This window comes from Sorex araneus, chromosome 1 (assembly GCF_027595985.1).
Source record: "Sorex araneus isolate mSorAra2 chromosome 1, mSorAra2.pri, whole genome shotgun sequence".
NCBI lineage: Eukaryota > Metazoa > Chordata > Mammalia > Eulipotyphla > Soricidae > Sorex > Sorex araneus.
Window position 1 is genome coordinate 136,216,691 of NC_073302.1, and position 144,179 is coordinate 136,360,869.

General features: G+C 43.0%; 5 protein-coding genes across 6 annotated transcripts; 2 read left to right on the forward strand and 3 right to left on the reverse strand.

Annotated features, from left to right (window-relative positions):
- Positions 1-25,971: 25,971 nt before the first annotated feature.
- LOC101548920 (granzyme A) lies at positions 25,972-34,846 on the forward strand. The gene is made up of 5 exons (XM_004608427.2): positions 25,972-26,041; positions 29,276-29,420; positions 32,143-32,284; positions 32,504-32,773; positions 34,685-34,846. The coding sequence occupies exons 1-5, from the start codon at positions 25,972-25,974 to the stop codon at positions 34,844-34,846; spliced, it is 789 nt and encodes a 262-aa protein (XP_004608484.2).
- Positions 34,847-38,037: 3,191 nt separating this feature from the next.
- CDC20B (cell division cycle 20B) lies at positions 38,038-72,777 on the reverse strand. Its single transcript, XM_055126443.1, is given in 15 exon segments — positions 38,038-38,088; positions 39,065-39,190; positions 40,393-40,447; positions 41,076-41,109; positions 41,112-41,174; positions 43,782-43,851; positions 43,853-43,977; positions 46,354-46,470; positions 58,966-59,019; positions 59,022-59,058; positions 60,201-60,244; positions 60,247-60,330; positions 64,903-64,906; positions 65,161-65,367; positions 72,691-72,777. Coding segments are annotated over 15 exon segments (1,158 nt in total).
- Positions 72,778-74,927: 2,150 nt separating this feature from the next.
- On the forward strand, positions 74,928-79,585 carry GPX8 (glutathione peroxidase 8 (putative)). 2 transcript variants are annotated; one of them, XM_004608428.2, is made up of 3 exons: positions 74,928-75,327; positions 75,901-76,162; positions 79,265-79,585. In XM_004608428.2, exons 1-3 carry the CDS (start codon positions 75,121-75,123, stop codon positions 79,426-79,428), a joined length of 633 nt encoding a protein of 210 aa, XP_004608485.2. In that variant the 5' UTR covers positions 74,928-75,120; the 3' UTR covers positions 79,429-79,585. The 2 variants fall into 2 exon arrangements, with proteins under 2 accessions (XP_004608485.2, XP_055002113.1); XM_055146138.1 differs by lacking the exon at positions 75,901-76,162.
- A 47,883-nt stretch (positions 79,586-127,468) lies between these two features.
- MCIDAS (multiciliate differentiation and DNA synthesis associated cell cycle protein) lies at positions 127,469-134,897 on the reverse strand. Its single transcript, XM_004608429.2, has 7 exons — positions 134,781-134,897; positions 134,594-134,693; positions 134,382-134,473; positions 130,363-130,435; positions 129,513-129,736; positions 128,157-128,267; positions 127,469-127,921 (listed from the first exon to the last, which is right to left on the reverse strand). Exons 1-7 carry the CDS (start codon positions 134,895-134,897, stop codon positions 127,469-127,471), a joined length of 1,170 nt encoding a protein of 389 aa, XP_004608486.2.
- Positions 134,898-139,468: 4,571 nt separating this feature from the next.
- CCNO (cyclin O) lies at positions 139,469-141,730 on the reverse strand. Its single transcript, XM_004608529.2, has 3 exons — positions 141,341-141,730; positions 140,548-140,733; positions 139,469-140,039 (listed from the first exon to the last, which is right to left on the reverse strand). Exons 1-3 carry the CDS (start codon positions 141,728-141,730, stop codon positions 139,554-139,556), a joined length of 1,062 nt encoding a protein of 353 aa, XP_004608586.2. The 3' UTR covers positions 139,469-139,553.
- Positions 141,731-144,179: the final 2,449 nt, after the last annotated feature.

Here is a 144,179-nt window from a genome sequence, read left to right on the forward strand (position 1 = left end):
TGGAGAACATCAGTTTACAAGACTGCTGCTCATATCTCTTCTATTTGCTTATCTGTGTGTTTGTTTGGGGGCAACCCTCATCAGTGTTTCGGTACTAAGTTCTAGGTACTCTTAGCCCAGTGATCAGAGGACCATGCAGTACCAGTTATCCCATATGTAAAGTTCTTTGAACTATCCTCATGGCCCCCTTGACATCCCTTTAAATGCTTGTTACCATACTATGCCAACCACCCAATTACCACTCTACACTCCATCACCACCATCCACTGGATGCCCACTGTCTTCTCAAGTCCAGCCATTTCCCTTGGATAACCTGAGACTTCAGTCAGAATACAAGGATTATTTTTATTGTGTTTTATGTGGAGGTGAGGGTAGGATTAGGAGGATCATGCTAAACAAAATAAATCAGAAGTAGAAAGAAAAAATGTCAGATGATTAAGCTTACATGTGAGTGAGATGTAAAGAATCCAAAGAATAGGGTTAGACAAAGCCTATCTAAGTGTTTTAGGTAGTTCATAAAGAGGATTTTTGTTCCAAGTCAACTGGATCTTAATTGACTTCACTTCAAAATAACCCACATGCCAAAGTCTTGTATTTTGGGATGCAACACCCCCCACCATTCTGTGAGTACTCTGATGATCTAGTAACTCCAGGAAGTAAGAAGGCTTTTAGCCATGTTCTATCAGATTCACTCATTAGCATAAACAACTGCTTTTCTTTATTCCCTCATAAAACAGCTTGAGGTTTATTTAGAGTCCTAAGTGTACACAGCTATAAAACAATATTTTAAATTTCTCCTACTGCAAGAAGTGCTGTTCAAGAAGAAGTAAGTGAAATCATTCACTAGAAGCATCCATGAAATTCCTTTTAAAAGAACACATTCCTTAGGAATAAGTTCCCTTTCCTCTTCTTTCTTTCTTCTGAGGGGTTTCCAAATTTGAGGGCTTGATCTCTAACAGCAATGCTGGGACCATGAGGCCAACTTGAATAGAAGTCCAGGGATTAGTGGCTGCGAAGCCAAAAGAAGAAATCTCTATTCTAATCCTTTTATTCACCTATGGATTCCTTTCACACAAAAGAAAATGAACACACATTTGTTTAACTGACTCATTGAGTCTAGTGCTGTGATTTGTGTTAATTAAGCCACAGGCATATGTGAGCCACTGATGGCATGCACTGACATCAGTGTGGTAAGGCACTGTAATTTAGAACTTTCTACTACTTAACATTCCCACTCCATCCTAGTATAAAAATCAGAAACCTAGGGGCTTGAGCGATAGCTAAGTGGGTAGGGTGTTTGCCTTGCATGCGGCCGACCCGGGTGTGGAGAGCCTCCACAGGACCGGGTGCTTCATAAACAACACCTGTTCTTGTTAATTTCACCGTGCTTTGAAAAACAGGATGTCCTGTCACGCCCACAAGGTGTAAGAAAATAGGATGTCCTGTCACGCCCACAAGGTGTAACTAGCCTATCAGCTGCAGACACTTGGGCGTAAACAAGCAGCGAGAGGTATATAAGGAGGGAAGCTGCCTAGCTAGTGGGTTCTCCCCTGGTTCCTCTTTCTTTGTTCGTCCTTCGTTCCTCTTCTTTTATGTTTGCATGAGAAGGTTTCTTAATAAATCGTTGCAAGAAGAATCTCCGGGTTGCGTGTTACTTTACACCCGGGTTTGATTCCCAGCATCCCATATGGTCCCCTGAGCACTGCCAGGGGTAATTCCTGAGTGCAGAGCTAGGAGTGACCCCAGTGCATTACCAGGTGTGACCCAAAAGAAAATAATCAGAAACCTAGAATTTCTGTCCCCAATATATGCTCTGAACAACAAGCATATTGCCTTTATGCCCTCATGCCAAGATCCCCCAAGAGAGCAAATGTTTCTAGTTTACTATCCAACCTATTTAAACAAAATTGATTCAGAAAAAGGAATGTTATAATCAATAAATCATTTCCCCCTCTCTATTCCATCCTGTGGCTTAACATAGAGAAAATTTTGTGGTTGATTTGAGGAGATATTTTTCTCTTAACCACATACTGCTGTGTGGCAAACATTCTTGTTCCTATTATAAAAATAACACACAATGCTCAGAGGTCTCTAACACTATTTTCTCTTTTTGTTTATGTTTGCAAGTGGATCTTATAAAACTGTTTTCTGTTAAGTTCCATGAAAACAATGTTTCCTGTCACTTGAGTTAATTATTTGTTCCATTATTTCACAATTATCTGAAATTATTTAGTCATTTTTCCATCCAAGCCAAAAAAGCATTTTTTTTATTTTTGGGTCACACCCGACGATGCTCAGGGCTGTCTCCTGGCTTTCCACTCAGGAATCACTCCTGGCAGTGCTCAGGGGACCATATGGGATGCTGGGAATTGAACCCGGGTCGGCCGCGTGCAAGGCAAACACCCTACCCGCTGTACTATCGCTCCAGCCCCCAAAAAAGCAATTTTAATGGAAAGCTATTAATGTCAGTTGTGTAGATAAGTCAAGCATACCTCATGTGGTCAAGAGTGAGCACGTAGTGGTCAAAGAGTGATCATATTAATAACCAATTAAAATAAACCCTTAAATGTTCGTCACTAAATGTCCAAGTCCCTTATTCACTCAATGAGCACTTGTCATCACTTCAATATAACAGTTACTGCATTTAGCTGATCACTGCAGATAGAAAAAAAAAGATGTAAAACCTGTCCTGCAGGAACTAATAGCATGATAAGTAAAATAAAAATACAAATAACAAATATTCTTTACTCTGAAAATTGTCATAAAATAACATGTATAAATTATTCATATTGGAGCCATGTACCAATCAACTACTATGAGTCAAAATTACTGTAGTGTAGATATGAAGAGAAAGTTTATTCAAGTGTGAAGCACTCAGAATTTCTGTAGGAAAAACAATTTTATTTCTCTGAGTCAAATGAATCCTGATGCACTAGGAATTTGTCAATAATTTCACAATCAAAATCAAAACAGCACTGAGATATCACCTCACACCAGTGAAAATGGTACACACCAAAACAAGTTGTGGTGAGGACGTGGGGGGGAAAGGTACTCCCATTCTCTGTTGGTGTGATTGTCATCTGGCTCAGTCTCTATGAAAAATAGTATGGAGATGTCTCAAAAAAATTAAAACTTGAGCTTCCATCTGACACAGCAATTCTTGGCATTGGCCCCAAGACCCAAAAACACTACTTCAAAACAGATTTTGCACTCCTTAGTCCACTATAGCACTATTCACAATAGTCAGTTGTGTTATTTGTGAAATAATTCAAATGCCCAAGAGCAAATAAGAAAATTTTTTAAAATCACAGATTTTTTATATGCACATACAAAATATTTATATTTATATTCTTTCTTATCAGCAATAAGAAAAAAATGAAAGGCTGCAATTCACTGCTGCATGGATGGAAATAGAGGGTAGCATTCTGAGAAAAGTGAGTCAGAGGGAGAAGGACAAACAGAATTATTTCTCTCATATGTCAAATATTTTAAAAATAATAAAGAGAATTTTTAAGTGGACTTTGTAACAGCCCCTTGGAAACACACCTATAGAATTGAGTTTGATAAGAGGGTTAGATAGGGAAACAATGAAGACCTGGGATATTGGTAGAGAGATTATGGCATTCTGGTGTTGGGGATGGTGTAACACTGCATGCCTGAAACACTACTCTTAATAGTAAACCTTGGCGCTTAAGGAAAAATTGGAAGAAAAAACAAGAAAAAAAAAAGACTCGCAAGACCCAAGCAGTGTAAGCATCAGATCTGTCTCAAAAAATGGCTCTCAACAAGAGAGGATTCTACAAGTTTCATGAATCAGGAATGATTATTCATCTGCCCTTAAAAAAAAAAGCTCTGGGGTCCAGGAACTGGAGCGATAGTAGAGTGGGCAGGGCGTTTGCTTTGCATGCAGCTGACCCAGGTTCTATTCCCAGCATCCCATAGGTTCCCGAGCACTGCTAGGAGTAATTCCTGAGTGCAGAGCCAGGAGTAACCCCTGTGCATCGCCGGGTGTGACACAAAAAGAAAAGAAAAGAAAAAAAAGCTTTGCGGTCCAAATACCAGAGAAAGAATCTGCGAACTCCCAATTTTACACGTGAGTTCTAAAATATAATCATTTCAAACTTGTTTCACTAAATAAGTTTAGAAAGGGAAGAGGATATAAAATAGAAAACATCCATTCACAGGATTAGCATTGGTTGATTATAGGGTGAGCTAAACATACTTACCTACACAGACCATAGGGTTTCTTGAACTCTTTATTTATACAAGACCTCTATTCACTTTCCAAGTGTTCTGACCTTTATATATGTATAGTAAAAAAGTGTGCGCAGAGAAAAAAATGTTTGCAACAAAAATTGTATTTTTAAGTTAAAAAAATTACTATTTTTCCTTTCCAGGTTCTTTGGATACTCTGATGAATAAACTAACCTAAAACATGCCTTTTGCTACAACATGAATAAAACTATAGGGGTCATACCAAACGAAATCTGTCAGAAAGAGAATAATAAACACTGGATGAACTCATATATATGTGGAATATTAGGAAACAAACAAAAAGATACCAAGGGCAGGGTGAAGAGTTGAATGAGCCTAATGAACTGTGGGGGAGGGATATTGGTACTTTGGTGACGAGCATTGAAATAGAATCATTGTGCACCTAAAAGACATAACACTTATGAAACAATATTGCTTAAGTGAAAAATGCCAAAAATTTAAAAATTATTTTAAAATTACAACTCTATGGGGTCACAGTGATCGTATAGCAGGTACTATCAATAGTACAAAGATGTTTGCCTTGCTTTAACCTGTAACAACATCTTAGTAAGCTCTTATACAAGAGCTTAATGGCTCTATGGTGAGATACAACAATCTTCACTAACTTTCTTCTAAGGAAACATTTTTTTGATCATCTTTTTAGCAAACTTGTAACAAGAAACATAAAACAAATTATTGAGGACCTTCTATGGGGGCAGGTTTAAGGGGTGGTCAGAAAAATTGGAAATAATGGTGGTGGGAAGGTGCAATGGCAATGGGATTGGGATTGGTGTCAGAATATTGAGCGCCTGTAACTAAACTGATGACTTTATAAAGTTATAAAATAAAAAATTGAATTAAATTAAATTAAATTAAAAAGTGGTTGCCTTGCATGTGGCCAACCCAGGTTTCATCCCTGGCATCCCATACGGTCCCCTGAACACCACCAGGGGTAATTCACTCAGTGCAGAGCCAGGAGTATAACCCCTAAACACTGTCAGGTGGTCCACCCCAAAATTCCAACTTTATATAAGACTTTAAAAAATAAAATAAATTGACCTCAGATTAACAGGAAAAAAATCACATTTAATTTCATTTTTAAGAGACTCAAAGGTACGCAATCAAGGCGATTCACTTACTGCAAAGAAGAGTGGGGCACTGAAGGTCTATAACTAGGGTTGTCTCCATCTTGGTGCTGATGTTGACACAGATTTCTCTCAAGCAGCCAACTGTGGCTGGGTTGTGATGGCCTTGGAGAGTTGGCTTGTTGGTTATCACATGAATTTTGATATGAAATTCAGACTATCAGAATAATTTCATCTGGGTCCCAGGGCTATAGACTTCCAGTTGCATACTCATGTGAACAATGGCACTAAATCTGAAGTGTTGATGTAACAGAAGGTCAATGAGAAGACTACAACCTCAAAAAACTGCTAGCAGTAACACACCCATTTTGTCATTGCTTGCCTTGCTTTAACCTGTAACAACATCTTAGTAAGCTCTTATACAGTTCTACCAGCTGGATAGTAGAACTTTTCTATTTGCTTATATAAATTCTTCAACTCTGAGTCAAACTCACCCTCTCCTCTTTCATCAATGGGAAGAACTCCACAGCAGGAGGTTACAAGATTGAGTGAGGATTTGAACTCAAGACATTATGTGATTTTTTTGAGTAACACCCAATTCTCTCCTGAGAATAAAGATAATAAACCCATTATGTTCTGGTATTAAAATGCTATAAAATTTTAAAAGTGAGAACTTTTCATCCTTCCCAAGAATTGTTAATTCCCCCCACACTGAAGTATAGAGATGACAGGGCTGGTGAGGGAGGTGTGTAGAAGTGGGGCTCATACTTGCCATGTGCATGAAACAGTTTAGGCCTGCAGTGTTGCTTCAAATACTTTCCTTGGTAAGAATGTGGTTTCATGTTATTAAGTCAATGACTATCTTCAGTTTATGCATCACGTTCTCATGATGTTGCAATATATTAGTCTCTGTGCTGTAGGGGAATTTTTGGTCTTGAGTCACAGTAAAGTGAAATAAACCCACCATAATGGGAGCATAAATGCTTTCTAAAAAATAAATTAAGATAAAATATTAAATTTCCTCATATAGACAAAGGGTGGGATGGTGTCAAGATTAAGTAGATAACCTAGGTAGCACTGCACTGTCGCACTGTCATCTTGTTGTTCATCTATATGCTTGAGCAGGCACCAGTAACGTCTCCATTGTGACTTGTTACTGTTTTGGCATATCAAATACACCACATAGGTAGCTTGTCAGGCTCTTGGTAGCTTGCCAGGCTCTCCGAGAGTGACAGAGCAATAGAACCTGGGTCAGCCTCGTGCAAGGCAAACGCCCTACCCATTCTGCTATCGCTCCAGTCCAACCTAGGTAGTCATATGATTATTTGATCATTTTTTTAGGTCCCTGGTGGGAAAAAAAAGCCTTCCATATAAACTTGAGTTTTAATATTTATGTGATTGTTTTAATGAACCATATTTTATGTAAGAGTTAATAAGGAAGAGGTAAAAAGTTATGAAAATAATTAGGGATGAAAGAATGGTACAATGGATAAGGCACTTGCCTAGCACACAGTCAAGTGAGTTTATTCTCTGCCAGGAGTGATCCCTAAACACAGAGGCAGGCATAAACTCTGAGACTGCCAGGTGTGGTCCCAAAAAATTAAAAAAGAAAATATCAAGCCTAAAGATTACTTTCAAAGTTACTTATTTTTCTTTGTCATTGCAATTTAACTACTGTGGTAGTTTAGTCAATTTTTTACAATATTGCATTTTAAGCTAAAAATTGTTTTCATAAGATGCTTATTCTTATGAGTTCATGGGATAAAGGATTTTTTTTTTACTTTTTGGGTCACACCTGGCTCTGCACAGGGGTTACTCCTGGCTCTGCACTCAGGAATCACTCCTGGCGATGCTCAAGGGACCATATGGGATGCTGGGAATCGAACCCGGGTTGGCCGCGTGCAAGGCAAACACCCTACCCACTGTGCTATTGCTCCAGCCCTGGGATAAAGGATTTAAAGATGTATTTTTTTCTTTTTGGGTCACACCCGGCAATGCACAAGGGTTACTCCTGGCTCTGCACTCAGGAATTACCCCTGGCGGTGCTCAGGGGACCATATGGGATGCTGGGAATCGAACCTGGGTCGGCCGCGTTCAAGGCAAACGCCCTACCCGCTGTGCTATCGCTCCAGCCCCTAAAAATGTATTTTTTGTTGATATCAGGATTGGTGATGTAACATTGTATTTCAAAAACCCAATTATGCATAAATTTATAATTCATGGTCCTTTAATAAAATAAAATTCTGAGAAAAATGTATTCTTCATACCCTGCCATAGTGGCAGTGTGGGGTGGGGGGAGACAGGACTGGGGAGGGCGGGGAGGGATGTTGGGTTTACTGGTGGTGGAGAATGGGCACTGGTGAAGGGATGGGTTATCAAACTTTGTAAGGGAGAAACATGAGCACAAAAATGTATAAATCTGTAACTGTACCCTCACGTTGACTCACCAATTAAAAATAAACTATTAAATTTTAAAAAAATTTAAAAAAATGTATTCTTCAATTCTGCATAAAACTACACTTTCAAAGAATATTGATGAACTTGGTGTGGTTTAAAAAAAAACATTATAACACTAGTGGGTCTGAGGGCAGATATAATCTGCTCATCCTGGTGGTAGTTTGATGCCAAGATGTCAGATACCTTGGTGCCATCCCAAGGCTGAGTTTCTTGGTATTATTTAGGAGTTGGTTGTCAAAGGGGGTTGAAGTCTTGAACAAGAATTGGTGTTTTGATTATTTTTCCCCTTCAAAAGTAGCATTCTCTGAGGCTTGTGTGTTTCAAGGGGATCTTATGACAATAATTCTAAGTACCCTAGTTCTTACTTCCCCCCAGAGGAGTTGCCATAGAATTAAGATGGTGTCTATCCTACACTGCAGTCATAACTGCATTGGAAAGAAGGGCCCTAGACATTTAGTTGAAATTTCCTATAAGATATGATTCTAGGGTATTTAAAGTCTCCTATCCAGAGCTATTACACAAGAAAGTTTCAGCTCTGTCTTACGTCTTTTAAGACTATGTTACATGATGAAATCACGCAATTCACTGCAATATGAGTGGAACAGGAAGTACTATGTTAAGTTAAGTAAGCCAGAAGAAGAAGAGCAAACACCAGATGATCTAACTTACGGTAAGATCAGAGAGGTATATAGAGGTATACATTGAGCAATATAGAATAACTGGATGAGAAAATGTAACATATTAAGGGGGCAGTCATGTGCCTACATCACCCTTGATCCAAGACTATATAATGGAGAAGGACAGAGAAAGAAATTAATCCAGGGGAGAAGTATGAAGAGGCCGACTGGAAGCAATGGGGGCAGAGGTCAAGGGACTCAAGTGCATTAGTGGAGTAGAGGAGTGTTATAGCTATATATGCAAACCATAGAGTCAACAACATTGACAGCAGGAGATCCAAACCACAGCAACCAAACTTTAAAATGCCTGTCAAGATGACAGACATGGGGACTGGGAAGGAACCTGTGGACACTGGTGGAGGGAAGGTGACATTCATTGGTAAGTAGTGGGATTAGTGCTACAATATTGTATATCTAAAATTCAACTCTGAATAAGTTGGTAAATCATGATGCTTTAGTATAATATAAAAATAAAAAGGCATGAATCAATTCATAAAGACTATGTTCCCATTTCTCTGTGTACTTGTCACCCCCCAACCCCCACACGCACACACTCTTTCTGCCGTCTTTCCTTTCCCCCGCCGTGGAATGCATGACCGTCCTGGTCCATGCCCTTATTAGCATCAACAATGCTGAGAAGCAAGGCAAGGGCCCAGTGCTCTCCTGACCGTGCTCCAAGGTCACCATGAGGTTCCTCACAATCATGATGAAGCATGGTTACATCGGAGAATCAGTGATGATCACAGAACCAGGAAAATTGTCGTGAACGTTACAGACAGGTTAAACAACTGCGGCTATGATCAGCCCCAGATTTGATGTGCAGCTCAAAGATCTAGAAACATGGCAAAACAACATTTTCCCACCCCGTCAGTTCGGTTTCATTATACTGACAACCTCAGTACAGGGACCATGAAGTATATGGACCATGGCACCATGGACCATGAAGATGCAAGATGAAAACACAAGGAGGGAAAATCCTGGGATTTCTTTTTCTAGGGATGTAATAACTATGAGCAAATAAAATGCCTCACTGGAAAAAAATTAAGACAATATTTCAATCAAATATCTTCCCTACAAGTTCTAAATGCAATCGTTAAGTCTTAACATTGCATTGCCAATTCATTTATTATCTAATAGACCTTGCCATTTATTCATGTAGAGTGAACAGTCTAGGAAAATGTTGAAGGGATTTTTTTAAATGCCCCCAAAGGAATTTCAGCAGATATTATTAGTGCCCATATTCTTGCTATTTACCTGTTCATAGCCCTTTAGTTAGCTCTGGGATATGTTCTGTATTGTTCCACATGGGACTGAGTAGTAACTGACATGAAAACGTACCTCTATTAGCTTATTTTCTTCTCATTCTGCTCTGCCAGTTTGCCAGTGAGTATCTGAGGTAGGCTATTTGCATATAAATTTCTGGTATCAATTTTAGATGTGTATGTGTAAACAATATTTGACGCTAAGGGAATAATTGTCCCACAACTGAACTCAATTCTGACACTACCCAAAAATAACATCCAGTCCACAAGTAGTGCTCGGTCCTACAAGATTGATCCCCACTTCAGATGCCAGTTGCAAGTCCAGACCTGTGCTTCCTATTGCTCCTTAGTTCATATTTTACAGAAAACAGTATGTAGATGCCTCGAAAAAGTAAAAATAGAGCTTCACTATGACCAACTGATTCTACTTCTTGGTAAACAACCCATGAACTCAAAAACATTAATTCAAAAAGATACATGTACACCTATGATTTTTTTCAGCACTACAATAACCAGGAAATGGAAACAACCCAAATGTCCAGCGAGAGATGAAAGGAAAATTTTTTAAAAAATTATTTTTCTGCTACACGAAAAAATTAAGTTTTACCATTTGCTACAGCTTAGATGGAACTGAAGGGTATCATGCTAAGTGAAGTAAGGGAAAATGACAAGTACTAAATGATCCCACTTACCTGCAATGTATAGCAAAACAACAGCATAAATGATGACCAAGAGTTGGATTACAAAACATAAATTACCAAGCAGTGGGGAAAGGAAGGAAGTGGGATAGAAGAGAAGGGTTAGAAGTGGCATACGGACAGTACTGGATAATCCTGGGCTGTTTGGTGGTGGTAGGTGCAATAACTTTATACATAAAAAATTCTAAACATTAACACTTTTGTAACCATGTGACCTAAACTGTATTAAACATTTTTAATTAGGGGCTGGAGTGATAGTGGTAGAGTGTTTACCTTGCACATGGCTGACCTGGGTTTGATTCCCAGCACTGCCAGGAGTAATTCCTGAGCGCAGAGCCAGGAGTAACCCCTGTGCATTGCTGGGTGTGACCCAAAAAGCAAAAATAAAACAGAAAAGAAAAATTTTAATTAAAAAAAAGACTAAATAGGGGGGTAAAGCACAGCTTCACTCACTCCAGAAGTAGAGGAAAGAGCATGAACTTGGCTTGGCAAAATACGGACACTGCTCCCAACTTTTCCATGTTTTGCACAATATTGACCAAGTTATTTCACCTCTGGGCTTCCATTTCTTCGTGTGCTACAAATAATTTGGAGTTGACAAGATATAAGGTTTCAAGTAGTCCTAAACACCCAGGACCCTAAATTTTTAATTATTTCTCAACTGTGTTTCTGTTCCCTGGAGGCAAGAGGTTGTGTTCTTTGTTTTTGAGCAAGTGACAGGCTGCTGTTGGAGGCCCCTTCTTTTCACATTCCACTCCGCTGCCAAGCCACAGCCATGGGGGTCAGTATGGGAGACCCAATGGAAGAAGCAGAATCCCAAAGAGCAAGTCAGCAACCACACAAACTCTTCACTCCAGTCTCAGTTTCACAGGTTTGGCAGCCCCCAGTTTCTTTTCTACTTTGAGGAGCAGACGGAAAAAGTATATCAGCAAAGTCATTTTTGTAATAATATTTGTTGGTATCTAAGGAAACAGGAGCCAGATGACGGGTCCTAAATATGACCAGACTAAGCCTAAAAGAACTCAGAGAGTAAGCCTAATATTAGATAAGCTTTCTTTCTTTAAAATCAACCTTGTATTATGAAAATATGCAACCTTGTATTATGAAAATATGCAAACATGTGCATAAGGAAAGATAATACTATAATGAGCTTCAGTGAACCATCACCTAGCCCCAACAATTTTCAGTTCAATTGGGGCAGAGAGAGAGAGAGAGAGAGAGAGAGAGAGTACAAAAGTGAAGGTGCTTGCCTTACACACTGCCAACAAAACCCAGTTCAACCCCCAGTACTGCATATGGTTTCCCAGCACCACCAGGAGTGAGTCCTGAGGATTGGGTGTGATCCATAAACAAGAAGGGGAAAAATAATTTTCAATTCATGACAAATCTGTATTTTACTTCTACCCTATTCAGCCAACCTGCCCCACCCCCAAACTCATGCTGTATTATTTTTAAGCACATACTTCTATCTTGCCGTGTGTAAATATTTCTATGTGTGTTTTCTTTCTCAGTTTTTATTGATCCATCACTGGCAAAATTCAGGAGTAGTAACTCACACCTCTGTGTTGTGTGTCTGTGTGTATGTGTGTGTGAGACTCACCATACCTATCACCAGAGTTGTAGTGGCATCTCACTATCAAAATTATCCCTGTACCATTCCTCCTGTTCCCCTTCCTATTCCCTCCAGCAGCCACTGGAGTTTTCATTGAATCTAAGAGTTATTTTTGTTGGGGATTTTTGGTCAGTTCATTCATTGCAATCTCTAATTTTTCATATGTGAATTCAATCACCTGTCAATTGTCTTGCACTCTTTTACTGTAGTGTAATACCAGTATACAGAGATGAACTCCATTCCTGCTTACACCTCCCTGGTACACACCATCATATGTTAATATTATTGACCCCCACTGATGGACATTTGGATTATTTCTTCCTTTTTGATCCCAAATAGTGTTGCAATAATGAGGATGTCTTATTTTTCTTCCCTGTACTTTTTTTTTAAATGTCTGACACTCAGACTTGAGGGAGAAATTCGTCTTACGTCAATTCTCAAGCCCTTCTTTCTTCTTTATCTTTGTACTTCAAAGACAGAAGTTTACAGAGGCAGGGTGGGGTGAGGGGATGGGACTGGGATGAGGGGAGGGATACTGGGTTCATTGGTGGTGGAGAATGGACACTGGTGGAAGGATGGGCTCTTAAACATTGCATAAGGGAAAAACAAGCACGAAAATGTGTGAATCTGTAACTGTACACTCACTGTGACTCACTAATTAAAAAATAAATTTATTTAAAAAAAAAGAAAAGACAGAAGTTTAACTATAATGTGTCCTACATGGATTGTATGGATTTAACCTTTTTAGAATTTAGTCAGTTTTTTTAAATTGTTGATTCATACCTGTTCCCAAATTTGGGAGGTATATAAAAACATACCTTCAAATCTGCTGGCTTTGTCTCTCCTTCCAGAACACCTAGGGCATAATGGTGGGACTTCTGTTAGCGTTCCACGGCAGACTTGGGTTCTCTGCCATGTTATTTGTTTGTAGTCTGTTTTCTCTGCTCAGACTGGGAGATTTCTATTGTTCTATGTTCTAGAAGAAGCACTGCTTCTTCTTCTGTCCTCTTTATTCTGGTGCTGGTCCTATTCTTTGAAATCTTAATAATGCTTATTGCATCTGTCAGTTTTTAAATTTCCATTTTATGCATTTTTTATTTTTTTGTATTCTGTTGGGTTTTTTTTTTTTGTTTTGGGGTTTTTTTTTTTTTTTGGTTTCTGGGTAATACCCAGCGATGCACAGGGGTTACTCCTGGCTCTGCACTCAGGAATCACCCCTGGCGGTGTACAGGGGAACATATGGGATGCTGGGAATCGAACCTGGGTAGGCCACATACAAGGCAAATGCGCTACCCATTATGCTATTGCTCCAGCCCCTGTATTCTGTTTTACTTATACATATATTCCATTTCTCTTCTGAGACTTTTCAATTTGTTGCCAGCATATTTGCACCTACAGAGTGTGACAACCTAGATGGTTGCTTTAAAACTTTTATGTTATAATGCTAACATCTATCATCAGTGTAGTTTTGTCTTATTTTTTTCATTTAGTTAGAGATTTTCCTCATTTTTGACATGAGTGGATTTTATTTTTTATTGAAACCTGGACCTTTTGGTATAGGAGGACTTCTCAAGATTTTATTTGATTCCAGGTTATAACAGAAACATGCATACAGAAAATTTTCATGGTATTCTTAATTTATTAAAAAATAAAACAAAAATCTGAATAAGATAGAGTAATTAGCACTTAATCTCATTGTTAGGAGACAATAAGGACTATAGACACTGGAGTTAGTTGCTCCATCTAAAGGCAATAGCTATTACTTAGCTCATTTTGATTAGTAATAAATAGAGTTGCAGGCCTAATGTTGCCAGATACAATATTTTGCTTATAAATTGAACACCTGAATTTTTATAAGTAAAATTTTCTTATTTTAAAATTATCAGGCTAATTCAAATTCAAATGTATGTTGATTTATTTCATAAGACTAAACTTTAAGAAAGCAATATTTAGGATACAATTGATAGAGAAATTCAGTTTTGTAAAAAAAATTTTTTTTTTTTTTTGCTTTTTGGGTCACACCTGGCGATGCACAGGGGTTACTCCTGGCTCTGCACTCAGGAATTACCCCTGGCTGTGCTCAGGGGACCATATGGGATGCTGGGATTTGAACCCGGGTCGGCCGTGTGCAAGGTAAACGCCCTACCCGCTGTGCTATCTCTCCAGCCCCAAGTAAAAAATATTTTTAAAGCAAAAATTTAGTTGCTGAGATTTTTTGTTTTGAGAGACATATATGTTTGTACATGAGTTATTCACTAGAAATCAGGAACAAGCTCTGAGTCTTCATCAAAGCTGAAATGGGTACTAGGATGATTTGAGGGATGCTCAGACCAGAGATCACTTCTGTCTTATTTGTGTTGTCATAAAAGAGTAAACAATCCAGCACTGGCAAGATCAACTGAGCACTGAATCTTATAAGCTAACAAAATTGCTCTTGAAGGTCCTTAAAACTTATACCACCCAAAATGTACAGAAGTAAGACTTTTCCGAAAAGCAGAGATATCCCCCTCTGTCAACCATCCTGAGAAATGAAGACCCCAGAGAAAGTGAAATGAGAAACTGGAAGATGAGATTTGAGGTTGGGGATAGGGAAATATTGCAAACTGACCTCAGTTGGTGTGTCTATATCACACGTACATCAGATTCTAACGGGTAGATCAGAGGTCTCTATTTTAGAGGTATATGGAGTTACAAGCCTCCTTCCTTACAAAACAAACAAACAAACAAACAAACAAAAAGTCTCCTTCTGCAACACTCTCCACTCTCTCACATACAAGTCCTCTTCAGTCCTCAAATCAAAAGTCCTCTCCTCAATAAGTTCTTGCCGGACCCCCCACCAATTCCTTCCTCTTCTAGAATTCCTTTTAGCAATACCCAGGAGTTTAGCACTTTTTATCTTGTTGGACTTTTTGGGGGGAGTTGGGAATGTAGGAGGGTGGAGAGTTGGGCCACACCCAGCACAGTTCAGGGTCTATTCCTAGGGGCCACGTGGATGCTGGGATTGAACCAGAGTTGGCTGCAGGCAACGCAAGCACCTTCACCCCTGTACTCTCTTTTCTGCCCTCATTTTGTATTTCAGGTCTTGATAATTGTATTGTATCTCCACTTTGACTTCACAACTCCCACTTTCAGACTTTGATTATATTTCTTCTCTTTGTCCCCCTCAACACACACACACACACACACACACACACACACACACACACACACACACACACACACACAAATTCAGAGGACTCAAGTGAACTGTGTTCCTCAGAACAAACAGTAGGTGTCTCCATTACCCCAGAGCATCCACTGCTACAATTGCCTCCGAAGCCAGAGCTGCAGAGATTAGAGCACTCAGCTGTGACAGGGTCCAGGAATTCATTGCTCCACAGGAAACACCCCTGAAGTCCCAGGCTACTGGGACTTTCCTCAAGGACAGAAAGTCCAACAAGCACACACTCAGCTGCCCAATCATTTACTTTGAAGAGTGTTTTTCTCCCTGATTCCTTCCATGCTTTCTCAGAGATTCCCCACACTTTGCTGGGACAAAATATATAATCACAAACAAAAGGTAGATCAGAGTATATGTTCCCGAAGTTAATTTTATGTCATTCTCCCTACCGAAGTTAATTTTATGTCATTCTCCCTACCCCCTGAGGGATTCAGGTAGTTTGTGTCCTACTTAAGAGTCAAAACTTATGACTTCAAAATAAAATTTGAGTGAGGCGAATCTGCTAGGCCATACTTCAGACTTCTGCCGCTGTCCACTCACTACAAACACAAGCTACATTGTGACAGCCACTTCCTCCTTTGGGAAGATCATTTTGTAGACACTCATGCATCAGGCAACCCCTTGGTCCAGTCCTTACAGCACTGTGTACATCACTGCGCACTCACCACTGCACACTCACTGCTGCAGTTCCATCACTGCTGTACAGACACTCTCAAACACTCACCAGTCACTGCAGACACTCTTGTATGTATGTCACTGTTACTCTGTGGTTCAGAGCATAGACTCTGGTGCAAATTCATTGTGTCAACTTACTCAACCTCCCTAATCAGCAGATATGGAATGGGTAGGACATTTGCCTTGCTAGAAGCAACTTGTGTTCAGTCCCAAGCACCCCATATAGTCAATCCTGTGAGCACCCACCAGCAGTAATTCCTGAGCTCAGAGCCAGAAGTCCTGAGCACCACAGAAAAAGATACGTGTTTGAGAAACACAGCCTTCTCGAGAGATCTCACAGCTCATACGGGGATGCTGGCTAGTCTCCAGTGTGGAGAAGGGTTGTCTTCTTCCAGACAGCCCTGGTCAGAGTTCTCTGCATACAGAAAACAATTGTCTGGGTGTTGTCACAGGGCCCTTGCCTTGCATGTGGCACACAGCTGACTGAGGTTTGATCCCCAGCACCCCATATGGCCTTCTGATCTCACCAGAGTAATCACTGAACACAGAGTTGGGAGTAACCCCTGAGTACCTCTGGGTGTAGCCCCAAAACATAAACTCCTCAAAAAGTTGTCCCAAAAGTACAATTTTCTACTTAGTGTTCTCAGTGTATCGCTCTTCATGATCCCACATGTAACCTTTAAGGTAAAAATGGTCTAGGTCTGGAGATGTGGTAAAGCATACATCTCACATGTGTGAGGTCCTTAGTTTGGTCTCTGGCCCAGATGGGGAGAAGGAGATAAGCAAGATCTAACCACAAAGGAAATTACTTCACCTGTCAAGCAAGTACCACCCCTGGCTAAACTAGTCCTGTGTCTTCCAGTAATAAAACCAGAATGTTTAGCCACACGCCAAAGAGAAGAGGGAAAAAAATAAAAGAAAACCCACATCCTTTGTATTTTATTATAGATTACTAATTTCAATACCTGAAACAAAATTAACTCAATATGAGGGTTACAGAAGTCATGAAAATTCTTTTTTCCCTTCTTTCTCTACTGCTATGTATTTCCTAATTCTTGAACATAAGACTATTTCTGAGGGCCCAAAGACAGTGCAGCCAGTAAGGTAAGAACTTTCCCTTGCATGCTACTGACTCAGATTCAAACCCTGGCACCACAAAGAGTCCCTAAAGCCCCATGTGCCATGAGTCAGCCTTGAGTATCACTTGCTCTAGAAAAAAAACATAAAACCAACCCTATTTCCAATGATTTCCAGTACTACTCACAAGAATATAGAATTTATATTGATTTGTTTGTATGTGATATGTAAAATAGGACAAAGAATGCATAACTTAATTTTCAGTTATATAATGTCGGTTCTTTGTTATCTAAAAGACATCGAATTTGCAGATGAAAATGCAAATATGTCTATGTTTACCACAAGATTATAAAAATATTAACTATTACTGGGGCTGGAAAGATACTACAGCAGGTAAAGCACTTGCCCTGCATGGAGCTGGCTCAGGTTCCAGACCCAGCATCTCAAATGGTCCCCAGAGCACTACCAGGAGTAATTTCTGAGCGCAGAATCAGAACTTAGCCCTTGGCATCACTAGGAATGGTTCAAATACAAAAAAGCAAACAGAAAAAAAACTTTATTGCTGATTCTCATAAACTTAGGTAATATCTACAAAGCAAAATATTTAAGTGAGAAAACAGGCAAGGTCATGAAATTGGGGAGGCAGTCAACCTGGGTTCAATTATTGGCACTCATATGGTTCCCTGAACCCACCAGGAGTAACCCCTGAGTGCAAAACCAGGAGCACCGCCAGGTATGACCCAAACAAACACACACACACACAAAAAAAAAACCCACAAATTTATGAATCACCCAAAACTGTATGAACATATGTGTACCTATACTTAATCAGAGTCTCAAAAGGCTTTAGATTTCAAAATTTAAAAAGTAAAGAACAGGAGCTGGAGCAATAGCACAGCAGATAGGGTGTTTGCCTTGCACTCGGCCAACCCTGGTTTGATTCCCAGCATCCCATAGGTTCCCCTGGCACCACCAGGAGTAACTCCTGAGAACAGAGCCAGGAGCAACCCTTGTACATAGCCGGGTGCAACCCAAAAAGGAAAAAAAAGGTAAAAAACAGGAAATAATGTTTCTGAATGAAATTAATATGTAATTAGTGTACTGTGATATTAGACTAAGAATAATGCTTTACCACTTATCAGTTGTGTAAACTAGGGCGACTTGCTCTATCTAAATCTCATCTTTCCCATTTCTACATAGGATTTTTAATGCCCACCTTGCAAACATTTTTCATTATGATTATTACTATAGTTGTTGATCATTTTGCTGATTTCTAAACAATAATCTAACCAAGGAATATTGTGAGAATTTTGAGGTCAATAATGCAGGGTCCAATCTGAAACTGAAAGAAGGAAGTGAGCCTTCAGTAGGAAGTGAACACACCAGCAACAGCGGAGACAAAGAATAAGACAGAGAAAAAGAATATGATTTCTCCCCACTCTGCTCTGACAGTGTGATGTTTGTTCACTTGTATCACTTGTCATCACATTGTTCATCGATTTGCTTGAGCGAGCACCAGTAACGTCTTCATTCGTCCCTGTCACGTGCTAGTGTAGCCCAATGGTGTCTGCTCACTCCAGGAACACGAAGACTTCAAAGCATTCATTCAGGATCTTGACAAAGAAGTTTGACCATCTCCTAAGTAGGCAGCCACGCAGTCTTTTGCTGTCCTGTGGAATGCAGTCAACAGCTGGAAACATCTCTAGTCCAGAGGTCATCTCTAAATTGCCCATCTGATTTTCTACGAGTTGGTAAACGAGACAACATCCCTGATTCTTGATCGTCGATGGAGGTTGGAACTCTGGATTTCTTCTCTCACTTGAGTGAAATGTGATACTCCAAGCATAGCTCTTTCAATTCCTCTTTAGGTTACCTGAATAGCGTTCTCATCCTGTCTTCTTAGGGCCCAGGTCTCTGAGGCCTATGTTAGTGCAGGAAGAATAGTAAAGTCGAAAAGATCTGCCCAGAGCCAGAGGTTCTTCATCCTTGTAACAACGCTCTTGAAGGCATTCCACACTGTTCTCTTCCTCTTATGCAGTTCAGGTGCCAGGTCATTTGTCATGTTGAGTTCTCGACCTAGGTACACATAACTGCTGTATTCAGAGATGTTGTTGAGAGTGAATGGAACATCAGGAACTAGTCCGTTTCTCATAAACATTGTCTTTGTGAGATTCAGCTGTAGTCTGACCTTTCCACACTCACGGTTGAAGTCAGCCAGCATTCATGCCACTTGGCTGATATTTGGTGTTATGAGAACAATGTCATCAGCAAAGCAGAGGTAGTGTAGTTGCCGACCATCTATCTTCACTCCCATTCCTTCCCATTCCAGCTGTCACATGATGTTCTTGAGGGTGGCACTGAAGAATTTCAGTGAAATGGTGCCACCTTGCAGAACCCCTCTCTTTACATTGATGATCACTTCTTTGTAGAATGGTGAGGTCCTGGCGGTGAATCCATAATGCAGCTCACAGAGGATCCTGATGTATTGAGTTTGAACACCCTGTTTGGCTAGGACTTTGGTGACCACTTTAGTATCAACAAAATCAAATCCTTCTTTAAATCAATGAACATTAGACAGAGCGGCATCTTGAACTCTCACGAAACCTCAATGAGCTTGGTCACCATATGGATATGGTTGATCGTGCTGAATCCTTTTCGGAACCCAGCTTGCTTGCATGGTTGTCCTTCATCTAGTATTCTGCCAATCCTATTCAGAATGACTCGAGTGAATAACTTGTAGACGACAGACAACAGGCAGATCAGGCAATAGTTACCAATGTTATGGATGTCTCCCTTCTTGTACAACAGAACAGTCTTGCTGATTTTCTATTGGAATGGAACCTTGCATTCAGACAAGTAGCATGTGAAGAGCCGACCCAGTGCATAGATGAGTACTGGCCATTCAGGTGTTCGGGTTCAGACCTTGTCTGGACCAGGTGCTGTACGCTTCTTTACCAACCTCCATTACCCAACTGCCGCCATGCTCCAGGCTGCTTTCCAGATGCTCAGGCCAAACCTCACACATGAGTGAAGTCCCACAGAACCAGGTAATACTGAACTTTGTGACCTTGGACTCTAGGCTCAGTGAGACCCAGAAACTGAGATCCTCTGCCTGCTTCCACCAATCTCCGACGACCCAGGGATCACACCCATAAGACCCATCCTGCCTGGCCCCAGATAAATTGCTCCACTACTCAACTTCTGTCACCCTTCAGCTCACTTTCCAGACACATCATAAACACTTCTTACCCATTTTCCATCATTACCGCACCATATTTGATGGGGTTAAAATATGGTATGAACCATTAGAACACCTATAATGGTGATTGGAGGCGGCTCTAAAAGCTTCCATCCCTCTTGGAGAGCCTGGCAAGCTACCGAGTGTATCCCACCCTCACGGCAGAGCCTGGCAAGCTACCCATGGCATATTTGATATGCCAAAAACAGTAACAACAATGGGCCTCATTCCCCTGACCCTGGAAGAGCACCCAATACGGCAGTGTTAAGAAGGACAAACAAGGAGAAGCTGATAAAATCTCAGGGATGAACTAGGCTGCCAAAATGAAGAAGGACTAAAATGACTGTTTGCACTTTTAACACACATACACTGGCATCAGAAGCATCCATCAAGGACCTGATGTTGCAAACTCGGAAGATCAAGTACGACGTCGTTGGATTGACTGAGACGAGAAGGCATCGAACACATCATGCCATTTTCGACACTGGAGAAGAACTGTTCCTCGGAACATGCGACAGTAGAGTCATCGGTGGTGTCGGTGTTCTTATCAACACGAACTTGGCCATGAGCATTGATTCAGATGCTTATGTTTGAATAGATGTGGCTCATTGCTGGCAGTTTCTATCTTCATTGTCTACTCACCAACATCCAACTACTATGAAGAAAAAAATTGAGATGTTCTACATGGAGCTGGAGAAGTTCTATAAAGAAGACCACACCTTCTACAAGGTCATTGTAGGTGATTTTAATGCCAAGATAGGACCTAGAAGGTCACCAAAGAACTCTACATAGGACCCACAACCTAGAATGGAACAAACAAGGTGAGAGACTGTCTGAATTCATCATGTTGACCGAGACCATCCATGGTAACTCGAAGTTCAGGAAGGCCAAATCTAAACACTAGACACAGGAATCTCCCGGCGGATAGTTTCACAACAAAATTGACCACATCATATTCAATCGATGGTTTTGCCTGACCGATGTCGCTGTTGTCCCAAAATTCCAAACAGGATCAGACCACTGTCTCCTTCATGCGAAATTTTACTTCACGGAGCGGGGAGAAAGGGCTGCAAAGTTTAAGAAGAGAACTCCCAGAGTGACCAACAACTGGGAGCTCTTTGGCACTATTGCAGCAATATGGGATGATGCTGTCATTAACAGTATGGACGAGGAATACAATCAACTGGTTCAGCACCTCCATGATTGTGCGAGGAATGCCGAGAGAGAGAATGCCACAAAAAAGTTACCTGTCTTTGGAAACTCTCGAGCTCATTCGCCAACATGGTCTGGCAAGAGCCTCATGCAATCACAAGCTAATGTCCAAGCTTGCAAAGCTGTGCAAAGAAGCTATAAAGGAAGACCTCAAAGAGAGAAGAGCAGCAGTGTTGGTCAATGTGGCAGAAGCCAGGAAAAACATTCACAACACCCACCTGTCCTTCGCCAACTCTAAGACCAAGATGACTGCCCTCCGACGTCCTGACGGATCTATCACATCTTCCAGAAGGGCAATGGAAAAGGTTATCTATGACTTCTACTCAGATCTCTTTGATAGCCATGTCCACCTGCCCACATACCAAATTCCGCAGGATGTATATGTAGTTCCCAGCATTCTCCCTTCTGAAATCTGACACACCATTTTGTGACATTGGTTAATCATGAATAACAGCAAGTAAAGTCATGGTTTTAAAAAAAATCAAAGATTCAGGGTCAGGCTATTATAATACAGCCTGTAGGGTGTTTGCCTTGCACACAGCTGACCAGAATTCAATCCACAGCATCCCAAATATTCCCCCAAGCACCACCAGAAGTGACTCCTGAGCACAGAGTAAATAGTAAGCCCTGAGCACAGCCAGGTGTGGCCCAAAATCTAAAACAAAAATCAAAGGTGCAATTCAAGAATTTGCTCTCTGTCCCTTTTTGTTGGGAACATTAATCAACACTAATTTAAATACAACATGTATTCTGCTTACTACCTATAAATAATATTAAGAGTAACAGTAAGAAAGGGAAAAATAAAAATAAGTCAAATCCATTGAAAACCTAGAGCCACGATATTAATAAGGTTTTGCAGTCAGTGCAGAGCCAAATAGCTTAATAAATGAGGTTAACAGGGGCTCACAGAACCAAGAGCATGGATCTCATTTCTTTATAGACTACTTAGGCTTCCATGGAGAAAGAGCACAACTTCTCCAGCCACATAGAGAATATCCCTAGACTCGGGATGTCCCTAGACCTCACATATGTACTTCATTGGTCAAAATACACAAGGTTAGCAAGGTAAGAGAGCACCATGATTCCACCTCAAAGGCACCATTGTATATATATGGACTACAATTATGTGAACTTACTATAAACATCCCAAGAAAAGGGGGTTGGAATCCAGACTCCCATGAACCTTCCACTCTCAAACAGAATATGTGGCATATAAATGGACACCTTATCTCTTTTAAGCATCAGAATGCAATGGTGCATTGACTGACACAGATACATGTGTGCCTAGTAAGGGATTGCTCATCCAGGACAGTCTAGATAGCCCCCTACTACTCTGGCCTCTGAGTCAGAGACACTTCATGCAAACCGAGGAGACAGAGGTAGAGAGCCAGAGCCAAGCAGTCGCCCTGGCTCACCCCTCCAGCTCTCTCTGCTCATGTTGTCCTCATGACTACCGTTCATTCCCCCCTTTACCAAAGACCCTTTTATGACCTTGTAAATTATTTTGCAAGTCATGCCTCCTTAATGGGGCAAATATGGGCCAACCCACTGCTTTCTGAGGCTCAGTCAGTCTTATAAATTCCAGAACAGCTCTGGGTACACCTGCATCAGAACCATGCTAAGATTTCTCACCTTCCACTCTCTCTTAAACTCCAATAAAACTTTCCCCTATACCTCAGAAAAAATACACATAATGTGTTCGTGTCTAATTTGCATTCTTGTTCTGTGTAGAAAACAGAACAACCAGATATATAGTTCATAGCAATGTTAAAGATGCAGCTATTTTTTAAATGTTTAAAATTTACCATTTTATTGAACTACTAATTTACAATACTATTAACTATTCATGCATTCATCATTCCCATATCACACCCATTAGCACAGTGCCTACTTCCCTCCACCAGTGTCCCAAGAACCCTCCAGACACCCTGCACACCTTTATGCTCAGTTCTATAGACAAAATCTCCAGTTCTGAGGTGCAGTTAGTTTTAAAAACAATTTAGAATTTTGTCAAAATATTAGCATTGCCATGTGACCCAGTAATCCCACTCTTAAGGTAAGTTCCTAAGCAAAATAAAAATATTTCCACACAAAAACTTGTATATAATGCTCCCGGTAGAGTTATCTATACAGGTAAAAAATAGAAATAAATTATGTCCATTAACTAACAAATGGTTAAGTATAATGTATTATATATTATATTATATATAGTGTGTTGTGTTATAATAATTAATATACTATTAAAATTATAATTATTATAATTAAATAATATATAGTATAATAATTAAATGATTGTATTATAATATAGTATATTGTAATATTATATGTTATGTAATGTATTAATATTTTAAATATAATAGCTAAAATAACATGGAATTTTATATAAAGGATTATTTCTTTATTTTTAATTTTTTTAATCACTGTGAGAGTTCCAAGCTTTCATGTTTGGGTTACAATCTCACAATGATCAAACACCCATCCCTCCACCAGTGCACATTCCCCACCACCAATATCCCCAGTATACCCCCCCTTTCCCACCCTTCTCCTGCCTCTAAGGTAGATAATATTCCCCATACTCTCTCTACTTTTGGGCATTATAGCTTGCAACACAGACACTGAGAGGTCATCATGTTTGGTCCATTATCTACTTTCGGCATGCATCTCCCATCCCAACTGGTTCCTCCAGCCATCATTTTCTTAGTGATTTCTTCTCTATTTCATCTGCTTTATCCCCTCCGTTCATGAAGCAGTCTTCTGGCTATGGGGCAATACCCCTGGCCCTTGTATCTACCAATAAAGGATTATTTCTTAGCAATCAAAAAGAATAAGTTACTGAATCATGCCATAGTATTGATGGTCATTAAAAAGAATATTCCAATGTCCATGCATTCATGCATGTGAGAGTGCATGTGTGTGTTTGTGTGTGTATGTACATGTGAGTTGTCATAGGTGGGGGAACAGGGCACACTGGAGAATAACTGTTAATGAAAAATGTTCTAGAATTAGATTCTGTGATAATAATACAACTCTTTAAATATGCTTTAAATATATATTTAATTTTACACTTCAAATAAATAAACTTTCAGTTTGTAAATGATATTTCATGAAGCTGTTAGTGGAGGAATAACAACCATTAAAAAATAGAATTAGCAGATATTTCTTTAAAAATTTTTCAGTAGTTATAATCAAAATGGAATTTTTTTAAAGTTCACACTAAAAATACTCATCAAGGGCCAGAGCGATAGCACAGTGGGTAGGGCGTTTGCCTTGCACGCTGCCGACCCGGGTTCGATTCCCAGCATCCCATATGGTCCCCAAGCACTGCCAGGAGTAATTCCTGAATTCAAAGCCAGGAGTAACCCCTGAGCATCGCTGGGTGTGACCCAAAAAGAAAAGATAAAGTAAAATAAAAATACTCATCAAAATCAGAAACAGAACATCCTACTGCTACTGCTAGAAATAGTTAAACCTTAATGTACCAGTAATACAGTGGAGAAGGAAATACGTAGGTTTCAATATGGTTCCCTCCTAAGGTCACGCAATTTCTGAGAAAGCAACTACTGAGTTGCTTTCATCTGGGTATCATGCCTGGAAAGGGTTAGTGTAACATCAAACATCCTGACAGAACATATAACCATAGGTCTTATAATAAAGACTGCATCCCTAGCTCTGAAAAAAAGCTCAAGATGTTTCTGGTAGAAAACATGCTAAACAGTCTTACTTCTGACGATGAGGCTGATCCTGTTCCAAGTGAGAAATTATCCAATATTGAAAATTATTCAATCCTGCTTTCCTTCCTAAGGGAGGGAAAGGAGTAAGAGAGAGAGGGAGGGAGGATGAAGGGTTATATTCATGTTTCTATAACTATAAAGTTATACCATCAGAAGTACAACCAAAGGCTAAATACACACAACGCTTGCACCTGCCTTTATCCTCACACCTGCTATTAACTCCGGGCAGAAACACAGTAAACTATTCTTTGCAGACTGGACAAATCAATATGCATAAGCTTACAAATAACTAAGTTTTCCTCCTTCTCTAGTTGCTCTTGACCTACAATTACATCACCCAAAGAAACGATTAGGAAGAAATTCTCTTGGGACCCTATTTTAGGACTTTATTGTAAAGCTCTAGTTTACATTCTAAATGGATTTCCATTCGTAGAGAAGAAAGATAATGTTGTTGAACCAGAAACTAGAATCCCTGGGGTCTCATCTGAGACATTTTAGAGTCTCCTCTTATGAACTATGTTGTGCTGGCACCAAGTCCACCTTCGGTCACCTGCCCCGTGGGATTACAACCCTCTCCCTCAGCAACCCAGGAAAGTACCCCGAGCACTCTGGTAAAGAGCCATTTTTCATCATTCTCAATAGGTCGTGTTTCGGTTTTTTGAAAATGGAAAGAAAGGACAGAGAAGAAACCACATCCTTTGCACTCTAGTATAAAGACAGTCAACAACTGAAAGCAGGTGTGCACTCCACTTGATGTGGGGAAGCCTGCCACAATGAGGAACCCCTGTATATTTCTGGTATCTTCTCTCTCCGTTGTTATTTTTCTCCTGCTAATTCCTCAAGGTAAGACTGATTCTTATTTCTATAATAGACATTTACAAAATAGAACAGACCTTCAATGAAATTTAACAGTAACAGCTAGCTGTACTAAGAGGAGAGTTTCTTCATCAGCTCGTACCCTCTCTTGGATTCTAAGGATGTCTTTATTTTAGATGTCTTTCTTCTTTACAATTTCCTCACAAAAAAATAATTTCACTGCTCATTGCTGTCAATTTACCATTTGAAATTTGCCCCCGCAAAAAATAATGACAAGTAAACAAAAATCTCTTTTTTGTTAGGAAAACAACTAAGACCTTTCAGGAAAATAATAGTGGTCACTGAGCCTTCCTGCTATCTGTAATGCATAAATAATTTTAAAGAGATAAATATAGCCTAGAAAATAATGAATTTTTAAAGTTTTCAATTAGTTCTCTACATGTGTATGTCCTTGGAAATAAATCAAAACACTGAAAATGCTGTGCTTCAATTTTAAGAAGTGCCACAAGTACTCTGTATTAAGTTAACTCTTCAGATCATACTACACCAAGTCAACATGCCTTTCTTTTGATAATTCACACCATCAGATTTTCTAACTCATAGCATTGCCAAGTGATGGTGATGAGTCCTGGGTTTCTCTGTCCTTAAAAATATTGTAGGAATTGAGGGCTCTCGGTCTGGGCTAACAAAAGTAGGGCAGTCATGAGTTTTTCCAAAACTCTCTCAACTTTTGGAGGTGGAAATAGGGAGCAGAGACTAACTACTGGGTCTCTCTAGGAATGCCCAAGGAAATTCTCAGGTTTACCTCATACCTAAGAAGGAAGAGGGCTGGGACAGAGCAATAGTATAGTGGAAGGGTGTTCGTCTTGCTCACCCAGCCTGGGCTTTACCAGCATTCCCAGAACTTAGGACCAGATTCCCATATGGTCTCCTGACTCCCTGAGCAAAGAAATGATTCCTGAGCAAAGAATCAAGAGTCAGCCCTGGGCACCATCAGACGTGGTCCAAAACAACCCAAAAACAAAAAAAAAAATTTTTTTTATTTTTGGGTCACACCCAGCGATGCACAGGGGTTACTCTTGGCTCATGCACTCAGGAATTAACTCCTGGCGGTGCTCAGGGGACCATATGAGATGCTGGGAATTGAACCCGGGTCGGCCATGTGCAAGGCAAATGCCCTACCCACTGTGCTATCGTTCCAACCCCAAACCAAAAAAAAAAAATTTTAAATAAAATTGAAAGGAGGAAGGAAAATTGAGTAACTTTACATATTTTTAATGTTGCAAAACATTTGGAATCAAGGGGTGGGTGAAAAAGCATGGTTTAGTACGACTGTTGAGGCATGTTCAAACCTCTACCACTGTGAAAACAGAGAAGATGAAAATACCCAACCAGATCTTTTCTTTAAAAAAATCAACTTGTTATGCTATGCTTTGTTTCCCGTGGGCAGACAGAATATGGTGGGCTCTAAAGGAAACAGACACAGCAAAGCAACACCTGATGCTCTGGAAGAGTAGCCCCAACCCTGTTCTACTTGACAACCTACAACACTTTTCTAAAGTGCTAACATCCTTGCACAGGCCCAAGAGATTCTGATTTATTTTCATTCTTGGGGGATGGGGGGAGACTAAGAATTAATCATTATTAATTGTTCTAAGTACTACCCTTCATCCTTCTAGGAGTGCTTGATTGGGAGCAATGTGTACTTTTTTCTGTAGCCAGTATATACAAGTGCTGACCAAACACAGACTTTGCCAAAGAGAGAATTCTGGGATACTGATTTTTGCAGCTCAGCAGGCACAATGATAAACCTTCAGAATCTATACATGGCTCCCTGCAGGGGGCAGGGGGTAAATGAGCTGTGGATAGAGTCCTCTTGATTTATCAAAGTTTTGTAATTTTTCATTTTGAGGGGGCAGGGAGCACACCCATCTACACTCTGGAATTATTCTTGACTCTGCACTCAGGGCTTAAGATTAAAGCCTACAGTAGGTAGAGGCAAGGCAAGCACCCTACCCACTGTACCTCCAGATTAACTTTCTTATCTCAAAAGCTAAAATTTCCCCTTTCCTATTCCCTATGTACCACAAGAGCCCTCGTGGTCATGGTCTTCCACTTCCTCTCAGTCTCCTCAAATTTTATAAAAGACTTCTATGCCTACAGTTTACATCTTGCTGTGAACTGGGAAATAGGTTAGCTTTAACAATGATAGGAACTGTGCCCTACTTAAGAAACTATGAATCTCAGCCAATGGTAAAGAGAAATATTTTAGGAGAATCCAAGAATGACTGGTCTAGAAAGGTACAAAACCAAGAGTTTAATCACTAAGGTACCCAATGCTCTCTGCCTACGTTGATGATGAACCTTGTGTTTGAGACCAATAATTATGCAATAATGAATCTCTGCTCCTGGGCTATTATCTAGGAAAACTGACTAAAGTCAAAGTTCTCTCCTAATAATATCTCTTCTCTTCCCCTATCTTACTGGAAAGGACCTCAGATTAAACCAGAAAGTTCAATCTGGACAATGAAGAGGAACTTTCAGCTTAATAGATAGTATTCCTTCAGTAGATGAAGAAAGTACAAGGTTCTTAGGGAGACCAGTGAGCTATTACAAGGGCTAAGTCACTTGCCTGGCATAAAGCAGATCCCAGTTTAATCCCTGGCATCGCACAGGGTCCCAGAGAACCAACAGGGGTGGCCATGGAAATCCTCAGTCACCTTCGGATGGTCTGGTTAATCACCCCACCATAGTGCCCAAGCAGCACCATGGACACAAGGCCCCCTGAGCACCACTTAGGAGACAGATAAATAAATAAATAAATAAATAAATAAATAAATAAATAAATAAATAAAATGTCTCAAAGACCAAAAGGCTCTAGGTGGGGTCACAGTTAAAAGGTGTAAATATCATCTTGAAAACTTGGCAAAAGCTAGGATGATAAAGGGAAGTCTCCAAATTCTACAGTCAGTCTACTTGCCCAAATCAATACTAGCCAGAAAGGATGGGAGAGCACAAAGATCATTATAATGATGATGTAACAGCACCTCTGTACCAGCTGCTATTGGTGCAGACTAACACACAGCTCGCCGCTCTTTTGCAAACCCTGATGCCCAAGGTTACAGGCTGTGACATATCTGTGAACCTCTTACCTAGGCTTCGTCTCCAAGATGGAAGAGCATGTCTGGTCTTAGAAACCTGGCTTCAAGTAGAGTTCTTAGGGGTGGGCACTAACATGATTTGCCTTTTGCTTTGGAACAGGTTTCTGTGTAGAAATCATCGGAGGAAACGAAGTCATTCCTCACTCAAGGCCCTACATGGTTCTAATTAAAATAGACAAGAAACAGATTTGTGCTGGAGCTTTGATTGGAAAGAACTGGGTGCTGACTGCTGCTCATTGTACTGTGTAAGTGCTGAAGTCTAAAAGAGTGTTTCTGGACACATCCTAATTTGCAAAGTAAAATTTAATGGAAATCCCTCAAAAGCCATGGGAGGCTTTTGTGTGTGTTCACATCACTTAAATGTCTGGGAACTTGTACTATGCCAACAAGAAAATAAAACCAGACTAGGCCTCAAAGAACCTGCCCAATGGGAAATCCACAATGAGCTTCCATTGGTTCTTTCTGGAGCTATTTCCCTTTTTTCTGACTATGGCAGCCTCTGATGTTGTTTCCTTTCTGTGTCTCTGCATTCCAATTTGTTGCCCCCCTCCCCACCCACTTACACAATTTTCACCTGGCCCCTTTGGACTATTACCTGACTTCATGCCCAGATAAAATTCACCCAGAGATGAATCTGTGCCCTCAGGAGGTTGGGCACTACTGTCCAGTGAGGAAAGCCTGCTTGCACACCTTCATGCTTCCCTCTTCTCTCACTTCTAACTTCTCTCTCTTAATAGCGTCAAACACTGCTTCAAACCTTCCCGGCCTGCACTTCTGTCTTTTTCCTATATCAGCCTTCCACACCTGGCTGTATAGTAGAAAGCCACTGTTATACTGGCTATACATGCATAACCTTACTTACATGCTGCTACAGAAGCTAAAGCAAAAGGAGACTGCAGGCTCCTCTTTGCAGTCACACTGGCCCATTTCCGATTCTCAGCAGCCACAGAGAGTAAAAGTCTGTCCTCGTGGACAGAGCAGAGCTGTGGGACAGGTGAGCAACCCAGCAGTCTCTACTGCAAGCACTGTTCCACCTTCTTTTCTTTTTTATTCTTATTTTTGGCAGGGGGTGGGGGGCAGAACACCCAGCAGGGCTCAAGAGTTTCTCCTGGTCTGTGTTCAGGGATCACTCCTGGCAGTATTCAGGGGACTGTAAGTGGCGCCAGGGATGGAACCCTGGTCATCTGTATAAAATGCAAGTGCCTTACTCACTGTACTAATTCTCTGGCCCCTGTTCCACCTTCTTTTTTAAAAATTTATCTTAAAGTTGTTCACAATATTTGATTACAGTTAATATTCCAACAACAATCCCATCACTTTTATACCCTCCCACCACCATATTTCCATCCTGAGCCCCAAACCCTGTCCTCAAAGCAGAACCACAATAATTTATTTTGTATTGCTTCTTGGGCTGGAGCGATAGCACAGCGGGTAGGGTGTTCACCCTCACACGGCAGACCCGAGTTTGATTCCTCCACCTCTCTCAGAGAGCCCGGCAAGCTACCAAGAGTATCTCGCCCGCACGGCAAAGCCTGGCAAGCTACCCGTGGCTTATTCGATATGCCAAAAAACAGTAACTAGTCTCACAATGGAGACGTTACTGTTGCCTACTCGAGCAAATTGATGAGCAACGGGATGACAGTGACAGTGATGGTGTTATAAATAACCTGCTAAAAAAGACCCAGAAAAGGTTTCTTAGGGGAAGGTATGTGAAGATTGTTGTATTTATCCAGGAGCCATTAAGCCCTTCTATAAGAGATTAGTAACATATTTTTGTTTTGTTTTGTTTTTATTTTTTTACCTAGCTGTGTTTTTTAAAAACTTTTTAATGAATCACCATGAGATACAGTTACAGATTTACAAACTTTCGTGATTATGTTTTAGTCATACAATGATCAAGCACCTATCCCTTCACCAGTGCCCATTCTCCACCACCAATGTTCCCAGTATCCCTCCTGCCACCCCCACCACTTTCCCGCCCCCCTCCCCGCCTCTGTGGCAGGCACATTCCCTTTCACTCTCTCTCTCTCCTTTTGGGTGTTATGGTTTGCAATAAGGTACAAATTGGCCATCATGTTGGGTCTCGGGCCAAGAGATGTGTGCTGAAAGTAGACTGTTCCACCTTCTTAAGTGAAACTGATGTCAGCCGGTGCTATGGGAAAATGGCAGTGTGAACATCTGGTTGGCTGGCTAGTAAAGTTTATACTAGGTTGTGAATGATAATAGCTTCATAATCAGAACATCAGAGAGATTGTTATTTTATCAATCAAAATGAACCTTTAACATGGAGTAAACCAAGGAAAACTCTGGGTGCTGCTTCAGGACTCCATTCCCCCATTAAGCACATATTCAATGCCAGGCAAATAGGGTTCTCCACTGGGCCATCTAGTTCTGAAAGTTTCTCCATGTAAGTAGATCTATTGCTTTTTTACAAGAAATACTTCAGTGTTTTACTATGAAACTAGTAAATTCTATTACTTCTGTCTCTAGACTACTGAGATCTTTATTTTCCTGTAATCTGTGATCCAATTTTTTCTAAGAGCGAAAGAAGATTAGGAGTGCAACACTTAACCCCAACAAAGGTTCCAAGATTGGCTTAGTTCTCAGAGAAGTCTCATACTATTTGCTTTTCAACATAGTTTAGCTTGTTACATAGAGCTGATAACAACAAAGATGATGATGATGATAACCATGTATCTAAAAGCATATTTATTCTTATTCTTTAAAGTATACATTTGGAATCAGAGGTGTAGCTCAATGGTAGTGTATGGTTCCCATGTCTGAGGCCCTGAGTTTGATCCCAGGTACCAGAAGAACAGAAAAAGTACACAGGTCTTTTTTATAAACCACAGACAGCTTTCTACAGGAAGTATATTTACAAATGGCACAATGAAACTGATCTGCATGTAATGAGCTCCAGCTCCTGCTAAGAGCAATTCTAGTTAATAATGTTTTGTCTCTTTTCAGAAATAAGAGGAGTGAGGTCATCCTTGGGGTTCATGCACAGGACAAAAGTGAACCGGGAAGACAAATAAGGCATGTGAAGAAAGGGTTCATATATCCGTGCTATGATCCACACACACATGAGGGTGATCTTCAGCTTCTAAAGGTACCCACTCTTGATTGTCTCTTTCCAGTATTTTGATTGCCTACTTTCAAAATCAAAGGATCTCTTAAAATCTGGCCACTTACCTAGGAACCTCTTTTTAGTCACCTCTACAAATACAGATAACGGCTACAATGGAAGTGACAATTGAACTAGAATTTAATTTCAAATGTGACTTTGAACTATCATGTTCTGTTAACACTTTATGCTTATCTTCCACAGCTAAACAAAAAAGTAACAACTGGTAAAAACATAAATCTTCTTCATCTACCAAAACATGGGGACGATGTGAAGCCAAACACAGTATGCCGAGTGGCTGGCTGGGGGAGTACTCAAAACAAGTCCCCTATGTCCAGCACTCTGAGGGAAGTCAATGTCACGGTCATCGACAGGAAAATCTGCAATGATCCAAAGCATTACAACTACAATCCTGTGATTGGGCTAAACATGATTTGTGCTGGAAACCTCAAAGGAGGAAAAGATTCATGCAATGTAAGTAAAATAGAATCCTATCTTTTAGCTTCTTAACGTACCTGTTGAAAGAGAGAAAATGCAAGGTCAGGCTTCAACTTGTCATGACATTGGATTCTATAGCGTCCTAGTGTTTTGTTTTTTGTTTTCTGGAGGGATTTTGGTGGTTTTTTGTTTGTTTGCTTGGGGGGATGTTTTGTTTGTTTGGGGGTTTTTTGGTGGAGGAAAAGGCAGCTTGGGACCACAACCAACTGTGTTCAGGGCTTCATCCTGGTTCTGCATTCAGGGATCATTCGTGGCCATCTCAAGGAACCATAAGGGCTGCCAGGAACCTAGCTCAGCTGCATGCGAGGCAAACACCCTACCTCTAAACTGTATCGCTGGCCCCAAGTTCTAGTGCTTTTTGAAAAATGTTGGATCAGCTCATCATCAAAGAGACACAAGAGAAAGTACAGGGGTTAAGATTCATGTCTTGCAAACAGCTAACTCCAGCCCCAGAACTCCAGGGCCCCCCAGACCACTGCTGGCTATGGCTCTGGAAGCCCCCTGGGCGCTCATGGAGTTACCCAGATAATCCCAGCACCACAGGGTTCAAGCAGCACCATACCCTTGGACCCATTAATTCAACCAGCTAGCTGAGTATCACTAGAGAAGCCCCCAGGTCTCTTGAGTCTACTTGAGATACCTGCTTCCCCCCCCCACCAAATAAAACTAGTTAAATAAATTAATGTTCTCAAGCTGGTTCATATAACAGGGTCCATTTCTATTGTTATGTCTCGTGATTTTATAACTAGAAACTGAAAGGTTATTTTTTTCTTCTTCATATCAACATATGTAGATCAAAACTAAGTAACACTCAGGAGCACTGGTTAGGGTTCATTTAGAACTATCACTACCATTTTCCCATCATAGGAATTCCCCCAAAGTTCCTCAGCCATGTTCCAGGTGTGCCAGGTCTGACAGAGGCCCTAGAGTATAGCCCAGAGCTGAGCTCCATCCCAGGAACAATGTCCAGGAAATGAGGGAGTGGAGTGTAGTAACCACATTCCCTCCCAGAGCTCGAGTCAGTGTGGACAGCTGACCTCACTGTTCTTGGGAAGTCTTTAGTGCTGGTACTAGACAAGAGGCCACATGGGAACATGTGAGTTCTGCAGATGCACCTCTCCACAGGCCCAGCTCCAGCCCCCACAATGAGAAAGTACCCATCCTCTCCTCTTTGTAGGCCAAAATTGACTTTCAGCATATATAAATCCATGCTTCCAGCAATACCAGATTTCCCTAGAGCCACTGCAGTGAACAAACCAATCCCAATCCCATACCTCAAATACATGTAAATATGCTGGTTCTGGAATTACATAAAAAAAAATAACAATTAAAGATTGCACTAGGCAGTTAGTCAGCAAGAGTATCACGACAACTTGCACCTAAGTCAAGTCTCTCTGCCTTGGACCAGTTAGCTTACAGGTATAATCACAGACTTCTAGAAGCCTCCATCCAGCTCCCAATGTTCGAAGGAGTCATAGGGGAGTACTGTCTCCAATGAGCAGAGAAAGACTACCGTGGTTCTATGTCTTTAGGCAGACAATTATCTGCTGGAGGAATCTGAAAATAAGATTTTTCCCTCTTTGCTCAAATATCCCATCTGCATTTGACTGCTTTATCCCTGGTGTAAGTAAGTCACTTGAGAAAATGACCAGTAAACAGTAGAATTTCCTTTCTAAACCTATAATATTTTGATACCACTTCAAAATTAGTTAAAAAAAGAGTAAGTTTTATTTCAACATTCATAAATGAGACAAGTAAGTCCATTTTAAAATATTATCATTCTGATGTTTAAAACACTAATTTTCCATTAAACTCTGTAGCATCTTTCCATCCAGTTAGAGGACATGTTTAATACTGATGCTCACCACTGATCTTGTTTTTCCCCAGGGAGATTCTGGAAGCCCTCTGATATGTGACGGTACTTTCAAAGGCATCACTGCCTTTGGCATGGAAGGGAAATGTGGAACCCCTCAGGGACCTGGCATATATACTCTACTCTCGAAGAAGTACCTCAACTGGATAATTGAGACAATGGCAGGGGCAGTTTAGATCACCGTACTTCAATTCATTTTCTGTCCCATAATCTTATAAATAAAGTCTGTTTATATGACTGCAGCCCTTTTACTGCTCTAACTTTAGTGCACAGATGAAGCAGATACAGCAACCATGAGGATAAGGCAAGTGTTGTGGGTCGGTTGGGTATTTGGGGGGCTGGCAAGAGTTTGCACCAGCCCCGCACAGAGTGGGCGCTCCTGTCATCTGTCTGGCTGCACCTGAACCCAACTGATCTGTATGAAGCAGGAACTGTCCTTCCTATTAGATTTTTCTGGGAGCCATGGGATTCTTAGGCTCGAGCAAGGTTTTGAACTTCACAGAAAATTAGTCAGTCCCTGTATCTACTGGGTTTGGGCATCATGTTGACATAGAAAAGAATTTCCAGGGGCTGGAACAATAGCACAGCGTGTAGGGTGTTTGCCTTGCATGCGGCCGACCCGGGTTCAATTCCCAGCATCCCATATGGTCCCCTGAGCACCACCAGGAGTAATTCCTGAGTGCATGAGCCAAGAGCAACCCCTGTACATCACCAGGTGTGACCCAAAAAGGCAAAAAAAAAAAAAAAAGAATTTCCAGAGACTGGAGTGATAGTATAGAGGATAGGTTGCTTATCTTGCATGCCACTGACATGAATTCAATCCCCAACACCCCATATAATCCCTGGAACTCTGCCAAGACTGAGCCCTGAGCCCAGAGTCAGGAGTAAGCCCTGAGCACTGCCAGATATAGCCCACCCCCACCCACTAAGAAAAGAATTTCCAGAGAAGACAAAGAAATACTTCTATTTAGGAAAAGATGAAAGAAGAGAGAGGAAGAGATTATTCCAAAAAGAGAAATTATACACTCAGAGCTGGCATGTGGGCCATTCAAGAGTGGAGTAAGCTAGGCTTTGCCCCTGAAGCTTGATTATAATAGACCTTTTCACAGCTACTTAGAATGGGTCTTTGTGTGTGTGTAAAAATCCCTCCCTAGGTCACTCCTAAAAACTCAATTCTGATCATTTTCTCATCCAGGGCCATTTTTCTTTTCTGAATTGTCTCTTGGCAAGGTCCAGCCTTCAGGTTAGGTTTAGACTGGATCCCTCTTAAATTGGCACCTCTGGTTGGTCTTAAGTCTGCAATAGGTTATTTAAGTCTTGAGCAGGGACCAGGACAGAACAGGATAACTCCTTTTCAGATCACATCTTGATTTATGGTTTTCTGAAAGTTATAGATAAGGCTTTCCCCCTCCCTCTCTCAACCCCACTCCCACACCCCTCTACTCACTTTACAGAGAGACAGAGAGAGAAAGAGATGAAATAGAGAGAGAGAGAGTTGTGACCTATTATATTTGTTTGTCTCAATGGTGCCAGCAAGAGTAATATAAGGTTGACTGTCTAGACTGCAGTAATAAGTACAGTGAAAGGCTCAACAATACTGCAGGAAACAGTCTGGGGCATTTGGATTAAAAGGAAATGAGTCTTCCCTTCAAAGGCCATTGTTCAACATCAACACCTGCTATTCATATTTATATGCAAGAATCTGAGTCTATGGGGGCCATAGAAACAGGAAATGCCTTACACTGTTTTCCAAAGGCAGGTGAGAAATTAAAAGTTTAATGCTAGGGTTTATTAAAGGAAGCACTTAACCTGACAAGAAAATTGTACCACAGAAAGTCAGTCTCCTTTCACGGTAATTTCCATTTAAACTCAGAACTATCTAGGTTGTGAAATTCACTTTCTCTCTGTATCCGGGTCAGTCCAATCAACATGGTGGTGGGCTGAAGAGATAATAAAGCAGATCAAGTGGTTGCCCCATATGCAGCTGACCTGGATTCCATCCCCAAAACCCCATATGGTCCCCCAAGCTCAGCCAGGAGTGATCCCTAAGCACAGCCAGGGGTGACCACAACATTAACACATATTTTAAAAAATCAACAGTGGTGGTACAATGGCTACCATCCATATACTTAAGTGAGTATGTGTTGAACTGAAAGGACCCTTTGAAAATACACTATGGATACACTGGGTGAGAGGGGCAGTTTCCATATCTCCATTAGGTTCTTCTAGGCTGCCAAATAATTAAGTTAACATTAAATATATTGAAAGGAGAAAAATTAAGACAAATGTGAGTTAATCCAGTTTTTTTATTACAAACTTCCCCAACAGAAATAATTCCTAGCTCTGGATTTTGCACAACCTGACTGCCTTCCTGGGACGATGGTAATGAGCAACTCCTCTGTCTTCACCCACATATTGTTGATCTCCATGGTGTTGAAGTACCATGTGTCTCCACAGCCCCTAATAAGGCATTTGAAGGCCAGCAGCCTTGTGCAGTTCCTGGAGCCAACTGCCAAGTTTCTGGCAATGAACAGGGAGTTTCTGAGTTAGATGGATGCTTTCAAATCCCACACACAAGTGCTTAAAATCCCTGAGTGGGCTCCCTTCGGGGAACCAGCAAGAACGCTGTCCTGTGCTGCCCTCCTCGTGCTCAGACATAAGCCTCTTCTCTCAGTAAACTTTGGGAAGAAGAGTTCTAGCCTCTCAAATATTTGTTTCTCCAGAGTCCCAGAACCTGGATGTCTGTGTTACAGGTAGTTAACTGTGTGAAATGGGGAGAAACAGTGGTAACCTTAAGAGGATGCGGGGAGAAGGGGAGCTAGAGAGATAGTACAGTGGGTAGGGAGCTTTTCTCATAGGCAACTGATCTGGGTTTAACCATTGCAACCCGATATGGTCCTCTGAGCCCCTCCAGGAAGGAGCCCTGAGCTTAAGGCCAGGAATAACCCTGAGCACTGCCAGTTGTAGGCTACCTCTCCCCCCAGAAACCTTTCTTCAGATCTCTTTAAAAAGGGGTGGGGTGTCTATCACTTTGCTCTCTACCCACCATGGTCACTTTGGGAAGTGGTTGGATGGGTCAGGACTGAACAGGAATTTTGCCCTTAAGGAAGGAAAGGAGAGAGGGAGGGAGGAAGGAAGGAAGGAAGGAAGGAAGGAAGGAAGGAAGGAAGGAAGGAAGGAAGGAAGGAAGGAAGGAAGGAAGGAAGGAAGGAAGGAAGGAAGGAAGGAAGGAAGGAAGGAAAGGAGGGAGGGAGGAAGGGAGGGAGCCAGGAGTAACCTGAGCATTGCAGAGTGTAGCCCAGAAATGAAAAAAAGGTGGGGGAGAAGAAGAATGAGGAAAAGGAGGAGAAGGAAAAGGAAGAGACCCTTAGCCAGTTGCAATCTCCTTTGTCTTAGGCAGCCAGATTAGGGAACATATCTGTAAAAACAACCAAAAAATGCAAAGTTATGGCAAGTTATGATTCATTGTGAATGTGCTTTTGGGTGGGAGGGGCGTAATTTTGGGCCACAACCAGCTGTGCTCAAAGCTTACTCCTGGTTCTGCATTCAGGAACCACTTCTGATGAGTTCAAGGGACCATATGGCATTCTCAAGATCAAACCTAGTTCAGCTGCATGCCAGGATATATGGACAATATTACCTTGTCCACAGTACATGTCACCTGAATGTGCTTTAAACCCAGTCTATGTTCTGACCACCGTTCACCCTCCATCCACATTTGGGGTTAGGATACTTAAAGAAGTAAATTTGTTCTAGGCAAGTTTATCCCAAGACACCAAAGGACTAAGCATAGAAATAAGATTGTGTATGATGAACTACGGGCTGGAGTGATAGTACAGAGGGTAGGGCGTTTGCCTTGCACATGGCCGACCCAAGTTCGATTCCTCCGCCCTCTCAGAGAGCTCGGCAAGCTACCGAGAGTATCTCGCCCACACAGCAAAGCCTAGCAAGCTACCCGTGGTGTATTCAATATGCCAAAAAACAGTAACAAGTCTCACGATGGAGACGTTACTGGTGCCCGCTGGAGCAAATCAATGAACAATGGGACGGACGACCAGACAGTGATACTGTGATACAGTGATGATAAACTACGAACGTAAGTGGACAGTTATCATTGACCAGGAATAGCCAGATGGTTAAGAGAAATGACGAGTAACTATCTCACGGTGATTCAATAAAAATTTTTTTTAAAAAAAGAGAAATGACGAATAAAGAAAACAAAACCTAAACTAACCTTCAACTCACAGACACAGAGCTTCCATTGGGGAAAAAAATAAAAGCTCAATTCTTGATTTTAGGAGAGGTTACACGAGGTGCATTTTGGCCTGATACTCTAATAAATTATTTTTGCAACATCCTTGATGATTAGAATGAATTCCAGAGGAGACATTTACCTGTGAGTTTGTGCTTGGGGTCTGTGTGCTCTGCCCAGTATCGATACCTAAAATGCATAAGTGTCCATCCTTCATTTCTCCTCCAACAGCAAGCACTGCGGACTGCCAGGGGCACCAGTCCATGGTCTTTAAAATTCCAAATTAATGCACAGTCAAGTCTGCCTTGACTGTGCATTAATCTGTGATCTTGCATGTGGGCTGCAGTCCTGAGGTCTGCGCAGCCCTCTTGGCCCTCCACCCACAGACAGGAGCAACTCCCCTCTCCCAGATAACTCCCTAACGACCAGAAATCACTTCTGGAGGGGAAGACACCTGTGAGGACTCTCGGCCAAATTATGGTAACAACTCTAACTATTTCAAACAGGAAAAACACATAACAATATCGTTGGGCAAACACATACTGTGAAGCAAACACACATTTAACACATACTGTGAAGCAAACACACATTTAACACATACTATGAAACAAAAGATGTGCTGCTGTGGTTGTTGACGTGTGTCTCTGGTTATTAAAGGCAGTCTCTCTCTTTCGGTTACCTGTGTTCTTAAGTTTTAGGTAGCAGTCGAGGAGAGAAGAGAAAGGAGAGTTGTGCATGACTGCTCAAACCCCACAACAGCATGTGTATTTTAAATCCAAATACTGTAGCACTGTAGCACTGTCCTCCCGTTGTTCATCCATTTGCTCGAGCGGGCACCAGTAATGTCTCCATTGTGATACTTGTTGTTACTGTTTCTGCCATACCGAATACAAATACAACTCAAGAGATAAAAGTTTCCTTCATTTTTAAATTATAATGATTGATTATGAAAATAGGGTTTAGGATTGCACACTGATACTGTTAACTAAAATGAGAAGTAACAGGAACCCTAGGAACAGAGAAATCAATCGATCAATAGGCAGGAGCACATGCTTTGCATGCAGGAGGCTTGATTCCTTGGCATCAAGTAGTCCCCAAAGCACTGATGTGAAAAACCCTCTGAGTACAGAGCTGGGGGAAACCAGGAAAAACAGAAGAAGAAATTTTTTTAAACAGTCATTTAAAGAACGTTTTATCAAATATTTTATTTACATTTCAATTATATAGTTTATCAATCATCCTGGTAACTAGTCTCATTTTTGCATAGCTTATGCTCTATGCAAATGATATAAAGTATCAAAATAACCATACCATTTTCTTTTTCTGTTGCTTTCATTTGTTCATAGGTTTTTTAACATGTCTGGTTAAAAAACACTTAGAATAAGTCAGAAGGCTGAAGCAGCAGAAGCAGCAACTCTTGGGAAATGAGAAATGCAAATGACCACATAATCAGAACCTTCAAACAACTACCTCAGAAATGACCTGCAACCTGAGCTCCAAGGAGGCCCCTAGGTGGTGTAGATGCCTGCTCAAGGGGAAATCACTGGCTTCTCTAGAGGTTCCCTGCAGCTCCAAACCCCTGTAAACTGGAGCTGTGCCCAGAAAGTTTAATATATTCTAAATTATGGACACTGGGGACAGAAGTAGTACAGGAGGTATACTTGCCTTGCATGTGACAGGTTCAACCCCTGAGCACAGCCATGTGTGATCCCTGAGCCAGAGTAAGCCCTGAGAATCTCCTAGTATGGCCCCAAAGTCAATTAATTAATTACTTATGAATACTAAAGGCAATAAATCCTTGATTTCAGCTAGATAGTTTGGGGCATTTGTACATGTACATATTTGCACATAAACATGTACCTTATACAGAGAAAATTTTTTGCCTACCTGGATATTTATAATTTATCTGAAAAATAAATCAAATACTGCATCTCATATGACATTCCTAACACCTGCTGTAGGTATATAAGCCCCATGGTATGCAGGTTATCACTTACATCCACAGAAGATCTGAACAGCTGTGAGGGTAGGATCCTAAGGGATACTAACTCATGTCTTGTTTCATTTGGGTTTGGTTTTAAAACTTCTATTCACTCAGCACCAATAATCAATTGGTGGCACAAATATAATAGTTCCAGTAAGGCGCTTCTTACCTGCTGAAGATACAGTGATCCCAGCTCAGAGCTCGACTACTGACAAATGACCCTGCATGTTTTTCAGCCATCATTCAGCTACTACATCCCATAGCTGAAACAATAAACAGGAGCTTTATGTCACATGGATACTTCACAGCCTAAGGTTTTCTCAGAGATCTTAATTACCTGTTACTGTTGACACATTAACAAGGCCTTTACTACGAGTTACAGAGCAGGATCAATGAGGGAGCAAGCTGTTTTCACAGTGGTCCTGACTGAAAGATGAGGCAGAGCCCAGGAATGTAGCATTCCTTCATTGTAAAGTTCCCTGGTGGATTTAATGTGCAACCAAGGGTTGAGAATCATGTCACACTTCTAATTCTGTAAACATTTTTAACCTGAATGGTTGTCAACAAATGTTCTGTATACCTCTAAGAGATGTCTTCCAGCTACAAATGATACTCTATTGATGAATAAGAACCTTGGTATGAAAGTAAATCATGTCATAACCTACAAGACACCCAATACCACCACAAAAAAATTAAACAAGTGAAAGCCACCTATGGCTCTCCAAAACCATCAAACACATAGGCAATATTGTTTCCACTACTTAAAATAAGCAATAATATACAATATATGAGAATTGGGTGAAAACTTGTAAGTTCCTTTTCATTTACCTGTTCTCTCTCTCTCTCTCTCCCTCTCTCTCTCTCTCTCTCTCTCTCTCTCTCTCTCTCTCTCTCTCTCACACACACACACACACACACGTTGGATATCATTGGTTTGTCCTTTCTCCCCTTGCCACTAGGAGCTTAGGTATATCGGTCACGCCCATTAAAGTGCTCCTGAGTCACTCCCATTCCTTTGTTTATCTGTAACCACTTCTACCAGTTTATCTGCTCTTCCTCTAATCAAACTCTGTTAATTCGTAAGGTCAGACCTTGCTAGGACAAGTGTATTGTAAGTTAATATTGTCTTTCTCCTCTCTTATGTCTTTTGAATAGTTTACCTTAAAACAATATCCTTTTTGTATGGACAAAGAAAGACATTTATTAATATGCTTTGGTAACATGGGATTTAATTGACTTCAAATATTATTCATTCCCGGGCATCTGCTTTCTTGACTTAAGCCTCAGCTGGCCTTACTTCCTAGCACCCTCAAAAGCAGGGTCCCAACGGGGGACGGGACGGACCCAGGGCAAACGGTGAGTTGTGTGCTACCCTGGCATCGAGATGGGCCTGGCCAAAGCGCCTAATGCTTAACTATATGTTAAGATCTTGGTCTTGGGCATGTGTCATGTCATGATCCAAAAGCAATGACGAGACTAAGGCCCTGCTAGGGCTAGGAAAGACTAATCTGGCCTGAGCGCTATAGTCTGAGATTGAGGTGACCCCCGGAGAGCAATTCTATAAGCTTAATGCGTCTCTTGCTATGTCCTTACAAAATGATTTATAATATGAATACTTATACGTTAGTCGGACAAAGAGAGGAGAAACACACCCATGGAATTCCGCTCTTGGGCGGATGTCCCACTGAGAGAGATTCTGTCCTAGTGAAAGCATCCCCTAAGGGATAGAACTTTACCCCCTATGGATTGTAACCACACCTACGAGTAAGCCCACTGTATGAGGGGTTGGGGGGAATTCGAGTGGAAACAGAGAGAGAATGAAGTAGGATGGGGGAGGAAGAAGCAGGAGGAGAATCAGAGGAGAAAGGAGAAAGGAGTTTGGAATAAACTTCGGTGAGACCAACCATCTTGACTCCGTTCCTTCCTTCGCCTGCCTCCCTTGCCCACTCTGTTCCTTTTTATTTTTGTGTTTTACACACACACACACACACACACACACACACACACACACACATACACACACACAATGCCACTCATTTTAAGTAACTCTATTCATTATGGCTTGAACTCAGGAGTATGGAGGCAAGAAAGGAGAACTAATAGGTCATCTTCTCTCCAATTCCTACAACTATGGATTCCACAAAGCCACTTTTGCTTGAGGGAAAAGACTTTTTAAAAAAGAGAGAGAGAAAGAAAATATGCAGGCCAGGAGATAGCTCAAGGGTCAAGGCTCATACTTTGCATGCATAAGGCCCTGAGTTCAATGCCTGGCACTGCATGGCCATTCTGAGCACACAAGGTCACCCAGAGGAACCCTAAGCACCACTAGGCCCAAGTGGAACCACATCACTGCGCTGGAGAATGGAACCATCTGGTTCAGCTGACTGAGTACTGCAGGGAGTACTGAGACCACTGGGACCTCTAAGCACTGCTCAGAAGAATTAAAAAATTCTTTCAATAACAATCTTAAAGGAAGTAGATACCAAAAAAAAAATACTGTGTTGGGGCTGGAGTGATAGCACAGCGGGTAGGGTGTTTGCCTTGCATGCAGCCGACTTGGGTTCGATTCCCAGCATCCCATATGATCCCCTGAACACCACCAGGGGTAATTCCTGAGTTCAGAGCCAGGAGTGACCCCTGTGCATCGCCGGGTGTGACCCAAAAAGAAAACAAGAATACTGTGTAAACAAAGGGTCCTTAAGGCTTAATATCATGAAGAAAAGAACCAGAGTGGTACCTCCTCTTCCTGCCCACAGCTTCAAGTACCACATCTATTTTCTCTTATTTTATATTAGCGAGTTATTGAAGGTACACCTCAGTTAATTAGCGGCTCACAGAGCACATTCAAGAGGGAGAAAACTCCCCCATCCCTGCACTTCTTCTTCCCTAGTACCAACTGCCAGACAGGTCCCCTCTTTGATCCAGGACAGAGAACATACATAGTTAGTTACATTTGAAACTGAAATCTGTATTTTTAATCCCATTGTGGTTGTCCCCATTCCAGATGTAAACAGAAGATCCAAGGGCTATCACAATAAGATTTTTAAGGTTCCAATCTAAGATATTCAGATCTATTTTTAAAGAGCACTTCAAATCAGGGTGAAAGTAAGCCAAATAAAATACTTTCAAATTAGTAACTTTTTAAAAAAGCACTACAAATTAATATGATCATAAATCTAATAAAAGTTTCACCTACCTACCTTGGTTGAGTTCCAAAGTTTAATTTTTATGTCAAATTTTGGTTCTTTCAATCCATTTTTCCCTATAAGAAATGAATAAATGTCTATATTTTAAGATTTATTTTTAAAAGCCAAAGGAATGGGGCCAGAGCAATAGTATAACTAGTAGACCCTTGCCTTGTACATAACCAGTCTGTTTTGATGCTCAGCATACCAGATGGTCCCTTGAGCACCACCAGGTATAATTTCTGAGTGCAGAGCCAAGAATAACCCCTGAGCATAACCAGATGTGGCTCAAAAAGAAAGCTGAAGAAAAAAGTCTGACAATCCAGAATTCTAAATCCAACAAAAATGTCATGAAACAAGGAATAATAAATGTAAGAGAAGTACTTTTCAACAAACCTGAGCAGCAAGAATGCTAAAGGTACAGGGAAATTATATGATATATATATATATATGAGAGAGATCTCAGGAAAGAATGATAACATTAGAATTGGTAAATATTTTAGTAAACATAAAGAAATGTCCTCCTTTTAGAACTCTCCATGACACTGAAGCTAAAAGCATCTTTGAGGATGAAACAGCACTGACCATACAAGTGGAAGCAAACATAAACAAATGGGACTACATCAAACTAAGAAGATTCTGCTCTTCAAAAGAAACAGTGACCAAAATACAGAAAGAGCCCACAGAATGGGAAAGAATATTTACCCAATACCCATCTGATAAGGGATTAATAACCAGGATATACAAGACACTAGTAGAATTGTATAAGAGAAAATCCTCCAACCCCATCAAAAAATGGGGAAAAGAAATGAACATAAGTTTCCTCAAAAAAAAATACAAATGGCCAAAAGGCACATGAAAAAATGCTCCATGTCTCTAGTCATCAGGGAGATGCAAATCAAAACAACAATGAGATATTATCTCACACCACAGAGACTGGCACACATTCAAAAGAACAAAAGCAACCAGTGCTGGCATGGATATGGGGGAAAAGGGACATTCTTTCACTGTTGGTGGGAATACCAAGTTCAACCTTTCTGGAAAACAATATGGACAGTCCTTCAAAAACTAGACATTGAGCTTCCATATGACCCCACAATACCACTTCTGGGAATATATCCCGAGGATGCAAAAAAGCACAGTAGAAATGACATCTGTACCTATATATTCATTGCAGCACTGTTCACAATAGCCAAAATCTGGAAACAACCCAAGTATCTAACAGATGAATGGTTAGAGAATCTTTGGTACATCTACACAATGGAATACTAGCAGCTGTTAAGAGAGATGAAGTCATGAAATTTGCTTATAAATAGATAGACACGGAGAGCATCATGCTAAGTGAAATAAGTCAGAAAGAGAGGGACAGACATAGAAGGACTGCATTCATTTGTGGAGTATAGAATAACATCACATGAGGCTGACACCCAAGGACAGTAGATACAAGGGCCAGGAGGATTCCCCATAGCTAGAAGACTCCTTCCTGAACGGAGGAGAGAAGGCAGATGGAATAGAGAAGGAATCACTAAGAAAATGATGGCTGGAGGAATCAGTCAGGATGGGAGATGCATGCCAAAAGTATATAATGGACCAAACATGATGACCTTTCAGTGTCTGTGTTGCAAGCCATAATGCCCAAAAGTAGAGAGAGAGTATGGGGAATATCGCCTGCCATGGAGGCAGGGGAAGGGTGGGAAAGGGGGGTATACAGGGGATATTGGTGGTGGGGAATATGTACTGGTGGAAGGATGGGTGTTTGATCATTGTGTGGTTGTAACCCAAACATGAAAGCTTGTAACTATCTCACGGTGATTCAATAAGATTAAAAAATAATTTAAAAAAATTTTTAAATAAAAGGAAATTTTCTTCTTTTATACTAAAATACAAGTGCAGAGTCAGGAGGCCCAAAGAAAAAAGGAAAGGAAGGGAAGGAAGGGAAGGAAGGGAAGGAAGAGAAGGAAGGGAAGGAAAGAAGGAAGGAAGGAAGGAAGGAAGGAAGGAAGGAAGGAAGGAAGGAAGGAAGGAAGGAAGGAAGGAAGGAAGGAAGGAAGGAAGGAAGGAAGGAAGGAGGGAGGGAAGGAAGAAAGGAAGGAAGGAGGGAGGGAGGGAGGGAGGGAGGGAGGGAGGGAGGATGGAAGGAAGAATTTAATTTGAGGCAAAAGTCCTATTTTGTTCAGACAGGATTAGATCTTAATTTTATGAGAGTACAAAATATATCTGATTATTTCAACATTTAAATTCATGATATGAGTTATAACTTACAGTAGTCATTTCAGAGACCACTGAGATGAATCTTTGCCTCTGTTTGTAGTATGGAATAATTTATATCAGTGAAACTTTTAAGACTGAAGGACTCATCACTGGCTCCATCTTTGCAATCTATAAGAAACAAAAAATTTTATAAATCTCTATGATCCTAAAAACATGATATGTGTCACTTCAGCTAATACAAGATAAGAGAGTAAAAAAATTAAGCAGTCATCATTATAAAACTAAACTATAAGTTTCAAAGGGAGTAAAGGTAAAAAATAAGACTTATGTATTAATTTTAACAAATAAGATTTTACATAGCTAACTACATTTTCTAATAAGAAGTATATAAATGTCAGGCCTAAATGTTGATGACTAATTTTGTGGAAATTAGTCATCAACATTTATGAGCTACTACTACTAATAATACTACTACTATGAAGTTTTTAATATTTATTCTGTAGTGTGAGATTTTTCAAATCTATGTAATTTTTGCATATCTATATGTACATCACTTCACCAATTGTCTGGTAAACATAAACCATGCCCTGAGTCTGTCAATAGCTTTTTTCTGATTCATTGATTTTGGCTTTCTCTGAGTGCTCCTATATCACACTAGAGAGTTACTTTTTTTGCTAGTTTGGCCCATGATTATCTGAGTCAGGGTTATATTTTGTACTCAGCTTTAATTCTCATCAAAAGACCCCACGAAGTCTAAACCACAGGCCACTGTCTTTTTATCTTTCCAACCACTTGGACTGCCATCAAAGTACAAATGACATGATCAACAGGAAGTGAGTCCACCCCAGTGACTTGTGGTCTCTCTGACTTGATGGCTTCTGATAAAAGTATGAAAGCTTCACAATGCTGTACTGAAAAGACAGACTGTTACTCATAGCCTCTGTGTTAGCTGTGAAAACCTGCAGTTGTGGGCAGAACTCTGCAAGATTTCCGGAAATACTCTAGCACCACCTATGAAGAATCACTAAAGGTTAAAAAAAAATGAATACCAAAAAAATCCTGAAAGTCCAGAGAGATAGGACAACAGGTAATGTGCTTCCCTTGCATGCTGCCGACCTAAACTCAGTCCCCAGCGCCACATAAGGTCTTCCATGCTTTTCATCTGGAGTGGGGAAGACAGGGTATGTTTACTCATTTTTTCATTTCTTCATTGGGGAGGCCATACTCCGCAGTGCTCATGGCTTACTCTTAGCTCTGCATTCAGGCATAAGTTTGGCAGTGCTTGGGGGACCATATGAATGCCAATCAAATGCAAAGCAAGACCCTTACCCAGTCTATTATCTCGTCAGCCCTGACAAACTTCTTTTAAGCTTTCTGTGAAGAGCTAAAACATCACAAAATAGTCAACACAATATTGAAGGAAAATAAACAAGTTGAAGGAGCCAGAGTGATAGTAGAGTGGGTAGATAGTAAGTGCAGTTGCATGCAGCCAACCTGGCTTCAATCCCTGGCATCCCATATGGTCCCCACGCACCGCCAGGAGAAATTCCTGAGTGCAGAACCAGGAATAACCCCTGAGCATTGATGTGTGACCCCTCCACAAAAAAAAAAGGCAAAAAAACAAAAAAGCAAGCAAGCAAACAAGAAAGAAAGAAGTTGAAGAACAAACTCCATGTCTCAAGACATACTATAAAGCTGTGCTGCTTTCACACATGCCATGTAGATATTACATGTTTAGTTGTGGTGTTCTGGCACATTCTGACTGCAGTGCTCACTGGAGTCACACATTTAGTTGCAGTGGTCACACACATTCTCTCCCGAGGTCACATACAGCAGAGCAGTCAGGACCCTGCTTGACTCATTTGGGTGTCACCATGGATCAAAGTCTCACCTCAGGCTCACAGGCAAGTGCTTTTGCCAATGAGCCTTCGTCCTTGAGTTAAAAGACAGTTCAAAGAAAACAGAAACATTTCTAAAAACCTATCAAATGCCATCAGAAAAAATGAAAGAATGTAGAACATTCATGAAGCAGGACAAAAATTCTAAGAAAAGAACAAACATTGCCGAAGACTGGACGGAGCTGAGCTTACCACTGAGAAGGTGGGGGGAGGAATGAGATGAAAGCTAGAACAGAAATACAAAACTTAGAAAACCAACATAATCATTTCAGAAATAAGGAAACTAGAAACCAAAGTAAAAAGATCACTAAAGAAAATATAAGAAACTGTCCTAGAACTAAAGGACACCGTCTCCAGAGCTGAAAAGATTCAGAGGATTTTTTGTTACAATGAGTCAAAAATAAATTAATGAAAATCCACACCCAGCTTTATCATCTTGAAATTTCAGGATGCTAGCAACAAAAGATTTCTCCACGAGCATGCTGAAAGAAAAAACAGGCAACAGACAACGCACAGGAAGGAAGTCATAGTAGCACGTGGCTTGGCAAGAGAAACAATAAAGAAACAATAAAGTAAGAAAACAATAAAGCAATGTCCTCACGGTTCTGAGTGTCACTAGAATTTACCAGCAGTTAAACTAGGAATCACGTGCAAGTTGATTAAGTAAGATATGTCCACCAGGACATTTTCAGGTCAGCTCACATAAAGAGCACAGAATGGTTGCCGGGAAAGAGTGGGTCTGACTGGAGAGAAAGCTGTCCGGGATCGCTGTGCCAGCGGCCAGGAGAGCAACCCATTCCACGGGGTCTGGGACGAAAGCCGTGCAGGAAAATCAGAAATTATGGGGGTGAGCTCATGGAAAAGGATATCCCGAGATCAATAAATTTGGGTCTTAAGGGAAATGGTTAGTTTCATGGATACAGACTAAATGATAACAGGAAATGCTCCTAGGAAATGACTGATTTTACACCGTCCCAAGAGCTCCTAGTTGACCCTTTATCACGAGCCCTTACACTCTCATTTAATACTGATTTGGAACTTGTCTTTAACCGTAAACGGGAACCCACTTTTATGGAACCATCTTGCTATGAAGTTGGATTGTGCTTTCCCAATTATGTCTCTTCGGGAATAATTTTGAATCTTTGTTCTTAATCACAAGTGAAAGGAAAAATTACAAGAAAGAAAGGGTTTAGGGGCCTCCCGAGTGCGCCCCTGGTTCCCACGCGGCCGCCGGGACTTGGGACCCTTGCCGCCGCCACTTCCCGCGCCCCACCGCCCCGGCTTTCCCGTCCGCCCGGCTCCCTCCAACCCGGCCTTTTCCCAGGTAATCAGGAGACTCCCAGCCACGCCTCCCGAGTGCGCCCCTGGTTCCCACGCGGCCACCGGGACTTGGGACCCTTGCCGCCACCACTTCCCGCGTCCCACCGCCCCGGCTTTCCTGGGACCATTGTCCCAGGAGCCCCTGCTAGGAAGAAACGGGGGCGTGGCCTGAAAGGGGCGTGGTCTAAAAGGGGCGTGGCCTCCTGCCAGAGCGGCGGCCGCAGATATTATTTCCTACCTTAGCACATTGGGTATGGTCTTCTTGCTTTGAAAATCGGTTTAACACATCTCATAGACTTATGCGAACTAGCCTATTAGCTCTAAGTTTAGAAAAATTATCAGTGAATAAGAGAAGCTTAGCAAAGCTTTTGTAAAGACAACTTAGCCTTAAGTCTTCATTAAAGCCCCAACATCAATCAGAAAGAAAAGGCTGAGTGTAAGGAAGACTTCTAGAATAGGAATAAAGCTGCCATCAGAAATAGCACAAACAGAGCCCCTCCTTCTCTCAGCAAGAGGTAGGAGGAATAAACACCTACAAAGTTCCAATCCTATACTTCCATAACAATATGAAGAAGCAGCGAAAATCCCCTCCAGGAAGAGAGGGAGAAGAAAAGATACTAGAAACCTCAAAAGAGGCTCGCAACATCTACGACCTCTCAGATAAACAATTCAGAGAGGAAATATGGAGGAGAGTCGACCTACTCCAAGCAAATATGGAACAGACATCCAATAAATTAAGGGAGGAGATGAATCAAGCGCTGGAACGGTCTACCAAGAAAATACAGGAAGAAATGAGAGCAGAAATGAGAGCAGAAATTTCAAACCTTCGAACGGAAGTCTCACAAATAAAGGAATCGGTAGATGAAATAAAAATCTCACTAGATGCCCTCAACAGTAGAATGACTACAGCCGAAGACAGAATCAGTGATCTGGAAGATGAGCTGCAGAAAGCTTATAGACAACAACAAATCATGGCCAAAGACCTCAAAATGGCTATAGAGCGAATCAGAGCCCTGGGGGATGACTTCAAGAGGAACAACATAAGAATCATTGGAGTACCAGAACCGCAGGGAAGCAACCCCAATGAAAAAAACACAGTCAAAGATATCATTGCTAAGAAATTCCCAGAGCTGGAGAAGGCAGGCATCCAGATACAAGGAGTCCGAAGAGTACCGGCAAAAAGAGACCCAAATAAAAAGACCCCAAGGCATATCATAGTCAGAATGACGGATACCATGGATAGAGACGCAATTCTGCAAGCAGCAAGGTCAAGGAAGGAAATCACATACAAAGGAGCACCCCTCAGATTTACGGCCGATCTGTCAGAAGAAACCCTCCGAGCCCGAAGACAATGGTGGGACATAGTGAAAAAACTCAATGAAATGAATGCCTCACCAAGAATACTTTATCCGGCTAAACTCTCACTCAAACTCGAAGGAACTATACACTACTTCTCGGATAAACAACAGCTCAGGTCCTTCATAGACTCAAAACCAATCTTGAAAGAAGGTCTAAAGGGGCTACTGTAAGACAAGGAGGAGCCCCATAAGAACAACAAATCCCACAGAAAGATGACACAAAACCACATCACAATAATCTCTCTCAATGTCAATGGCCTAAATGCACCTATCAAGAGACACAGAGTGGCTAAATGGATCCGGAAATTAAACCCAACATTCTGTTGCCTGCAAGAAACACACCTGAACAAACAGAGTAAACATAGACTCAAAGTCAAAGGATGGAAAACAATCCTCCAAGCAAACAACCCCCTTAAAAAAGCTGGAGTGGCCATCCTGGTATCCGACAACATAGATTTTAGGATGAAAAAGATCAAAAGGGACAGCAAAGGTCATTTTCTGTTTATCAAGGGATATGTACAACAGGAAGAAATCACACTCTTAAACGTATATGCTCCTAACGAACGACCGGCTAAATATTTAAAACAACTCCTAACAGACTTCAAAGAGGACATCACTAACAGCACAATTGTAGTCGGAGACTTCAATACGGCCTTATCGCCTCTAGATAGATCCACAAGAACAAAACTCAACAAGGAAACACTGACTCTGAAAGAAGAAATAGAAGAGAGAGGCCTAATAGACCTATACAGGGCCTTACACCCCAAAAAGAAAGAATACACATTCTTTTCCAGTGCACACGGAACCTTTTCTAAAATAGACCATGTACTGGGCCCCAGAACATACCTCAATAGAATCGGAAAAATAGAAATTGTATCAACCATTTTTTCAGACCACGATGCGCTGAAGATAGAAGCTAACCACTCACAAACACGGAAAATCAAATCAAACACCTGGAAACTAAACAATTCAATGTTGAACAATGAGTGGGTCAGGAAGGAAATCAAGGAAGAAATCAAAAGATACTTAGAAACTAATGAGAATGAAGACACGAGCTACCAAAACCTATGGGACGCAGCTAAAGCCGTGTTAAGGGGAAAATTTATAGCTCTCCAAGCATTCCTCAGGAAGGAAGAAAGGACCCACATAGATAGCTTGACTTCACGACTCAAGACCCTAGAAAAGGACCAGAAAAAGGACTCCAAACCAGACCGAAGGAAAGAAATAATAAAAATTAGAGCAGAAATTAATGACATCGAAACCAAAAAAACAATCCGAAAGATCAATGAAACAAAGAGTTGGTTCTTTGAGAAAATAAATAAGATTGATAAACCGCTAGCAAGACTCACAAAGAAAGAAAGAGAGAAAACTCTAATAAATCGAATCAGAAATGAAAAGGGGGACATCATAACAGAAACCAGTGAGATTCAAAAGATCATTAGAGACTACTTTGAAGGTCTTTACGCCACAAAAAAGGAGAACCTAAAAGAAATGGATGGATTCCTTGATTCCTATAATCTCCCAACACTGAAGAAAGAAGACCTGGAATACCTGAATAGACCCATCAATGTTAAGGAAATTGAAACTGTAATCAAAAACCTCCCCAAAAACAAAAGCCCAGGCCCAGATGGTTTCACTGGCGAATTCTTCCAAACATTTAAAGAAGACCTATTGCCTGTTTTCCTCAAACTTTTCCAGGAAATTGAAAAAACAGGAACTCTCCCAAACAGTTTCTATGAAGCACATATCTCCCTAATACCAAAAGCAAACAAAGACACCACTAAGAAAGAAAATTACAGACCAATTTCCCTGATGAACACCGATGCGAAGATCCTCAACAAAATACTAGCAAATAGGATCCAACAACTCATCAAAAAGATCATACATCACGACCAAGTGGGATTCATCCCAGGGATGCAAGGATGGTTTAACATTCGGAAATCAATCAACATAATCCAGCATATCAACAAAAGTAAAGACAAAAACCATATGATCATATCAATAGATGCAGAGAAAGCATTTGACAAGATCCAACATCCTTTCATGATGAAAACCCTCGCCAAAATGGGGTTTGGAGGAACTTTCCTCAAGATAGTCAAAGCCATCTATCACAAGCCTACGGCAAGCATTATCCTCAACGGGGAAAAACTAAGGGCCTTTCCTCTGAGATCGGGCACAAGACAAGGATGCCCACTCTCACCACTCCTCTTCAATATAGTACTGGAAGTACTTGCGATAGCTGTTAGACAAGAAAAAGAGATTAAGGGCATCCAGATAGGAAAGGAAGAAATCAAACTCTCACTATTTGCAGACGACATGATACTATATCTAGAGAAGCCTAAAACCTCTACTAAGAAACTCTTAGAAACAATAGACTTATACAGTAAAGTTGCAGGCTACAAAATAAATACCCAAAAATCCATGGCCTTCATATATGCAAACAATGAGGCAGAGGAAAGGGACATGAAAAAAGCAATCCCATTCACAATCGTGCCCCAGAAAATCAAGTACCTCGGAATCAGCTTAACCAAGGAAGTAAAAGACCTTTACAAAGAAAACTACAAAACGCTACTCCATGAAATCAAAGAGGACATGAGGAAATGGAAACATATACCCTGCTCGTGGATAGGGAGAATCAATGTTGTCAAAATGGCAATACTCCCTAAAGCATTATACAGATTCAATGCGATCCCAATATGTATACCCATGACATTCTTCAAAGAAATGGATCAAGCAATCCTAAAATTCATATGGAATAACAAACGTCCAAGGATAGCTAAAACAATTCTTGGGGAAAAGATGATGGGAGGCATCACCCTCCCCAGCCTCAATCTTTACTACAAAGCAGTAACAATTAAAACAGCATGGTACTGGAACAAAGGCAGAGCCGTAGACCAATGGAACAGGGTGGAATATCCCTACACACAACCCCAAATTTATGATCATCTAATCTTTGATAAGGGAGCAAGAGAGGTGAAGTGGAGCAAGGAAAGCCTCTTTAACAAATGGTGCTGGCAAAACTGGACAACCACATGCAAAAAAATGGGTTTAGACCTTGACCTGACACCATGCACAAAAGTCAGATCAAAATGGATTAAAGACCTCAACATTAGACCACAAACCATAAGGTACATTGAAGACAAGGTAGGCAAAACCCTCCACGATATTGAAGATAAAGGTATCTTCAAACGTGACACGGAACTAAGCAATCTAGTAAAAACAGAGATCAACAAATGGGACTACATTAAACTAAAAAGCTTCTGCACCGCAAGATATACAGTGACCATAATACAAAGACTATCCACAGAATGGGAAAGGATATTTACACAATACCCATCAGATAAGGGGTTGATATCAATGGTATATAAAGCACTGGTTGAACTCTACAAAAAGAAAACATCCAACCCCATCAAAAAATGGGGCGAAGAAATGAACAGAAACTTTACCAAGGAAGAAATACGAATGGCCAAAAGGCACATGAAAAAGTGCTCTGCATCACTAATCATCAGAGAGATGCAGATCAAAACAACCATGAGATACCACCTCACACCACAGAGACTGGCACACATCCAAAAGGACAAAAGCAACCGCTGTTGGAGAGGATGTGGGGAGAAAGGGACCCTTCTACACTGCTGGTGGGAATGCCGGCTAGTTCAGCCCTTTTGGAAAACAGTATGGACGATTCTCAGAAAACTAGAGGTTGAGCTCCCATTTGACCCAGCAATACCACTGCTGGGAATATATCCCAGAGAGGCAAAAAAGTACAATCGAAACAACATCTGCACATGTATGTTCATCGCAGCACTGTCTACAATAGCCAGAATCTGGAAAAAACCCGAATGCCCCCAAACGGATGACTGGTTGAGGAAACTTTGGTACATCTATACAATGGAATACTATGCAGCTGTTAGAAAAAAGGAAGTCAAGAATTTTGTAGTTAAGTGGATGGGCATGAAAAGTTTCATGCTGAGTGAAATGAGTCAGAAAGAGAGAGACAGACATAGAAAGACTGCACTCATCTATGGTATATAGAATATCAGAGTGGGAGACTAATACCCAAGAACTGTAGAAATAAGTACCAGGAGGTTGACCCCATGGCTTTGCGGCTGGCCTCACGTTCCGGGGAAAGGGCAACTCAGAGAAGCGATCACCAACTACATTGTAGTTGAAGGCCATCTGGGGGAAGGGAGTTGCGGGCTGAATGAGGGATAGAGACTGAGCACAGCGGCCACTGAACACCTTTATTGCAAACCACAACAGCTAATTAGAGAGAGAGAACAGAAGGGAATGCCCTGCCACAGTGGCAGGGTGGGGTGGGGGGGAGATGGGATTGGGGAGGGTGGGAGGGACACTGGGTTTACGGGTGGTGGAGAATGGGCACTGGTGAAGGGATGGGTTCCCAAACTTTGTATGAGGGAAGTATAAGCACAAAAGTGTATAAATCTGTAACTGTACCCTCACGGTGATTCTCTAATTAAAAATAAATAAATTATTAAAAAAAAAAGAAAGGGTTTAGGAAAGGGGGGTGCATTTTAGAGATCTCCACCATTGCAAGACTGTTATTGAAAGTCCTTTACGTTTTCTCCTAGGTAATTTAGTATATGATCAATATAGTCACCGTCAGCAAACTGAAACCTTTTCTTATGGACAAAAAATGTGCTCAGATAGTTTCAGCTCTATATGTGAATGCAGTGTTTACAGTTCATGTAAAAATTCCCCAAGGGTTTCTTTGCACTTAATTTAAATGTTAGGGTGAGTTTCAGCAAACTGAAGAGCTGTTCAGATACCCACTTTGTAGAGAAGGAAATTGAGGTTCAGACTCCGTATGTAACCTAAAACTATCATACGAACCTTATACTTGAAGTCATTTTGTCAGAGGAAACTTTTTGCTGCAGTTTTGTTTCTGATCCTAGAGTTCTCCAAACTCCTGCAGAGCCGATTTTTTTTTCCCTTTCTGTCTCCCAGAAATTGCTTCAGAGCTTCTTCAGAGTTTTAATTGTAGTTACAATTCCCTGATCCCAGTCAGTATGTTACTACTTGACTCCTAGAGCGTGGAATATTCTGTCTTACCCATTTTTCTTGTATCTCAAGGCAGTATGATCAGGGCTGAGTTTTCTACTGTTATTTTTACATACAGATGCTAAGCACCTGCTGTTGACTATTGGAACTCAAGATGCTTGAAATGTTAGAACCTTTGTTCAAGAGTTTATGGAAATTGGGGGGGGAGGGGTGGAGTAATGGTACAGCAGGTAAGGCTTTTGCCTTGTACACTGCAGACACCCGACAATCGCCGGAATCCCATATCGCCTACTGAGTGCTGCCAGGAGTGATTGTTCCAGCGTGCAGAGCCCAGGAGTAAGCCCTGAGCATCAAAGGTTGTTGCCCAAAAAACAAAACAAACAAAAGATTTCAGGTTGCAAGGCATTTTAAGTTCATTGTTTAGTGGTACCAAAAAAATGGTATGGATATATGATCATTTAGAGGTTGGAATAATCAAAGGATTATCTAAGATCAGCCTTGACCCTGGGTAACACTTAGTTAAAGGCAAAATGAACAGAACCGATTTGCCCATTCCTAATAGAGGTGTATATATGGGAAGGTTGGGCTGGAGTGATAGCACAGCAGGTAGGCCATTTGCCTTGCATGCGGCCAACCCAGCTTCGATTTCTCCGCCCCTCTTGGAGAGCCAAGCATGCTACCGAGAGTATCCTGCCTGAATAGCAGAGCCTGGCAAGCTACCTATGGCGTGTTGGATATGCCAAAACAGTAACAACAAGTCTTACAATGGAGACGTTACTGGTGCCCACTCTAGCAAATCGATGAGTAATGAGATGACAGTGACAGTGATAACAAAACATTTTTCTCCTTTGGGCCACACCTAATAGGTCTGTGCTCAGGGATCATTCCTGGCTCTGTGCTCAGGAGACCACATGTGGTTCTGGGATTCAAACTGGGGCCCCAACCTTAGATAAATGCTTAGCAAGAGACTTAAACTTTGAACTGCCTTTCTAGTCCCTAAAGCAAAGTTTTGTTTTGTTTTGTTTTGTTTTGTTTTGCTTTTTGGGTCACACCTGGCGATGCACAGGGTTTACTCCTGGCTCTGCACTCAGGAATTACCCCTGGCGGTGCTCAGGGGACCATATGGGATGCTGGGATTCGAACCCGGGTTGGCAAACACCCTACTCGCTGTGCTATTGCTCCAGCCCCAAGCAAAGTTTTTAATTCCCAACTTTTTAATTTCCCAGAAAAATGCTATCCTGGAGAGAAAGCCAGCTAGTGGCAATGACTAATAGATACATAGTAATATGACATGAATATTAAATATTAATTTGTTTATTCAAATGCTATGGAGGTTGAAGAGAGAGTACAGCAGTTAGGCACTTGCCTTGCACGCACCTAACCTGAGTTCAATCCCCGGCACCACATATGATCCCCTGAGCTCCTTCAGGGGTGACTCCTGCAAAGCCAGGAGTAAGACTGGTCAACCTCAGGTGTGATTCAAAAGTACTATAATTTTTAAATTATTTTAACTATTCATTATGTAAATTGCTCCTTATTATTTTGATTATCTTACATTATTTTAATTATTTAATTATTTCTCTCATATATGGGATATAAAGAACATAGTAGGGGAATAACAAATGCCCAAAGGTCATGGAAACAGTGAACAAGCCAAGAACTGGTCTTCAGTAGGAAACTTATCACTGGTGGGTGACGGGGTGTGGGGGTGAGAATAGGACAAGGAGGGAACAGTATGACAATGCTTGAGAGAAGTGGTCTCTCAGGAAGAGGAGGAGGTGATAAAAGGAGGTAAAGTGATATGCATTTTGCCCTATCAGTAACAATATTATAAATCACAAAGCCTAAAAAAAAATTAAGTGCCTGTTAGAGGCAGACTGGTGCATGGGGGAACGTGGACAGTAGTGAAGGGACTGCTGTTAGAACAGTGTTTGCCTGAAATCCAACCATCAAAAACTCTGTAATTCACAGCAACTAAATTAAATATATATAAATAATTTCAAAACATAAACATAAAAGTATGATATGATTATACTGAAGGAGGTGAAGGAGGCCTAAGGAGAAATAAGCTCTTATCTACTCTGTTACAGTCACCTAACGAAGTCTAAAATTGCAAGCAATAGCAGTTTAAAGGTGGGCTGGAGCCATAGCACAGCGGGAAGGGTGTTTGCCTTGCACAAGGCTTGATCTGGATTTGATTCCCAGCATCCCATATGGTCCCCCGAGCACTGCCAGGAGTAATTCCTGAGTGAAGAGCCAGGAGTAAACCCCGTGCATCTCTGGGTGTGACACAAAAAGAAAAAACTAATTTAAAAATATCAATTTAAAGATACAGCTTAGAAATTCGATGTACATAGCAGGAGGAACAACCGCAAGAGCAAGTTTGGGTACCTTGAGAAAATGGGACTTGGGTGCAGGAATAGTTAAGGCAGAGGATTATGACCAACTTCACAATTAGGTTGATTTATTCTAATAAATATTAAATTAATATTTATATATTTCAACAATGCTACAGTGCTACATATTTCTGTTTAGGACTGGAGAGATAGCACAGCAGGTAGGGCATTTGCCTTGCATGCAGCTGACCCGGGTCCGATTCCTCCGTCCCTCTCAGAGAGCCAGACAAGCAACCGAGAGTATCCCCCCGCACGGCAGAGCCTGGCAAGCGACCCATGGCGTATTCAATATGCCAAAAACAGTAACAACAAGTCTCACAATGGAGACATTACTGGTGCCCACTCGAGCAAATAGATGAACAACGGGATGACAGTGCTACAGTGCTACATATTTCTGTTTGAGGGTCACACCCAGAGGTAGTTGGGGGCTACTCCCAGCTCACCGATCAGGGGACTCTCCCAGTGATGCTCCAGGGACCCTGTGGTGCCAAGGATTGAACCCAGGACTCAGTATGTAAGGCTTGAACTTCAACCCATTGAGCTCTCTCCATGCCCCTAACTAATATTTCTTATTTCTCTGGGTACCAAGATAAAGTATTTTAAGACTAGAAGAAGACAACCAGGAGAGTAGAGTATAGGAAATAAGGTAAAATCAAAACCTTTGGCCCCTACCTTTCCAGGTACATTGAGCTTGCTCACAGAGCTGCATCTTTCCTGTAAGCTGGGAACCACTTTCTGGGTCCAAAACAGCTAATTTAGGCATTTCTGAGAACACAAACACAAAGAGGATAGTTCTTTAGAAGCACAGTTATGTCTCAGATGGCAGCATGATACAGAACTCAAACTCACTAGTTCAAAGTTTCCACTTTATCAAAACTAACACCATAATACACGCAATTAGCTATTAACAAATCATTGTGTAAATAAATACAGTGCTGAAAATTTTGCATGGATTATTTCAATATCCCAAGTAAGTCCATAGGGCAGGAATTATTTTGCTAGACTAAAATCCTCTTTTATAGTTCTACCCTAAGAATCCCCTCAGCCCCTAGTCCAACCATGGCTAATGATGACATCAAAGTTAGAAAGTTCTAATGAAGGCTTAACATTATTACTTGGGGGAGGTCTTTTCATTTCAGAAAGTCCTGGAACTATTGTGTTGTCTACTTTCAGCTCTATAGACTTTGATGTCATCATTGGCTGTGGTTAGACTAGGGGCTGAGAGGATTTTTAGGGCAGAAATATAAAAGAGGATTTTATTCTAGCAAATTAATTCCTGCCCTATGGACTTATTTGGGATATTGAAATAATCTATGCAAAATCTATAATACTTTGAAAGATTTCCCAAAGGGTGACATCAGCACTCAGCCCAGAGGTGTTCTTTTAGTCTGTTACTACAATCTTCATTGGGCCCAAATTTTCTCTACTGAGAGACCATGACAGACCCAGCCCCCAAATAGTTTTAAAATATTGCACTAGGGATGAAAAGATAGTATAGCAGTTAAGGCACTTGCCTTGCATCCTGCCAACCCCAATGCAAATCCCTGCACCACATATAGTCCCCTGAGCACTCCCAGGGGTCACTCCATCACAGAGCCAGGAACAGCCCCTTAACACTGCTGGCTGTGGCCTAACCCTCCATCCCCCCAAAATAAAAACAAATAAAAATACTTAGTTATTGTTTTGGTTTTACAATGTGCCTCTCTTTATATTCTTCACTTACTCATCATTCTCTCTCAGGAAGCCCTCACTTTCCTCCTGATTTGGAAGAGCAGTTCTAATATCTCTCTCTTCATCTTCGGACTAGGTTTCTCAAGATATGAGATGTCCCATTTTGGCTTTTTGTTTGTTTGTTTGTTTGTTTGTTTGTTTGTTTGTTTGTTTGTTTGTTTGTTTGTTTTACCTACCTGACCTTTTGAAGCATTATATTCTTTACAGCCTCTGTCCAGACATGAGATGCCTTGCAAAAATGGGGACAAAAGTCATTTGTTTCAAAACTTCTTTTGATGGGGATCTCCAGTGGTTCTTTGTAGGATTCTCAAAACAAAAAAAATGTTTAATTTAGCTTTAGAACTTTTAAACCAAGATCACCACTTTTATTGGAAGTCAACCCTTGGCATCTTTAACAGCAGAACAGAATGTGAAGACAAAATCCCCTGTCTCTCCAAAATCATGAAGGAGAGAGGAAGGGAAGTAGCGGGAGCAGAGCAGCAAACATAAGTGAACACTGAATGAGAAACTTCCCCAGTAGCCCCTAGAGTCATAAAAGCAGTACCAGAGCAATGCCTTGACGCTGACTGCAGTAGCAAAAGACTTAACTTTTTTTTCTTTTTTTATTTTATTGAATCACCATGTGGAAAGTTACAAAATTCTCAGGCTTATGTCTCAGTTATACAATATTCAAACACCCATCCCTTCACCAGTGCCCATATTCCACCACCAAAAGCCCCAGTATACCTCCCACCCCCGCCCCCCCCACCCCCAACTGCATAACTGATGAATTTCACTTCATTTTCTCTTTACCTTGATTACATTCTATATTTCAACACAAAACTCACTATTGTTGTTGGAGTTTCCCCCCAAGAAAGACAGCCCTACTACCAAGGAAGCATTTGATAATTAGTTTTCCATTGCTTAGAATGAAAAGATATGTAGTCCCACTGCTCCAAGTACACAACTCTTTTTTTTTCCTTTTCCTTTTCCTTTTTTTTTTCTCATCCCCCTTCCCGCGCCTCATAATATGGTAGACACCACGCCGCGTTTCTCCCTGAAAATGGGAAACAACCGGGAAAGAGGGATATTTCCTCTTCTCAGCCTGCTTGGGGCTATGGCTTAGTTCACAGTCTAGAGAAATGGCTGCTATTTTGATTACCTTCAATATTTCAACAAAAAACTCACTGTTATTGTTTGGAGTTTTCCCCCCCCCCAAAGTCAGACATGCTAAAAAGGAACCGTTTCACATTGCTGACAATTAAGAGATGTTAGGTTTTGAAATTCTGTATAAAGTCCAGGGAAAATTCTGCCAGAAATCGCATAGCCCAGCTCACAGTCCCAGTGCATTGCTGTAAGAAGCCGCTTTAGGTGCCAAAATGGGTTAGAAGACCTCTGGAATCAAAGTCTTTAGGAGCAGAGGATCCCTCAAAAGACATAGCTTTATCTCTGCATGAAAAGAACATGTCTACACATTTTTTTTGGTTTTGGGGGGTTTTTTTTTGGGGGGGTATTATTTATTTATTTTTTATTAGTGAATCACCATGAGTTACAGTTACAAACTTGTGAACTTTGATGTTTTCATTTTGTTTATATCCCTCCACCAGTGCCCAGTCCCCTCCACCAATGTTCCCAGTATCCCTCCCACCCTCCCACCCCATCCCCCACGCCCCACCCCACCTCTGTGGCAGGGCATTCCCCCTTGTTCTCTCTCTCTCCTTTTGGGTGTTGTGGTTTGCAACAGAGGCACTACGTGGCCATCGTCTTTGGTCTATATTTATTTTCAGAGTGCATCTCCCATCCCGTGCAGGTCCTCAAACCACATTTTACCTGGTGTTCCCTTTTCTATGTGAGTTGCCCCTTCCTCTAGCATGTGGGGCCAGCTTCCAAGACTTGGAGTCAACCTCCTGGTACTTATCTCTACTACTATTGGGTATTAGTCTCCTATTCTGTTATTTAATTTTATATTCCACAGATGAGTGCAATCTTTCTATGTCTGTCTCTCTCTTTCTGACTCATTTCACTTAGCATGATACTTTCCATGTTGATCCACTTATATGCAAATTGCATGATTTCATCTTTTCTAATAGCAGCATAGTATTCCATTGTGTAGATATACCAAAGTTTCTTTAACCAGTCATCCATTCTCGGGCACTCATGTTTTTTCCCGATTCTGGCATTGTAAACAGTGCTGCAATGAACATTCGAGTGCAGATGTCATTTTGACTGTACTTTTTTGCCTCTCCAGGATATATTCCCAGAAGTGGCATTGCTGGGTCAAATGGGAGCTCAATTTCTTATTTTTTGAGAAGCGACCATACTGTTTTCCAAAAGGGCTGAACCAGTCGGCATTCCCACCAGCAGTGTAGGAGGGTCCCTTTTTCCCCATATCCACTCCAACAGCGGTTGCTTTTGTTCTTTTGGATGTGTGTCATTCTCTGTGATGTGAGGTGGTATCTCATAGTTGTTTTGATCTGCATCTCTCTGATAATTAGTGATGAAGAGCATTTTTTCATGTGCCTTTTTGCCATTCGTATTTCTTCCTTGAGAAAGTTTCTGTTCGTTTCCATCCCCCATTTTTTGATGGGGTTGGGAGTTTTCTTCTTGTATATTCCAACCAGTGCCTTGTATATCCTTGATATCAGCCCCTTATCTGATGGGTATTGGGTGAATATCCTTTCCCTTTCTGTAGATTGCCTTTGTATTTTGGTCACTGTATCTTTTGCAGTGCAGAAGCTTCTTAGTTTAATATAGTCCCATTTGTTTATTTCTGTTTCTACTTGATTTCTTAGTTCCGTGTCATCTTTGAAGATACCTTGGGCTTCAATATCATGGGGGGTATTTCCGACCTTGTCTTCAATGTACCTTACGGATTGTGGACATTTTTAAATTGAAACCAAATAGTTCAACAGTTTAAAGTGTTAGCACCAAGAAAACTGGCTTTCCTAGACCAGAGGTTTCCAAACTTATTTGGTCTACTAACCCCTATTTGGGAGAAGAAAAAAAAAAAAAAACACTTCACCATGCTCTGAACAAAACAGAAATTCCTCCACCTACAAACGCACTGGAGGCTACTGTTGCTTCCTAGTTATTCCAGCGACCCCTGGTGGGAGGTTGTATCTCCCACTCTGGAAAACATTGACCTGCGCTATGCTCATCCCAGGAGAATAAGAAATCACTTTGGTGAGATAGCTTTGTCAATCCTTGATCGAAATTCACTATATAATTAGCAAGTCACTTGCTTTCCCCTCTTCATATTGCGAGACATAAGGAAGATAGTTTGAGATTGATAATCAGTGAAGTTCCAATGGAAGAGTCAACATTATTTACAACATTATGATTCTTCTCTATCTTCTTCTCAAGATAGAGAGAGCCCTTTACCAGACTTTAAAGCACACTGCAAACCTTACAGAAACCACTTTCTAAAGCTACCAATTCTCTGATCCTCAGTGGAGATAAGGGGTCACTAGAAGAGTTTGGCCTTTTGCCATGTGGCAATCTTCTTCATTGGAACAATCATGGGTTTAACAAATCTATGACCAGGAGCCCTAGTCAATGGTTGGAAGCTTACCACAAGAATGTGGGGAATGAAGGGTAGTTAGCATAGAGAAGGGACCAACATGACAATGATAGTTGGAAATGATCATTTTGGATAGGAACTGAGTGTTGAAAGTAGGTAAAGGTATATACATTACAAACCATAAGGCCCAAAAGGAGAGAGAGAGAGAGAGAGAGACAGAGAGAGAGAGAGTGCCTGCCCTATATAGAGGTAGCCAGAGGGATGGGGTGGGGGTGGGAGGGAAAAAACTGGGATCATTGGTAGTGAGAAATATACAGTGATGAAGGGATAGGTGTTGGAACATTATATGACTGAAACCCAATCATGAACAATTTTGTAACCACTGACCAGTCCTCCTAGCCTCTGTTTACCCTAGCCTTGGATATAAGTCTCTCTCTGTCTTTCTCTCTCTCTCTCTCTCTCTCTCTCTCTCACACACACACACACACACACACACACATATATACACACACAGACACACACACATACACACACAACAGTGTGTAAATCACTGTGGTTCAATTTTTTTATTTTAATAAAATAGAAATAATTTTTAAAAATAGAAAGAAGGCTTATGCTTCAAGTTTCTTGAAGGTTAATGCTGGATCTCTGGCCAACAGATTGGGATCTGAGCCGGTTCCCATCCCTGTCCCAGCCAGAGCAGCCATCAGACTGCTATTATCTCTTCTTCTCCTTCCTTTGCTTCCTCCAAACTCCTCTTCTTTCCCTTTACTTTTTTTTTTTTTTTTTTTTTTTTTGCTTTTTGGGTCACACCCAGCGATGCTCAGGGGTTACTCCTGGCTTTGCACTCAGGAATTACTCCCGGCGGTGCTTGGGGGACCGTATGGGATGCCGGGGATCGAACCCGGGTCGGCCGCGTGCAAGGCAAACGCCCTACCCGCTGTGCTATCGCTCCGGGCCCTCTTTCCCTTTACTTTTTTTCCTTCTTCTTTTGTAGAGACAAGAGAGGGGTAGAGAAAAGAGATGGTATTAAATCCAGCGGTGTTCACGCCTTACTCCTGGTTCTGCACTCAAAGATCACTCCTGGTGGTGTTCATATGGGATGCCAGAGATTGAACTCAGGTCGGCTGCTTGCAACACCCTACCTGCTGTACCTGCTGTACTATCTACTCCCAGCCCTTTTCTTCTTAACCTCTCTTGCTTTCATGATTTTCTCCCATTTCATGTCTGATTATCTGATTGCTAATAACTCATACATCTCTTTCCTGCTCATAGACCAGAAATCTTAGTAATTAAAACTCCATTCTTTATGCTCATAAAAACATATATATATGTATGTATGTATATATGTACAGCTGCACATACATATGTATTCATACGGACCTACAATTTTCACAAAAAATAACCATCTACGATTGCAAATCTCAGAAACGTATTTAAAATACCACATGCTTTCTTTTGGTTTTCTTTCATTATCTCCAGGAATAATTCATTACCCACCAGGGAAAATTCTTATTCACAGGGAGAAGAAATTCGCTATAAAGCAAAAATTCTCTCAGGAATATGTGCTTTAACATTTCAAAACCGTCTGTGGCATTTCCATTACCTCACCTGGAACCACGGTCTCTTTCTCAGACTGTATCTATCTTTAGCAAGGATCCAGAAGCTTCTGGAAGGTAATTGTCCGAATGCACTTACCCAAAGCAATAGGCTGCCAAATCCCTGCCTGGGCTCTGCCGCCATCTAGTGGTGACTAGGCTGCTGGCAACGGGAGCCTCCGCGAGCAGCCTCTTCAAAAAGTTGCTCCTCAATTTGGAATACGTCGTGTTAACAGCCTTCGAAACCTATATAACAACAAAGATTGCTGTAATTTATAGTGGCCTCAAAAATGAAAAGTCAAAAGTTCCTTAAAAGTTCCTTAAGAGAATGTTCAAGGGCCCGGAGAGACAGTACAGAGCTCATGTAGCTCACCTTGCTGACGGCTCACTCCAGTTCCATCCCTGCACATAGCCCTGAGTACCCCTTGAGGGACGCCTGAACACAGAGCCAGGAGGAAGCCCTGGGCAGATCGGGTGTGACACAAAAGCCAAAAAGAAAAAAAAATTTAAGTGAAAGAGAATTTTCAATAACTTATTACAATACAAATAAATGTAAAGATTGTATATGTAGCATATATGTGATATTAGGGATTAATTGTGCTTAAATTGTTCATTTTCTTCATATCACTAATAATATAAGTTGAAATAAACCTGTTAAGTGCCAGAGGAGAGTTCAATAAGCTGAGCACATACTTTACATGCAAGAAACACAACATTACATTGTCCCCTCAGCACTGTCAGGTGTGACCCCTGAGCAGCGCTGGGAGAAACCCAGACACTTCCAGACATAGCCCCCAAATCTAGAAACCCAACTAAAAAAGAAATAACCCAATGTATTAACTATGATATTTCCTAGATTTTCAAATCTCAGAATAAACAATTTTCTAATCCAAGTCATTCATTTCACAGACAGAAAAAGAAGTTTAAGTCATCATCTGCCCATGCTCTCTCAGAAACCCTTTGAGTTTGTTTAGCATGTACAGATTTCTATACTGTTGAACCATGCCATGCAATATTTGAAATTAAAATGCAAATGATTATCTAGAAATAAGTTATTGTTTAACAAAATGAGAAGCAGGAGAGATAACTACTTATTCATTTTTTTTATTTTTATAGTTGTTCACAATAATTTATTGCATTTAATATTCCAACACCGATTCCACCACTATTGCACCTTCCCACCTCCATATCTCAAATGTCTTTACCCTGTCACTCCAAAGCCTGCCTCAAAAGCAGGACCTAAGTAATTTATTTTGTATTGCTTGTTACGAATAATCCACTAAAAATGATACAAAGAGTTTCCTGAGAGGAAAGTGTGTGAAGATTGTTGTATTTTACCCTGAAGCCATTAATCCCTTGTCTTGGTACATAGTGTGTAGAGTATGAGATGTTGCCCGGCCTCGAATGCCACCCCGTGCTACAGGAAGTTGGCCATGAGCATGGCGGTGATTGAGTTCTAGCGTTTTTCGGCTGTTGGGTAACTGCTTCTTTAAAAGGCTCCTTGAGAACCAGAATATTGTATAGCTCAAAGGGTCAGATCATATGCCTCGAATTCAGAGGCACTGAGTTGGATCTCTGGCAGCACTGTAGGAACCTCTGAACACCACATGGGGGGGACGATAGATAGATAGATAGATAGATAGATAGATAGATAGATAGATAGATAGATAGATAGATAGATAGATAGATTTAGAGATATAGAGATATAACTTAAAAAACAAAGGACTCTCAAAGAAACTTACCAACCCAATTTTTTTAAAAAAAAAAGGATACAAAAGAGTTTTCAAAAGAGATACACAAAAGTCCTCAAAATATTGCACTTGAGCCCAAGAGACAGTACAGGAGTCACTGTCAGTGTCATCCCGTTGCTCACCAATTTGTTCGAGCAGGCACCAGTAACATCTCTCATTGAGAGACTTATTGTTACTGTTTTTGGCATATACGATATGCCATGCAGGCGAGATACTTTCGGTAGCTTGCTGGGCTCTCCAAGAGGGGTGGAGGAATCAAACTCGGGTCTGCCGCGTGAAAGGCAAATGCCCAACCGCTGTGCTATCATTTGCCTTCCATGTGATCAACCTGCATTTCATCCCCTTGACCCCATAAGGTCCCTTGAGCACCACCAGGGGTGATTCAGGAATGCAGAGTCCGTGGTAAGCCCTGAGCACCACCACATGTGTCCCACCCCCCAAAAAATTCATTTTACAGATAATTTAAGAAGTGTAAATTTAAAACAATAATGAAACGTTAATAAAGATTTTTGTCTAAATTAAAAGCCCTAGTGTTGAAGATTCTAGAAAGACTGGCATACATTACTGATGCCATATATATTAGTTTCTGGAAAGGCCAGTTGGCAGTGGGCCTCATAACCCTTCAGGGAGGTGCATAAGCCCTACCGGCCCAGAAATATTATCCCTAAGAATTTAAGACATCAAAGGGTGTGATGAAAGATGGATAAAACCAACATCAGCTAAGGGTTTTCACTATTCTGGTCTGCGTGTTAAGGGATTCACACACATTAATGGTTGGAAACTCCTTGAGAAGCAGGTCTGTTACTTATCTCAATTTTATCAATGAGGAAACAGAGAGTTAGAAATGAAGTGAATTGCTTAAGACAACACAGTGAGATCTAAAGACTTCTCTTATAAAAAATTAATTTGAATAAAATGAATGAGTCAGGAGCGCACACACACACACACACACACCGAAAAAAAGGTAACGAACCCATGGTGGGCAGCTATGGCAAATCCTCCAGGAGGTATGCAAATGAGCACAGCTTGAGGAACATTGCCCTCGGTTGAGCTATTTCATCTTCGGTGTTTTCAAACTTTTGTTCCGGGAGATAGATCCTGTTGAGGAAATGCCTGTCACATGGTTTTAAATGACTCAAGCAATTATTAATAGAGAGGAAGAGGAAGATAAGAAAAATAAGACAAAGAAGGGAAAAGGGATGAAAGACTGAATACTCCAAGTGCATCAACTTGACTTGTTTACCTTTAGGGTTCACAACATATTGACACTAAATCGGGAGGAATTCAGGGCACCAGGGCCAAAAAATAAACAGAAAGGAACCTACAGAGGTTAAAAATAAGGTCAGGAAGTAACAGACTGAACTGGGAAAGAGAAACAAGTCTATCTCCAGTGATAAATACCCTGCCACTCAAATATTCAATGGGTGGGAAAAAACCTGAACATTCCAGGGAAGAAAAGCTAGGCTAGCGATGCCAGGAGCTTTCTAGAACCTTATGGCAGAGACAAAAGTAATGTATGGTCCACATTAGAAGATACTCAGGAGTATCTTCCCAACTGCTCTTCCTTTACCTCCACATAGTTCCTCCCCCAATCCCCCACCACCATCAGCCCAATGTGCCAGCACTCTGACCACAAGATATTTCAAGCTAGTGCCTCAATATTATAGCAAATCAATCACAGAGACAAAAACAGTTCACCACACTTTTTTTATTTGTTTGTTTTTAATTTTTTTATTTTATAAGGTAGTTCACAATATTTGATTACATTTAGTATTCAAACACCAATCCCATCACCATTACATCTTCCCACCACCATATTTGGGATGTTTCCATCACAAGTCCCCAAGCCCTATCCCAAAGCACAATTGATATAATATATTTTGCATTGTCTGTTATGATAAACCTCCGAAAATGCTATCAAAAAAGAATTCACAGGGGAAACAGTGTGAAGATTGTTCTATTTTGGTGGGGACCATTAAGACATTCATTCTTTAGGATATCACTAACATATTGTTAAAGGTTGAGTGATGTGAGCTTTCATATATATATACAAAATATATACATATATATTTCCCTCTATGATTTGTTGCCTATTACTTGAACCCCATCAAATGTGGTGTAATATTTATGGAGAACAGGTAGGGAGTGTCTTATGATGTGGAATATGTTCACTCGTAGGTGAGGATCAGCACAAGCATGTGGGGAGCGACCTTGAGTGTGGCAGCGGTTGGGTTCTGGAGGTTTTCAGCTACAGGGATGGGTCCCTTGGGGTGGGGAGGGCTCTCACCCACCCCCCTCTGGGGCGCCCCGAGTGAAACAGCCTGGAACCAAACTCACCACACTTTGGAATCTTCAGTGCCTCCTCATTGGGACAATACAACTCAAGCAAAAACTGTCAAGATTCTTTCTTTTCATATCAATGATACAGATCTTACTCTCCATTATCAATGCCTACCATTTGGGGCTCTAGCGAGTCTTTAAGCACTTCCCCTCCCTTCTTTTCCAATGAACAAGACTGCTGCATTAAGAATGATTGTTCTCTTTTCTGGAGCGCATGACTGCGTTCAAGGCCATAGCACATCTCCAAACTCTACAACACTGACATCCCAGTAGTAGCACACCAGTTCAGATGGTATGTAACACAGAAGCCAACCAACCTCCACTAACAAAAACATTAACACAGAAGGCTTAACTTGAAACAACAGCTTAGGAAACTCCCAAACAAGAACTTAATGTCCCCATGGTGACATGCAATAGTTTTCACAAATTTTCTTCTGTGGAAGTATTTTTTGATCATTTAGTTAGCCATTCAGGGATAATAAGCAATATGGAATAAATTATTTTAGGCCTCCAATTGGGTCGTTGGGAGAACGGAGACAATGGTGGAGGGAAGGTGACAGTGGTAGTGGGACTGGTGTTGGAATATTGAATGCCTGTAACAAATCATCATGAACAACTTTATCAACCATGGTGTTTAAATAAAGTGGAGGGGGAAGAGTGGGAAAATGATAATTCTCTGGGCTGGAGAGAGCACAGTGGATACTTGCTTTACACACAACCAACCCTAGTTCAATCCCTAGCACCCCATATGATCCCCTGAGCCCCACCAGGGGTGATCCCTGAGTGCAGAGTCAGGAGTAAGTCCTGAGCACAACCGGATGTGGCCCAAAGCAGACAAACAAAAATAATCATTCCCTAACTAGGATTTGCTGTTCTGCAAACTTCTGTGGCCTATTCCAGTAACACCAATCATATGGCCAGTTTCTTAGTTGCTCTACACTTTCTTTGCTCTTTGAACATCTTTCTCTCTCTCTCCCCTCTCCCTTCTCTCCTCTCCTCCTCTCTTCCTCCCTTCTTCCCTTCCTCTCTCCCCTTCCTTTCTCCCTCCCTCCCTCCCTCTCCCTCTCCCTCTCTGTCTCCCTCTTCCTTTCTTTCTCTCCCTCCCCCTCCCTCTCTCTGTCTCTCTCTCTGTCTCTCTGTCTCTCTGTCTCTCTGTCTCTCTCTCTGTCTCTCTCTGTCTCTGTCTCTCTCTCTCTCTCTCTCTCTCTCTCTCTCTCTCTCTCTCTCTCTCCGCCCCTCTCCACCGCTAACCCCAGAGATGGAATCTAGGACTTGACACATGCAAGACAAGTGCTCTACCACGAAGTCATATCCCCAGCCCACTTACAGTGATTTCCTATAAACCTCCTGATGAATAAAAGCCCTTCAGCAGAATACTGCAACTATTTTTGTCTACAATCTTTTATTTTAAATAAATACACTTCAATATATCCAAAGAAATGATTTAATGTGGTCAAAATAATTTTGCTGATGAAGCTGAAAGTCCTAAGCTGTAGTCTTGGTTGTTCCCCTTTCTAGGTCCAAGATCTTAGGTGAGTTCTTAACATCTTCCTCTTCCAAAGACTCAATAGGAGGGGAAAAAAAAATCCAATGAAAAAGTAAACAGAAAATATGAACATTTTTCCAAAGAAGACATACATGGCAAATCACGAATCACGAAAATCCCGTTAATCACCGATTTCTCAGGCAGGCTCAGTAACCTCTCATTTTGTCCTTTCCCTGAGATCTTAGAAGGCTATCTTGACTCAGCCCTCCCAACGATGTTGCACTGGGGGCTCTTCAGGGTCAGGGGAATGAGATCCAGCTTGTTACTGGCAAATAGGCATATGAAATGATGCTCAGTATCACTATTCACAGAAAGATAGAAAACAACAATGAGATATTACTTCATAGCCATCAGAATGGCTTTTATCAAAAGAAACAAGTTTGAAAGACTGTGGGGAAGAGGGAATCCTCATGCTCTGAGTTAAAATGTAAAATTAAATACTATGTAAAACAGTATGGGACTCTACAGAAAATTTAATTTAAATAAATTAAAATTACCATATGATCTAGCAACCCAATGTAACTTCTAGCAACCATGCAACTTCTAGTTACAAAAGACAAAATACCACCTAAGAAGGCTGGTATTTAGTCTTTGGTAACTAGAAGTTACATGGACGGAACTAGAAGTGGTTATGCTAAACAGTGTAAGTCAGGAGATAAAAACTGAGCAATTTGACTTACTTATAGGGAAAAAAAGCAAGAGAACACAGCCAAACAAATATATGTGAAAAAGGAATGTAGCTCCATGGCAGAGCTTCTGTCTTAAGTGTGGTGAGACCACAAGTTTGATCCCTGGCAGCTTCTACAGGTCAAGTGTGATCCTGGCAGCACTGCCACTCGCAATCTTTTAATCACAAGATAAAGAAATGCAACTATTTGTGGATATGGATTTAACTTGTAATGGTGATCATTTTGGAATACATAAACTATCAACTGACTATATACCTAAAATACGACGTCAATATTTATATTATCACGTGTCAATTTTTATTTAAATTATTTGCAAGTTTTCTGCTTTTGTTTTTGGGCCACAGCTGGTGGTGCTCAGGGCTTACTCCTGGCTCTGTACTCAGGGATCACTCCTGGCAAAGTATGGAGGACCACACAGGATGCCAGGGGTTGGACCTGTGTCAGCTGCATGCAAGGCAAATGCTCTACCCACTGTACTATCCTTCCAGTCCCCCAAGTTCTTTGAAAGTTTTTAGGAAGCATCAATACAACCCATTTCATGTATATTTTTGTTCTTAACTTTTATTTTAAAGAGAATACTTATACAGGGGGTGGGAGGGATACTGGGTTCATTGGTGGTGGAGAATGGGCACTGGTGGAGAGATGGGTTCTTGAACATTGTATGATGGAAACACTCGCATGAAAGTCTGTAAATCTGTAACTTTACCCTCACGGTGACTCACTAATTTAAAAAAATAACTTAAAAAAAAGAGAATACTTTAACATAATCTTTTTGTTTTATCTATTTTTATCACACCATGAGAATAGAATTAAGGTGGCTCATCCCTTTCTGACAGGTATGACATGCCTAGGCTGTGAACTCTGCTCAGATCCCCCGAACCACACATACTATGGAAGAAGGGACCAGAGCAAAGGCTAGCGGCCTCCTCAGCACATGCTCTCTAGCCCCTAAGATCCAATCATGATGCAAAGAGCCTGCCACAGCCCGCCATTCCCAGCACTCTCTGTGAACACACCTCCACAGGCCCACACACAACATAGCTCCTTCATTCAAAAAATCATCTCAAATAGGGCAGAGTTCAAGGGAACCAAGGGATCCAAGGATTCCATAATGCTCAACTTCCACTCCATACCAATCCCTTACATTTTCAAACATTAAGTTAGACCTCCCATAGGATGCAACAGTTGATACAACAGAATTGGACTTGGGGGAATTTTTGGTTTTGTCCTTTGGTAAAATTACCCTATTTGAAATTGCTGCTTTATTATAAGTTTCATATTTTCCATCCACAGGTTTCAGTCTACTGAAAAATTCTAAAATCATTTTCATGGGTCAAAACTGAACTGGGGGGCACATCAGGTAGGACATTTGCCTTGTATATGGTTGACCTGGGTTCGATTCCCAGCATCCCCAAGCACCACCAAGAGTAATTCCTGAGTGCAGAGCCAGGAGTTAACCCCTGTGTACCACTGGGTGTGACCCAATCATCATCATCATCATCATCATCGTCATCCCGTGGATCATCAAATTTCTCGAGTGGTCTCAATAACGACTCCATTCATCCTAGCCCTGAGATTTCAGAAGCCTCTCTTTACTTGTCCTTTCCAATGGTTCCATATTGGAGGCTCTTTCAGGGTCAGAGGAATGAGACCCATCATTGTTACTGGTTTTGGCATATGAATACGCCATGGGGAGTTTGCGAGGCTCTCTCATGTGGGCAGGAAGCTCTCTGTAGCTTGCCAGGTTCTCCCAGAGGGAGAACTAGGCTATAAGATGTCACTTCCAGGAGCTTGGTTTTAAAGTCTCTGGATGTTGGCCCTTGGTGGGATTACATAGCACCGGGGGCAGTCCCTGGGTGTGACTGCCTAGCTACTGGAAAATGGGGAATCTGGGCTGAAGAGGCCCAGTCTTGATCCGAGCAGGCTTAGAGACCTCAGCCCCATGTCCCGCACACCTGGGTTCCTCTGCCCCATGTTCCTTCATGTGTGAGGCTCATCTGAACGTGTGGAGAGGGGCCTTGAGCTTGGCTGTGCTAGGCTCTAGAGGCCTTCGACCTGGGGGCTCTGCTCAGGCTGGGGAGGGAAACTGAAACCCACCGCCTCCGAGAGGCCCTGTTGAAAACAGCCAGGCTCGGGGGCAGGAGACTCTCTGCCTTGATTTTTGGGTGTGATCCAAAAAAAAAAAAAAATGAACTGGGGCTGGAGAGATAGTACAAAGGGCAAGGTGCTTGCCTTGCATGCAGCTGACCCAGATTTGATTCCCAGCATCACAATATAGTATCCCAAATTACACCAGGAGTGATCCCTGAGCACAGAGTCAGGAGTAAGCCCTAAGCGTGTGGACCAAAAATAAACAAACGAACAAAAGAACTGAACTGTTTTTAAAACGTGATAGTCTTAGGCCAAGTATGTAGCTCAGTGGTAGAGGGTGTGTGTGCCTTGCAGGTATAAGGCCCTGGGTTCCATCTCCAGCACCGTAAAATAAACAATGCACTGCTCTGAGGGACATTGCAGTTCACAAGGGAAAAGAGAGGATTTAATGAAACTTCTCAATTATGTGTGCCTATACCTATAATACTGAATTATATTGTTAAGTGCATTTCTTACCGTAGGCCACTATAAAAATGTTTAATGACACTGTTTAAAAACATTTAAAATGTTTAAAAACATTTAAAAATGTTTTTAAAAAAACTGACCTGGGGGCTGGATCGATAGCACAGCGGGTAGGGCGCTTGCCTTGCATGCGGCCGACCCGGGTTCTATTCCCAGCATTCCATATGGTCCCCTGAGCACGGTCAGGGGAAATTCCTGAGTGCAGAGCCAGGAGTAACCCCTCTGCATCGCCGGGTGTGACCCAAAAAGCCCAAAAATAGAAAAGCTGACCTAAAGTTTTCTTTATCAAAAAGAAACGAGGCTTTTTTTTAATGAATATTTTTACTATGTTCACGTGGTATTGACTTAGCTAGATGGAGTCTTTTCAGGTATTTCTGCTTTTTTCCAGCATAACTTCTTTAAAATCATATAGCCTGGGGGCTGGAGCGATAGCACAGTGGGTAGGGCGTTTGCCTTGCACACGGCCAACCTGGGTTCGATCCCCAGCATCCCATATGGTCCCCTGAGCACCGCCAGGAGTAATTCCTGAGTGCAGAGCCAGGAGTAGCCCCTGTGCATCGCCAGGTGTGTGACCCAAAAAGCAAAAAAATAAAAAAACATAAAATCATATAGCCTGTTTAATTCACACAAACAATATGCCATTCCCTCAGATTAGACATCATATTTAAAAATCATACTTAATCTACACTCAGAACTTTTCCTAGGATTTCTCCCTCTACATCGAACCAATTTCTGGAATCTTAAAACTTGAAAACTTCCACAGCTTCCAAGTTACAAGGGCACCACCTTCTGGTGAAACGTTTTTCTTCGTTGGATGCTTAAAGAGCTACTAAACACGTCCTTGATCTTTCTAGCCAACGTTTCGACTGGGATCAGAAATACACTGGAACTGAGTTCTTGCATCCTTTCACTGCATTCCGTCTCTGAGAAGGGTCTTTGCGTTCTGCAGCCGTGAGGAGCAAGTCTGTCCTTCCTGGTTTTCGGTGGAACTGAGCGGGTTTCAAGTTTCAGCTCCTCCTTGGAGGCCAGCCTGCCAGGCCCTGCCCAGGATCCATCCAAAATGGAGACTCTCGCTGCTGGCTCCCCTCTAAGATGTTCAGGGCCCAAAGCAAAGATCTTTGCAGTTTTGCTCTCTATGGTTCTGTGCACAGTAATGCTCTTTCTTCTACAACTAAAATTCCTAAGACCCGGAATCGCCAGCTTTTATACCTTTGAAGTGAAAGATGCAAAAGGAAGAATGGTTTCTCTGGAAAAGTTTAAAGGCAGAGTAAGTCTCATCTTGTGATTTTTTTTTTTTTACTTCTATTGTCTGTCCATTTTCTCTGTTTATTCTCTTAATAGAATTTCTCTCTTTTTTTTTTGCGGTCAAGTGTTATAACTATCAAATGCTACGTTAACATGAGTCTCCAAAGTAATGTAATTTAGATATCATCATCGGAGTTCTCAAAACTTACTTCTAATTGATAAATTCTAATATCTTGTCTGCTTTCTTTTAAATGTTTAACTTTACATACTGATTCCTGCTTTGAGAATGTGCGTGGTTTGTAATATGAAGACAACAAGAGCACCAATTCTATAATCAAATAGCAATAGAACTGCTATATCGGTGATCTCACTGACTTTATTAAAAATAAACTTTCATATGTACCTGATGCTCTTTTAGGGTCTTCCCGCGTACATCTGGGTGTGATTTGCAATAAAATTGGGTATGCCTAAAAATCTAAAATGACCAACTGTATCAAAACTTGTAGGATTGTAACTGCTTGCAGTACTTTTTTTTTTTCTTTACACTCTTTTATTTGCTTCACTTTCCGGTTGGATTTTTTTCTTTTTCCGGGAGGTTTCACTAGTTGTAAACGTGGCTAGTGACTGCCAGCTCACAGACAGAAATTACTTAGCACTGCAGGAACTGCACAAAGAGTTTGGACCGTTCCACTTCAGCGTCTTGGCTTTCCCATGCAATCAGTTTGGAGAATCGGAGCCCCGCCCAAGCAAGGAAGTAGAATCTTTTGCAAGAAGTAACTACGGAGTAACATTCCCCATCTTCCAGAAGATTAAGATTCTAGGATCTGAAGCAGAACCTGCATTTAGATTTCTCATTGGTAAATATTTGCTTTGCCTCAGAGGTGTTTTGTTTTTGATTGTGTTTTATTTTTTTTAAATGCACTAGTCATACATTCAGTTCATTTTGCTAAGAAAGTTTTGTAAAAGAGCAGAATTCTTTGTAACTTTCTAGTACTTAATGTTTTTCTGAAATCAACATTTTCAATTCTTGGATAGCAAAATAAATCTATCCTAATAATGTTTCATTCCTTATGCAAATTTCCTAATGAATTTTATTCAAAATACTTATTTCCACAAAATGTCTCAATTTTTCCATCATTATTTTTCCAATACTTGGAAAAATACCCCTCCCTGTTATTAAGACTACATGGCTGTCATTTATATTGCTGTGTATAATCAAATATATCTTGAGGCTAAAGAGAATATTATGACTTTGGTCAGGCAATCAAGCTTCCAGACAAACTGTTCTGTAGTATTTGTTTGAAATCATAATTTTTTAAAAGTATGATTAGAGAAAATCAATGGAGTACCTGAGACCATGGACAATTAGAATAAGGTCTTTATTCTTTTATTTCTGGGGCACATGGAGATAAAGAAAGCGTATACCTTTGATCAAGTCAGCCTCAATTATTGCAGTCAATAGCTGGGAGCAATCAATAGCTCCTAGTTTATTCCCCTTCAATCACAAAAATAGCTTCTGAGACTTCACTTACCCTGTGCAATAAAAAATGCAACAGGATTTCAAGGTTTCACTAACACTAGATGAAGTTCCAGAGACACACTACCAAATGATCACTGTCACTGTCACTGTCAACCCGTTGCTCAACAATTTGCTCAAGCGGGCACTGGTAACGTCTTCATTGTGAGACTTGTTGTTACTGTTTTTGGCATATCGAATACGCCACCAAATGATAGCCAAATGAAAATTAGAATATTGTTTTCAACTGGCCTGAACGGAGTCAAACTAAAAGCTCAAAGAGCTAGAGTCTGCGCTCTGCATATGGGAGCCTTGGTTGATGGCATGGTCCCCCAAGTCCTGCCATGTGTAGTCCCCATCCCCTAAAAATAGCCAAAATGGACAGTAAGTGATCATGTGGTCACAAACATAACTGTTTTGTGCAAGAATGCAGATGGTTTATTATACGGAGCACTTGAGTGATGAAACAAGTTGGAGTGAAACACAGCCAATACTAAGACATGTTCTGTGGGTCCTGACATGTACTGAAGGGTGCCTTTGTATTCCTCAGAGACGTTACCTCAACTAGAAAGACTCCTCTCCTGACAAGTATACGAAACATACTTATGTTCTGAAAAATGAGTCTCAAAAGGATTTTAAGAAGGCTTATATGTAATATACAGCTGATACTGAGTCATCAGTGTTTGATCTACTCAGCTATACCACTAATAAATTATGTGCTTACTTAGCACAGTCTACAAAGAATCAGTAATTAGGCTAGTAATTAACCTAATTAACCTATTCTGTTTCATCGGTTCTTTTGGTTCTATTGGTCCATTGGTTCCCAGCATAAAGCAACACTTTTTTTTTTTTTTTGCTTTTTGGGTCACACCCAGCGATGCTCAGGAGTTGCTCCTGGTTTTGCACTCAGGAACTACCCCTGGCGGTGCTCGGGTGACCATATGGGATGCTGGGAATGGAACCCGGGTCGGCCGCGTGCAAGGCAAACGCCCTACCCGCTGTGCTATTGCTCCAGCCCCCACATTCTCATTTTTAAAAACTTTGAGCACTGGGGTCAGTTAGGTTGCTTGCCTTGCAGATGACCAGTGTTCTATCCCTGGTATCCCATCTGGTCCCCCCAACACTCCCAAGAATGATCCCAAAGTAAACTCAACTATGAATACTAAATGACGGTGCCTTAATATTTTTTAAATGTTTAATGTAAAAATAACCAAGAATACTCAGTAATAAAAGCTATCTCAGGAAGCAGGGGGGAAAAATGATCCCAGGGTGCAGAATCAGAAATAACCCCTGAGAATTGCTGGGTGCAGCCCAAAAACTAAAAAAAAAAAAAAAAACCTCTGAGCACTGTGTCCCTTATACTTAGCTGCTTTCCAAAGAATACTTACCACTTCTCTTTCAGCATTCTGCTTCTCTCTTGGGTAACAGAATCTGGCTTCTCACTCCCTGACTTTTCTGAATATGTCAGATAATGCTACTTCTTCTTTGGCCTCTTCTGTCTTCTTCTTTGCAGGTCCTCTTCCAAGTCCCCTTAATAATCTCAGGATCTTGAGATCCATCCATCCATCTGGTTCTTACTAGAGTGAGTTCCTAAATGCCCCCCAAAAATGTCTTTCTTATGTAAGTTGAGGTATACCATGGTCAGAGATAAATTACTCAAAGCACTTGTGCACATGCTTTGTACTCAGGAGCCCCAGATTTGATACATCACATGGTTGTCAAAGCATGGGATCAGAAGTAGTACAAGCACCAATGTTTTGCCCCTTAAACAAAAGAACCGTTACCTTAACCTACAAAGATTTATTTTTTTAAAAAAATTTCACAGAATAAGATTGTTTAGAATATCTTACCATGGGGCCTGAGAGTTGGTATATACCTTGCATGCCATCAACCCAGTTTCCATCCCCGGCATCCCATGTGGTTCCCCATAACCCCAGCACTGCCAGGAATAATTCCTGAGAGAGCCAAGAGTAACCCCTGAGCATTGCTGAGTAAGGCCCAAAAACAGAAAGAAAAAACAATATATATATTATATACATATATGTAAATAGAATACCTTGCCATTTTCAGATATGTAATAAGTTAATATAAATACATTAATATAAAAAATAATCCATACACATAAAGGCCTTTAGAACACCATTTAATTGTTTTGATGCCAAGAAACAGTTTTTATTTATAAATGTTTGCTGCTTAAATTTTAAAAATCTTTAACCAGTTTTATTCCATGCTTCTAAATCAGTAAAAATAATGAAGTCACCAAGTATATAAAAATCCAGTTACCTAAGCTTTGATTTTTTCTTTGTTTGGATGTTTTACTTTTTGCTCTCTTTTGCTTACGTTATATCCATCCTAAATATTGATTTTAAAGTTGTCACGAATACATTTAAAATTTTGACAAAGAATAACATTATGCTCATGAAAATGTATTCTAATATTTCAGATTCTTCAAAGAAAGAACCAAGATGGAATTTCTGGAAGTATCTGGTTAACCCTGAAGGTCAAGTCGTGAAGTTCTGGAGGCCAGAGGAGTCCATCGAAGTCATGAGGCCAGAGATTGCAGCTCTGATTAGACAAATGATCATAAAAAAGAAAGAGGACCTATGAGAATGCCTTTGAGCCATTCTAGTGCACTAGTCAGAATAAATGTCTCCATAAGAATTTAGTCCCATCTCAAACACCCTGAAAATTAAATGTGGCACACTGAAAAATGTTATTTTGCTCATGAGTGGTAATAAATTTCCCCAGAATAAAGATGTAACCCAACACAAAAAAAAAGAGGCACAGACTTCAAGTGAAATATATGAAATACTTCATCTAACTGCACTAAGCAATTCTGAAGTCACCAATGCTTTTCAGTATTATCTTGTTTGACATTTTCTAAGATTGTGCTTGAGAGGAATGACCACACAATACTCCACTCTATTCAAGAACACTGTGACTGAAATTTCTATAAATGGTAATTTTTATATAATAAAATAAGCATCAAAAATCTGTCACTTGGGGCCGGAGCGATAGCACAGCGGGTAGGGCGTTTGCCTTGCACGCGGCCGACCCGGGTTTGATCCCCGGCATCCCATATGGTCCCCCAAGCACTGCCAGGAGTAATTTCTGAGTGCAAAGCCAGGAGTAACCCCTGAGCATCGCTGGGTGTGACCCAAAAAGAAAAAAAAAAATCTGTCACTGTCATCCCGTTGCTCATCAACTTGTTCGAGCGGTAACGTCTCTCAATTGTGAGACTTATTTGTTACTGTTTTGGGCACATACAATACGCCACAGGTAACTTGCCAGGCTCTGCCGTTCAGGTGAGATACTCTCGGTAGCTTGCCTGGCTCTCTGAGAGGGGCAGAGGAATCAAACACGGGTCGGCCGCGTGAAAGGCTAACGCCCAACCGCTGTGCTATCACTCCAGCCCATCAAAAATCTAAAATATTAAAACCCTTATATGTTTTTGTTGTATGTACAGGCTTGTAGTTGTTTGTTTTGGGAGTGCTTGGGGTCCATATTCAACATTGCTCATGGGCTACTCTCAGCTCTGTGCTCAGGACTGAACTCAGTGGAGCGTATGTGGTGCTGGGGATTCAAACCAGGGTCAGTCACATTCAAGTCTGCTACCTGTATAAACTCCAGGCAGCCATGGAAGCCCCAATGGCTCTTCCCTTGATGCCTGGGATCGGGGGTCCCGGACCACTCCCCACCCAGCTTGGCCCAAGCCATGGGACAGATGGAGGAGGAAACAAGGACCAAGCCGGTTGGTTGATCAGTTGCCGTTTATTTTATTCTCCCCATACATCTGTTCCAATCTTTCTGAGCCCCCCACATTCTAGCCTCACACTGCTCCTCCTGTTTCTCCTGCTTATGTCTCCGCGCTCCATCTTGCTCCCAGCTGTGTCTCCCAACAACTCCAACTCTGTCTCTCCAAGCCTCACACTCTCAGTCAATGCTACATCCAGTCTGGTAGCAAAATCAACATAAGCAAGCCCTTCCTCACTGCTCCTCAGGCTCAAGAGCAGAAACACCACCTAGAGGTACTTCTCTTCTCCTCAGTCCAATAACTTAACATCTTGATTAACATCTTAATTCTACTTCTTAAAATTGGTCATTTTGTATGGACACAGTAAGAGATACATTGAGACTTGTACAGCAGCTCTCCTGAGAACATCTTGCCACACTCAGGCTACAGTGCTCAGGCCAGATTAATCATTCCTAACTCTAGCAGTGTCCGAATCTAGTTATTGCTTTTTGGATCATGACAGAATTTGTTCATGACCATGCACTTAACTTATAGTTAAGCATTATGGCACTTTGGCCAGGCACATCTCAATGCCAGGGTAGCACATAGCTTACCATTTGTCCTGGGTCCATCCAGTCTCTCATTGGGACCCTGCTTTTTGGGGGCTAGGAAGTAAGGGCAACTGAGGCTTAAGTTGAGAGAACAGATGCCCAGGAGGAAAATATCATTTGGAGTCAATTAACTCATGTTACAAAAGCATAGCATTAACTGTCTTCTTGTGCCCATACAAAAAAAATATTGCTCTGAATTAACTATGCAAAGGACTTAAGGAGAAGAGAAAAACAATACTTACAAGTTAACAGAGCACAAAGAAACAAGTTAAACACAGAATGGGAGGTCTGTGATGGGAGTAACCCAATAAACCTAAGCTTCCTGGGGCAAGGCAGAAAAGACAAAACAATGTTATCCTAGGCTGCCTTACCTCCTGTACTCTATCCTTTGGTGTTCTGAGGTTGGTTTTTTGTGGGGTTTTATTTTAGTACAGATCCATAGTGTGTTGTACTGCAACTGGCAGAACAGCTATTTGCAAGTGATATGTGGTTTGATTCTCAGCACTGCCAAGAGTGATTCCTGAGCACTTACTGGTGTGACATCAAAGTAAATCTGCATTGTTTGAAAATTTTGACATTTAGCTTTACTTTTAGCTTAAAACACAAAGTCTGAGCCAGAGGTCAGTACAGCAGGTAGGGTACATGCCTTGCATGCAGCCAACCAGGTTCAATCCCCAGCACCCCATATGGTCCCCCAAGCCCATACGGGGCTCTATGATTGTGCCCTAAACAGAAAGCCAGGAGTAAGTCCTTAGCACTACAGGATGTGGCCCCCAATTTTTTTAAATTAAAAACAACAACACAGGGGCTGGAGCAATAGCACAGCAGGTAGGGCGTTTGCCTTGCACGCGGCCAACCCAGGTTCGATTCCCAGCATCCCATATGGTCCCCTGAGCGCCAGAAGTAATTCCTGAGTGCATGAGCACTCAGTAACCCTGTGCAATGCTGGATATGACCCAAAAAGAAAAAAAAATTAAAAAACACAAAGACCAAGTCTTCTAAACTTTTTAGTTTTTATTCTCAAAAGATCAGTGACTTTCTATGGAAGAGAACATGTTGAAACTTAATCCTAATAAAATAAAAACATACCCACATTCCACCACCACCATGTAAACTCATCTGTTTTCCCAGCTTCAGAATCTCATGATTAAATCTCAAAAGAGATCAACTAGACACTGAAATTTCTCAGATATACCAGTCCCAAGCTGAGAACTCTGGGGAAAACTTGGGAAGAAAGCATGGCAAATCCCCACCCTGCCAAAGCCCTGGCAGCTGCCACAATGACTGTGACTGGACTCCACTCCAACACAACTGAGCTCTGCAGAGGTACCAAACTCCAGAATTTTCAGGTACACCGGGGTTATTTCTCTGAGAAATCTGGATCTTCTCAGAGTGAAGGTAAGCATCCTGCCCTCCCCTCATACTTCTGAAAAGCCAGGAAGATACACGCACCACCTCCAGTAAGCTCCCTGCCTATTTGATTTTCTGGATTTTTCTGGAGAGCACAGCCATGACATCTCCAAAGTCTATAATACTAACATCCCAGTAGGAGCACACCAGATTGGATGGGACTCCAACTAAGTAGACTCCAACTAAGGTTGATTAACAAAAACATTAACACAGAAGACTCAACTAGCAACAACAGCTTAGAGAAGGATTTAATTTTGCCGTGGTGATATATAACAATTTTCACAAATTTTCTTTACTAAAGTTTTTTATTTTTTGCTTTTTGGGTTACACCCAAAATAAGTTATTTAGGGCCTGCAATGGGGACAAACTTGACAGGTGGTTGGGAAAATGGGGACAATGGAGGGAAGGTCACAGTGATGGTGGGATTGTGGCTGGAATATTAAATGCCTGTAACAAATGCTTCATGAATAACTTTGTAAATCACAGTGCTTAAAGTGGAAGAATAATAAAAACATTTAAATGGAAGTAATTCTTAAATACAAAGATCCTGAAATGGATTGATGCTGGACAACAGCATAGAAGGGATGAGATTTGAAAGTGAGCTGCATGACTCAAACAGATATTTAGTGGATAATTCTAAAAATATTTACATTGAACTAAAATTTACCAATAACTCATAATCTAATACAGTAAAATGTGATATATCTCATTTAGGATTCAACCAAATGACCAGATACCCCGTCAGTTCCATGAAAATTTCTAACAGGTAAATGGCTAGATGAACAAGCTATATGTGTAACATAGGACACAGTACAGATCTGACAGCATTCCACAGGTCAAAATGTCTTCCAAGAGTTCGAAAATGTTTGAGTCATATTGTATGATCCACACTTCCCATTTCAAAAACTAGGTCTCGTTTCTTTCCAAATATTTTATTTTTATAGAAAATGAAGAATAGAAGTCAATCTTCCAGTTTCAACCGTCATCCATCCCAAAAGAAATTGTTCAATTTTTTTAATATTGGAAATGAAAACATTTCAAGATGACTGACTTATCTGGAAAGTCACCTTGTTTCTCCCTTTAAGTGGTATACACACATGGAGGGAGAAAGAGAAAGAGAGAGAGAGAGAGAGAGAGAGAGAGAGAGAGAGAGAGAGAGAGAGAGAGAGAGAGAGGGAGGGAGGGAGAGAGGGAGGGAGGGAGAAAGAGAGGAAGATGCAGTAATATATTAAGAAACTGATTGGGGGCTGGAGTGATAGCACAGCGGGTAGGGGGTAGGGCATTTGCTTTGCACAGGGCCGACCTGGGAGGGGAAAGGAAGGGAGGGTAGGAGAGGTAGGCAGGAGACTTAGTTGAACTTGAAGGAAACATTTTAGGCTTTCCTTCAAAACTGTCATTATAGGTCAAGTTTTATATTAGAACAAAAATGTCACAATACTTTAAAATTTTTCTGCAAATTACTCTAAAATGTCATCTAGAAATTTTAACATAATTATGATAGTGAATTTACCATTATGAAATTGCCTCCTGTACAATAATTTAATCACGATAAGTATTATGATAAATCATGCTACAGTCATAACAAAAAGCACACAGACACATATTACCGTTTATAGATTCAGTTCTACTCCGATGTTCATCGTAGATGCAATAAGCAAGCAGTTGCATGTTAGCTGATGCTATTCACATATCCAACCAGCTAACAATACACTGCCAACTCATCACACCCAGGAAAACAACGCACTTTGTTAACCAGAAGAATTTGTCCAGAAGCAAGTGGCAGGGTAGTTGTGGCTGCTGAACTGATCCAAAGCAGCCAGCTAACAATACACTGCCTACCTGACTCAGGGTACTGCTGTTTCTCATGGTCCAAGGAGTCACTGAGGCTGAATTTGTAGAACATGGTAGAACTTTAGTCTTCACAGTCACATTAAATCAAACTTAAGAGACAAAAAACTATTTTTCCAGAAGTATTGTTATAAAACAGTATTTTAATTAAATATAAGTCCAAAACTTCTAAGATAATTAAAAAAATACTTATTCCTAATTAAAAGCTTGGATATAAGAATGTTACTGCAATATAGTGAATTAACAACATGCACTTTGTTAAGCTTTTCTGATTACTTCTCCTGAAGGGTAAGCTGTCTGTATAAAGTTAATATTGGAAATGAAAAGTTAGAGCAAAATAGCTATATACTATAGTAATACGTAAAGTGGATGGCTGTGCTAGGGGCAAGGGGCAGGGGAACTTAGTTGCTGGTGAGATAGTGCAGTGGGTAAGGTGCTTGCCTTGCACAAAGCTGTCCCTGGTCCAATCCCCAGCATCCCATATGGTCCACCAAGACCCATAAGGAGTGATCCCTGAGCACAGAGCCAAGAGTAAGTACTGCGTACCAGCAGGTGTGGTCCAAGAATAAAACAAAACACATTATTTAGGGATCTCAAAGGCTCAGAGGTCATTTACTACCATTATAAAGGATATTAATCTTAAAATGCAGATATTTTATTAATACTTAAATATAGAATATCTTAAACATTTTAAAAATTTAAGATCATAAAGATCATTAAAAAATGAAATTGGTGATAGGTTTGAAACTAGAATTTGTAAATAAAGGTTAAAGGAAGGTGAGTTGCATCTCCATGCAGAGGTGAGGAGTGTGAATGGTGGCAATGAGGGCTGTTTATGTGGAGGGGGTTAAGAGCCATTTGGATTTACTTCCTTTTTACACTGATTGCAGAGAAACTAAAGACTTGGGACTTTTGGTGGGGGGGGGGAGGTAGCCCATGGAATCAGTTTTTAAATTGAGACTGTCCACAAGATGGCACTATTTCCATGTCGTTGGAGGTCCAGTTTAATGGATGCAGCAGAGGGAAGTGCAACTAGCAGCTGTCCAGGGAGATTACAACAGCCAGCTAGCGGTGCACTGCCAAGCCGACACATCCAAGCTCTGACACATCCATGCATCGCCCTTCATACTTGAAGCGAAAACTTAGAAAACAGTGATTCCCAGCATATTCCGGTCAGCGGTATTCCGTCTCTAGGTTTTTGTATATAATCTAGTCTATCATAAGTAATGAGACATTCTTTAATTTTCATATTTTCAAACGTCCATATTCGGACAGGCATTTTCTTTTAGCAATAATTTGTTCAAGCCGTGAATGAAGACAGAGAACTTAAGAGCAAGCATTAGGCACTCTAGGGACCAGAGCGATGGTATAGGGAGTAGGGCGCTTGCCTCCCACGCTGCTGACCCAAGGTTCTATCCTCGGCATCCCATATGGTCCCGTGAACATCACCCAAGTGATTTCTGAGTGCAGAGCCAAGAGTAACGCCTGAGCATCACCAGGTGTGACCCGAGAACACACAAACAAAAGCGTTAGACACTCACCTCGGGAGAACTTGCCCTTTTCTTGAAGTCTTTGGCAGGCATCCACATGATGTTCTCCTTTGAAAATATAGGCAGCGTTTTGAAAGAGAAAAATATTCAATGTGATTATAAAATTAGGTGAGGCGTGTTTCGATAGCCTTAACTCAAAACCACACTCTTAAAAAAAAAAAAAAAAAACACGACCAGTCACCCACCAGACTATAAATCTATAAATGACTGGTCAAATTTAGGATTGGGTGGCTGGAGCGCTAGTACACTAGTACTGCACAACCTGGCCGAGCCGGGTTCGATTGCGACATCCGGTATAGTTCCCCGAGCATCCTCAAGAGTTATTCCTGAGGGCAGAGCCAGGAGTGACTTCCCGAGCACCGCCAGGTGTGACCCAAAACCAAACCAAAAAAAAAAAGAAAGAAAGAAAAACCAAACCCCAGCAACTGAGGATCAGGGTTCAGATTCTCCACTGCCTCTGGGCCCTACACCAGGGCGTTCCTTACCCACAGCATCTGCTCCTCGCTGCGGACCCTCGGCGGGGCGGTGCGCTCCAGTTTCCCCTCCATCCTGCCAGCCCTCCGTGCCACCTGCAGCCGGGCGCTTCCCCGAGTCTAAGGCGCCGTGGCCAAACCTCTAGAGTCCCGTGGCCCCCGGGACCATCCTACTCCAGCCGCGTCTCCACTTGCCACCACGCCCGCCGTGGGTCCTACAAAGCCTTCCCCCTGGGGACCGTTCTTTTTTTTTAAAGCCCGCAGGGCGGCAGCGAGCGCGGGAATCCCAAGTGACGTCAGCGCCGGGAGGGCATCCCCGGGCGCCGCCCCCCGCCCCGCCGAGGCGCCGAGCCCAACGCCAACTTTTGCCGCGAGCCGTGGCGGGCCAGCGCTGGGCCCCGCGCCGAGGCTTTGGCGCCGGCGCCGCCGCCGCCGCCGCAGGAGGGACTTTGGCGGGCGAAGAAGCGGGTTCTGGGGAGTTGACGTCTCCCTGTTTTGCAGAAACAAAAGTGTGTTAGAACGGCCGTGCATCCTCTTCCCGGGCGACGAGGTCTCCCTCTCTCCCTCCCTCCTGCCTCGGAGGGAGCCCCAGGGATGCAGTACCTCTGCCCCCACCCCCACTCCTCTCCACCGGTCGTGAGGTCCCTTGGTCGGTGCACGCTCTCGATTTTGACACGCTCCTCGGCTCACCCCCGAAGGACACTGTGCTGATGAGACGAGGCGACGCTGACCTGGTCCTCAGTCCTCTCTCTCTCCGTCCTCACCGTCCGAGGAGGTCGGGTTCTGGCACCGAGCTTCGAGCTCTCCCTGGAAAACCAGGGTTAGGGGAGAGGGGAGAGCGGTCGGGCCTGAGAAAGAACTGAGCAGGCTGGAGGCCAGTGGTGCAGGAAGAAAAGATACTGAAGGTGAAGGGAGGGAGGGAATTGGAGGGAGTTCGAGGGAGCCATCTGCGCTGTGAAGCCTGAGCCGCCCACCTGAGCGGCCAGAAGTGAGCTGTGCCATATGGACCGGGGAGACCGCGTACAAAGCCTCGGCAGTCTGGCACCAGCTTGCCCTCCCCCAAGACCACCGCCCGCCCTCCCCCACCGCCATTCGATATGGAATTGCGCTTGCTTTAACGCAAGTGTGTGTGTGCATTTTTCTGTGCGAAGAGTGATACGTTTCAAGTGTTCAAAAAGGATGGGAGATTTATAAAAAATTAAGAAAAGTTCAACTTCCTCCAGCTCTCTTTAAAATTGCTAAAAGCCAGCAAAGTTTGCGTCCAAAACTAAAGCATAGCTCAGTTGCTTAACAACCGTGAAGGTAGGGGAAATGCTACTGCAAAGAGTAATTTAATCTTCGAATGAGGATTTATAAAAATGTTTTCTACTCAAAACTGTTGTGCAAATGAGACATTTATTTTTCCACCTCCAAGATGGGGAGTGGGGGGCAAAAAAAAATTTCTCCAACCTCCAAGCTTCACCCACAAAAATTTTACCTTTTTCACAGAGCATTCAAAGGAGTATCATTACAACTTCCAGTAAATCCTTTCGGTAAACACTGAGGCTAAATAAAGTGAAATATCATTGGATGAGAATCAGATGTATTGTTCATTTGAACAATCCATTTTTAAAATGCCAACTAAAATTAGCAAATACATTAGAAATAATATTACAGACTTTTTTTTCTACACATCAACTAAGAACAGGTGCAAACATGAGAATAATAAACCATTAGTAACTTATAAATTCATGTAATTGGGGATTTTGAAATGCAAATTTATACAATACTAACAATAGTTATTCATTTGGAATGGACTTATCTAATAAACTCATTATTCATTCGTGATGAAGTTATCTACTACACTCATTAATTCTATTCCAGCCACTAGTTTCACAGCGTATTGTACAAACTTCAAGTGCCTTCTCCCCTACTGTAAAGTAGGAACGAATTACTCATCTTCCTTTAAAAGTCAACATGAAGCCAGAAAGATGCTCAACCAGATAAAGTGCATGTCTTGCATCCAGGAGGTGTGGGTTTGATCTCTAGCACTGCACATGATCCCACAAACACTGCCAGGTGTAACTATCCAGCACCTAGCCAAATAGCCCTGAGCACCACCAGACTGCTGTCCCAAACTATCCTCCTCCCCAAAATATCAATGTGTATATATTCAAATGGTGGCTTGGCTGGGGAGAAGTGGAACCCTACTTGAACCCTGGAATGGATTCCTCCTTCTTCTTACCCCTTCTCCTACACAAACTGATTGTTAACACATACCCCCAACAGCCTCTAGCACCTACTATTGGGACAAATATAAAAAATGTAAGTAAATATTCAGACTGGATTTAACATCAGGACGATGGTAACAGAAAAATGGCCATTTAACACCACAGTACTGCTGCAGTCAAAAATCTAAGAATTTTTTTTTAATTTAGCTTGCTAAGGATATCTGCCTCCTAGAATTAAATGCAGGATGAAAAGTCACAACTTTTCATTTGACAAACATGACAAAACTTGGTTAGGGTGCTCTATGACACCACCATTAATGACACTCTAATCTCCTATGCCTTTGACAAGATAAATTATTAAGCAAATCAAATTTAAGAATATAACAAAATAACTGACCAAGATGCCAGACTTGAAAGAAAAAATTCTATTACTGGTCAGAAAAATAATTAGTCAAGACTACTTAATGCAAAGAGCTGAGCCAGTAGGGTATTTGCCACGTGCAAACATGGCAGACCTGGGCTCAATCCCTGGCACCCCATATGATACCCCAGTCCCACAAGGAGTGATCACTGAGTGCAGAGCCAGGACTAAGTCCGGAGCACCACTGCTGGATGTGTACCTCTCCCCCCAAAAAAGGCTATTAAAGGCATTGAAAAGCCCCAAATTTAATTCTGAATCAGAAAATAACCACTGTTGAATCATTGTAGAAAGACATCTGGAAAACTCCAGAGTACTCGGCATGTCAGCTTTCTAGTTATGATCACGTGGGTGCTCAATGTTAATTATCATTTGGGATGGATATTCACATCCTCCACCAAGAATCAAGTAACAACAAAATGTTAACACTCAGGAAAGCAGAGTTAAGGAGATGATTCTTTTTGTACCACTTCTATAACTTTTTTCTAAGTCAAAAACTATTTCAAAATAAAACCTTAAAAATTGATGAAAAAGGGCAGCGCCGGGTTCAGAGCACTTGCCTCACAGGCAGCTGACCTAGATTTGATCCCCGACAGCCCATGTGGTTTCCTGAGCACCTTCAGGAGACATCTCTAGGGGTAAGTCCAGAGGACTATCAGATGTGATCCCCACCTCCCCCAGCCAAAAAAAAAAAAAAGATTAAAATGTGTTTACCATAGGGGGAAAAATACACGTACCACTGCACAAGATGAAAAAACTATTTAGTGAAAAAAAACTATAAATATCTTACCCTAATTTTTTTTTTATCAATGCCCTTTTGGAATAGTGTCTCATTCAAAGTTTGTGGGTGCCTGTGCCTACTTAACTAATCTCCCAGGTTAGTCCATTCTTACAAATCTTTCCTCTCTGAGCGTGGATTTTGCAGTTAGAGGTGAATAAGAGAAGGGACCTGAGGAAGATTCGTCAACAGATGAAAAGGATTTCAAGAAAGGAGAAGGAAGAAAGAAGAGTGACTTTGAAAGATCTTGGTTTAGATTTGGCGATACTCTATGCGTCTGAGCTGGTCCCCACCAAAGGCAAGAGGTTATCCAAGCTTCCCAAATGCTAACTTTAGAAAAATGAATTAGATATACACCCCTCGCCCCCCAAAACTGTCGAACATTACACAAGGTAGAGAGCAGTCCAGCTCCTTTCCTTGGCTGTCCCTCCCGCTGCCTTCCCCCAGGGTCTGGTCAAACCTAGTCCTTGGCACTGAAACCTAGTTTGGCTGTGATTCTTCCAACCCGATCCGGACCTTTAGATACTCATCGCTTTTGCACTTGCTTTGCCTGCTTCACTGTATTCAACCGCTTTTCCAGAAACGCAAACCGCTGGGTGCCCAGTGCCCGACGCCAACCGTCAGTTCTCGCGCCACTCGGGCCGCTGCTTTCCCGTGACTGTCCCACCCGCCGGGTCCCGCGCGCTGCCCGCGCCCTGCGACTCCCGCTCCCGCTCCCGCGCGCGGCCCCAACCGTCCCTGCGCGCGGCCCCAACGCCCCAAGCGCGCGCGCGCCTACGGGACAAAAGAGACGGTTGGTGTTTCCAACCATCCCTGGAGCCCCAGCCCCTAACTCCAACCAGGTGGGGGTTGGGGAAAGGTTCCGGGAGGTCAGGAATTAAAACTGCTGTAACCTGAATGAAGAGGGTAGTCCCCAGTTCAATCTGCAGTTGGGGGGCTGGCGTTGGGTTGGGGAGAAAAGACGTGGCGGTGAAGAAAAGGCAGAGGAGCCCGTGGGGTCCTGCCCTCTGTGCGTGTCTGCTGTGTTGCGGGTGTAGCTCCAGGTAGCTAGGGCTAGGAAGAAGTGTACCCCAAAGAATTCAGACGGCCTGCTGCACTCAAGAAATTTGTAAAGATTTTAGGGGGCTGTGTGTGTCTGTCTTTCTGTCTCTGTCTTTGGGGGCCACACTTGGAGGTGCTCAGGGCTTAGTCCCGGCATTGTGCACAGGGATCACTCTTGGCGGGGCTCGGCGCACTGTGTGGGGTGCTGAAGATCGAACCCCCATAGGGCGGCCGTTTGCAAGGCAAGTGCTGCCTTGGTCCTTGGCGTTCTCCAGCCCCTCGCCCCGCCCTCCTTGTTTTTTTTTTTGTTTTTTTTTTTTTTTAGCAATTTTAAGGGTCAAAGTGGCAAGTTAGGTCTGGCGACCTGTTTTATTGTGTTTTCAGTTGTAAAGACGAAGGAAAGGGAGAGACTGCTTGCATGGTTTTGTTGCTGTCATTTCAAATTTATTTCTCAATCTGTACTCCAAGTAAATGAAGATGGAGCGAAAAGTTTGCCCAATTCAATGCATGAAAATCCCATCTCTTCACCTCCAACCACTTTTTTGTAACACATTTTTTTTCTTTCTCGGTACTCAGTAAATGGTAGCTGAATCAATAATTGGATGAGATTAGGATCCTTCTCAAATCATGGGGCTAGAATTTCACAGTGACAAAGACAATAATGCTATGTGTAGAACTCGATAAAAAAACAATTCTAGGAAATAGGTGAATTAACAGGTGTGGAAAGCAAACAGGAACATAGAGTAAAACTGATCTGGATCTTCCTAGGCCTGTGTGTGGACTAGAAAAACAAATAAATGTAGTAAATCAAGAGGCTTCCACCTGGCTATTCTAGTTTAAAGATTATGCCACTAGAAAAAATACATATATATTTCACTATATTCCAGCTCTGTGCTCACCAAGCAACCTTTTTAAGACTTAAGTTTAGGAAGACTTGTCCTGGAAGGGAAATGTTAACAGCTCTCCATCATTACATATATGTAATTACAAATTAATCTAATTCTGCTTTACCTACCAGATTTGGGCTTGATCAATGTCATTACTCCGTAATTACTGTGAATTGATAAAGTTGTGGAGCAGAATAGAAAGAAAGATGGATAGAACAATAGAGTTCTGCTTCAGGCCATACACTCTTGCCCTGCCATTAATTTGCAGTGTGACATTGGCCAAGTTACTCCTCTTCCAAAATTTGTAGAGTAACATAGAGAGTAGAGTAATGAGAATAGAGACAGAGCTATTTGTCTCGAATGTGGCTGGCTGGGTTTCGATCATTGGCCTTCCATATAGTTCCCACTGCCAGGAGTGACTCTGAGTATTGTTGGTGTGTTCATGCCCTCCCCCCCAAAAAAGCAGAAAAAAATAAATCCCATTAGGGTTTAAATTAAGTGAGTAAATAATAAAAGTAGAACAAATCCCATTAAAATCAGAGTAGACTACGGGAAATCTTAACAATATTTTCTGTCTCTGGATCTCTCAGTTCACAAATTTCCAACAGAATTGACCTCAGCATGGTACTACCAGAGAAACTGGCTGGACCATACATAACTTGCTTCCTTTCATTGTGTGCCGTGGTGGCAGCACTAAAGCCCATGAGAACACTTTTCACCAGCAGGTGAGATTCAGTCTATTTTCTAGAGCTTAACATGCAAGAGAACAATACCATCGGGACACTGTGAGCAAGCCTTAAACCCTAAAACCAGAGCCTCTCTTAAAACTAGCAGGTAAGAAGTTAAAGGAACATTTTACCATGACCCATGACCCCAATTCATGCATCTAAGATATTTAACATGTCCCTTCTTACCTATTTCATATTTGCTTGTTCGTATATATTCTTTGTTCTAGTTTTATAGGGACTACCAATAACACAGACAAAATTATGGTCTAAAGTCTACTGGGGGGAGTTTAGGGAAGCTCACACACCCAGGGATGCAGTGCCTGGAAAATCAAATTGGGGTCCTCTATTCGCTAAGCAAACACTTTAACCCATGTACCCTCTTAGGCCCCTAGAGTTTAATTTTTTTTTTTTTTTGCTTTTTGGGTCACACCTGGAGATGCACGGGGGTTACTCCTGGCTCTGCACTCAGGAATCACCCCTGGCAGTGTTCATGGGACCATATGGGACACTGGGAATTGAACCCGGGTTGGCCGAGTGCAAGGCAAACGCCCTACCCACTGTGCTATTGCTCCAGCCCTCCTAGAGTTTAATTTTTATCCTATCTACAATCTAACTAGTTTCAATGTTTCACAGCTGTTGGCAGAAGACATTAGATTTCTTGGTCACAAGCAAAAGACTTTATTACAGTACAACAAGCTGTGTGAGCACGTTTATCTTGTCCCTTGAACTGTCTCTTGAAGTGATACAAAAGGTCCACACAGTGCATCCACTTGTTTGCATTAGAGGAGAAGCATGTAGCTTGGGAAATCCACTCTCTTTATAGCAAACAGAGGCAAGTTAATTCTTTATCCCTGATGAAGAGGTTACTTTGCCTGAATGTTCGCTGCAAATCAGTTCTAAGAATGTAGCCTATGTGTAGTATATTTTTGTAGTCTCTTTTTGGGGGTATGGGGATAAGGACACTATACTCTGTGCTTGGGACTATTTCTAGTGCAGTGCTCCCAAGCCACTCTAACACTGTTGAAGGGATTTGTGTGAACTGGAGATTGAACCCAGGGCTCACACATGCAAATCATCTCTTCAATCCTTTAAGCTTCCTTCCTGGTTCTTATTTTACAGTTTTTAATGTTCTTTCCCTTTTCTATTTTGTTTTCCTTTCCTCTACCAATACAATACCCTAACTCATAGAATATATATATTTTGTAAACCAGTGGCCATTGAGTCTCTCTCATATACACACTTGACTTCCTATTTATTGTGTTACAAAAAATTTTCAAATTACATACTTTAAGAAACATTACTGTTTGAATCCTACAAATGTGGATATCCCTGCAATTCCTTAGATCCTTAGTATATCCAGCAAACCTGCAAGAATGTGAGAGATCAGGAAAAACTATATTCCAAGACAAATGTCAGGGTTTCTACTAGTAAGGAATTTGATTTTAAATGAATTATTTATTTATAAACTCTGACCTATGCAAAATATGTCTTTTTTGTAGCACAGAGTTATGGAAAGATCAAAAAGATCTGGGTTTGCATTCCTGGTCTTTCCATTTACCAGCTGTGTGACCTTGATCATGTCACTTGACATTCCTCTCCAAAGCCTCTTTGAAACAGCAATATCTACTTTACACACTGTCAAGATCAAATGAAAAAGTGAAGAAAAAAAAACAGCCAATTACCAAAAACAACCAAACTAACCCAAATTTTCTGAACTGCGAAGTAGACATGATCTCAACAATGTACTTCAAATGTGTTAGACTAATGAAAGGAGCCAGACTCAGAAGGCTCCAAAACACATGATTCTTTTTGGAGGATGTTCTACAGGGACAGAAATTTGACTTGCAGTTGTGGGCTCAGGCTGTATTTTGAAGTGCTGGCATGGATGTGGCAGAGGTGGGAGGAAAGGGACCTCCATTCACTGATGGTGGGAATGTTGACTGGTCCAACCTTCTGTGGAGATAGTATGGACAGTATGGATAGACACTCCTCAAAACCCTAGAAACCCAGTTCCCATGAGATGCAGCAATTATACTTCTTGATGTCTACCCCAAAAGCCAAAACAAAAACAAACTATCCAGAAAAGAAATCTGCAGTTCTGTTTACTGCAGCACTGTTTACAATAACAGAAATCTGGAAACAATCCAAGTTATCCAAGAAAGGCTGAGTGGATAAAGAAACTATGGTACATATACACACTAGAATATTACTTGGCTATAGTAAAACATGAAATCGCCAATTTGCTTCTATATGGAGAATATCATGCTGAGTGAAGTTAGGAGGAGATGGGCAAACAGATGATTTCTCTCCTGTGTGTGATATAAAAAAGGATAGTAGGGGGATAATAAATGCCAAAAGACAACATAAACAGAAAACTGGTATTCAAGTAGGAAGCTTACCACAGGAGAAGAGATGGGGGAGGACTTAGGTAGGATGGGGGCAACCGGACATGGTGGAGGGAAGTGGACACTCTGGGAGAGGATGTGATGAAGGACTGTGTTATGCTCCCCTAGCACCACCAGGAGTAATGTCTGAGCACAGAGCCAGAAATAGCCCCTGAGTACTGCCATGAGTGGCCTAAACCACATCTCAAGAAACCCAATTTTTTTTTATAAAGCTGTTTAAAAAGCAAGGCTGTTAAGTCAGAGATAACAACAACAAACAACAACAATAAAATATCTAAGGACTCTATAGCATATAAATATGATAATTCAAAAGAAAATTAGAATCCACAATGTTTAACTTCTAATCCATTTTTAATATCCCATTTCAAAATTCATTGTGTGTTTTGGTTTGAGGATCAAACCCTCTTAGGGCTGCATTGTGTGTGTGGAAGGGGAGAGAACATAACCCTGGTTTCTTCAAAGTGTGCTCTCCAGGCCCTTTGCATATCTTTCTGTCCCCATACTTCAAAATTTGTAGTCACAGATTGGTCTTTTGGATTGAACAGTCAGGTAAAAGGATCAGAATAGACATTGCAGCACTGTTCACAATAGCCACAATCTGGAAACAACCCAAGTGCCCAAGAACAGATGACCAGTTAAAGAAACTTTGGTACATCTATACAATGGAATACTATGCAGCTGTTAGGAGAGATGAAGTCATGAAATTTGCTTATAAGTGGATGGTCATGGAGAGTATCATGCTAAGTGAAATGAGCCAGAAAGACAGACAGACATAGAATGACTGCACTCATTTGTGGAATGTAAAATACCATAATATGATACTGATATCCAAGGACAGTAGACGCAAGGGCCAAGAATATTGCTTCATAGTTGGAAACCTGTCTCATGAGCTGGGGGAGAAGGCAGCTGGAATAGACAGGGAATCACTAAGTCAGTGATGGTTGGAGGAATCATTCGGAATGGGAGATGAGTGCTGAAAGTAGATAAAGGACCAAATGTGATAGCCCCTCAGTATCTATATTGTAAACCATAATGCCCAAAAGTAGAGAGTATGGGGGAAATTGTCTGCCATAGAGGCAGGGGGAGGGTTAGATAGGGGGGGGGTATACTAGGGATATTGGTAGTAGAGAATGTGCACTGGTGGAGGGATAGGTGTTTGATCATTGTATGACTGAAACTCAAACATGAAAGTTTTGTAACTATCTCATGGTGATTCGATTAAAAAAAAAGGATCAGAATAGCGACTCATGAAGTACAGTGAACAGTATCTATTGTGCTACATTTGCCCTGAAGGAGAATAAACTCTTTCCTGAAGGTGGCACTGTGAACAAGGAAAAGTAATCAGCTTTTTTCATAAACTTACTGAGGGAGGACATTTAGAACTAGCTTAAAAATTTAATATGTAATTTAATATGCCCCAAAATTCTGATGTCTTTTGTAATTGAACTGTCATTTTCCTTATATATTTATTTTTCCCTTTTGAGATAAAAATTGTCTATTGTTAAAAATTGTCAATTGTCTGTTGCTATTGTATCCATCAACTTTTTTAATATATTAAGATAATATTTTGTCTCTTTTTTTAACTTAAAAAAATTGATGCAAGTGGGCGTGGGGGTGTTGAGCCACACCTGGCCAGTGCTCAGGGACTACTCACAGTGTTGGGGGACCATCAAATCACTGTTGGTTGGCTATATGCAAGGCAAGTGCCATAACCCTGGGTGATCTCTCTCTCTCTCTCTCTCTCTCTCTCTCTCTCTCTCTCTCTCTCTCTCCCTCTCTCTCTATATATATGTGTGTGTTATGTGTATATGTATATATGTACATATGTGTGTGCATATATATACATATATATAAATATGTATATGACTTTTAGACCACACCAGGTAGAGCTCAGAGACTGCTCCAGACTGCCACTGGGTTCCTCACCCTGGTGCTCAGGAGACCATATGGTGGCAGGGATTGAAGCATGGACTAATTATCCAACCCTAGGTTTCATATTGTCAAAAAGAAATTGCTCCCTTCCTTCTCTTCCTTTTGTTGCTGTTGCCATGGTTGGGACACACACACATACACACACACATCTGGCTATGATGCTCAAACACCTGGTTATTGTGATGCTTATGGTTATGTGGGGGTGGGCAGTGTCACAGCAGGTTGTGATGTTCATAGGCAGCTCAGCTGCTCCCTGGGGTTTCACTTCTTTGATCCTGCTACCAAACTCTAGTTGCTGCTCACGCCCATTGTGGTCATGGTGCTCACAGGGGCTCTCTGTGATGCTCACAAAGTGCTCACCAGCATTTGAACTTGCTGATCATGCTACTTGCACATTTTTTAATTGTGCTGCTTAAATTATCTGGCCTTTATAACACTTAGTAGCCTTTCTTTTTTTAATTTTTTTTTTTTTTTGCTTTTTGGGTCACACCTGGCAATGCACAGGGGTTACTCCTGGCTTTGCACTCAGGATTTACTCCTGGCGGTGCTCAGGGAACCATATGGGATGCTGGGAATCGAACCCGGATTGGCCGCATGCAAGGCAAATGCCCTACCCGCTGTACCATAGCTCTAGACCCCCAATTTTTTTTATTAGTGAATCACCGAAAGGTACAATAACAGACTTACAAACTTTTGTGCTTGCTTTTTTGTTTGTTTGTTTGTTTGTTTTTGTTGTTGTTGTTTGCTTTTTGGGTCACACCTGGCAACGCACAGGGGTTACTCCTGGCTTTGCACTCAGGAATTACTCCTACCCACTGTGCTATCACTCCAGCCCCCTAATAGCCTTTCTTGATAGTTCATTCCTTTAACCAATCTCATAAAAACTTTCAATTATAGTGAATGAGAATTGAAATAAAGCTCCTAGTTTTAATGTTTAAAATAGTACCCAATGGGCAAATTGTTTGAAACCAGCACAAGGAATGGGGATCATTGCTTCACTTAAGCTTCTCACACAGGCCTGGTTAGAGCATAGCCGAAAGTTGCTGGTGGCAGAGCTGCCAGCTCACTGGTGCATGTGTGAGCAGGGGGACAAAGCTCGTGGCTTTGCTCCTGCAAGGCAGGCAAGTCTAGGCCACCAAACTCTCCCTGAGGCTCCCTGATACTATTTCTTAAAAGTTCTTGTCACAAGAGAAAGGATATTCCTGCCTATGTGTGGTTACTAGACTTTTAACTAGGCTTACTGTAGTAATTATTTCCCAGTAGCACTTGTAGAACTGTCATCCTGTTCAATTTGCTTGAGCAGGCGCCAGTAACATCTCCATTTGTTTCTGTTGCATGCTAGTGTAGCCCAATGGCGTCTGCTCACTCCAGGAACACGAAGTGAGACCCGTTATTGCTACTGTTTTTGGCAAATCGAATACACCACAGGTATCTTGCCAGGCTCTGCCATGCAGGCAGGATACCCTTGGAAGCTTGCCGCATTCTCCGAGGGGAACGGAGGCTTTTGGGGGCGGCCTCTAATCGCCTTTACAGGTGTTCCCAGTCTACCAAAGGTAAGCTTTTGGTTGACTGGCATGTTGTAATGATATTTCACAATATGTACCAGTATCAAACCTTGTTGTATTGGCTAAACTAATATCTACCTCAGTCTTAAACTAATAACTAAAATCTATTGAATGCAAGAAATTTTCCTCAGTGTATTTTTTTTTTTTTTTGCTTTTTTGGGTCACACCTGGCTCTGCAGAGGGGTTACTCCTGGTTCTGCACTTCTGCACTCAGGAATTATCCCTGGCGATGCTCAGGGGACCATATGGGATGCTGGGAATCGAACCCAGGTCGTCGCGTGCAAGGCAAATGCCCTACCCGCTGTGCTATCGCTCCAGCCCCTCCCTCAGTGTATTAACTACATCGCTACAAATGTCAGCAGTTCACTAAAGGAGGTACTAAAAATAATAAAGTATCACAACTCCAACTTTGTTGATTTTGCTAGGGAACTTGTTTCTCTGCTTTTTTAAAAAATCATGTGAAAAGACAAATTATATTTTATAGCTAACCCACACAAAATCAGACTAGAATAGCCAGGTTCAATCATTTAAATTTATTATGAAAATGTGAGAATAAATTTATTAGGAAACGTGGGAAGTTGAGAGTCAAATAACCTAAAAGTCCATAGTTACTTCATTGCCCAAGAGGCCAGTAAGTACAATCCTCAAGGTCTGAGATATACAGCATAATTTGAATACATTGGCTGCTTGTTCCAATTGCTAGAATTCATTTTCTATAGAGATGCCACAATTTAGCTCCCAGGGATGTAGTTCCAAAAATTCCAGAAATGAACTATATCATTATCATTGAGAATTTGCCCTCAGCAGCATCACAGGACTGTCGGATCATCATACGTAAATGACACACTTGTCAAACTGCTGGTCCAGTGAGCAAACATACCTGTGCAAATACAGAAACATTTAGTTAACATTCCGTACAGTTCAAATTAGCAAGTGGGTCATAATTGCAACACAATTATGTTCACATTTCAGTAATCTTATACACATGGACCTGATTTACTATAGTAAAGTAATAAGGGAAATCCCTTAAATTTTTCATGAGAATAAAGTAGTGTTTTAGCAATATTTACAGCTAGCAGTTCCTTTGATGCCCACTCAAAACCTGTATTACAAACTACAACACCCAAAAGGAGAGAGAACAAAGGGGAATGCCCTGCCACAGAGACAGGGTAGGGTGGTGGGGGATGGGGTGGGGGTTGTGAGAGGGATACTGGGATCATTGGTGGACGTGAATGGGTCCACCCATTCACCCTCTTGTGCACGCACAGTAATTATGCATATAAACGGGCTGCTCAGGAGGCCCAACTCTTCTCATCAATGCTCAGTGTGAAAGTCAGAGGACTGAGTGATGCTAGGGCCCTGCAGTGCCCAAGGAATACTTGGATCACCCAAGTGGTACTCTCGAGGGTCTCCATGGTTACTCTGGGTGTTGCTCAGAGAATCATGTGTTGTCAGGAATCTAACTAGTGACCAAAGCATGCAAGGCCTGTTCCTCAAACCCTGTACTCTCTCTAGCACTGTACTTTTGTGTGTGTGAATAAATAGATTTATTTATTTATATAAATAAATAAATAATTTATTTATTATTATTTTATTATTTATAAATAATAAATTTATAATACTTAGACATCCTATTAGAGTGGGAATATGAATGTTGCGTGTTACACTTTGCTTGCCATCATTAAACTTATAACAAAACAAAAAAAAGTAAGTTGCTTCTTTTTTTTGTACTAAGATTATCTGAATTTAAAACAAGTTTTAGGGGCTGGAGTGATAGCACAGCAGTAGGGCATTTGCCTTGCACGCAGCCAACCTGGGTTCAATTCCCAGCATCCCATATGGTCCCCTGAGCACTGCCAGGGGTAATTCCTGAGTGCAGAGCCAGGAGTGACCCCTATGCATTGCCAGGTGTGACCCAAAAGCAAAAAAAAAAAAAAAAAAAACCAGAAAAACAAAAAAACAAGTTTTAAAAGTTTTGGCTTTATAGCTTGAAATCTAACCTAAAGAAAAACATAGATTGTATACGTACAAAAATTGTTGCTTTTTAGAAAATATTTGGGAAAGCCCTATCTGGCAGTGCTCAGGCCTTACTCCTGGCTCTGTGCTCAGGAACCGCTCCTGGAGGCTGGTTCACGTGGCGCCAGGGAATGAAACCGGGCCAACTGTCTACCTTTCCTCCCATATCACCTACCTCATGAACTCATATTTTTGGAACATTTAAACTAATTTTAAAATAAGCAAAATGTACTTTTGCAACCAGCAGTTCATCAGGAAGTAAATTAGACTTCACATTATGCAAAGTTTTTGAGGCTTTTTCATCTTGGAATGAAGCTGGGTGGGTGAGATATAACTGCAAGGAAAGAAGCCACTGGAGAGTGACCGTCCCTTTGGATCCCACAGGCTCTTTTGTCTGGTTCTTTTGTTCTGTTTACTGGTCTGTTTTATTGCTGTTGCTGCTGCTGCTGCCGCTGCCTGTTTTAGACAACCCCTGTGCTTCATTTATGCTCAGCAGATGCCCCACAGCTGAGCGACATTCCTTCCTGCCTTTTTGGTTTTTAAGATTTCTCTGTTAACAAGGAAATTTCCTTAGCTCTGGGTCACAGTTAGCATCATTTATTGGCAGAGGAAATTAGGTTAAAAAAAAATCCAGAGATAAAACCTGGGCTTCGGCAGAAGTGGAAAGTAAGACTTAGGTGAGTTTCAGGCCATGCAAGCTGCAGAGGAATGAATTACTGTAGCAGAAGGAGAGTGCTTGACTTATCAAGTGAGAGAATGTATGTAAAAGTACTTCTTAAGTGTCAGGGAGCTCTATAAATAAAAGAGAACACTTATTAAATAGTAGCGTGAGCGCTGGACTCTGCCAATGTACATACCCACGTCCATCTGCCAAGGAGTGAAATAGGTCCTACGATATCATGGGTCTCCGAGAGGAAACTGAGGTGTGGAGAGACCCCTGAGCTAGTACAGGAGTGAGGAGGAAACCAATTCACCTGCAGTGTGGAGACGACGCTAGTGGAAGAGCGCATGCTCAGAACGTTTGAAGCCGGGAGTTTGATCCTGGAATTGCCTGGCCCTGGAATACCTCCGGATGTGGCTCTCCTTAAAAAAAAAAAAAAAAAAAGGGGCTGGAGCAATAGCACAGCGGGTAGGGCGTTTGCCTTGCACGGGGGGGGGGGGGGGGGGGGGGGGGGCACCGGGCTTGGATTCACAGCATCTCATATGGTCCCCTGAGCACCGCCAGGAGTAATTCCTGAGTGCAAAGCCAGGAGTAACCCTTGAGCATTGCTGGGTGTGACCCAAAAAGAAAACAAACAATCCCCCCAACCCACATAATCAAGCAACTGCTCAAAAAAAGCTCTTAACCATGGGATAATTTTTTGTGTGTTACAGATTTACTGTTGCTTTCCTCAAACACACTATTCAATGATTTTTTAAATATATTCACAAAACTGTATTTCCATCAACACAATTTTAGAAAACTTTAACCATCCCCCAAAGAAATTTTTCACTCTTTCCTCTTTCTACATTACCCCAGACCTAGGAAACTAATAATGTAGTTTTTTCTTTCAAAAAAACCAGTACTAGACATTTTATGTAAGTGCAAACCATATCATCGGTGTGCTTTTGTGACTGGCTTCTCTCATTTCAAGGTTCAGCCACATTGTAGCCTGTATCAGTGCCCTGTCCTTTTTTCACTCAGAATATTACTGCATGGAGTTATAGCATTTTATTTATCATTGCATTTTAGTCATCATACATCTTTCGGTTACTGTGATAATGCTGCTATGAACATTCATGCAAAAGTTCCTGGCATGAATGTTTTTATTTTTCTTGGGTATGTATCTCAGAGTAGAATAGATTACACATAACAACTCTCTAAGAAAATTCCAAGCTGTGGCCTGGGGTGACATACTACTGTGGGTAAGACACCACCTTACATGCAGCAGAGCCATGCTGGGTTTGATCCCCAGTGTCACATATGGTCTCCTGAGCACCCCCAGGAGTGATTCCTGAGTGCAGAGCCTGAGCCTCGCCAGGTGAGGAGGAGGAAAGAAGAGAAGGAAAAGGAGTAGGAGGAGGAAGGAAAAAGGAGGAAGGCAAAAGAAGAATATTCCAAACTGGTTTCCAACACCAGCATGCACAAGAATTCCAACTTCAGGCCCTGGGGAGAAAGCTCAAAGGGCTGGAGCCCACATTCCAGGTAGCCTGAGCATCATGGGGAACAACCTGTATGCACTGAACCAAGAATAACTCTTAGGCACAAAAAAAAAACCAAAAAATTTAATTTTTAAAAATGAAAAAAAAAAACCTTAAACAAACAAAATACAACAACAAAACAATTTCAACTGTGGGACCAGAAATGTAGCTCAGCAACAGAGAACTTGTCTTATATATTTGAGATCTTGGATTAGATCCCTGATACCACACACATACAAACATAAATAAAAATAATAATTTTTCCATATTTGCCAAAATGTTTTATCTTAATTGTTTTAATTATAACATCCCAGTGGGTATGAAGGATATTTCATTGAAGTTTGAATTTGCACTTCCCTACTGGTTCAAAAAGCTGAATATCTTATTTGCCCTCATTTTCCTTCTCTTATGTTCTTGTTTGATGTGTGGGGCCATTCCCCATGTTGTGGTGTTCGCAGCAGAGCCAATGACCACACTGATGTGGGGAGTGACAAGGATCAGAAGCATCTTCATGCAAGTGCTCTACACCCCAGGCCCAGTGAAATAGAGTAGCTTTTCATAAGAGACCGGGTTTTAACAATTCCTAACACACAGAAAATCAAGACTAGAAACAAGAGTCATATGGAAAAGGCCTAGCTTTGGAAGATCAAGCTACTGACAATGAGATCTGGGCTTATTTACTCTGGAAATGTTCTCCACTCAAAAGAGACATGGCAGAGGGGTTCCATAAATGTTTGCTGAATTGCTTTTCTGGTTTTCTTTTGTAATTCTATTGGCCTTCCCTACAAAACTTAGTGATTTTGTTTTCTTTTTGGGTCACACCCACCTATGCACAGGGGTTACTCCTGGCTCTGCACTCAGGAATTACTCCTGGAGGTGCTCGGGGGACCATCTGGGATGCTGGGAATCGAACCCGGGTAGTCCGCATGCAAGGCAAAAGCCCTACTCACTGTGCTATTACTCTGGCCCCCTAAGTGATATTTTTAAGTGATATTCTATCTTAGAAAGTTAGTACACAAAAGCCTTTTAAACCTATAGATTAGCCAAAGAGTAGTGGTAGTAAAAGTCAAAACCTGGAGTCCTGCTTCTAGAGTGGTGGAGCACGGCAGTGAGACAAGCAGAACTTTCTAGACCTCTGTTTGTAGGCAGAGAGCCAGACCTAAGAAGAAAAACTTACTTTTTAAACAGACACAGCACAACAAAGTGCACTAATCTTTATTATTATCACTAAAGAATTATGATTTACCTGCTACTTTCCCCCACTTTCCAAAACTCATGGAAACACTGGCAGTCATCCCCAAGAACCAACTCCAGCACCACCCTGTAAGCTCTGCTATCGGCCTTGCTTGAGAGACCCATAAATAAATCTCTAAAGAGATCAAAAGCTGAAATTAAGCTCAAACCTGCACATGGTGGATAGACTGGGGTAAATCGGAGCAAGGCGGCTTGGCGTATGCCTGCCCAAGCCAAGCTCCCCCCCACCTGCCCCCACCATAGCCACTTGCTTCCACAATCCAAAATTGCTGCCATACTTCTGGCCTGACTCTACTGTCTTAGGACGGGCCTCACTAAGATATAATCTGCTAAAAATCCTGGTATGTGGGTTTTGTGACTGAAATCTCCAGGCTTTCTCAGGGTCAGGATCGGCTACCTCTTCCCACATCCCTGTACTTCGGAAGCCTCGGCAGTCACATCCACACCCCAAAGCTGCCACCCAATTGAAAAGCTAATCCAGACTTAATGTCCCGATAAAAATACTGAATCCTCTGAACAAACTCTTAGCACTTGTATTTTTTTTATGGTCTTATGTGTTACTCTCAACATATTTATAATTTTAATTGCACTATCACTTACATTTTACTATATATAAATTTATAGATTATTTTATTTTATTTTTAATGTTTATATTTTATGTTATATAAAATAAAATATAATATATAATTATATTGTATGTTGTATATTATATATTTAATTTTATATATCATTTTATTATATTTTTATTTTACATGTATATATTTCACTGCTCCTCAAACTGCTGCAATGCTAGTAAAATATTTTTAAATTTATTATTTTTTATTAATGAATCACCGTGTGGGTACAGTTACAGTTTTACATATTTTTGTGCTTGTGTTTAGTCATAAATGCTTGAGTACGCATCCCTCCACCAGCACCCACTCTCCTCCACCGATGACCCCAGCATCCTTCCCATCCACCCCTTCCATCCCCCCCACCTCACCCCGCCTCTGTGGCAGGGCATTCACTTTTGCTCTCTCTCTCCTTTTGGGGGTTGTGGTTTTCAATGGAGGAATTGCGTGGCCAATGTGTTCAATTTATAATCTGCTTTCGCACACCTCTCCCATCCCAAGCGGGTCCTTCCAACCACACTTTAGTCGGTGTTCCCTTCTCTATCTGAGCTGCCTTTTCCCCCAGCATGTGATGCTGGCTTCCAAACCATGGATCAAACCTCCTGATACTTATTTCTAACACCATTCTTGGGTGTTAGTCTCCCATTCTGTTGTTTTATATTCCACAGATGAGTGCAATTCTTCTATATCTGTCTCTTTCTGACTCATTTCACTTAGCATGATACTTTCCATGCTGATCCACTTATATGCAAATTTCATGACCTCATTTTTTCTGGCAGCTGCATAGTATTCATCTGTTCTCAGGCACTCGGGTTTTTTTTTCCAAATTCTGGCTTATTGTAAACAGTTAGCACCTGTATTGTTAACCATAATGCATAAAAGGAAAAGGAGAGAGCCAGAAGAATAGTTCCTCCCATACAGGAAGGCTGGGGGTAGGGGATGGGGGGTTGAGGAATGGTGGTGAGGAAACGAGGGACATTGGCGATGGGAGGTGTGCACTGGTGGAGGGATGAGTGCTGGATCATTGTATGACTGGAACCCAATTATGAACAGCTTTGTAATGGTCTATCTCATGGATATCCAATTGAAAAAAATTTTAAAAAATAAAAGTAATGTGGGGCTGGAGTGATAGCACAGCGGGTAGGGCGTTTGCCTTGCACACGGCCAACCCAGGTTCGAATCCCAGCATCCCATATGGTCCCCTGAGCACCGCCAGGGAAAATTCCTGAGTGCATGAGTCAGGAGTGACCCCTGTGCATTGCCAGGTGTGACCAAAAAGAAAAAAAAAAAGTAATGTGGAGTTTATGCTCAGTTCAATAAGCTTAATCAACGGCTGAATAAATAGTAGTACTTCTCCATTAAAAAGAAAAAGAGAATTATGATTTACAAAGTTACCCGTAGTTGGGATTCAAACCAAGGTTGGCCCCCTGCAAGGCAAATGCCCTACCAGCTGTGCTATCGCTCCAGCTCCTACAATGTACCTCTTACTGTGTCCATACAAAATAACTACTATTAAGAACAGAATTAAGATGTTAATTAAGTGATTGGACTAAGGAGAGGAGAAACACCCCTAAGTGATATTTTGCCCTTGACCAGAAGAAGGGCTTTCATATGTTGATAGTGCTACCTGAGGGGAGGGTGTGTGGTGGCTACCCCCAATGCAGAGGCTGGGGGAGAGACTAGAGAAACTGAGAGACCAGGGCTGCGAGATGGAGCACGGAGAGACTAGCATGGGGGAGAGGAGAAGACAGGAATGAGGGGCAGTGTGAGACTGGAATGGGGAGCTCAGTGAGACTGGAACAGGCGCGTGGGGAGAATGGAATAAATGGCAACTGATCACCAACCAGCCAGGCCCTCGGTTCATCCTTCATCCACTCATGGCATCAGCTGACCCTGCGGGAGTGGCCCGAGACCACCGAATGCAGGCGGTGAGAGAGAGCCTCCAGGCATTCCTAGTCGCCTGGAGATTACACACAATACAGAGAAAGGGATATTAATACTTAGATAATAAAAACTGGTTAATAACATACATTATTAAATTTATGTTTTTAATTTTATCTAGAGGTTCCATTTTAGTTGATAGGTTTTTAAATTTTTTTCAATCTAGTATATATATCTAAATATTTGAGGGCCATCATGTAGCCAACTTTACATCGTTTTTGGAGCTTGGTTTACAATATAAAATACTGGGGCTGGAGGAATAGTACAGTGGGTAGGGCGTTTGCCTTGCACACGGCCAACCCAGTTTCGATTCCCAGCATCCCATATGATCCCCCGAGCACCACCAGGGGTGATTCCTGAGTGCAGAGCCAGGAGTCAGCCCTGAGCATTGCCGGGTGTGACCCAAGAAGCCAAAAAAAAAAAAAGAAAAAAAAGAAAAAACTGTTAGAATATAAAATACTTCTTGAGTAAGTAGTTCCCTCCACTAAACCTAGAGACAGATGTCATTCTTCTCTTAAATTAAATTCACATCTGTGAATTTTTTAATTGACCTATACCATTGTGTGACCCTCAGACGTGCATCAGTACAATCAACATCTGTATATATACTACATCCTACGCATTACCGAACGGCCAGTTTCTATGCATTCACAGTGATCTGATTCCCTTTGCCTCTCTCACTCACCCCCAACCTTCTTCCCTCTTTCTTCTTTAGATTAGTCACCACCATCTTTTATGTCACCTTTAGCTATTCACATTTTTATATCACAAGGATAGTTTTCTATGCTTTAGCTCTTTGATTACTCAATTAAGAGCTTTAATTCGTGTAAAAATTCCTCGGAGTTAGCACATAGCTCAGTTTCCCTCGCCTCACCCGCATGCCTGCCTACCCTCCTCACTTACTCTCTTCTTTCCATTCCCTCCACGTAGCTGAGCTCTCCAGTCCTGATATACATGAAATACGGCTTAAGCCACTAACTGTGGAGTGTTTACTTTTAAGAATAAGTATCAGCAAAACTTTCCAAACTTAAGTGCAAACATGTCTAGCATTCAACTCAGAAACAAAAGAACCTAAAGCTAAAGTTTCTCTAAGTAGTTACACCTGTAAGTTCTTTATCTGTTGTTGGATTTGCAGTTTTACATTTTGTTTGTGTAATACTGGTATTCATCTTGCTGTCAAAGTAACATTCTGATTGTACTTTTGAGTTTTTGCTCATTGATGGTTTCCAAAACAATAGAGAAAAATCCAACTTAAATATCTCCCTTTCCGTCTAAAACATTTTGGGGTGGGGGCACCACCGTCAGTATTCAAGGGACATTCCTGGCAGAGTGGAGGCTGCACACTCGCATTGTGCAATGAAAATGCCCTATATTCTGGACGATCTCTTTAGCTCTCTAAGGTACTTTTAAAGTTATGAGAACAAAAAGCATAATATAAACGAGAAAGATATTTTTTCAATCCTGAAACTTACATGCAGACACGCTTGCACATGCTCGGTGGAGAGGCTAGTGCTAGGAGGGAGGATACAAAGAGTGGGCAGACGCGATAGTACAATGGGTAGGGCACTTGCCTTGCTTCGGCTGACCCTGATTTGATTCCAAGCAACCCATGTGTTCCCCCCAAGCACCTCCAGGAATAATTCCTGAGTGCAGAGCCAGGAATATCTCCTGAGTATCCCTGGGTGCGGCCCAAAAACAAACAGAAAAAAAAACAACTTACAGAGATAACCAAATGTGACAAGTCCAAGAAAGTGGAGGCAAAACTGGGTATCAATTAGAGTAACAGCTCATTCATTGATTTACTATGGAGAACTTTGTAATACCCTTTAAGGATTCACTTCTTTTTGTAAAAGAAAAATTATTTTATAAAGCAGTTCATAATATTTGATTTCAATTACTATTCAAACACCAATCCCACCACCATCATACCTTCCCACCACCATATTTTGGATCTTTCCACCCTGAACTCCAACCTTTGCCCCAAAGTAGAACTGAAATAATATATTTTGTATTGTACGACAAATGGCTGAAAATGCTACAAAAAAAAGTGTGAAGATTGTTGTATTTCACCAAGGGGCCATTAAGTCCTTTGATAAGAGATCACTAACATGTTGTTAAAGGTTGAGCTTTGTGTGCTTTTGTATATATTTGTGTGTGTGTGCATGTGTGTGTGTGTGTGTGTGTGTGTGTAAAAATTATTTTCCTCTAAGATTGGTTGCCTCCTACTTTGAACCCCATCAAATGCGGTGCAGTCTTGGAGTGTGGGTAGTGTGTGGTATGCAGTATCCACAAATAGGTTCACTCATGGGTGAGGTTTGGCCCAAGCATGTGAAGGATGGCTGTGATCGTGGCTGTGGTTAAGTTCTGGAGGTTTTTGGTTGCCTGAGTTCTGGAAATTTTTGGCTGCTGGGTCTGGGTCCCTTAGGGTGGGGAGGGGTCTCACCCGGCCCCCTCTGGGGTGCCCCGAGTGAAAAAGCCAGGTGCAGCATTGTTATGGAGAGTGTCATGTTATGCTCTTTTCTGGGAGAGAAGGAGAAGGCACTCACTCCTAAATATGTAAAATTAAATTACTAGTATTGGTATCCAGACAAAATTATTGCAAAAAATAGTTTAAAAAGTATAAATTGAAAAAAAAAGTATAGGGGCTGGAGCGATAGCACAGCGGGTAGGGCATTTGCCTTGCACGAGGTCGACCTGGGTTCGATTCCCAGCATCCCATATGGTCCCCCAGCACCGCCAGGAGTAATTCCTGAGTGCAGAGCCAGGAGTAACCCCTGTGCACTGCTCTGTGTGACCCAAAAAAAAAAAGAAAAATATATATAAATTGTAAGTATTATAAATTTTAAGTAATGACCCAATAGTAGTTAGAATAAAAATAATCATAATGAACATTAATCTGTTTTGTCAATTTTTGCATAGTTATAGAAAATATGTGCCAGTTCAGATTTAGAAATAATACTGAAATTGATTTAAGATATAAGGATATTGATTTATTGTGATTCACATCAGAAATGTATAATGCTATACAATGCAATGTTATTTCAATTTAAATTATCAGGAGGGAAATGCTATTAAGTCTTACAAAGCAAAATAATTTTAAATATTTCCTTTTTTTAACCTGGAAAGGGAAAAATACAGATTTTCCCTACAGAATTCCAAATAATTTATGTAGATACTCCCACTCAAAAAAAGTGGAAGCATCTTTGCCCACTGCCTGTCATTCTTGTACACTCCACATACTTAGGGAAAGAGGGAAGGAAGTGTAACTTTCCTATGGAGAAACTAGACAAATACTTCAACCCTGTGCTCAGAGCTGACATCCACAGTGTAGCTATAATATATCCTCAATGAAAAGGCACTTTATCTACGTGATCTTTACGCCCAACCACAACTCCACTCAGGCTGTTAGAAATATTCAATTCTAAAGAGGGCCATGTTAAGAAACGCCTGATCAGTTCTCCTCAAAGCTGTGAAGGACTTGAAAATAAGAAAAAGAGTTAGAAATACACTGCCCAAATGAGTATTAAGGAGACATGGTAGCTATGCGGAATGAGGCCTCTTGGGTGGGCTAACAGGACAGAAAAAGGACATTAGGTAAACAATGAGGAAACTGGGAAACATGGATATTATTGTTATTAATACCAGATAATTATAAAAACATGCATATAATGTTAAAGTATCTAATGTAAAATGATAAAAATATGAAAAACAGTGATACAGGGAAATTTTTGCACATTGTCTTAATTTTTCTAATATCTAAAACTATTCATTGCATAGTCTGTTTTACAACTATATAGAGGGACCAGAGAGATGATAGTACAGGAGCTAAGGCCCTTACCTTGCAATGTGTCTGCTCCTGTTTGGTGCTCAGCACCACTTTGGCCCCTGAGTATCACTGCAAGACAATTGCCTTAACCCCTGTACTGTCTCTCTGGCCCCAGGGCACACAGCTTCTTGACAGTGGGTCACAGCTCTACATGAGGGTTGCATAACCTCTTGAAATTTTGTTTTAAAATAAATTTACTTATGACTCATTTTCAATAAATGTTTGGTCTGTATACCTATTTTATAGATCTGTGTGCCTGTATATTTTATATATCTGTATACTTACATACAAATTCCTCAGGCTAGGGGCTGGAGCGATAGCACAGCGGGTAGGGCCTTTGCCTTGCATGTGGCCGACCCGAGTTCGATTCCCAGCATCCCATATGGTCCCCTGAGCACCGCCAGGGGTAATTCCTGAGTGCAGAGCCAGGAGTGACCCTTGTGTATCACCAGGTGTGACCCAAAAAGAAAAAAAAATTCCTCAGGCTAAAAGAGGTAGTGAGTGGGAAAAGTTTAATTTGCATGACACTGAACAACTGAATGGAATGGCTAGCTCTTTTATTTGTGCTCAGGGGCTACTCCTGGCTCTGCACTCAGGAATTGTTCCTGGTGATGCTTGGGGGACCATACGTCCCCCAAGAGATACCTCACTTCTATACCAACAAGGTATCCAGGTCCCTGACCAGTGAATGCCACTATGTTACCAGCTGGCCACCCCTTCTTTTATCTCCTCTCCATCTCTTCTTCACAGGCCTTCTCATTTTTGTAATCTAGAGTCAAGGGTTTGCCACCTTTGGTTAACTTTCCATTTGTTATTTTGTTATTCTATATTTCATGGAGAAGTGAAAACATTCAATATTTTTCTGAAGATATAATAGTCTTGATCCGAAGACTAGCAGCCACTTAAAAAAGTGCATAGTATAATTTCTAAAAAATCAAGAGATTATACTGTGGATGGAGAGCTGTGGATGGTGAGCCCTTGGGTCATGTTCCCTTAGCGCTGTTGCAAAGTTCCAAAGACCCCAGAAAATGTTTGTGCTCTGAGCACTGGCAAGAAATTGTAAAATCTTGTTCATTTTACTAAGATATAATGAATACCTACCTTTGTATACTAGCTACTATTCCTCATTCTATTCACAAAAATATACTGAATACCTATTTTGTACTATGTTTTACTCACCAATAAAAACCATAGGTTTTTATTATAGGTTTCACACTTCTCCTGGCAGATGGACTTGCCTCTGGTGCCATTGTGGTGAGTGAAGTCGCCACCCTGGAACATAAATCCTGGGAAAATACTGTGAAGGTAGAAACCTCTATAACCAAATCCTTTCTACCCGTCTGGCCCCCATTCCAATGTTGAATTTTATATTAACATGTATTTACATGTTAATTGATTATTGTCTGTCTCAGTCCCTACTTCTAAGCTCCACACGTGCAGACACAAACCTATTATAGGTAATTATTTCTGCCTTATTTCTCGGGATCAGTTATTTAAAGACAAATGGAGAAATGCAATGCCATTTTCAAGGTTCATTATACTGTGCTCAGCTGATTATCACATACATTCTTGTTCTATAAGTTTCTTAGTATTTTTATTTCTTACTCATAACTTGTTATAAGATCTAAAAAAAATTGTGAAGATAAAGACAGATGAAGAATTCAATTCTGCGCAGGAGTTGCTTTCAGATAGGAGATGATTTGCTATTTATCTATTTTATGGAAAGAATAATTTGAGATTTACACTCCAAAAAGTATAAATCCTCTCCTCTCCTGTGTATTTTAAACTGAGTGACAGTAAATTGATTCAGGCCCATGGAGAGAATGACAGCTGTTTCCTAGTGAGCCTCTCTGCCTCCTTTCCTTTGTGTCAGAGCAGTGAAAGGTATAAGGCCATCAAATGTACATTTTTGTCATTCAATTTATTGAAATGCTAGTGATTGGGGGGAGAGATAGTATGGCAGGCAGTGTGTTTACCTTGCTCTTGCCAGGGTTCCATCCCTGGCATCTCATATGGTCCCCTGAGCACTGCCAGGAGTAGTTCCTACGTGCCAGGTTAGGTGTAACTCCTGAGAATTGCGGGGTGTGGGCCAAAAATAAACAAAAAGTTGATGTTTATAAATAAGATATGCCTTATTTTGGATCATGGGTTTGTAAATGTCCTTTTATTCAGAGCAAATTATGAATCAGAATCACTGGCAAAGACAAAGTACATGCAAACTGGGTTTTTTTGGGGTTTTTTTTTTTTTGCTTTTTGGGTCACACCTGGCAATGCACAGGGGTTACTCCTGGCTCTGCACTCAGGAATTACTCGTGGCGGTGCTCAGGGGACCATATGGGATGCTGGGAATCGAACCCGGGTCGGCAGCGTGCAAGGCAAGCACCCTACCCGCTGTGCTATCACTCCAGCCCCGAAAACTGGGTTTTGTATAGTAACTAATAAGTATACAAGTCTCCTTCAGTGTGATGGCAAGCAGTACATGGAACATTCACACAGTGTCAAACCCAATAGCAGGCCCTTCTGTCAATAAAAGGTATATTTTCTGTTTCTGTTTCTGACAAATTATGTTTTAAAATTTTTTCAATAGGTTTCTATGTTCATTGTAGCACTATTCACAACAGCCAGAATCTGGAAACAATCTAAATGTTCTAGGACAGATGACTGGATCAAGAAACTATGGTACCTAAGCTTTTGCCCCACGCCGGCTAACGGAGGAAATAACCTTCCTTCTTGGTCTCTCTCCCCTCCGGGAGAAGGCGTGGTGTCCGACATTTTGCGGGTCCGTTGAGAAGGTATGAACTTTGGCGCGGAAAAAAAAAAAAAAAATGTGTGCTTTGAACTTGAAACAGCCGCGGGATACAGGGCCAGCCCCAGTCGGGGCCCGTGCTCGGCTCCGGCCGGCTGGGTTTTCGGCCCCGGCGCCCATGCCCCTGCAGAGCCGGTGGATGTGGAACAAGCGGGAACCAGAGACAGCTTTAGGAATTGGGGTTCCAGCAAGTGCTTGCACCCATGTATGGAGACTATGAACTAACTTTGGCTACTGCTGTTCCAGGAAAAATGATTCATTTTGAAACTTAAATCTTCGAGGACTTAATTACTATAATACAGAAATTGTAAACAATTGTCAATAAAATTGACATTTTATCTCTTCATTCTCATCAATGGAAAACTTATTATCAAATATTTCCCTGTTAATAGAGCTGTATTCTTAGGGGATAAATTCCAACAAAAATAGTGAGTCTGTTTTGAAACTCTAACAGCAATAGTGAGTTATGTGATGAAATCTGAAATGTAATCAAGGTAAAGAGAAAAGGAAGTGAAATTATCACTCACCTACGGGGTGGGTTGGGGGTTGAGGGGTGGGATGTATACTGTTTTTTTTTTTTTTCTTTTGTCTGTTTGTCTGTTTTGTTTTTGCTTTTGTTTTTGTTTTTATTGGTGGTGGAATATGGGCACTGGTTAAGGGATGGGTGCTTGAGGATTGTGTAACTGAGATATAAGCCTGAGAACTTTGTAACTTTCCACTTGGTGATTCAATAAAATAAATTTAAAATAAATAAATAAATAAATAAATTGGCTGACCAAAAAAAAAAAAACTCTAAAAAAAAAAAAAAGAAACTATGGTACATCTAGACAGTGGAATACTACACAAGTTTTAGGAAAAATTAGGTCACAAAATTTGCTTATAAATGAATGAATATGTAAAATATCTTGCTGAGTGAAATGAGTCAGAAGGAGAGGTACAGATATAGAATGACTGCATTCGCTTGTGGGATATAAAAAAAAAAAATGGTCTTAGTCTAATATCCAAGGCCCAGAAAAACAGGGCCAGAAGGACTGGTCAATGGTTGGAAGCCTGGCATAAGTGGGTGGGGGGCAAAGGATAGTTAGGATAGAGAAGGGATCAGTATGACAATCATAGAAATGATAACTGGACAAAAACTGAGTGTTAAATGTAGGTAAAGAGGTATACCTGATAAATTTTTAGTATCTGTATTGTAAACCACAATACCCAAAAGGAAAAAGAGAGAGAGAGGGAGAGAGAGACAGAGACAGAGACAGAGACAGACACACAGAAGAAAAATGCCTGCCACAGAGGCAGGCAGGCAGGCATTGGAGGCAGGAGGGTAGAAAGGAAACTGGAGAAACTGGTGGTGGGAAATGTACACTGGTAAAGGAATAGGGGTTGGAACATTATTTAACTGAAACTCAACCATGAACAACCTTGTAACTGTGTGTCTCACTAAGACTCAGTAAAAATTTTTAAATAAAAATTTTTAAATAAAAAATTTAAATAAAAACATTTTTAAATAAAAATAAAGTGTCCAATAGGGGCCTGGAACAATAGTACAGAAGGTATGGTGCTTGCCTCACACGTGGCTGACTCAGGTTCAATCTCTAGCACTCCATATTGTCCTCTGAGAACTTCCATGTATGAATCCTGAGTTTAGAGCCAGGAATATCCCCTGAACACCAACAGGTATGGCCCCCATCCCCAAACAATTGAGCAATATAATATTTCCTTTGGAATGACCTGAAATTTAAGGTTAACAAAATAGATTAATGAGATTCAACAGCAATAAGACAGTATTAATATAAATACCAATTAAATCTGTACAGGTTTTAAAAGTTCATCATTTTCTCAGAGATCAGGATAAGGATCTATGCTTTACATAGAGAAGATCCTGCTTTGTTCCCTAACACCTCGTATGGTCGTCTGAACACAGCTAGAACTTCCTAAGCACAGAGCCAGGAATATCCCCTGAGCACCACTGGGTAGGGCCCCAAAAGTCCCCTGCAAAAAAAAAAAAAACCTGAAAATATTTTCTTTGAAAAAAGAAAAGAACAAAACAATTTCATGAAAAGAAAGATAAAACATTGGGGTCGGAGCAATAGTACAACGGGTAGGGCCCTTGCTTTACATACAATCCACCCAGGTTTGATCCCCTGCCTCTCATCTAGTCCTCTAAGTACCACCAAGAGTAGTTACTGAGTGCACAGACAGGAGTAACAGGAGTGCACAGACAGGTGCTGCCCCAACCCCAAAAAAACACAATTTTTCTCCCTTTCCCCACCTTGTCATTGTTTCCATGGCCAAGGTCTGCACACACCTAGCTGGGAAATACCCTCATCTTTCTAGCTGTGTGCTTCCCAGGTGTGGCCCCCTAACCACTTTGTGGTGCTGACACCTGACTGGGATGCAGCCAGGGTATTGCACACAGTAGAGAGGTCAGAATTGTGCTTGGAGCATGGGGGATTTGAACTTAATATGCTTACAAGGCAGGTGCTCCTGACCTAACATTAATGTTTTTCAAGTTAAAGAAAACAATATTACTATTATTTGATAAGATCTATGAGTCTTGTCCTTTTTTTTTTTTTTTTTTTGCCATACCCAGTAATGCTCAGCAGTTTCTCCTGGCCCTGCACTCAGGAATTACCCCTGGCTGTGCTTGAGGCAAGTGATGGCACAACAGGTAGGATGCTGTACCTACCTTACATGCAGCTGACCTGAGTTCAATCCCTAGCATCCCGTATGATCCTCTGAGCACTGTCAAGAAGGAAATCCTGAGTACAGAACCAGAAGCAACCAGAAGCAATGCTGTGAGGTGTGGCCCCAAAGACAAAACAAAACAAAATTCTAAATTGGGGGTGAGAGGGAACCTGGAGACACTAATTGAGGAAAGTTAACACTTACCTGTGGTGGTGAGATTGGTGCTAGAACAATGTATGTCTGAAACTCAACTAGGAGTAGTTTTGTAAATCTTGGTGTCTTAATAAAAATATTTTTAAAAATAAAATCAAACAAGAGGAAAAAGTGAACCTCTTAACCCAAAGGAACACCTATTTGAAAAAAAAATAGAATAACCATATTTAAGACTAAATGCCTTGAAAATCAGCACATACACCAAGATGTCTGTCACCCCCACTTCTATTCAACATTGTACTGGAGATACAAGTGAGGAAAATTAGGCAACAAAAAGAGACAAAGAGAAGCCAGAGCGATAGTACAATGGGTAAGGTGCTTATCTTGCACATGGCCAACCCAGGTTCGATTTCTAGCATTCCATATGTCCCCCAGAGCACCACCAGAAGAAATTCCTGAGTATCACTGGTATGATTCTAAAGAGAGAGGAAGAGAGAGAGAGATCAAATTGGTTAAGGAGATAGCTTGAAGGATTAGAGTTAAGATTTTGCCTGTAGGAACCCTGGGTTCAACTCACATGTTTCCCCCGGACATCACTGTGTAACCCTCCCTAAAGAGATGAGTTGGTAAAAAAACAAACAAACAAAAAAAACAACTGTAAGTTCAGAAGGCATGATTTGGAATACAGAAGATCCTGAAGAATCCATTGTATTTATTTGGAGTTCCAGGTTCTTGGGGATACATGCACAATATTTGCTCCCTCACTGAACTACATCCCTGGCTGCACATTGTTTTAGTTTTGGTGCCCTCCAGGAGTTACACCTCCTTTGCACTGTTTGCACATACCTCGCTGCAATATAACCAGAAATCAGAGCTTCCAGGAGATCCCTCAAGCAGCACTGATTTGAACTAATGGCCATACATTTGCAAGGAAAGCAGATTAAGTCACCTGCTGTTTCTCTGGGCCTCAAATAACCTTCTAAAGTAGGAAAAGGATCTGAAAGACACTTCTCTGAAACTATACATAGATGGCTACAAGTACATGAAGATATTCAACATCATTCTGCTCCGAGCAGAGCCCCTGCAGCTGAAGACCTCTGGAACCCAGCCACAGCCATGCTCAAGGCCTCTTTCCACACGTTCGGATGAGCCTCACACATGAAGGAAACAGCAGAGAAATTCAGGTGTGTGGGACCCGGGGCTGAGACCTCCAAGCCTGCTTAGATTGAGACTGGGCCTCTTCCACCCAGATTTCCCATTTTCCAGTAGCTAGGCGGTCACACCCAGCAACTGCCCCCAGCACCAAGTAATCCCACCAACAGCCAACATCCAGAGACTATTAAAACCAAGCTCCTGGAAGCATCTTATAGCCTAGTTCTCCCTCTAGGAGAACCTGGCAAGCTATAGAGAGTTTCCTGCCCACATGGGAGAGCCTCCTCAAACTTCCCGTAGCATATTCATATGCCAAAACCAGTAACAATGATGGGTCTCATTCCCCTGAGCCTGAAAGAGCCTCAATGCGGCACCATTGGAAAGGATAAGTAAAAAGAGGCTTCTAAAATCTCAGAGCTAGGATGAATGGAGATGTTACTGAGACCGCTCAAGAAATTCAACAATGGGGGGGAGGGGAAGGGGGGCTGGAGCAATAGCACAGCAGGTAGGGCATTTGCCTTGCACGTGGCCGGCCGACTGGAGTTCCATTACCAGCATCCCATATGGTCCCCTGAGCACTGCCAGGGGTGATTCCTGAGTACAAAGCCAGGAGTGGCCCCTGTGCTTCATCAGGTATGACCCAAAAAGAGAAAAAAAAAAGAAACTCAACAATCAAGGGGATGATAGCAAAAGAATGAAATACTGATGCCTTCTATAACATGGAAAATCTTTCAAAACATTATGGTAAGTGAAAAAATTATGGTAAGTGAAATAAATCTGTCACAAAACTGGACATCATATGATCTTATCCCTATGAAATTTTCAAAATAAGCAAATCTATAGAAACAGAAAAAGTATTAGGTGCTCAGAACTAGAGGATAAGCTTGGGGGCTGGAGTGATAGCACAGCGGGTAGGGCATTTGCCTTGCACGCGGCCAACCCGGGTTCGATCCCCAGCATCCCATATGGTCCCCCAAGCACTGCCAGCAGTAATTCCTGAGTGCAAAGCCAGGAGTAACCCCTGAGCATCGCTGGGTGTGACCCAAAAAGCAAAAAAAAAAAAAAGAACTAGAGGATAAGGGGGGAAATGAGAAATCATAGCTAATAGGTACAGGATTTGCTAATGAAAGGGTGAAAAAATCTTTATATTAGGGATGATTGCAAACCCTGTGAATATATGTATATTTTTTAAAAACTAACCTTCTATTTTAGAACTTTACCTTCTATTTTGTTGTTGTTTGGGGAGGGTGCACACCCAGCAGTGTGTAGGTTACTCGAGGCTCATTGCTCCAAGATTGTGCCTAGTGATGTTCAGGGATACCACCTGGGGCTGGGAGTAAGCCTGGGCTTCAGTTATGCAAAGTATGTGCTCTAGACCTTTGAGATGTCTCTCTGGCTCCAAATTGTACATTTTATTTATTTATTTTTATTAATTTTTGTCTCTTAAGTTATGCTCATAGTGGCACTGGAAGCGACTTCCAGCAATACTCAGGCAACTGAGAGAAAAAGGTTTAACTCTAGGTTCTCATGAATTTTGTTCTGTTTTGTTTTCTTCAAGTAAATTTTCCCACAGGGGACCTTCATTCATGACACTAGTTTATTTCCCTCCCCCAAAACCAACTGTAACCAAAGGAAGTGAACATGGTCAAGATTTTACAGACTTCACAATAAAACATACAGTAAGCACTTGACACATTCTTTTCTCTTCCCCCAGTTCAAAGTACTGTTTTCTTTAAAGGCTTCTGAATCTGGGGTTGGACTCAATTCATTCAAACTTCAACACAATCTTCTTTGTAATTTTAGCTTTTTCACACACCCCTCCCACCCCCCAAAACTGGCTTAATCTGACCTCCATAACCACTCTGCTTCCTGTCACAATGCCGCTTTCCTTGGGCTACAGAGAATCTTCCCTCCTTGCCCTCCTTGCACTGAGTGACTTTGTGGTGCCACATTTCTTACAAAAAGTCCATCAGGTTTCAGAAACATTCACCATGCTTGGGAGAGTGGTCTCTGCAAGGAAAGGTTAAACTGTACGCTGTAGGTGGCAAAATGGTATGTGAATTACATCTCAGTTTACCCTTTAGGCTTCCAGCTCAGTCATCTTTATAGTGATGTGAATGATGGGTGAGAGGTGGTAGAGCAAGGAAGGGCAGGAACAACCCAACCTAAACAGAACCAACCAACCCTTTATACTTTGCTCTTTTCTCAGAAAAGAGACAATCACTACATGTTTGAAGTAACCCAGAGAAGCATTTTCTACATTGGGAACTTCTGTTGTAAAGAAATAAAGGACTCTGAGAAATAATGCCACAGGCGGAGCACAGGTTTTGCATTTGGAGGGGGCCTGAGTTGAGCTTTGGCACCACAAGGTCCTCTGAACATCACAGGTAGCAAACTCCTCCCTCATAGTACAGATCTGGGAGTAACCTCCAAGTACCACCAGGTGTGCCCCCCCCCCCCCGCGCACACACACACACACAAATAAACAAGAAAAGACAAATTCTCAAACCTTGGGAATTAGATAGACATTATGCAAGTTCCCAAAGCTATTATTATATTATCGCTCACAAAACATGGTATTTGTATTTGCTTTAAACTGTAGTAGGCTTAGAAATATTTGAATTTTCTCCATCCTATAACTAAATGCAATTGCTAGTTATTACTTGGCTGCCATATAAACCCTAAGTAAACCTATGGAGTTTCTTTTTCCTTACTTCAGCAGGGTACAAATAAATATAAATAATTGTCATGTCTGATTTACCTAGTATTGTGTTAAGCAGCTAAAAGTAAATATTGAAAATAGTTGTTAGCTATCCAGTTTGAACAGGTGTTTGCCTAAAGGAAGGCTATGTGTCTTTAAGTATAGGGATGATCAAATCAAAGCAAACCACTGTACTTATTTTCTTACATTGGATGGCACTCAATTTTAACTGACCTGTTTCGTGTTACATTTTCATTATAAAGAGCTTCGGAATAATTTTGGCTGCAAGTGGCAATAAAACAAATACAATTAGATGAAAAGTATGTATAGGGCCTCAACAAATAAATTAATGAATCAGGTTCACTCTGAAGACAAGAAGAGAGTCCTTGGTATGAGACTAAAATTTTTCAGAATAAAATCTCTTTGGTTCTTAGTATGGCAATAAAGCTCTGTAGACTCAACTAATTAGACAATACATATAGAGCTTTTTAAATAATGTTCTCTTTAAAGAGCAGGCCACTGGTGACATTGTAAGAAGATGCAGTTGTGGACACTGTGGAGCCACTGAAACACCCCCAAAATGATGTGTGCTATATTTTTTCTTTTTTTGCAAGGTGGTGAGCGAGGGTGGGGGGAAATCGATGTTCAGGAAACTCCATGGATCCCTGCCAATGATTCTTAACCATCCAGGCCTGAAGTTCAACACAGAGGCCTGAGGATATTCCCCTGTCCCTGCAGTGCCAGAATTATGCATGTTGCCCTGGCCATACTCAGGGGACCAGGGAATATGGCGAATCAAAAGAGATTGACCACTGACCACATGCAAAATGGGTGCCTTACAGTGTGCTATTTCTTTGGATCCTTCTTTTACCCTCTTCCTCTCCTCTTCTTTCTCTCTCTCTTTCTCTCTCACACTGCCCACCTCCATTTCTTTCCTCCCATATTCTACTTAGAAATAGTACTTCCTCAGTATAACTATTTTTATTTAATTTCATTGGTCTTCTCCAGATATTCTTTCCTGGGGTAAAATGAAACTGCATTTTTAGGCTTGCTCAGAATTCTAAGTGGTGTGTGTGAGCGTGTGTGTGTGTGTGTGTGTGTGTGAGAGAGAGAGAGAGAGGAGAGAGAAAGAGAGAGAGAGAGAGAGAAAGAGAGAGAGAGAGAGAGAGGTATTCCTTTCTCATCTCAGAGTTGGTTTCTTTTTTTTTTTTTTTTTTGCTTTTTGGGTCACAACCCAGCGATGCTCAGGGGTTACTCCTGGCTTTACACTCAGGAATTACTCCTGTCGGTGCTTGGGGGACCATATGGGATGCCGGGGATCGAACCCGGGTCGGCCACGTGCAAGGCAAACGCCCTACCCGCTGTGCTATGGCTCTGGCCCCCCAGAGTTGGTTTCTTAACGGGAAATTTTTGCATTACACGAGGATCAAGACTCTAGATGTTGGCAATTTCATTCTGTTACTCATTTTGAGTTACTTTAAAGCAGGGTATTCCACTGGGTAAAAAAAAAACACTGGACTGGGGCTGGAGTGATAGAATAGCGGGTAGGGTGTTTGCCTTGCACTCGGATGACCCTGGCTCGATTCCCAGCATCCCATATAGTCCCCTGAGCACCGCCAGGAATAATTCCTGAGTGAAAAGCCAAGAGTAACCCCTGTGCATCGAAAGGTATGACCCTAAAAGCAAAAAAAAAAAAAAAATCTGCATTTAGTTACTTGAATTTCCAAAAGCTAATCTACATGCTATCTTCATTTCAAATTTGTTTTTGAAATCTAATTTCTAAATTCATTTTAGAATGAATGAAAACTTCAAAAGAAAAATTTTGCCTTCAATTTTTCACTTTTTTTGGTTTTTTGGTTTTTGGGTCACACCCGGCGATGCACAGGGGTTACTCCTGGCTCTTCACTCAGGAATCACCCCTGGGGGTGATCAGGGGACCATATGGGATGCTGGGATTAGAACCCGGGTCGGCCGCGTGCAAGGCAAACGCCCTACCCGCTGTGCTATCGCTCCAGCCCCTCAATCTTTCACTTTTGATTAAAATTCCCCAAAATGATCCAAACCAAGATAAAGGTCTGAAAGCCGAAATAATGTCTGTCAGAGGCTAGCAATTTTACTTGGCAGATTCTTATAGACCTCTGTCACTGTCACTGTCACTGTCATCCCATTGCTCATCGATTTGTTCGAGCGGGCACCAGTAACGTCTCTCATTGAGAGACTTATTGTTACTGTTTTTGGCATATCCAATATGCACGGGTAGCTTGCCAGGCTCTGCCTCGTGGGCTCAATACTCTTGGTAGCTTGCCGGGCTCTCCAAGAGGGGCGGAGGAATCGAACTCGGGTCGGCCGTGTGAAAGGCAAATACCCAACTGCTGTGCTATTGCTCCAGCCCATAAACCTCTAAAAGGATCAAGTGTCTCATCATTTCTTGATAGCAAGACCAAAGTTAGCTCAAGAGCCCACTTGAATAGCAGTCTTGAACTAAATGATCTCTAAAGTCCCTGTCAGTTTTCAGATTCTGTTCCATGTCTACCCCTTCTGAGAAGAGCTCTGGGAGCCAGAGAGATAGTATAGTGGGTAAGGCACTTGCCTTGCACACAGTTCACCAGGGTTCAATCCCCAGCATCCCATATGGTCCCCTGGGCACTGCCAGGAGTGATTCCTGTGGGCAGAGCCAGGAGTAAGCCCTTACTAAAGCTAGTGTGGCCCAAAAATCAAATAAGTGAATACCCCCCCCCGAAAAAAGAAAAGATTTAAGGGGGGGGGGGAGAAACTCTGGATCCCAGTGAATTAAGTTGACTGAAAAACCATCTCTATGACTGGAGAAAGTACTCGACTTAACTAAAGTTGACATTATGATAAGCATGCACATATTTACTGTTTCAGCAGAAAGTTCTTCCTCAGCATTGAGGAGTACCTGAGTTTATCCCAGATCAGTCTCTGTTTATCCCCATCGACAGTCTCTTCAAGGAGTTAATACTGGGGCTGGAGTGATAGCACAGCGGGTAAGGCATTTGCCTTGCACGCGGCCGACCCGGGTTCGATTCCCAGCGTCCCATATGGTCCCTTGAGCACTGCCAGGGGTCATTCCTGAGTGTAGAGCCAGGAATGACCCCTGAGCATTGCCGGGTATGACCCAAAAAGCATAAAAAAAAAATCAATTCCAGATATCATTGAAAACCCTGTGATAGAAACCCTCCAACAGCCTTCCCTGCCTCTCTAAATGATAATTCTATTGGTTCATAAGACAGAACTCCTTTCTCTCACACCCCTTGGCCAATTCAACCATGCCTCTGTCCATGCACTCTCAAAATTAACCCAAAACCTGACAACTTTTCATCACCTTGGTCCTTAGAGCTGTATTAATTTCCTATGGCTGCTGCAACAAATTACTACATATTTAGTAGCCTAAAACAACCCAAATTATTATAACCTTATGGTTTTATAATTAGGAAGTCTGAAATGGCGGGGCAGAACAATAGTACTGCAGATAGGGCATTTGTTTTGCACACGGCCAACTCAGGTTCTATCCCTGGCATCCCATATGGTTCCCCAAGCACTGCCAGGAGAAATTCCTGAGTACAGATCCAGGAGTAAACTCTGAGCATTGCTGGATGTGGAGAAAGAAAGAAAGGAAAGAAAGAAAGAAAGAAAGAAAGAAAGAAAGAAAGAAAGAAAGAAAGAAAGAAAGAAAGAAAGAAAGAAAGAAAGAAAGAAAGAAAGAAAGAAAGAAAGAAAGAAAGAAAGAAAGAAAGAAAGAAAGAAAGAAAGAGAAAGAAAGAAAGAAAGAAAGAAAGGCTGGAGCGATAGCACAGCGGGTAGGGTGTTTGCCTTGCACGCGGCCAACCCAAGTTCGATTCCCAGCATCCCATATGATCCCCCAACACCGCCAGGAGTAATTCCTGAGTGCAGAGCCAGGAGTAATCCCTGTGCGTGTGACCCAAAAAGAAAAAAAAAAAAAAAAAGGAAGACAGTCTGAAATGGGTCTTACCAAGCTGAAATCAAGATGGTGGCAGGGTTGTGTTCCACGGACACCAGAAGAAAATCTACTCCCTTGCTACCACATCCTGTGACTCAATAGTGCCATCCCCCATCTTTACAGCAAACCAGAGGGTCAAATTCTTTGATATCACATTACCTAACCTTCTCTCTTGCTTCTTTCTTCCAAGGTTAAGAAGGCTTGTGATCAAATTGAGACCTCCCAGATAATCCTGGATAACCTCCCTATTTTAAGGTCCATTAGCAATTTTAATTCCCTAGACTCCCTAAATTCTATTTCACCCAGGAATGGTACATGTTCGTTGATTTAAAAAATCACAAATTAGGTATCTTTGGGGAGTTATTATTCTACCTACCACAGTCACTTTGATATAAATTATAACTCACACATAAATTATCCCAATAGCCTCTAAGTCAGTATTTTTGGTTTCCCAAACTCACTGCACTAGAATTTCCCCCAAGGAAGTCAGAGTATTCCATTTACAACTTAACTGTAATCATAGAATTCCTAGTTTAAGACCCCTGATGGAATAAAGCTCAGAATAAAGCCAAAGCTCAAAATTTCCCCCTTACTGGAATCACAAACCCCTAAACTCAAACCAGGAAGATGGCTCTCATCACCACTTGGCCATGCTGGTACCCTAAATGTACAGTTGTCCCCCCCGAACTTGTGAAAAATTAATGTCTGGTGTCTAATAGTCCACGCTGACTCAGACACTCTTTTCTTAGTTTTCTTCATAGTGCTCATCTATTTATTTAGTATTTATCTCTTTTTTTTTTTTTTTTGCTTTTTGGGTCACACCCAGCGATGCTCAGGGGTTACTCCTGGCTTTGCACTCAGGAATTACTCCTGGCAGTGCTTGGGGGACCATATGGGATGCCGGAGATCGAACCCGGGTCAGCCGCGTGCAAGGCAAACGCCCTACCCGCTGTGCTATCGCTCCGGCCCCAGTATTTATCTCTTCCCAGGAGAGATTCAGTACTTCAGGGTCTACATTGCTTTTCATTCACTGGCTTCTTAATATCTGTGTCAACCAGAGATTATCAATATAATTTAATGAATGTCTAAAGAGTGAATATTGGCATCGTAATTTGTTTGTTTGTTTTTTTAACCAAACTCTTGCTAGCTACTAAAAACTTTACTGGTGCCATTTACTTCATAGGAGAGCTTCCTACACAGCCCCTCCAGAAAAGATAGACAAGTAGTAATTTTTCCTGCCAATTGCTGATATGACAGTTATATCTTTATAATCTGAAAGGCAGTAAGAATTGTAATTTGTTGGGTTTAAAGGACTAAAGTCCTTTCCCAAAGTCTGTGGGAACCTCAAGTGCCTCAGGCACTGCATTGTTCCCCCAAAACAGCTAGCTATAACTTAAAAAAGAAAAAAGCAAAAAATTATCATTTTAAGTGTCTACTGCATAAGACAGAGAAAAATACACATTTTAGAATACTTTTAGGTCAAGGGCCGGAGCGATGGTAGAGCAGTTGCCTTGCATGATGCTTTGCATCCCTGGCATCCCATATCGTCCCCCAAGCACTGCCAGGAGTAATTCCTGAGTGTGGAACCAGGAGTAATCCCTTAGCATCACCGGGTGTGGGTCAAAACCCAAAAAGGAAAAGAAAGGAGAGAAGAGGAGGGAGAGGAGGGGAGGGCTAGTGAGGGGAGAGGAGAGGAGGGGAGAGGAGAGATGTTTAGGTCATTGATGAGAATATGGAAAATAACTGGGGGAGAGAGAGAAAAAGAACTTTTGACAAACTGACTTCTGGACAAGTTAAAGATTTCAGTTTGTTTCTGTTTTCTGTTTCTGAACCGTGGCAATCTTACACTTGAGCTGATTAAAATAAGTTCTGAAGTGTCCAGTATATTTTTGAGTCTGTTTGTTAGACAAAATATGAGGAAATATACTCTAGTTTATCACCTTTTTGCATTTCTTAAATAGCTATTCAAGTACAGATAACAGTATATGTGACAAACTGGAGAAGCAGGTTCTGCTGCTCTGCCCAGCTCACCTGTTACCTGATATCTCCACTGGGGTGGCAGAACCAGCCACTTGCTGGTTGGCAACTGGCCCAAGTTGAGCCCCCAAACACAAAAAGTCTAGAACTGCAGCTGTTGGGACAAATCACTACCTGACATATGCCACTCTCAGAAGCTCACAACAGTATAGAAAAAGAAACCTCAGGCAAAAAGGAATGGAATAAATCAAAGAGAAAGTGCTCAAATAACACCTTTGTGCTTTTCTTAGAAGATCAGACCAAGGAATATTTAAAAATCAATATGCGTCCCAGTTTTCTCTAAGGAATTCAAACAGACAGTAATACCAAGTTCTCCACACTTGATTTTACATAACACACACACATATATACACAGACACACACTCATACACATATACATATATACACACACAGACACATACCCACATACATACATATATATACACACAGACACACTCATACTCTCTCTCTCTTTCCCTTTTTCATGTGACACATGCTATTGTCTTAAAACAACGGACACTTCTTTATTAACAACATTCACTCTTTGAGTGTTAATTCTGTTTAGACAAATAGAACTATGTAATATACAAACATTTACATAAATCTTACAAAATTATATGAATGATCATCACACCAAAAATTGTGTTTAGTACCTATTTTGCTGAAAGTTCAATGCTATTGAAATTCTGCACTTCATCCTAGTACCCTAAGGCAATTGTCTAATTTTTCATTCTGGCAGTTAAAAGTTTTTAGTAGAGGGCTGGAGAAATAGTACAGAGGCTGAGCTGTTTTCCTTACATGCAGCCCAACCCAACCCTGTCAGATCCTGGAACTGAATATGGTCCCTGCCCCACCCCAGGACCACCAGGAGTGACCCCTGAACACAGAGTCAGGGCACAGCTCTGTGTGTGTGTGTGTGTGTGTGTGTGTGTGTGTGTGTGTGTGTGTAGGGTGGGTAGCCTTAATTTCCCTTGAGGACCAGCGTGTTGAGCAATGTACTAAAATATTTGCTGAGAGACCCGACTTGGACCTACAGATTTTAATTATGAAAGAGTTTGGAAGGTTCCAATAATGACTTAATGAGGAAAACTAACCTCTTGTAGCATTCCCTTTCCTCTTAAAAGCAGGGAATTTTATAATAACAAAATAGCTAAGTGGTTTCTGAGTTCCTTTTAACCCTACAAAAGTACATCATTCAAAATTGCTAAAAAAATGCTTTTAAAATTGTCAGCAGAATATCTGTGTGTAAACACACACACACACACACACACATACATACAATGCTTCCCTTTAAAAAAAAAAAGGCTGGCGGCAGAGGGGGGCGGGGGCAACTATGCAATAATATTTTAGAATTTCACAGCATGGGTGCTGAAGAGACAGTACAGTGGGCAGGGCGTTGACCCAGATTCCATCCCAGGCTACTGCATCCCCAGGTTACTGCAAGGAGTAATTCCTGAATGCAGAGCCAGGAGTAACCCATGAGCATCTCAGGGTGTGGCCCCAAAACTAAAATTTAAAAAAAAAATTTTAATTTTAAGGAATTTCACAGTATCGATTGCAACGCAGTTTCACTCCTGAAATAAAAAACACATCTCAGGGTTGCATCTCCCTGGTGCGGGGAACGGAGAAGCCAGCTTCAGGAAACAGTTCCAGCCACTGTCGCTTGGCCACCCGGCACTTGAGTCTAGAGAGAGGGGGCAGTGCTGGCGGGGTTGAGAAGAGAGCTCACACCCCGGCTCAACTGGGGACCCAGCGGAACTTGTAACCCCCGTTGGCTGTCCGGATGGTGAAGGCATTGCCCTGGGGGAAGGCGAGCGTGCGGATGGTGCTGTGGCTGCGGATGTGGGTGCTGAAGGAGCCTCCCGCCGCCAGCTGGCTGTGGCTCAGGTTGAGCGCGCCGTGGCCGCAGTCGGTGCGCAGCCCGCGGAAAGCGCCGTGCAGGTTCCCGGGCCGGCAGTCCTGGCCGGCGGGCGCGGGCGCGGGCTCGGGCTGCAGCCGGAGCCGCTTGGGGTCGCGGTTCTGCAGCGCCTGGTCACAGCGCTCGGAAATCTCCCTCAGAACGGCGTCCACTTCCTCGCAGTCCTGGCCCGCCGCACTGAACAACTCCTCCAGGCTCCTTTTGGCAGTCGCCTTGAGCAGGAAGGGCTCGGCCGCCGCTCCGCCCTCCCGGGACTGTGTGATCATCAGCTTCTACGAAAGACGCGCCGAGCGCCGCGCTGGGGCCCGCCGGACTCGCCTGGCGGGTGTCCCCTGCGAGTGGCTCCAGCAAGCTCCCATCGGTCCTTCTCCTTTCCACGACCTCTGCGGGGTACCACCGTCCCCCTCACCGCCCCCCGGAACCAGGAGGATTGGGGGGCGGGGAGCGGCGCGCGCCTCGGTTGGTGTCTGACGCCCCGCTGTGTCCCGCACGCCCGGGCCCACTTACATCCAGGACCGAGGCCAGGTGCCGGGTCCGACTGGCGAGTTCCTTCAGCTGCACGTTGCGCTCCTTGAGCGAGGCGATCTCCTCCTGCTTCTGAGTCAGAGTCACGTGCAACTGCAGGAGGCAAGCCCGACTCTAAGAGTTAGGCCGCCGAGCTCCGTCTCCTTTTATTCTCTGCGGGAATTAAACTCAGGAGCCTAAAAGCTAACCAAGAATTGGAACCCCAGGGCCATTTGTTCTGGTGAGACCAATAATAACGCAGCAATGCACTTTATTTAGCTGGCCCGTTATTTTTGTCATTTGTTATTATTTTGGCTCTGGGGGCCGCACCTGGAGGTGTTGGGACTAGGGTGATTAACCACCACCACCACCCGCCGCCACCCCGCCCCTCCCCCCCGCCCACCGCCCCGCAGCGCTCAATGGATGAGACGGTGCCAGGGATAGAACCAAGCATGCGTTTAAGCCTTTTGAGTATCTCCCCGGCCCCTAACGACCCTTTGGGAAAAAAAGGGGGAAAAAATGAAAAAAGAAAATAAGGTATCTCAGTTCCTCAGTCCTCAGTGTAGTGCTCAGCTGATTTTGGCAATAGGCAAATCTAGGTTCAGCCTTGGGAAGTTCAACCTTCCTGTATCTGCTTCCTCATCAGTAAAATGGGGCTTGTAAGAGTACCTAGCCCGGTTATGGTATTAAATGAGTAGACAAAGCAAAGTGTTAAGCACAGGCATATTCATAGTCTGTACATATTGGTGGCCCTATTTTTAAAACCTGGTTGAAGAGGTCAGAGCGATAGTACAGTGGGTGAGGCACTTGCATGCGGTGGTCACCCCCAAGAAGTGTGGCTAGGAGTGATCCCTGTGCAGAGCTATGAGTAGCCTCTGATCATGTCAGTGTATCCCAAACCACCCCTCCCCTCCCAAATTCACTGTCATCCCGTCGCTCATCGATTTGCTGCAGTGGGCACCAGTAACGTCTCTATCGTGAGACTTGTTACTGTTTTTGGCATATTGAATACAGCCTGGGGGGCTTGCCAGGCTCTGCCGTGGGGGCGGGATACTCTCAGTAGCTTTCCGGGCTCTCTAAAACGAACCCGGGTTGGGCGAGTGCAAGGCAAACACCCTACCCGCTGTGCTATCGCTCCAGCCCTCCCAATTTAAAAATAAAATCTTATTTTAAAGATCTAGTAGAGTGGGATTACTCCACTTTGAAGTTGGAAGAGGCTGTGGGGTCACTGGAGCCCCTATATGGAGCAAACCCCACTCCAATCCTTTAGTTCCACCAAGTCCGCTCCCGCTCCAGCGACCCCCTCCCCCCTGGCGCTGTCCACCCCGCCCCACCCCAGGATCCCCCGGTGTTTCCTACTTGGTTGTTCTCAACGAGCGCGTCCCCCAGCGCCCTCTGGTTCTGGTCGGCCACCTCCTTCCAGTACTGCTCTGGTGGGGGTACGTCTGGGGGAGGCAGAGGCGAAGACTGCAGGGCGGGGGCGTCTAGGCGAGGCGAGAGACATGGCCCATAGGGCAGCACGTCGCACGGAGAAAAGGGGAAGTCTCCACTGGCCAGGGGAGGTGACATCAAAGAGGATGAGTCTGAGGAAAAGAGAAGCTCGGTTTGCCAGCCGTAGACTCGCGTCCACCTGGGCTAATAGGAATAAATCGCTAGGTCGGGTGCAGTGTTTATTCAGGAGACTTTTCTTTAGGAAGGAAAGCACCTTACACAGTTCTGCAAGCCCCAGTTTTTCCTAATATCCATCCCAAAGACATACAGCTGGCGCTCAATAAATGCCCATTGAGTTGCTCTCAGTGAAACATAATCTCCCAAGGCGACTAGGGTAAAACTGCCTGAAAGTCACACCAGTCCTCTGACATTCCTGTCTCTGACATTCCTGCGTCTCAACCTCTCTGTCTGCACATCACTGTACAGACAGAGCTCCCTGTCCCAGAACTCACACCGGCAAGCAAAAGCGCTACAGAGCCAGCGTCTGGTCTCCACTAGGAAGGACGAAGGTCCCATACGGATTAAAAAAAAGCCCGACCCTTTGATAAGTTGCTGGCGTATCTTTGACAAGTACTAAATTCAACCATCTCCAGGAACAAGAACTCTGAACTAGATTGTCTGGAAGAAGGTAAACCGCGGGGAAGGGGTGGGGGTGCGGGAGGGACGTGTGGGAGGGAGACCCTCGCTGCGATTTAAATGCTAAGGAGACTGCACTTGCCTGCAATAAGCTCGTCTACCGTATCTCTAAAATCCTGCAGATCGAAGTCCGCTGCCGTTTGCAGGGAGTGGTTCTAAAATTAAGCGGAGATGTAAAGAAAAGGGGGAAAAAAACGAGTTAACGTCGAGCTCGGCTGTACAGAATACGTCCTATGTCTACACGCACTGGCGTGGACAGCCGAGCCACATACCTGAAAATCAAAGCCCCATTCGAGACGCGGAACCCAGCAGGTTTGCACCGCCATGGTGGGGAGCACGACCAGGTCCCCAAGGCTCTGGCGAGACGTGATTCCGCGCCCCGCAGTTTACCCAGCATCCGACCCACGGAATCAGGCGTTGGTCCAGCGCCACCTCATTGGCCGGCCACGAGCCAACCAGCGGCTTCCGTGCCGCATCTCGCGTTCCCAGTGGCTCCACCGAACTTTACCACACCTCCCTCCCACCCGCCAAGGGGCTCGAGGAGCCCTAAGAACTTTTTGGTGAGCGCTAATGCCCTAGTTTTCTTTCCAATGCTGATGGCCCAATAGCCTTCTGAGTCAACCAAAGCAGTACCCTGAGGTCATCTCTTCCAAACCTCAGCCACACTTGAACCACTTCCCTCCCAAAAGAGATGGGAGAGGGTGGGGGATAATTTGCGGGGCCGGGGATGCTAAGGAAGTACTTCTTTCTGCAGCTGGGGTGGTTCCTTATTGTTCCTGTTCTTATAATTCCAAGTGACATTTCCAGTACATCGACTTCTCCAACATTTTAAAACTGGACACTCTTCCAACATCGCAGCAATGTGCCTGGGTGTGTAAATAAACAGTAAATAGTCGGCAATCCAGCAACTGTCTTCTTCCCTTAATTCATGGATAATAACGTTGACCAATTTCTTTACATCAATGGGATTTCTCGGTTAATTCTCACAGCAAGTGGGGAGCAGGCAGGACCCACGAAGTGCCCCTCCTTCCTCTGATGGAGAATCTGTCAAGTAGTTCAATGAAATTGTCCCAACATCATCTAGTTTTGAAATAGTGAGATAGGGTTTTTGTCTCCAAATGGTGGTTCCTATTTCAATCCTCTTTCTTCTGCACTTAGTTGCCTCTACATTTTAAGTTTATTTTAGGGATACTGGGTACCAATAAAGATAGCACTGCAAAAAGGTATCTCTGAGAGGAGGTATGGTGCAAGAGATGCATTCAAGGGAGCTGGAGTGTTAGCACAGCGGGTAGGGCATTTGCCTTGCACGCGGCTGACCCGGGTTCAAATCCCAGCATCCCATATGGTCCCCTGAGCACCGCCAGGGGTGATTCCTGAGTGCATAAGCTAGGAGTGACCCCTGTGCGTTGCTAGGTTGACCTAAAAAGCAAAAAAAAAAAGAGAGATGCATTCAATATGCCCATAAAATATCAATTGGAGTAAGAATGATAATACAGTGGGTGGGGCATTTGCCTTGCATGCAGCCAACCTGTATTCCATCCTGAGCACCCCTTTCTGTTCCCCAAGTCCACTAGCACTGATCCCCGGGCTTAGAGCCAGAAATAAGCCAGCCCTGAACACTACTGGGTATGGCCCAGAAAACAAACATATATGTGTGTACACATGCACATATATATATGTATACACATGCACATATATATGTATATACATATTTACATATGTGTATATATATATGTACTCACTCCATTATTACTGCTTCGCCTGCTCTTTTTGTTTTGGGGACACACCTGGGCTTACTCCTGGCTCTGCACTCAGGGATCACCCCTGGCACTGCTCAGGCACCAAAGATCAAACCTTCATCAGCTACATGCAAGGCAAGTATCCTTCCATCTTTACTATCTCTCCAGCCCCTGTCCCTCTTAACCATTCAAATATTTCTGAGAAGAGAAAGAAACTTATTCTTATTCTAATGTCAAAGGATCTACAGGCACAAACTTTTGCTGTGTGGAGCACTTGAAATAGGAAGGTCTCTAGCATCTGTTGGGAACTTAGGATAGAAGAAGAAAGGAGCTAGAAGAAGATGGAAGGATGGAGGGCTCCAGACAAGAAGTCAATTGCAAGTTTGTATGTTTGTTATAGTTGAAGAAATTGGAAATAATGCTCGCTTCCCAAGGGCTGAAAGGTGTCCCTCGCCAGAGAGTTGGAAGAAAAGTCATTATGATGAAGAATGTGGAGGCTAAGTCAGGACTGAGAGAAGCTTCCTCCTAGGCTATCCCAAGTCTTGGTCCATTCTGGACCTCAAGCAGTTTTAGGATATTTCCCCTCTCTGCTCACCTTCTCTAGTAGGAAGGAGGCTAAAGAATGTGACCAGAGTGTGCACTGGCCAAGAGCTCCCAGGAAATCTTCTCCAAGGGGCCTGTCCTCCACCTACCTTCCTCCCCTTCCCTCCTCCCTCTCTCTGCACCAGCTGTTTTTTCCTGGAAAAACCCTGGACTTCTTGAACCATCTGGCATGATCTCCCTCCTTGCAACTCATGGATCCTGTCTTCCTGTTAAAGGAAAGTCTGCCATTTATTCAATTACAAAGGTAGGCTCTCTCTCCAAGACTAAGAGAACTGTGATCAATCACAAGAGTAGGCTCCTTCTCCAAGACTAATGGAACTGTGATGTCAATTCAAAGTTCTATATACTTATGCAAAAAAAAAAATCAGCAAGAGCATGCCTGATTATTGGCATTCAGAAATAAACTTTCTGGAAAAGGAAGTGTTCTAGGTTTCTCAGTCAGTGAGAGATACACTTTCTCCATTTTTTTTTTAAGATTCCAGGTCTAATTAGAACAATAGCCTGGCCTCTGGAAGGCAATGCCTGCTCCTAGTTCTCACCTTCATTCATGCTTTCAGAGGCCAAAAACCCTGCGTGTAAACTCTGAGAACCTTTGTTCCACACTCACCCCAGATTGGGGGTTGTTCATCTCTAAGAGAGAGGGTTCTTGCTGGGCCTGGCCCTGTGAACCTCATGTTTCCTGCACCTGCTGGCAGCTGAAAGGTTGGAGCTGGCACCCTCCTGTGCACTAAGACTTTCTGTGCTTGTGGGCATAGGTACTTCGTATCCCATAGATAAGCAAGGCTTCTGACCTTTCAGACAGTCCTGGCCAGTGGTGGAAGCAGACAGGAAGTAAAAAAGACAGATTGGATGTGGAAAGAAAAGTCAAATTGCTTCATGAGAGTTAATAAACAGTGCCTTTGGAGGGGAGAAAAGAGATGGTTCCTGGAGGGGGGGAGTGCAGGCTCTGCATGCAGGAAGCTGGCTTGGACACCTGGCCCCACCTCCCCTACCTCCCCTCTATCCCTCAACCCTCCTCTGCCCACCGCCCCCCCCCACACACACACTCTGCATGATCTTCCAGCACCCATGAGTGATCCCCAAGCACGGGCCAAGCTGGTTGTAGCCCCCCAAGTACCGCCTGGTGTAGTACACAAACGAAGGAATGAAAATCTCCCAAGCTCTGCTGAGAAGAATAGTTTATGTTAGATTACTCCCAGAATCCTTTGCCCTTTAGATTTCTTCCAGAGTCCTTTGTCCCTTTTTGAGACCCCCCAAATACAAACTCTTCTTTTATCTAATCTTGAGCGAGAAGTTATGCACTGACTCCACTCTCCGTGGATACCTACGGACTGAAAAAAAAAAATGGTTGGCTAATGCCTGGAAAGGAGTGTTGAAATAAAGGACGGGACTTGTAGCAGGTGCTCTGCGCCGCAACTTTGCTCCCACCCGTCCCGGGTTCTCCTGCGCAAGATCCGCGGCGCTTGTCACAGCTCCAGGGAAGAGAAGGGCAGGACAGAAGGACCAGGAGCGCGGCAGGGTGGATTTCCCGGGAGAGCCCTTCTTTTCCCAGACAGTGCGAATATCTGGGAAAGGCAAAGCCTACTAAGGAGGAGGAAGAGATTCTGACCCTCGCGGCTCAGGATTCCGCACCACGGCTCCCCCATCAGCCGTTTGGCAAGTGTTCCCCCTGCCCGAACCCAAAAGGACCCCACCGGGTGAAGCTGAAGCACCTGGGGCAGCCAGCAGCGGCCAGGAGGCTCCAGGAGCAAAGAGGTACCTGCGAGGCGGCCGAAGTCCCACTAGGCGGCGTGTCTGCCCCGAGCAGCGCTGAGCAGTCGGCGAGGTCCTGCAGGTCGATGGTGGTGAGGGCTGCACCGAGGGGTGAAAAACGGGGAGACACCCCCTAAAGATCTTGTCTCTGACATCCACTCCAGGACCCCGGAACTCGGAGACGCTCCTCTGGGGGCGAGCACGCGCCACCGGGCTCACCTGGCAGCGGAGCGGGTTCTGCGTCCGGAGGGTCCTGGTACACCGCCACCGGGCTGCCGCCGCTGCAGCCCGGAAAGAACTTCCGCGGAGCGGGCGCGAACTAGCCGGGCACAGAATCGGCGAGCGCGGGTCAACCCCCGGGGTCGCGAGCGTGGGACCCCCCTCCCAGCCCGGCCCGCGGCCCCACCTTCCGGTCCAGTTTCCCGGGCTTGCCGAGGGGCGGGCCCCGCAGCTCCAGCATCCTGTTGGGACAGATGCTGTCAAAGGCTCGGCGCCCCGCCGCGCCCGCCCCGCACGCCTGCATGCTGCCGCCGGGCGCCTGCTGCGAGGGCTCGGGCACCCTGGCACGGAGAGTCGCCCGCCCGTGCTCTGCCGGGCGCCTGCGGGCTCGGACGGCGGCCGGAGGTCGGGGGAGCCCCCAGAAGGCCAACGCGTTGTGGTGCGGCGCGAGCGCGCGGCGCAGGGGCAGGACCGCGGCGCGGCACCGGCTGCTGCAGTCTGAGCGCCGTAGGCGGCGCCTCCAGCCGCGGACAAGCTGCGCGCGGGCGGAGGCGTTAAACCCAACCTGGCAACGCGGCTTCCCCCGGGAGCCGCCAGAGCCCGGCCCGGGCCCGCGAGCGCCCTTTTGGCGAGCGTTGGCGCCGCCGCCGCCTCCCGGCCGCGCCTGGGCAGGAGGGGCCGGGAGTGGGGGGGCGGGAGGGGCGGGAGAGAGAGTCTCACGCTCCCTTGCACCCGCGCCGCCTTCCCGCCTCTGCACCGCGGCCAGGAAAAAGTTAACGGTGCTGTTCCAGCCCTTTCGCACCCCAGCCGTTCCGCACCTCAAACGGCGGGAAGTGACACTAGCCCCAGCCGGGAATCAGCTGGCCGCCTCCGGCCCTCCTCAAAGCATTTGGGTGGGGGCTGTAGGATTCCCGCAGAATCACACCAGAATAACGCCCTATAAAAAACCCTTCTTCCAAGGTTAGGGGAGCACTCCTGACTTTTACCCGGGAACCTAAATTTGGACTCTTTCGAATACCCCGTCCCCACTCCCTAGCCCTGCTCATCCCGGTGGCTGCGCCTGGGCAGCTGTGAAAGAGGGCCCGCACTTGTCTTACACGTGTCCCACCCGGGTTCATCCCTGACACCGCATAAGGTGGCCGCCGAGCACAGCCAGGAATGATCCCTGAGCGCAAAGCCAGCAGTAGCCCCTAAGCACCTCCGGGTGTAACCCCAGCCCTTCTCCACCACCACCAAATAAAAATCAAGAAGGTCCATTTCAGAGGGGGCGAGGGGGGGGGGTAAAGGACATCTACACATCTACACTGGCTCTACAAGTTTCTGAAAAGCGGCAGTAAACATTCCCAAATTAAAACCAGAGCCTCATATCCACCCCAACCCCACCTCCAGCGGGCAGCAGGCAGCAGCTGGACTTCTCTTGCAAGGCCCACATCTGGCCCGCCTTTCCCAAGCTTCTGCTGGGAAGGCCTCCGACCGCTGGGTCAGGGGGCTCTCACAAGCATCAGTTTCATCTGAGATTTGCGTGAGGGCGCCTTCTGTCCGGCACCTTGCTTATTCCTTATACCCAATAGTGAGAGATCCGCCTCCCCACTGTCAGGACTCTATTTGCCTCTATTGTTGCCTCTAATACTTGTCTCTATTATTATTATTATTATCAGGATTGGCTCACAAAATGCCCATCCCTGCCTGAGAAAGCTAGCAGGGCACAGAGGCTCTCTGACCCAAGTGGAGATGGAGAATTTTAGTTTGAGGTGAGTCAGGCTGCTCCCAGTGGCCTGATAACACTGATGGTGAGGAGCTCTGGTTTTAGGGTCTCAGCACTTGGGGATTCCAACCAGGCCCACCTAGGGCCAGATCCCAGTTCTTCAGAGAGACAGAGTGAGGATACAAGTGAGGATGGGATTGTTGTTCATGTAATGTGACTGGTGTTTGGTATAGAATAAAATCGTCACCTTTTTAAAAAGAACTTTTTAAGTTCAGGAGAGATTTTATTTAAGAGACTAGAAAGGAGAGGGGAAGGCAGAAAACCTCCCAGGTATGAGAGAGGGTCTCCTAACCAGGAGTTTTTAGTTCTGTTGCTTGCAATAGCCTTTCGCAGCAGTCTCCCATGGCCTCGTCCTGTCTCCTAGTATCTCTAGTTCTTGAGTAGCTTCACGACTAGCCTACTCATCCTCCATTCCTAGTCTCACCAATTTTTCCTGCTAGTAAAAGTAGCATAAAATTCTCAGCTGGTTTTATTGGGGAGTGAAGGGGGATGATATACATGGAGGAATTATCACAAAAATGTAAAAACAGGCCATTTTTCATCAGTGAGAAAATGCTGCCATAAAATATAGGTTATTTATGGCAATAGTGGCTATAATAGCAGAATACAGCTGACACCTAGTCTGAGTGATTCTGAAACTGTCTTACCTATATCTATCTTGGCTGACTGATGTGACAAATATTAGAGAAAAAAATACCTTTCAAGATCGATTTGCAGGGCTGGAGCAAAAGTCCAGCAGGTAAGGCATTTGCCTTACACATAGCTGACTGGATTTCAATCCTCAGCATCCCTGATGGTCCCCTGAGGACCTCCAGGAGTGAGTTCTGAGTGCAGAGCCAGGAGTAAGTCCTGAGCAGCACCAAGTGAGCCCTCCCAAACAAACAAACAAACAATCAATCACTTTGCAGAGTCAGTTGCAACCATTTTCCCTTCTCCGTCTATCTCTCCCTTCTGCACGCACCAATAGCCAGGCTGAGGGCTCCAGATGTTTTGGGATAAGAGATAGCGCTATACTTTTTTTCTTTCTTCCTTTTAGCTGTGGAAAATCAGTTTTCCTGCTAATTAGCTTGGGGTACTCATTTCTTTCTCCCTAAGCCCAGGAGGGAAAGATTTCTGGAGAGTTTAGCATCTTTTCAGGAGAGCAGATCCAAGACTCAGTAAAGCACTCTAGGCTCTGGAGAGTACTTAGAAGGGCAGGTGAAAACAGTGCAAGGGAAACTCTAAATGTGCCAAGTTTGCTTTTTCATTTGTTCATATTTGCTTTGCATTTGAACTTATTCTAAATGCAGTAGTTTATGATCCTTTCCAAAATTTTTTATTGAGTGGGGATTGGGAACATACCTTGTGATGCTCAGAGATAATGCCTGGCAGTGCTGGGGGGGGGGGGATCCATGTGTGGTGCCGGGGATCAAACCAGGGTTGAGCTCATGCAAGGCAAGCATGTACTTAATCCATGTACTATTTACCTGTCCCCCAAAACTTTTTCAACCATACATTTGAGGGGGAAAATATATCATGAGTAGACATTTTATTTATCTCTTTTCTCCAACCTTTCTGTGTAACCTCCTTCCGCATCTTGGTGGCTATAGCCAGCCTTCATTTCTGTTTTGGGGGATACTTTGTTCTGGGGGAAGGAAGCTTGCACCATATCTAACAGGGTTACTCCTGGTTCTGCACTAAGGAATTTCTCCTGGCGGACTCTGGAGACACTGTAGTCTCTCTCCAACCCCAGTAATCTGCATTTCATGAAGTCTTGCAGCTCTGTATGTTGGGAGTGAGGGTAGTAATGGAACTACTCATGAAACTCATGCTGTAACCCAAGTGAGTGCTACTGTTATTCCCAGTTTTATAGAATAGACTTAATCAAAATAGAACACCTAAAGTCATCCAGAAGCAACTTGTTTAACCTCTCCTTCATGCACACTACCTCTCAACCACACATCTCGGCTCTGTAACATCCCTGGTATTCATTGTTGAACTCAGAGAAGCTAAGAAAGTTTCAGGAAGTGACAGAGCTGAAGTTCAGGGCCAATATCAGACTTACAACCGCAAGAATAAAGATGGCAGGAGAGTTATGAGCTAGAGAACTCCAGTCAACCAGCTCCTGTAAAATGACTCCTGTAACATGAAGGGTGCAGAACAGAACTGGCATCTCTAACTATGTTCCTGTAGAATAAAGGCATGGAGTACATTAACTTCTCCCACACAGCCTGGGGAAGGGAACTTTTTGAGCTTTTTCAGAAATGTGTGTGTGTGTGGGGAGGTTTATGTGAGAGGGGGAATTTATCACTCTAAGGGTGGATCTAAAGCCCATTACTTATTTTCCAGTGTGGGTGGTTGTGCTGCTGTTGAAGTGCTCCAGTGCCCGCCTCTGAACCATGGTGTGATAAGACAGCCTCAGGCTTGCAGGTGAGTGAGTGCAAAGTAGTGAGTGCAAAACAGTCCTGAACTCAGGCTGCCCAGGACTCCCTCTGTCCTTAGACCAGGCTCACATGAAGCAGTCTTAAGACAAATGGGAGCTGCATAACTGCGGGATTACTGGGTATCTGGGTTCAATTTATACAGGCCATAACTACCTAGTCCTTTCCAGCATTCAATCACTTGTTGGGAGAAGCTCTTGCTTCACCCCAGCCCAAGGGCCTGCACAGCCCCCTGAGCTTCTGAGTCTCCCTTTCCACATCGCCCCAGCTCATGTGGACAAGTCAGTATGGCTGGGGCTCCATTGAGCCTTACACCCCACCAGGCCCCACTTTTGGGCCTCTTAGGGTACACAGTCTCTTGACACAGGTATCTGAATTGCTCCCCTCCCCACTTGCCCTGCAACCGGAATAGGGCAACTCACCACACTACCTATCTCAACACACGATGCCGAATGGGAGGAAGCCAGTCCCTAGTACTGACTGGGCTGGGCTGCTTTCTTTCCCCTCTCTCCCCGTGAAAAACACACCACAATAGCCAAATTCAAATCAACCAGGACAGTCTGTTTATTGGGGAAAGATTCTCTGCTCACTCCTCTAGGCAGAGAAATAAATAAAGCACCAGGCACAACTATCATACACTATTTACAACCTGCAGGGTGGCTTGTGACCAAGCAGAAGTCCGGACCCCCTCTCTGTGGGCCAATTTTGTTTTTCCTAAGCAATGGAGAGGACCCGTGGCCCTCTGGAGGAGTGCATCTGGGATGAAGGGCCTATATTATTTCAAGCTCGGGGACAGGTTACACTTCCGGCAGATCTGCTGGGGCAGCATGTGAGTAAGAGAGGTTCCATTTATGGCCACAAGCAGCTGCAGCTTGCCCAAGCAGTCTTCAAATGCCGCCTCGGGGTGCCCACTCAGGCGAGAGTCCACGGAGCCCGGGAGCTGCAGCAGCTTGTCAGCTAGCGCCAGGCAACAGATGGCCAGCAGGGAGGGCGGGTAGCTGGTGAAGGCATAGTCGGCCAGGCTCAGCTCTGCCACTCCCCGGGCCAGGGTCTGAGCATCCAGAGCCTCAGAGACCTGCAGTTGCCCAGCCTCCACGCGCGCATGCGTAAAATGCTCCAGGAAGAAGCTGATGGTTGGTGCGCCCAGGCTGAAGTGCAGCTTGTGCAGAACGATGCATTCCAGGTTGCAGAGCTGCTGGCGGGAGAAGGCACCGCAGCAGAGGGCTAGCAGCTGCTTGACGCGAGGGGGGTGTACCTCCACCTGTAACGCAGGGGGGACGGCTCAGCCTTTGCCTAAGAGAGGTCCGGGACAGTGTATGAGTGGTGCCAGGAATCAAAACCAGGGCACCTGAGAAATATGCGCTCTACCCATTGAACCACATCTGTTTCTCACAACAAGCGGACACACACACACAGCATGTCACCCTGGCCCCAAAGGGCCACCACAGTCTCACAATCAGGAGGTCAATACAACCCAACCCTTCCCATTATTTCTAAGGTTACTTGGAGTGCACATCTGTGCAATTTCCCTAACTCCCGCGGCTAAATTAAGGTTTACGAATATTTGAAGGTAACTCCTCTCCATCTCTATTGGGGCTGATTTAAGCCTACTTCGGGGATGTTTGGGGGGAGGGGAGTTGTGAAGTTAAGGCTGTGGAACGTCCACACTTGCAAACGTCTGCCAAAATGACTTTAGGGACGCCAGAATTAAATCGTGAGCGCTGGAGAGGCGGCGAGCGTGGGTTGCTCCTTCCCACCCCGGGAGGTACCTGTTTGCAAGCAATAAGCAGGGACGTGACCCCCAGCAGCTGAAAGCAATCTGCGGCCACAGGTGTGGTGGTAAGGAAGCGGTCCAGAGTGTTCACGGTCAGGCACAGCGACTCGAAGGAGAGGCCAAACTGACGGTGCACCGGGATGAGCCAGCTGAGCAGCTTACAGCGGGACTCAGCCGTTACCTGCCAGAAGGGAGGAGGGAGGAGAGCCGGCTGAGCCTGGGGCGCGGAGGAACGCCCTGGAGGTCCCAGGAACTTCCCCGAGCGAAGCAGGAAGAGAAGCAAAAGCTAAAAGCGCCCGAAACCAGGGAAACATGCGCACTCAGCTGCTTGGGCAGAACGCTCGGCCCGGTTAGGAGCCAGCACGCCTGGACCGTGCCGGGCGCTGCGCGGGGCGTGTGTATACTTTACCTGGTGTAAGTTTCTCAGCAACTCATTTGGGGAAAATGGGGGGAAGTCCCCACTTTGCAGATGAAGAAACAAGTTCAGGATTGTAAAATAACTCGCCCGGGTCGGTAGGAGTCCATACTCGAACCGTAAATCCTCTGCACTCTACCAAATGCCCCCACTAAACCAGTTCGGAGACTTTGGGCAGGTCTCTCGAGCCTAGGTCCCACTTTTTCTCCATCTGTAAGACGCCCCTTCCCGCCCGGGCCGCGGGAGGTGGGGGGAGCGGGAACGGGGCTGGCGCCGGCTGGGGCGCGCCTCGGAGGGCGGACAGAGCAGAGGAGGAGAAAAGCCCCGGAGGAAGGAGAGCGGCAGCGAGGAGCTGGCTCTACCGGCGCCTCACTTGTGGCTGCCGCGCCAGCGACTCCCGCGGGTGGAACTGGCTCTCCCGCGCCCTGCGGAAGGCGTAGCAGCTCTGACCGTAGTCGCGGAAGGTCTGGAGGTCGAGCTGCACCAACGGCTGGGCAGGGGCGGGCAGGCGGCTGCAGCAGCCTCGCGCCGTGGACGCCGCGGGGCTGTCCGCGCCTTCCGAGCCGGAGCTGGGGGACTCGAAGAGGTCGCAGACGCCGGAGTCTCCCGGGAGCTGGCAAGGCTGCAGCGGCTGCAGCGGCTGCTTCCTCCGGAGGCGTGGGCGCCGGCTCTTCTTCACCGGCGCCCGCAGGTTCTGTTCGTCGTCCCGCCTCCCGAGTCGGGCGGCGGGGCTCAGCGGGCTGCTGGGGCAGGGGGTGACCATGGCGCAGCCGGGGGCGGGTGGGGAGGGGGGGGTGCTCGACTGGTCCCCGGCTGTCGCGGCCCGGAGGCGCGCGCGAAAGAGCGGAGGCGCTGGCGAGCTGGATGGGCGAGGCCCCTAAGTAAGCGGCCGGGCCCTTCCCTCGACCACACCCCCGGCCGCTCACTGGCTGAGCGCGGAGCCGCACGAGGGCTGCGCTTTCCCGGCCAAAGAACCGCCACGAGCCGGCCGCTGGCCGCGCCGAAGCCCGCGGGCGCCGCGCACCCGCCTTTGGCCGCCGGCTCCGCGCGCGTCCCGCGTTCCCCGGGCAACCGAGCAGGTTCGCGGCGGGAGCCGGCGCGCGAGCGGGAATGGGGGCTGCGCAGGGTCCTGCTGAGCCCGGGCCGCGGCGCCGGGAAAAAAAAAAAAAAGGAGTCTCCCTGGGGGGTCCTCTCCCGAGCCCGCCCCCGGTGGTCCGCACGCGCTAGAGCACCGACGCGTTCCAATCCAGGTCCGTAACTTTGCCAAGGTTCGCCCCACCGCAGGCCTCCGAAACATTTTCTTCCTCGTCTCCACGATCGGATTCAATTGCGCCTTTAATGTTTAGGCAGGTGCCTAGTTGCCAGTACCCCAACTTTCAGTGGCGCAGGGTCTTTATTTGGTGGTGGTGGTGGTGGTGGAGAAGCGGGGCTGAATGCACTCAGAGTTTACCCCAGGCTCAGCGCTCAGGGATCACTCTAGGCGGTGTTCAGGGGACCATTTGGGATGCTGAACCCGGGTCAGCCTCTACCCGCTGTACTATTTATATGTAGGAACTCGTCCACCCTGCCAGGCAGGCCTCGTGCGCAGCCCTCACAGAGCGAGCTGCCGGAGGAACCTCCGACAGCGGACCTGCCCGACGCCTCCTCCCCGCCCCGCAAACCGAGGTTCGGGGGTGCATGAGGTGGAGCGGGGGTGGGGGGTGGGGTGTTGCATTTCTGGGTCTGGGTGTCTTTCGGCCTGCAATCATCTGTGACCCTGCCCAAGGCAGCTTGCCCTCTCGTAGTAATTCCCAGTTTCTCCGTCCTCACTGTCTTTCCTTCCGCCCCAGGAAGCAGAACTAGAGGGGAGAGGGAATGCGGGGGGGGGGGGGGGGAGTGCCTGGCCCCAGACATTGGGTTGCACGGAGCAATTTTCTCCAGCAGGTGAGAGGTCCAGCCATTCTCCCTCCCATTCTCCCTCGTTTCCATAAGAAAACTGGCAATTGTTTGTCCTCACTGTGTAGACCTCTGTCCTCAGAAATTGATAGGGTTGTAGAGATTGTTCTTTAGGGTGAAAGAAAAGGAAGGGAGAACTGATCCTGATCAGTGTTGCTCCCAGTTGGCGGCAACACCGTGCAGGGTCTTAAGACTCCAGACAGAAATAGAGGGTGTCCTTGGAGAATTGCCAAGAAACACCTTGATGCAGGTCTCAGGACTCCTAGTCTCCCCTCAGGTTGTTTTTGGGGAGCCATTATGGGAGGAACAACTAAGTTTGTGGAAATTATTGGGCTTTTTCCCCTTGGGTTTTCTGGGTGGGAAGGAAGAACTCAGGAATTTTGATTCTTCAAAGCATCCCAGATAGTCAGATGATAAAGTGGAAAGAGCAGAAAGTCAACATCTGTGTTCAAAATTGTCACTCCTGTGTGTAGGTCATCTCTGAGCCTCTTGTTTTCTCATTTCTTCAAAATGGGTTATTTTTGCCTGAGAGCCAAGTAATGTCGGTGTGAAGACAAGTTGTTTTAAAATATAAAATCTTGGTATGATGATTCCTGGTCCCTTGAGTTCTGTCAGAGTGATCGCTGAACATTGCTGCTGTCCCCCAAACCAAAATAAATAACAATAAATATAATATAAAGTCGTGGGGACACCTTAATGGCCTTACTGGAGTCTCACTGGCAGGACTGCAGTGGAGATGTTCTGAGGTGGGCACTGCCACATGTCATCAACAGGTGACCAGGTTGGTGGAATCTTTTCTTCTTCTTCTTCTTTTTTTTTGGGGGGGGCACACCCGGCAATGCTCAGGGGTTACTTCTGGCTTTGTACTCAGGAGTTACTTCTGGCGCTGCTTGAGGGACCATATGGGATGCTGGTATTCAAACCCAGGTCAGCCGAGAGCAAGGCAGACACCCTGTCCACTGCACTATCACTCCAGCCCCGGTTGGTGGAACCTTGTTGCAATACTTCTCCTTGCAGACTGCCTGTGAACTCCCAAGAGGAGTGCCTGAGTTTTGGCTTGATGAATCAATTTCTCAGTATCTGTGGATGCCTGTCAAGCCAGGTCTAAAATAGTCAGCAGGGAAGACTAATGGGCACAGCTCCCCAGAGCTGACATAGTGGCATAAGGGCTGTGAGGGAGACTCTCCTGGACCTGGTATTGACAGTTAAGGTAAGGACTCTCAGTTAAGTGCCAGACACACAAGTGTAGTGTAAGAGCACTAGCATGTGTAAGGTCC

Bases quoted from the DNA above. Each gene is read 5' to 3' on its own strand.
- LOC101548920 (XM_004608427.2), top strand. From the start codon at position 25,972: ATGAGGAACCCCTGTATATTTCTGGTATCTTCTCTCTCCGTTGTTATT. The intron at 26,042-29,275 runs GTAAGACTGATT...GCTTTGGAACAG, and splicing joins TCTCCTGCTAATTCCTCAAG to GTTTCTGTGTAGAAATCATC. The intron at 29,421-32,142 runs GTAAGTGCTGAA...GTCTCTTTTCAG, and splicing joins ACTGCTGCTCATTGTACTGT to AAATAAGAGGAGTGAGGTCA.
- GPX8 (XM_004608428.2), top strand. From the start codon at position 75,121: ATGGAGACTCTCGCTGCTGGCTCCCCTCTAAGATGTTCAGGGCCCAAA. The intron at 75,328-75,900 runs GTAAGTCTCATC...TTTTTCCGGGAG, and splicing joins TGGAAAAGTTTAAAGGCAGA to GTTTCACTAGTTGTAAACGT. The intron at 76,163-79,264 runs GTAAATATTTGC...CTAATATTTCAG, and splicing joins TGCATTTAGATTTCTCATTG to ATTCTTCAAAGAAAGAACCA.
- MCIDAS (XM_004608429.2), bottom strand. From the start codon at position 134,897: ATGCAGGCGTGCGGGGCGGGCGCGGCGGGGCGCCGAGCCTTTGACAGC. The intron at 128,268-129,512 runs GTAGGAAACACC...TGCCTCCTGCAG, and splicing joins CGCTCGTTGAGAACAACCAA to TTGCACGTGACTCTGACTCA. The intron at 127,922-128,156 runs GTAAGTGGGCCC...CGTCTTTCGTAG, and splicing joins ACCTGGCCTCGGTCCTGGAT to AAGCTGATGATCACACAGTC.
- CCNO (XM_004608529.2), bottom strand. From the start codon at position 141,730: ATGGTCACCCCCTGCCCCAGCAGCCCGCTGAGCCCCGCCGCCCGACTC. The intron at 140,734-141,340 runs GTGAGGCGCCGG...CCCTTCTGGCAG, and splicing joins CGCTGGCGCGGCAGCCACAA to GTAACGGCTGAGTCCCGCTG. The intron at 140,040-140,547 runs GTACCTCCCGGG...CCTGCGTTACAG, and splicing joins TGCTTATTGCTTGCAAACAG to GTGGAGGTACACCCCCCTCG.